This window comes from Lytechinus variegatus, chromosome 6 (assembly GCF_018143015.1).
Source record: "Lytechinus variegatus isolate NC3 chromosome 6, Lvar_3.0, whole genome shotgun sequence".
Taxonomy (NCBI): Eukaryota; Metazoa; Echinodermata; class Echinoidea; order Temnopleuroida; family Toxopneustidae; genus Lytechinus; species Lytechinus variegatus.
The window spans coordinates 8,768,340-8,912,518 of record NC_054745.1 but is presented as its reverse complement, the minus strand read 5'-3'; the positions used below and the strand labels follow the sequence as shown (position 1 = coordinate 8,912,518).

At 36.9% G+C, this 144,179-nt stretch overlaps 4 protein-coding genes across 5 annotated transcripts in view; 3 read left to right on the top strand and 1 right to left on the bottom strand.

The window, feature by feature from the left end:
• The window catches only part of LOC121416972 (transcription elongation factor SPT5-like), a 31,623-nt gene extending 4,845 nt beyond the window's left edge, over window positions 1-26,778 (top strand). Inside the window, exons 5-24 of the mRNA XM_041610512.1 lie at window positions 347-475; window positions 814-913; window positions 1,748-1,968; window positions 4,236-4,533; window positions 5,066-5,141; window positions 6,913-7,070; window positions 8,960-9,115; window positions 10,381-10,478; window positions 11,385-11,454; window positions 12,836-12,961; window positions 13,950-14,075; window positions 14,928-15,009; window positions 15,835-15,942; window positions 16,610-16,715; window positions 17,189-17,316; window positions 17,767-17,872; window positions 18,665-18,864; window positions 20,129-20,439; window positions 23,830-23,928; window positions 26,376-26,778. Coding sequence (XP_041466446.1) covers window positions 347-475; window positions 814-913; window positions 1,748-1,968; window positions 4,236-4,533; window positions 5,066-5,141; window positions 6,913-7,070; window positions 8,960-9,115; window positions 10,381-10,478; window positions 11,385-11,454; window positions 12,836-12,961; window positions 13,950-14,075; window positions 14,928-15,009; window positions 15,835-15,942; window positions 16,610-16,715; window positions 17,189-17,316; window positions 17,767-17,872; window positions 18,665-18,864; window positions 20,129-20,439; window positions 23,830-23,928; window positions 26,376-26,519 — 2,842 coding nt within the window. The 3' untranslated portion in view covers window positions 26,520-26,778. The remainder of the gene's footprint in view (window positions 1-346; window positions 476-813; window positions 914-1,747; window positions 1,969-4,235; window positions 4,534-5,065; window positions 5,142-6,912; window positions 7,071-8,959; window positions 9,116-10,380; window positions 10,479-11,384; window positions 11,455-12,835; window positions 12,962-13,949; window positions 14,076-14,927; window positions 15,010-15,834; window positions 15,943-16,609; window positions 16,716-17,188; window positions 17,317-17,766; window positions 17,873-18,664; window positions 18,865-20,128; window positions 20,440-23,829; window positions 23,929-26,375) is intronic.
• Window positions 26,779-31,637: 4,859 nt separating this feature from the next.
• LOC121416971 (thrombospondin type-1 domain-containing protein 7A-like) lies at window positions 31,638-91,833 on the top strand. 2 transcript variants are annotated; one of them, XM_041610509.1, is made up of 26 exons: window positions 31,638-32,330; window positions 44,838-44,955; window positions 45,422-45,575; window positions 47,105-47,231; window positions 47,941-48,076; window positions 57,047-57,283; window positions 66,243-66,506; window positions 68,291-68,545; window positions 68,875-69,096; window positions 69,895-70,062; window positions 70,814-70,993; window positions 71,523-71,657; window positions 72,654-72,860; window positions 73,411-73,538; window positions 74,289-74,445; window positions 74,842-75,072; window positions 76,968-77,227; window positions 77,930-78,101; window positions 78,837-78,943; window positions 79,890-80,032; window positions 81,698-81,798; window positions 83,090-83,233; window positions 84,661-84,783; window positions 88,300-88,401; window positions 89,789-89,870; window positions 91,321-91,833. In XM_041610509.1, exons 1-26 carry the CDS (start codon window positions 31,737-31,739, stop codon window positions 91,430-91,432), a joined length of 4,659 nt encoding a protein of 1,552 aa, XP_041466443.1. In that variant the 5' UTR covers window positions 31,638-31,736; the 3' UTR covers window positions 91,433-91,833. The 2 variants fall into 2 exon arrangements, with proteins under 2 accessions (XP_041466443.1, XP_041466444.1); XM_041610510.1 differs by lacking the exons at window positions 79,890-80,032; window positions 81,698-81,798; window positions 83,090-83,233; ... (2 more) ...; window positions 89,789-89,870; window positions 91,321-91,833 and adding an exon at window positions 79,527-79,700.
• Window positions 91,834-97,644: 5,811 nt separating this feature from the next.
• On the bottom strand, window positions 97,645-110,084 carry LOC121416491 (monocarboxylate transporter 6-like). Its single transcript, XM_041609984.1, has 4 exons — window positions 110,058-110,084; window positions 102,769-102,909; window positions 101,091-101,951; window positions 97,645-98,133 (listed from the first exon to the last, which is right to left on the bottom strand). The coding sequence occupies exons 1-4, from the start codon at window positions 110,062-110,064 to the stop codon at window positions 98,000-98,002; spliced, it is 1,143 nt and encodes a 380-aa protein (XP_041465918.1). The 5' UTR covers window positions 110,065-110,084; the 3' UTR covers window positions 97,645-97,999.
• Window positions 110,085-137,586: 27,502 nt separating this feature from the next.
• Window positions 137,587-143,822, top strand: LOC121416970. Its single transcript, XM_041610508.1, has 2 exons — window positions 137,587-138,186; window positions 143,450-143,822. The coding sequence occupies exons 1-2, from the start codon at window positions 137,628-137,630 to the stop codon at window positions 143,740-143,742; spliced, it is 852 nt and encodes a 283-aa protein (XP_041466442.1). The 5' UTR covers window positions 137,587-137,627; the 3' UTR covers window positions 143,743-143,822.
• Window positions 143,823-144,179: the final 357 nt, after the last annotated feature.

Here is a 144,179-nt window from a genome sequence, read left to right as displayed (position 1 = left end):
TGCGCCATTAGGCTCTGAAAAAAATTGTGTAATTGCTGAGAAATAAAACTAAGTTTCAAATTCCATAAAATTTTGGGTAATTTTCCAAGTAATATTATTTACTTTGTCCGGCATATGCCTTTTCGTGTTAGTAAGATGATTATAAGAATTATCGGTTTTCAGCTAAAATCTTATGATTTCACAAAGATGAGTTGCTTTCAATGTACCAGTTTAAGTTCTATAGATGATGATATGGTGGGAATTAGCCTTGATTCTAAAGGCTTTCTCATGAAATGATTGTTTCCGGGAGTAACTTTCTTTTACCTTTTAAAGTGTTAAAATAAAATCGTCTGTGTTTGTATTGCAGTACACAAAAGGAGGATGAGCTTGAGGAGTATTACAAGAGGAAATATGCTGAAGGGACCAGCACGTCGTATAGAGACGAAGATGAGCTCCCAGACTCCATCACACAACAAGGACTTCTCCCTGGCGTCAAGTGAGTTCTATTTACTTAGAAATCAAAAATGTAGCATACATAACACAGCATATAAAAGACAGCTATGCAATATATTATTATACAGCATAACGTGACATGACACTTATTATCTATTAGCATAAAATGCAAACATGTATTTTCAACATAATTGTATAAATGCTTAAATTATAGAAAAAAAATATGCATCAAATAAAATGAAAAGACACAAGGTGGTTCAGGAAGCGAATAGTTTTGACCAGAAGAACAAGAACCCAGTGGTTGGATTCTTAAATACATTATTACTATTGTGAGTTATAATGGAGAGTGGTGTTTTTTTGATCCCATCTCATAACGTACAGAGATCCCAATCTGTGGATGGTCAAATGTACCATTGGCCAGGAGAAAGAGGTCGCAATCCAGCTCATGAGGAAGTTCATCGCGTACCAGAATACAGAAGAGGTAAATTTTCGCCACTTTTTTTTTTAACATCACAGACAAAAGATGCAGGGGGCGTAAGGGCACATCCACCCCCCCCCCCCAAGAAAATAAACCTGTCTTAGTAGTAGCGCAGGAAATAATGAGGGCAATGGTTGCTTCTACCCTCATGACAGGACAAATAGCCCCTAAAATTAAAATAAGTAAAATAGGATTCCCCCAAAATGCATGCTTTTGGGTGACTATTCTTTCTGGAGCTGCCCTAAGATCTGTAGCAAAAATATTCAAGATCATTATAATACAATATTCTAACTACGGTAGAATGATGATATTTGCTTTTATTGCATAATTACTTGTTACTCCTAAAAAGTAGCCCTTAAAATATCCCCCCAAATTCTGCAATTGCTCCAATGTGGAAAAAAAGATTGCCCATAAAAATTAATCGCTACCCTGCTTTGTAGTAGCCCTAGGGTAATGTGAGTATGTAAGTAAAACTTTATCCTGAAAAAAATTAACCAATTTTTGACAATTTGAGTCATATCTTTGTAACATTTTTTTCTTAAAATAACTCCTATGACCTTCTAACATTCTCAGCATTATTTCAAAGGTTTTCATTCATCAAGATATTGCAAGTTCATATGAAGAAAAAAAGAAAAGAACAAGACTTTGGCTATTTGGTTGTGAAAGGTCACATTTTCTGAGTATTTTTGCAACAAACATGAATACAATTTTCAGTGTAACTTGATGTTGCCGAACTTGTCTACATTCAGTTCCTGTATAAAGCAAGTGATCAATGGTGAGAGGATGTTGAAAGATGTCAATGTAAACTTTTTTTTTCACGATCTCTTCTCAATGCAGCCGCTTCAAATTAAATCCATTGTGGCCGTCGAGGGGTTGAAAGGTTACATCTACATCGAGTCTTACAAGCAGACCCATGTCAAGCAAGCCATCAACGGTGTCGGGATGTTGAGGATCGGTCAGTGGACTCAGAAGATGGTCCCCATCAAGGAGATGACCGATGTCCTGAAAGTGGTCAAGGAGACTGCTATGCTCAAAGGAAAAGCTTGGGTCAGACTCAAGTAAGTTGAATTGTATAGTGTGTCCCAGAAAATGGGAAACACATTTTCAGTGATATATATTTTTTTTAATTTGAAACCATAATTAGTAATAAGGGATTGACCAATGTCCTTCAGTGGTCAGGAAGACGGCTATGCTCAAGGGAATAGCCTTGTTTTAGGCTCAAGTAAGTTAGGTTTGTACAGTGTGTCTCCCAAAAAGGAAACACATTTTCAGTGATATACATATGATGTGATTTTTAATTTGTAGCCATAAATTGTATCAAGGAATTACTAATGTTGTCAGGTGGGCAAGGAAATGGCTTTGCTCAAGGGGAAAGCTGAGTCAAGCTCAAATAAGATAGATTTTTACAGTGCGTCCCCCCCCCAAAAAAAAAAATAACCTATTCGCACATTTCAGATAACTAAATCTTTGTCCTTAAGCATATCATTATCAAAATTTGAAACTGATAGGCCCATATTCTGAAGTTGGGTTTAATCTAAACTCAGGTTTAAAGTTGTGGTTTAAGCAGAGATGCCAACCCTCCCGATTTCATCGGGAGGCTCCCGAAAATTCATCCCAACTCCCGCCCTTACGATTACCATCCTTATCCTCCCAAAATTATTATTTTTTTGCATTGATCAAATTGGATTGGAAGAACATGTATTGTCTGCTAACTTTAGCATGTACATGCAGTAACTCCATTACGTTCGCTGCTACTAAATTCTGTGTGAAAAGTAGACAAATAAGGAGCAGCGAAAAGCTGGTGCATGTGATATGCCTAACGGGAATCCACTGTGCACCAGGCCGGTAGGCCCGGCTAGCTTTGCGAGGCGTGTGCGCTCGCGGCCACTGGATTTGTCGAGTCTTGCTGTGGAATATCGGTGTGTGATTTCGGCGTATTGATGGGTTGATATTGACACGAAATGGCGGAAAATCAACAAAAGAAGACCAAGAAATGGTCTCAGAAGTATAAGACTGAATACAGTCTCCAGTACCTGTGTGTTCGGAAAGAGGAATTTACCATGCATTTTGCGCAATTTGCAGCGTGGACATTTCAGTTTAGCAGGGAGGTTGTGATGATAATTCAGAAGCACTTTCGTTCGGGAGCAAACGGCATAGGCCTACGGACATTGTGATGACAAGATCTTCGAGCTCCACTAGTACCCTGTTGTCTTTATTTCACCAAGCAAGGGACCAGCACTGAGCTTTTCTTTACTGGATTTATAGTGGAACATAACCTGCCTATAGCCGATAGTAATAATTCCTCCTTATTATTGTTGAACAGGTACTTCTTTTGTCCCCTCATTTTTTATTTACATGTGAAAATGCATATTTGATATTTTTAATGTTAAAAAAGTGGGATTAATGTTTATTTCAAAACATGTGAAATGCCCCAAAATAAGGGTCAGATTGCACCAGAGAGCATCTAGAAACCCAGAGCTTCCAGGGCCCTAAGGCGGGCCCTGGACCCCGGCCGCAAGGATCGAGCGCTCCGCGCTCGAGATGTGCGCTACGCGCACATAATTTGGTGGCAGTTGCAAATCCTCCCTAATTCTGATTTCCAAAAGTTGGCATCTCTGTTTAAGTATGGATAACCAATTGTTACATAAATCACTAACTATAGAGATATCATAATTCAGCTCATTTGGCTCTTAAATCATCCATGATTGTGTAAGAACTATAAATTTGTGATTGTCTTCACCATCGATAAATCAGGAAAGAACACAGTACATATAAGAAACATACAATTTAATAACAATTTTGACACATTTGGCTTCCCATAATTTTAGCAGAGTTAGACCATGGTCTAAGTTAAACCTGACTTTAGAATACGGGCCATAGAGTATGATATCTCATGTTATTTGCGATCAATTATTCGCTCCTTGCAGACTACAAGAATGAAACATGAATGGAATACTTACTGCCTTCAGTGATTCCCAGATTTCATATCGTGTCCAAAAGAGCCTTGAAGATTACCAGCTCAGAGCTGCCAAGTAGTACTGATTTTCCACATTAAGTACTGAAAATAGAGAAGAATACTGATGGTTTCGTGCAAAATACTGATTTCTTAAGTTTCAGTTTATGCATTGTCTTATGGTATTCCTGTGAAAATACTAATTTCCTCACCAAAATACTGATTTTCAGCCTTGAAAATACTGAAATGTTCTTGTTCAGGTTGGCAGCTCTTCCACCTCCCATTTCTGTGATAGTCGACCAATCTTGAAAACTCATGTTTATTACAAATTCAGATTTACTTCCATATCCACCTAATGATTATGTTTTATAGGAGAGGGGTTTTCAAAGATGACCTGGGCCAAGTGGACTACGTCGATCAGACCCAGAACCAGGTTATCCTGAAACTCCTTCCGCGAATCGATTACACCCGACCCCGCGGCATCCAGCGGACGGCCCAGACCGCGGCCGAGAAGCGGAAGCGTCGGCGCCCAGAGCAGAAGCTGTTCGACTTGGAAGCGATTCGTAGGATAGGTGGAGAGGTCACATCTGATGGTGATTTCTTGGTCTTTGAAGGGAATCGCTACAGTAGGAAAGGGTTCCTCTTCAAGACGTTTGCTATGAGCGCTATCGTAAGTAAAATATGTGTTGCTTTGGAATGTGGTTTTGAGCATTCTCTCTTTATTCAGATAACTTGTGGTTGATAGAAAAGAATGTAATGTTCTTCCTTATTGTCAATTGAAAGATTCAAACATGATATTGTGTTGTATGATTTTATCCAATACCATCATTATTGTCATTATTGTTGACCACTGCCCCCTCCCACCACCAACATTATGATCATCATCATCATCATCATCACCACCACCATCATCATCACCATCATCACCATCATCATCACCATTTTCATAATCATCACCATCACTATCACCATTTTCATAATAATCATCACCATCATCATCATCATCTTCACCACCATCATCATCATTACCACCACCATCAACATCATCAACAAGACCATCAATATCATCATTACCAACATTGTTACCACCAGCACCATCCCATGATTGTCATTGTCGTCATCAATGTTTTTGACGTCCTCGTTGTCGTTGCCGTCATCGTCAGTATCTTTCACCATGCTCATCTTTATTATACCAATCACAGATTGCCGAAGGTATCAAGCCCACCCTGTCTGAGTTGGAGAGATTTGAAGACAAGCCAGAGGACATCGACGTAGAATGTATCCTTTAACTATTTTCATGGAGAATGTGACCACTTTTTATTTTTTTCGATTGGGATTGCATGTGTGCTGTCGAATGCCTAAAAAACATAAACCATATTGCAATGTCTGTTACCGACATTGTGGACACAGCTTAGTTTGGTGAAGTATTTTCTATTTCTTCAACGAAAGGCTCTTTGATCTGTTATCTGACACATGCAGTGATTGGATATCGGAAAAACTATATCCTGGAATGTTCAGCCTATCCCATTCTTTGGAATAATAAGGCATATATGTAGCATACATATCCATCTTGTTAGGTGCTCAAGGTTCTCCTATATCACCTTGGCTTAGCTAGTCTTCCGATCGCGTTCATCAGTGCTTTTGTGGAATAGGTTTTATATCTAGGAAAAAAAAGAAGGAAACCCTCGAAATAATTTTTTAAGGAAAAGTCTAAAAATTCATTATGTAAAAAGTGCATTCATTTTCATTTCATATCCTCTGCATCATAAATGAAACTTTTTCAGGGAATACATATTCATGTAATCATCTACTGAAATGTAATTAGTCATAGCCTCACTTTGAGGGGCTTACAAATTGAAAGCTGAAGACAGACTTTCATATAATTTAGTAATGAACCGGAATAGTGATGGATGCTTATTACAAGTTTTACCATAACTGTTTTAGGGCATGCACAATCGTTTAAGATTTCCTCAACCAGTTTTACCATAAGAGTGATAGCGGAGAACAAATTTATCCTATAAAACATTTCTAAAACTCCACATTATACCTGTTTTAGGGTTTATGCATTCGTATGATCTAGTAATGGAATGGAGTAGTGATATGAGCATTTAGATCAAATTCCTGAGAATCTTTACTTAGCCACTAGCCAGGCTTACTTTGTTAGCTAAGAACTAATTTATCGTATAAGCACATTTCTATTTATTCCATATGTTCCACATCATAATGAAACTTTTTCAGGGCATTTACACTTGTATAATCTAGTAATAAACTGGAATAGTGATATGCACATTTAGGTCGATATCCCAAGAATCTTTCCTTAGGAGTGGTAGCTACAAATTACAAATAATATGATTTTTTCATATCATACCCTCCTCATCATAAGTGGAACTTTTCATTCTTGGGAGGTATTATAGCTCAGTTGGTAAAGCGGGGGGTTCGGATTCCTTTGAGCCAGGTTCGATTACCACCTCGGGAGCGTTTCATCAATATTTTCATCCGACAAGTTGTCAGATCTGACATTTTCCCATGATTTTGATCGGCTGAGAGGCACTGTTCCTATGGTAACTGTCGGATAAAATGGGACTTGTCCGATAAAACGTCCGACAAATCCTTTCATGAAACGCCCCCCTTGTGTGCCAGTGCCCTTTGGTAAGGCATTAATCCTCATTACCAGGCCCCTCGAGAGGACCTTAAGCCGTCGGTCCTCTGAATGCTTGTGTACAAGCATTCATGCTTTCTTAGCAATCGGGTAAATAAATCACCATCACTACCGATGCATCAATAATCTAATAATGAACTGGAACAGTGATAAATGCATTTGGGGGGATTTACATGTAACAGGGATTCGAGAGTTCAGATTTTTATCTGATTTCAGATTTTTTTTGTTTTGATTTTCAGCTTTTTTGGCTTTCCTCTGTACAAAAAGAATGGGAGCTCGTTCTATTTCAGACTTTTTCACCACTCCTCAGCTTTTTTCGGATCTTTTTATTTGTGACCACTCACACCCCTGCTTTATTAAAGCTTTCCTTAACCAGTTATACCATTGCAGTGGTTGCGAAGAGCAAATCGACCAAAGAAAAGAGTCATAGCTTTGCTCCAGGAGACAACGTGGAAGTGGTAGAAGGAGAATTGATTCATCTCCAAGGTAAAATCAAGAGCGTCGATGGAAACACCATCCTGGTTCTACCGAAACACGAAGATCTAAAGGTAAGGCAGTCCTCTGGTACAGTACACCTTATCTAGGCCAAGTTATTTTCAGACATCATATGGCGGGGGAAGGCTGTCGATTGCGTGATCGCGCCGAAAATTGGCACGCAGGTTGTCTGGGACATAATCTACAAAATTCTATATTGATTTATTTCATGCCAATTGCTATTAATGATATGCTGTCACGCGCTTTGAGCCATTTATGCGTAATTAGTATTATTATTATTAATTGATTATGCTAATTTATGCGTAATTAGTATGCAAAATCATGCTTTTTCCTCTGACTCTTTAAATAAAGCTCCAAATGTTCTAATTTTTGGTGTAGGAACTCTTTTTGGTATTACAGTATGTGAAAATAATTGCGATATCAGATCAATTTCTTATGCATTATATTGTTTTTTGCAATATCTTATGTATTTCTTTTTTTTGGACCTTGTGTTTTTCACTATTTTTAAAAAACTTGGTCAGGGACTCTTTTGAGATCATAAACAGCATAAAGTAAATCCATGTAGCAAATTTTGGTTTGACAAAATGTTGCGTAGTTTCAAAACTGCGTACCCCTTCATCACAAATTTGGTCTCAAAATATGCAAGACTTGAATGTATAAAGTGAGCAAGCAGCGTGGTCAAAAAATTTTGCTCTGCAAAAATATTGCGCGATTGGTTGAGGGGGTTGGGGCCTCGCGTAGATAGGGTTGAATGGAAATTCAAATTTCAGAAATTTTATTTTTCAATAGACCCAAATATTAGGCCTAGGACGAATACACTTTCTGCCATTTTATTGTTCACCAGAGTAAACAAATAATAGTTCAAACAGTCGAGAGTCCCGGATTATCAGAATTGACAAAAAGTTGATCTATTCATATGTCCTACCAGTGGCCACAAATAATGACTGATTTGACTCAGTCGAGTATCCCAGTACCGTGTCTGTGACATGCACATGAGCATAGCTGAGTGATGCACATTCGCTGGGACAACCGTCAATTTTGAGTCTTGAAACAGCCACAGTATTTGGAATTCATCCAATTCAATAGATTCACAATATGTTGCACCATCTATCGGTTGCTGCAAAAACCCAAATTTCTAACTTCGAGGTCGACATCTCGCACGCACAGGGAGCGCACAGTGCATGCTAGTGTGCTGTATTGTGATCATACTGCTTCATAAATCAAAGCCATAAGAGCAAAAGCGAAGGAAGAATTCAACGAAAACTGTCTAAATTTTGCAAAGAAATATTCTGACAAATTTCTCTCCCACCACCGGGTACCTAGTAAAAATATATGCAAGCCGGTCGAGCACTGTATAATCGTGTGCATGCATATGCAACAGATATCAATATTTTCCCATGATGCATTGTGAAATATCGTCCTGTCCGCTGCAACCAATAGAAGGCGCACTGTATTGTGAATGTTTGCTTTTATGAATGAAAAAAATAATATTGATCCAAGATGTCTTGAGTCTAAAGAGATGAATGAAACATTGTTCCTTTAAATGTCAGATAGTTATTCAAACCTATTTTGCCGTTCTTCATATATGGTCTAGATTGTCTTACTTTACTTTTAATTACATACGATTAAGATTACTATAAATTTATCCTAAGGGACTTGCAATTACAAGCTTCGCTTTTTAATAAGTCCCTCATTTTCATTTTCACATGCTAACTGTAATCTATAATTTGTCTAATCATCAAAATGTATCTGGAACAAAAAGAATTGTATATATTCCATCTATTTCCTATGAATTTGTTAAATATTGAAGTATTCTTATGACACTTATTCTGTTTTGTACATTCGTACATATGTATATATATGTTATGTTTATTATTAGAAAATGGAAGTGAAATAAACTAAACTGAAACTGAAATGATTCTGTTTTGTTTGTCTCGTAAAGGATACCCTAGAGTTTCCTGCTCATGAATTGAGGAAGCATTTCAAGATTGGAGATCACGTGAAGGTCATCGCAGGTCGCTACGAGGGAGATACGGGATTGGTCGTCAGGGTGGAAGAGAACCTGGCCATCGTCTTTTCAGATCTAACCATGCATGAGGTAAGGAATATTATCACCCGTATCAGACATCTGAGCTGGTCATTTACAAAACCGTATTGCCCTACATTTTCTGAATATCGGGAAGGGTAGGTATATTGTTTGTATTTTCCTCGGTCTCAATGTGCGCATTTACTTTGCATGCAGAGACGACGCAAAATATACCTTTGTATTTTCCCTGGTCTCACATCCGGGCATTTGTGGATGTGTATTTAGAGATACGCTTCATAAGGATCCGCGCACCAACAATATACGTCATACTAAAGACAACGCTGGATCCGAGCGCTTGCAAGTACGTCATAATGGTAAAGTACAGAGCCTAGACCCTGATATTAACATGACAAAATAGAACTCTATTTTTAAAAGAAATATCCCCATTATCATGATTTTTGCTCTAGATATCTGATTTGGATGATAATAAAAATATTGACTGGCTCTTCTTTCGGGGAACATCAAATATATAATTATTATTTTCTTTAGATATCAGGGCCCTGTGTCACAAAGAGTTACAATCGATCCAATTAACCACAACTATGGAAAGCCAGCAACATCAACATCTAAAATGCATGTTTGTTTGAAATATTTTCTAGATTTGATGTACATACATACATTCATTGTTTTCTTAAAGATTCAGTGTGATTGTCTTTGTTTACAAAGGAGATTTTGCAAATTTCCTGTAGAAATTTTTATGGTATGGATGGATTTCCATACAGTGGATATTGATTGGATCTACTGTAACTCTGTAAAACGTGCCCCTGATCGAAATATTTGATTTTAAGGTCACAAGTAAGCTTATGGAAAGGTTGAATTTCGAAGAGACTGTTAGGGAAGTGGTAAATAGAAGTGATTTGAGATGGGTGGGACAAGTGTTGAGGAGGGAAGTTGATGAACCTGTAAAAAGAGCTTGGGGTCTGGATATGAATGGCATAAGAGGGAAAGGAAGACCAAAGATTCCATTGGAAGAATATGGAGAAGAGGGAATGCTGTAAGGTTGGTCTAAATGAAGAATTTCCAATTCATCCAATGCCAATTCGTCCAATTGCCAACTTGTCTACTATCAGTTCGTCCACTATCCACATGGTCTAATTGTTAATTTGTCCATTCATCATTTCGTCTAATAAACAATCTCTCTTGTTCCATCTCCTTCCCGTCTCTCTCATTCTCTCCTCCCGCTTTCTTCCCACCCGCCTCCCCCCTCTCTCATTCTCTCCTCCCCACCCCCCCCCCACCTCCCTCTCTCTCTTTCTCTCTCTTTCTCACTCTTCTAGATGAAAGTATTGCCAAGGGATCTCCAGCTTTGCCAAGAGATGAGCACAGGAGTAGATTCTCTAGGACAGTTTCAGTTGGGTGACTTGGTTCAGCTTGAGTAAGCATGCCTTTAATACATGAATGTTAACTTAACCTAGCAATCATTAATGGCCCACAATTTCTGTACACCTGTACACCCGTACACCCCCCTCATGTAAAGAACAAGGAAGCAGAAAGGTCATCTAAGTGCATGTGTTATCCTATGGTTGAGTTGTACTATTGATTGCATATATGCAATGAATCATAAACATCAGCTCATTGATCAGTTTTTATGCTTTGTGTTTAATGACCCAAGTCATTGGACTTGGGACCTGTTTCACAAAAGTTGGTCCCAATTATGAGTTGTCACTAGATGGAGACTAATTTTCAATCCATGATTGTTTAATAGGGGGAGCAAAATCATTGCCACAATAGGAAAATGTAATTTGCTGACATCTTGACATTTTGGTAATCATGCACAAGACTCAATCTTTGTAATAATTTAAAAACAAATGTCCTTGCATTTGAAATTTGGGCTCCATCATCACTATGTACATTAGGTAGATATTTTCATTCACATTCTAGTTGAGAAATGACCAAAGCAAGGACTCTCTAATACAATATCTGAATAATGCCATTGAATATATCCCAACCATGGCGTAATTTCCTTCAGCAAGAAATTGATCCACAATGTGCTGCACTCAACCCAGGAGAGGTAAATGGATACCTGGCAGGAATTTATTCCTTGAAACGCAGCACGCGTAACAGCTGCACTGCTAAAGCCAGAGTAATTATGCTGCATATACTGTAGAGCACTTAGAGACTTCTGACAAATTAAGTATTAAGCGCTATATAAGCAAGTATAATTATTATAGAAAAATATTCCTTTGGTTGAATTTCACAATCAAATGAGGTGAAAAACTTAATATATATCACTGCACTTATGCAAGTATGCGCCTCCATCATGATATTTTTTTTTTTTCAGTCCACAGACGGTTGGTTCGATTGTAAGGTTGGAGAAAGAGACCTTTCAAGTACTGAACATGCATAACAAGGTAAACACGTAGATGATGTTTCTTTGTTTAGATTTAATCCATGTCTTGTGTTCCTTTTAAGTGCTTAAAGATAAGTGAAAGTAGTTGCATTAAACACCATAGGGTTAGGGTTAGGATTATATGAGAGGTCTATAGAATTAAGGTATATTGCCACTGACAATATAGATTTATATCTGGTATAGTTATTAAACTAAACATGGTGAAATCATAAAATCTAAGCTGACAAGCGTTTACACGGAAGATCACCAACATAGATAAGCACATGTAGGACAGTGTATTATTATTGCTTGGCAAAATGCCTGATATTTAAAGGTAAAAGACAGTAGATGAAGCAAACAATTATTTCATTAAAAAGTCTTAAATCAAGTTTTGATTGTCAAAATATTATCATACATCTAGATCTGGTACATTAATGTAAACTTATCTTTGTAAAATCATGAAATCTTAGCGCAAAATCGATAATTCTGATGATCACTAATACAGAAAAGGATATGTGGGACAGTGTATTAATATTGCTTCGAAAATTCTGTTGGAATTCCTTGCTTATTTTGCTCATTTCTCATCAATTACGCATTTTCTTCCAGAGCCATTCGGCACATTTTTTTTTATTTATACACAATACTTTGGTGGTAATTTTATTGGATTCAGTTTGAACTCATTGTGAGAGCATTACCAAAGCTGGTATTTGTCTTTACCTTGAATCCCATACTTATTTTGCTAATTTCTCAGCCATAATACAATTTCTGCCTGAATCTGTGGCACATACTTTTAATTGATACATAAAACACTTACGTGGCCATTTGATTAGATTCTGTGCATTGTTATTTTGAAATTGTTATCAAACCCCATCTGGCATGTATCTTTGTCACATACTTTTAATTGATAGGCACTTTGGTAGTCATTTGATTAGATCATGTGCATCCTTACATTGAAATAGTTAAAGAGAAATTGCAGTAGTTGCAGTAAACACTGATTTCATGAGAAAGTCTCTAAAACAAGGCTTAATTGTCAGTATATCATCGAGGATCTAGATCTGGTACAGTTACATTAACTGAACTTTGTGAAATCTTGAAATCTACGCTGAAAAATGTTCACACCGAAGATCCCCAACACAGATAAGTGCACGTGGGACAATGTATAATTATTGCTTAAGAGCGTCTGGCCCGACGCTCTACCCAAATCCTGTGCTTATTTGCTGATTTCTCAGCAATTACACAATTTCTCCCAGAATCCTTTGGCACATGCGTTTTATTTATACAAACAGACACTTTGGTGGTCATTTCATTGGATTCTGTACGAACTCATTTTGATATCGTTACCAAAACTAGCATTTACCTTTAAGCCCTTCTGGCATTTATCTTTAATTTCTATCTTGATGTAGCTTGTTCAAGTAAAGCCCCAGGCTGTTACTCGTAAGAAAGACTCCAGACATGCAGTAGCGTTGGACGCCGAACAGAACAACCTACAGGTCAAAGACATTGTCAAGGTCATTGATGGTCCGCATTCGGTAAGTCAAGCGGGCTCCATCTTACAATCTACCACAACTATGGACAGCCAGCAACGTCAACATCTAAAATGCAAATTTGGTCCAAATATTTTCTAGATGTATATTCATACGTTCATCATTCTCTTGAAGACTCAGTGTGATTCTCTATTTTTAGTAAGAAGATTGTGCAAATTTTTTGTAGAATAGACTATGGTATGGATGGATTTCCATGCAGTTCAGGTTGAGATATATACAGGGATTCCACTCTTCACAACTCGGGACTGGTGACCCTTTCTCATGCTAAATGCCTCATCCTTACGGAGCTGATTTAGTACGAATATCATGTTCCTGTCATGAGTGGAATCATGCTTATTTTTTTCGAACAGCTTTAGGAAACATCCACCTTTGATCAGGGTAGTCGCAAAAACTCTACATAATTGTTTTATACTATTATTATCGTTATTGTAAGAATACCAAATTCACTATTCACAGTGGGACAAATTATAAAGTAGTAGAAAGTATGGTCAGCTATTTCAATAGTATTTACAACATAATGATGATAAACAATTACTAGTAACTCTGCCATCTGTACTGCCCATCTTTGGCAAAAGGAAGCAAGTGACACATCAGTCAAAACTGAGTTATTGTTATTTCTGAAACACCCTTTGTTTGTTGCACGTTCAGGCAAAATTTGGGGAAGAAAATAATTGTTCTATCGAAAGATATTGAAGAAAATGTGCTGTTAAATTGCATTGACGCCTATGTAAATGACGAACACACATTGCTCATTTACAGCAAATGATACTTTTGTAACTTGCTTCCTTTTGCCAAAGTAAGTAAGTTGAATATTCAGCTAAGTTCTAACATTTTCTAAGTTCTGAACATGCAAAGCCCACATTGGTTATGTTTTCTATGTCAAATTTCACCTAAATCAAAGAGATTTCTGTAATCCCATGAAATATATGATGAGGTAAATTTACCCCCTATATCTTAATTTGTTTCTTTACAGGGCAGAGAAGGAGAAGTCAGACATATCTACAGGAATTACGCATTCCTGCATTCCCGTCTGATGACCGAGAATGGAGGAGTGTTTGTTGTCAGGAATAGGCACATTGTTTTGGCTGGAGGCTCAAGGGTAAGTTATACAAATAATGCATGCAGCCAAGTGCTTTAGTGGAAATGCAGAGCACGTAGATAAGTGCCGCACTGTGCATGAGCCACTGGCGGCGAGTGCCCAGTGTGCACCATCTGAAGAAACCGATTTTTCTCTGCATTTACTTTTACGCACGAAAGAGCAAGAGCATTATTTGTTTTATAAAATAGCAACACAGAAACAAATTCTTAAAAATTTACAGTTCATTTTTCTGCCGCACTGGTCTGCTTGAGTGTGCAATGTCAATTTTTGTTGCGCACCTTTTGTACTGCCGTGCAATGCACAAAAAATGTTGGATGTCATGTGATGCATATTGGCAAATCGCGATGCTTGAAAACCTATTTTATAATACATAATAGTCCATGATAGAGGAAAGTTTGTTGAACCCTGTACTATCTTGTACTGTGTACTATTTTACCTATAAGTGATCTTACTGTCTCGCACACATATTTGATATTGTGTGTTCATAGTTAGGAATAGGCACATTGTACTGGCTGGAGATAAAAGTCTGTTATACTCTGCGCTATCTTTCGCTGTGTAGTAACTTACCGATGTTGCCTCGTCTTATTTGTATATCAAAATCTTTTTCACACATTTGTTATATTTCTCTTATTCTGTGACTCTCTTCTATCCTTGGTTAAAGTGGACTACACTGCGTTCTGTCTAAGATTAAGTTTGTTGCACTGTGTCATATCTTACAACAATGGTGCACTTTAAGTGGTCTCAAAAATACAAATCAGATATAAGTGTCCATTACCCAAGTGCGCAGTTAACACGGAGAATCAAGATTGACAAATTTCAAGATGATACTTCTGTTCAATTCTTCTTTTCTAGAAATCTGATGGTGGATTTTCGACTGGATTTGCACCCATGAGCCCACGTATTACAAGCCCCATGCATCCAAGTGCAGGTCCTGGTATGTACATACTGTCTCTTTTTTATAGGGGGGGGTCCTTAAAGAAACAAAATATGGATTTAAAAAAATCTCCTTCAGACTTTCTTAATGAATATACAGGGCTCTCTCGAAAAGTAGTTTTCATGTATTGAAGAGACCACCCTGTCTAAAGAGTGAATGAATGACTGACTGACTGAATGGCTGGCTGACTGACTGAATGACTGTATGAATGAATGAATGAATGAATGAATGACTGAATGACTGAATGAATGAATGACTGACTGAATGACTGACTGAATGAATGAATGAATATGAATGACTGACTGACTGACTGAATGAATGAATGACTGGCTGGCTGGCTAGCTGGCTGGCTGGCTGGCTGACTGACTGAATGACTGACTGACTGAATGAATGAATGGCTGGCTGGCTGGCTGGCTGACTGACTGACTGACTGACTGACTGGCTGAATGACTGACTGACTGACTGACTGAATGAATGAATGGAAATAAATTGAAATGAATAGGATGAATCAGGCCAAAAGTGAATACATTTTTTTTTTTAGGGGCAACTTTTCACAACCGATTGTCTAAATATGTAACATGGGATATGCTTTAACATTACAATGAATGGGAATTCTGGGAACTTTTTCAATTTCCATGGCTCTTTTGAGCACTTCAGGGACACAATTACCCCCATGCAATTTTTACCTGATGTGAATAGAATATTAGAGCCGTCAGAAAATTGATTTAATTCATTTCTCGTTGGGGATGGACTCCCAGGCCTAGTAAAGGTCATGATGCAACATGCAAATTATTGATGTTGTATTTGTTGTTGTTGTTTTGACAGGTCAACAACCTGCAGGTGGGCCTGGTGGCGGGCGTGGTCGTGGGCGTGTCGGCAGAGATAGAGGCCTGATTGGACAGACAGTGCGCATCACAAAGGGACCATTTAAAGGTAGGTCAAAGCTAAATTTTGGTTCACTCCAGTATTTGTTTCACGGAAGACTGTCATTTGAATGGAGGTGCTTTTGTAGTTGCTGATCAGAAAATGAATTCAAGGAGAAGTCGGCCCCAACAAAAAATTATTTGAATAAAAGATAATAAAAATAAAGAAATTAAACACTGAATGTTTCATCTTTAAAGGATTTTTTAGAAGATAGTTATAATAATGATAATACATAACATTTATAAGGTGCTTACTACTGTTGTTTATAAGCACACTGTGTTCTGTTTATGACTGTACTTGGGTTGAAATGAAAAAGTGGCAGGGGAATATGACACAGCTAATACAACAAAACTAATAATGAAATATCAAAACTTGTGTGCACCTCCAATTGACCAACCCACAACTGTGAATCATCTATTAAACAGGTAGGTTTTGAGTAGGGTTTTGAACTGATTCACAGACTTGGCATTATGAATGTAAGATGGTAGCTTATTTCAAAGGGAAGGGGCAATTGAAGAAAAAAATGAAGTTTCACTCAATCCCTCAAAAAATTTACATGTATATGAACATCTTATTCTGATGATGTCACCTACTCACAAAAACAAAATTTGATGTTAATCGAAAATGAATTAATTTGATTGAATTGGAAATTATTTTTCTCCCAATTTTCCTGAAGGTCATATCGGTATCGTGAAAGACGCCACCGAATCAACGGCTCGTATTGAGCTACATACGAACTGTAAAACTATCAACGTCGACAGGAGCCGAATGAACATTGTAAGGTATGTCAAACATAAACCTTAATTGCAGTAACAATCACAAAATAAGTTTGAAGCCATGATGGCACTAAAATTTGTTTTGCATTTAAGCATTTTGACACCTTATTGGCCCTAATTCACAAAGGCGGTTTTTAAAACCATCGGTTTAACCACTGGCATATGCAGATTGCCTGTATAAATAACACCTAATTACCGTGTGTATCAAAAAATGTCCAATGGTGGTGTGTGCTTTTGTCACAGTGCGCCAAATTGACTCCTGTTGCCATGGTTCGAATTATGTAGGAAACACTCTCAAAGTGGGAAAAAAAGATAAAAATGTATGATATTTTATTCATGAGTCCACTTTTTGAAGAGTGGACTAATTAACTCAAAACAGTGGACTCATGAATAAAATAGCGTATGTTATCAATTTTTCTTTCACTTTTAGAGTGTTTCCTCCATAATTCGATCTCATGACCATTATCTTTGAATTACAGCGATCAGATCCGAAGTGGAATGACGACAGCTTACAGCAGAAACACGCCCATGTACGGCTCTCAAACCCCCATGTATGGGAGCGGTTCCAGGACTCCGATGTATGGCTCTCAAACTCCACTACACGATGGTAAGTTTATGGGACTGTAGAAATGAATTTTTTTAAAGAATCAGCATGACAGTGATCTTCGGTTTGTGGGACTGTTGAACAAATACCAATACCATTATTGCAATGTAAATTTTAAGATAAAGGATAAGTGGTATAAATGAAGGGAAAATAGGTCCAAGTGTCGTTAGAATTTTTATAATGGAGCATTTTGATTTGGGGTACTATTGAATCAGAGTCACACAATTCATAACCAAGGCCATTTGGGCGATTCCATGCTAGAAAAATCACCCATTTTCACAACATTTTTTCAACCTGCTGTCCAAACGAACAAAGAACTTCAATTTGCTTTGTGGAAATATCAAAGTACTACTGGGTAGACATGGAAAAAGCGCAATATAAATATCAGTATTATTATCTGTTATCATTGTTCTTCTCAACTAATCCTTGTCTTTTCATTTTGCGTGCTAACAGGAAGTAGAACTCCTCACTATGGCTCGATGACCCCGTCACATGATGGTAGCATGACCCCTTCAAGATCAGGAGCATGGGATCCCACTGCACCAAGCACTCCTATGGGGTAAGGACTTTGGCCCGTTTCCTCAACTCTTTTTAAATTAAACAATCCCTTGATATAGGAATGTACCTATTTGCAGGGACCTACAGTCATGGAAAATCCTTGAAAATTTGAGGTCATGGAAAGTCAGGGAAAAGTCAGGAAATCTAGAAACTTGTGACAAGTCATGGAATTGTATTTACCTCTTGGCTATGGCAGCTTTTCAGTTTGTCATGTCTCGCAACTCTCATACTCTGTGATCAAACTCTGCTATTGTCATTGGTGTTCATGATTTCCATTTTTCCCAAATTCTACATAACTCCCGGGACATCACAGGAAGTCATGGAATAGCAGCAATTTAGTCATGGAATTGTCGTGGAATTCTGTTTTCAAATTTCTGTGGGAACCCTGTATTTTTGGGGGATAGGAAATAACCGTTGTAACTTGTTTATCTTTTTTTAGGAAATTTAAGAAAGTTCCAATTTCTGTGAATTTGTTCCTATATCTTGGCTTTCAGGGTAATGAAATATGACTCAAGTTTCAATTGATATTTGTTGTTTTTAGGGTGAAGGAGGGGGGGAGGTTGGCCTTCATGATTTCTTATGAGAAAAATGAATTTTTGGGGAAGAACAAGACAACGGCTGCCATAAAATCTTTCATTTGACATATCGCTTGAAACATTTATGTGAATACAGAGTGATTACATTCGGAAGCCAGCATTAGATTTCCCTGCGGTGTGTTTGTTGATACTAAATTACATTTGTCATTTAATTTTGATGTGACAGTTAAATTTCCCATGGACAAATTTTATTCCAGCTTTGACGAGTCGTCTCCCTCGCCCCAACCCTATGGATCCACCACCCCTGGTACCCCAGGGTATGCTGGGGAGCCCCAGTCGCCGGGGCAGGGACCGTACACCCCCGCTACGCCAAACAGCTCATCCGGGATGTACGGGAGTGAGTCGACCTACTCCCCGTACGGACAGACGCAGACGCCATCCCCGGGAAGTTACCAGCGTGAGTATTATAGGATAGAATAATGATTAGGTATTCAAAAAGTTATGTTTGTAGTAGCCCAACTAACCATATAAAGAAATAAAAATGTGCAGAACGACACTTAAATTACTGTCAATAACTGGGATATACTCATTTGATTTGCTAGTTCATTACGATTAACTTGCACGCGGAATAAAAGTACACAACTTTTCCTGCGCACGCGCAGCATCTCCCTACGCATGCAATCACGCAAATAGGCGTCCATTTCCTCTTTTACCCTCGCCTGCTGCCGTTATCAGACGTTAGCTAAGTACACTCCCACTTTGTTTTTTAAGGGTGTCCGTTATTTGACATATTTATCCTTATATTTTCTGCCTATTTCAATCCTTTGCCTTTCGGCTTTAGATTGATTTCATTTATATCTCTCTGCGCGGGGCCTTTGTGTTATTTTTTCACGTTTTCCTACAAATAAACTTTGATAGGATAATGATTAGGCGTTCAAAAAAACTTCTCTGTTTGCAGTAACCCGACTAACCATGTAAAGAAATAAACTGCTACCAAATGAAAATGTGCAGAAAGACACTTATATTCATACACTCTTCTACATTCGATATCACTCAAGACAAAGTTGATTAAAATTGGGGGAAAAAAGTGTGGGAGAGCATCGTCCATATATCAAGGATGAGAAAAATTTCCAAATGAAAATAGATCTAGGAGCCCTTTCACATTATGCCTTCAATTTAAAGAAGAAAAAAATGAAAAAATACAAACAGACCCTAATTTTCCCATCCAATATGGAAAAAAATAGGCCTTATGAAGATATTGATTAGCGTTAACGATTGTTATGGTGGTGATGATGACGGCGACAACGACGATGCTGATGATGAATGATGGTGAGTTCTGATGATGATGGTAATGATGATGAGATGATGATGATGGTGATGATGATGGTGATGATGATGATGATGATGATAATGATGATGATGATGATGGTGATGATGATGATGATGATGATGGTGATGATGATGAGATGATGATGATGGTGATGAAGATGGTGATGATGATGATGATGGTAATGATGATGAGATGATGATGATAATGATGGTGATGATGATGATGATAATGATGATGGTGATGATGATGATGATGATGATGCTGATGATGATGACGTTGATTAGAATGATGATGAAGTGACGAGGATGCCATGCTATGTTTTTTTATTTATGTTAGTGGTCTGGTGTTGATGAATCAATATTAACACCATAATTATCTTCTTTCCTTACAGCCACACCCAGTCCATCAAGCAGCTTCCAGCCTGCCCCGAGCCCCGGTTCTTACCAAGCCACCCCGTCCCCATCGGGCACCTACCACACCCCATCACCCGGGAGCTACCAGGGCAATCCCAGCCCTCTAGGGTACTCTGCCAACACCCCCATGGCCCCGTCGCCTCTGGGGTACAACCCCCAGACACCAGGGGGCGACATCATGCACCCCTCCCAGATCGATTGGCACACCCCTGAGATCATGGTGAGGATCAAGGATTCCCATGACGACCCATCGCTCATCTTCAAGGAGGGTGTCATCAGAAGCGTCCAGGTGAGAAATGTACTAGTATACAAATGATACGCAGATGTGAGTGCATCGGTAGGTTATGGGAGCATGAGGTAACTATAGAACTGTAATAAACCCACAAGGTGCAGCTGAGTGTGTTTAGACTAGTTTCCATAGTTACCGCATGCTCACTAGTCCCACTGATGCACGAACAAACCTGTGTATCATTTGTTTTATAGAATGGTAGAATTTTTTTGCCAAAACATCTTTTGTTTTCAATCGTGCATTAGTAATTATTGTACAACGCCTACTTAGCTTGTTGTACGCAATCAAATGGATGGCTGAATGTGGCACATTCGTACCGTTGCACACAAGACGTAGCATCCAAAATGTACCATTGCACGGCTTTAGGAGGTGACGTCACAATGCGATTTCATTGAATAAGGTAACAATGCGCGTACAGCCCGCTGGCTAAATGCGCAATGCTGTCCAAGATCATGTGCGCTTGTGGGCCCGGCTTGTGGGATTTTGCTTTTCCCTTTCAATATTTTTGCTCCCTTTTCATAGATTACTGGAGGGAAAAACTTTTGTTTTTTTTCATATTTTCGCTAGATTCCGAGGCGTTGTACAACACAAATAGCGAATATTCTAATTCGTGCAATGGTGCGAGATTTCGCATTCGGTGAAACAAAGAAATGCTCTATTCAACTCGGCTAACGCTTCGTTGAATAGAGCATCGTTCTTTCACCTCATGCGAAATCTCGCACCATCGCACTCATGCCTATTCGCTATTTGTATACTGGACGCTTGGCAAATTTACCGGTTGCATGGCTGGTCATGCGTCGGTAATTACTTATGCAAGGTTGCCTTTCTGTAATATTTCTTTTCAAATTTGATGTGAAAATGTGCGTATCGTATAGTAATCTTTAAAAGTCCTATGAAATACAGCAAAGATGCTGATTTATTTGTTAGCTTAGTGGTTACTAATTACAATTTCATCAAACTTTTACCCGAAAAACATCCCACATCAGGTTCAAAGGCAGTTTTATTGTCTCACCTGCGAAGCAAAGTGAGACTATAGGCGCCGCTTTTCCGACGGCGGCGGCGTCAACATCAAATCTTAACCTGAGGTTAAGTTTTTGAAATGACGTCATAACTTAGAAAGTATATGGACCTAGTTAATAAAACTTGGCCATAAGGTTAATCAAGTATTACTGAACATCCGATTAGAGTTTCATGTCACATGACCAAGGTCAAAGGTCATTTAGGGTCAATAAACTTAGACCATGTTGGAGGAATCAACATCGAAATCTTAACCTGAGGTTAAGTTTTTGAAATGTCATCATAACTTAGAAAATATATGGACCTAGTTCATGAAACTTGGACATAAGGTTAATCAAGTATCACTGAACATCCTGCATGAGTTTCACGTCACATGACCAAGGTCAAAGGTCAGTTAGGGTCAATGAACTTTGGCCGAATTGGGGATATCTGTTGAATTCCCATCATAACTTTGATAGTTTATGGATCTGATTCATGAAACTTGGACATAATAGTAATCAAGCATCACTGAAAATTTTGTGCGAGTTTCAGGTCTCATGATTAAGGTCAAAGGTCATTTAGGGTCAATGAACTTTGGCCGAATCGGTGGTATCTGTTGAATTACCATCATAACTTTGAATGTTTATTGGTCTAGTTCATTAAACTTGGACATTAGAGTAATCAAGTATCACTGAACATCCTGTGCGCGTTTCAGGTCACATGACCAAGGTCAAAGGTCAATGAACTTTGGCCGAATTGGGTGTGTCTTTTGAATTACCATCATAATTTTGAAAGTTTATGGATCTGATTTGGTGAAACTTGTACATAAGAGTAATCAAGTATCACTGAACATCCTGTTCGAGTTTCAGGTCACATGATCAAGGTCAAAGGTCGTGTAAGGTCAATGAACTTTGGCCATGTTGGGGTTTTTTGTTGAATAACCATCATCTCTGTAAGTTTATTGGTCTAGTTCATAAAAAGTGGACATAAGAGATACCATGTATCACTGAACATCTTGTGCGAGGTAGAGTAGTATTCAAAGTCAGCACTGCTGCTATATTGAACCACGTGATGCAGGTGAGACGGCCAGAGGCATTCCACTTGTATTGAAAATTGAGCCAAATTCGCCCGCCCACAAACGTTCAGCCCGATTTGGTTTCGTATATCACATGACAATTATGACGTCAGGGAAGGAAGCTGCTGAGTGTTGTTGACGTTTGGAGCGTGAAGTGCCTATTGTGGTTGCATGTGTGGATTCAAAGTAAATAAATTGAATTGCTTGAATAATATTCAGAACCTGAATCTTCAAAGTCTGAAGAATCAGACGCAGGTGATGACGATGCTGCAGCCATGATCAAAACCTCATAAAAATCTAAAAAAATATGTTAAGGATGAGCTCGGTCGAAACAGCAACTACACGAGGAACATGTACAATAACTAGGGTCCGGCTGCACAGCTGGGAAAACCTTCCTTCGATGACGTCACAATGATTGACAGGTCAAACGGTCGGGAATCATCCAATAATTTTAGTGGGCGTTCCCGTTGAAGTTTATTTCCATGGAATAAGTCAACATCTGTTCGTCGTACACAGGAACCGATGGCAAATTTGTATTTTCCAAGTAAAACTACCTTATAATAGATCTGTATCTAGAGTAAGATGGAATTGGTGTCATAGGACCTTTAAATAATATTGTGATAACATCTGTATCATTTAACTTATAAACAGCTTATAAAATACATGAGGGCAATGGATGATTTTGCCCTTGTAACAGCCGTACTCGCCCCTAAAATTCCCTCAAAGTGTATGCTTTAGGGCAACCATTTTGAGAACTGCCACCAAGATCTGTCACATAGTTTTTAGGAAATCAATATTTTAACTATGGCAGAATGGACATTTGCATTCACTGCATAGTTTCCTGTTGCCCCTCAGTCAAATGTAGCCATTAAAAGGAAAGAAATAGCCCCCAAATTTCTGCAATCAATATTGTGGATAAAAAAATTAAAATTATTTTCCCACCCTGCTTGTGAAGAAAACACTATTTTAATAGATAAACATGTTTTTTTTTTGTGTGTATAGTGTACATATTTTGTAACAAATGGTTCACACTTTATGACACACATGTCATGTGTGTGAATTGAAAGTGCATTTCACTGTGTACTACATTCTTTTGAAAGTTGCCTAACAATATCTTTAGAGAGTCAAAATGGGCCTAAGCTTTCAATCCTAGCGGAATCTTCGTCGGGGGCAAAATGACAAACATGAAGCTAAGATTGAAAGCTTAGGCCCCTTTTGACTCTCTGATTTACTCCATTGGCTCTTTTTTTATTAGATAAGCAGTTTTCAGCAGCTTCTTTCTGCTAATAATATCTTTGAATGATTTTTGTCCATTTCAGGGTCCGTTGTGTTCGGTGTACCTTCCAGATGGCGAAGACAGAGTAGTTACAGTGAAAGCAGTTCATCTTGAGCCTGTCATGCCAAGCAAAACCGACAGAGTAAGTCATCTTGAACCTACATTTCCGGGGGCCTGTATTTCAAAGTCAGGTTTAACTCAGACCATGGTCCAACTCTGTGCTAAAATTATGGGAAGCCAAAAGTGTAAAAATTGTTACTAAGTTGTGTGTTTCTTATATTTACTCTGTGCTCTTTCCTGATTCTTCAATTGTGAAGACATTCATATATTTATACTTCGCGGCTGGTGTTTCATAAAGCTGTTCGTAAGTTAAGAGCGACTTTAAGAACAACTGGGGATCCTTTCTTGTGGTAAATGGTACACACCATTTGCGATGTAACAAAATGGCTCTCCATACTTAAACCACAACAAACAACAAGAAATGATCACCAGTTGTTCTTAAAGTCGCTCTTAACTTATAAACAGCTTTATGAAACGGCCCCCTGGACAATTATGAATGATTTTAGAGCCAAATGAGCTGAAATATGATATCTATACTGTTGGTGATGCATGTAACAATTGGCTATCCATACTTAAACCACAACTTTAAACCTGAGTTTAAGTTAAACCCGACTTCAGAATACGGGCCATTGACTTTATATAGATTAAAATCAAACTCAAGTTGCGATTGGTCTAACGGCCGCCGCGCACCTTATGATCGGTGTGCTACCCTATTTTGGAATTAAACGTGGTAGAATTTGATTGCTTATATTAAGACATGGAGAACCTTTCTGTGAAATGTTCTCATTCATTGTGCGAATACCCATGCCTAAATCTGCGTGTATGCTGTCATCCTTATTAGAATAAAAGCTAATTCAATATCCTATCATTATGACGTCATAGCAATCGTAAGATTGGGTATGATTCGAAACTAATTTGGCCTTTACTCCAAATGCAGTGTTCCAATCATCCAAAATTGTTGTGTTCATATTCTTTCAGTTAATTTGAACCTCAAATAAAAAGATACTTTTCATTCGCATTTTTAGAAAATGAGCTAAGTGCGGTTTGTTTCTAAATTGGATCATGGGCCAGTCCTAAGGGGTGCGGTGGCCGTACGATTCAAGATTATCTTATTAGTCCATGAATGCAAGCATACAAAGAAATTTAGTATCCAATGGCTAGAAAATGCATACATACACAAACGATGGAAAATACTACAATATATCATGACAATGCAACACTACGCGTAAATGAAATAACTTAATAACTTTCTGCAAAATTTCAATACACCTGGAAATTCTGAATTCATAATTCATGAGTGTGGTGATTAAATGACTGCATGCTGGAACCGTCCCATTCTGTGATGCAGTATATAATCATGAAATATGCGTTTTGAAATCAATAATCGTACAAAATAATTCCTGTGCCTGAGGCAGCCTAAAAACACACAATTTAGAATAATCGCAAATTGAGTCTGATATGTAACTGTCATAATCTCCTTGTGAAATGTGGTCCAGTTGTGTTGACAACCATGAAATAAATTTGAAGACTCAAGGGATGTAGTTAAGAGCGGCCTCAAATCCCCATTTTTCCGGCTTTGGCCAGAGTTGGGCTCAATTACATTATTTGCATATTTTTAGTAATTGTAATTATTACTGAAGTTTTGAAAGGGAAAGTAATTGTAATTGACCTTAATTACTGCCAGTTACTTTTAATAACATTCAATTACTTAATTCATGATTTAATTTCATGACCTTTTTCATTTCAACTGCTTCAGCATCAAAGAGTTTAATAGGCAGAATCCGTGCTATTTAACATTAACCTTCATCATGTCAGTTTCTCTGTTACTTAGAATTATGTTGAAATTGGTAGTACTATACAATGTACAGAATAAACATTTGTTTCTTGTATGAATTTTCTAGAAAGTAATTAGAATTATAATTGAAAAAAAGTAATTTAATTGACAAGTAATTGTGCGTTAATATTTCTTCAAATGCGTAATTGTAATTGAAAAAAAATCAATAGAGCCCAAACCTGGCCCCAGTCTTGTCCCTGAGTCACGTGTACAAAGTCTTTAAGAGATGGTTTTCTCCAGCTGCCTTATGACATGGAACTACCGGTCATGACTACATCCCTGCATCATTCTTTGTATGGATAAATAATTTTTTGTTTTGCTTCTATCTCTCTCTCTCTCTCTTTCTGCATCTTTCTCTGTCACCGTGTCTGTATGTCATCCTCACCCTTTCTCTATCACTCTGTCTGCCTTTCTCCATCGTTCTTCCTATCTTGACATTAATATTAATTTTCAAGTTTACTGGGTGAATCATAATATCCGTGAATATTATGATTCAACCAGTAAACTTGAAAATTGATTCGTTATAAATCTTTACTGGAATTTTGTGAAAATTGTAAAATTGAGACAGTTCTTTGTAGTCACGACATTTCCCCAACCACTGTTGGCTTCATCAGGCCAATGATATATATACATGTATCTCATTTTATATATTTATATGTCATTTTATCTCTCTATATCTCTGTCTCCCTCTCTAGGTGAAGGTGATAATGGGTGATGACCGTGACAGCACCGGAACCCTCATCAACATTGACGCTGAAGACGGGATCGTCAAGATGGATCTGGGCGCGGCCGATATCAAAATCCTGCAGCTCAAAATGCTTGCTAAACTCTATAAATAAACTCTCTTTATTATTGTTTATTCATTGTACCTGGGGAGCTTTTCATGACAGGACTTGTCTGACATTTTTTCTGACGGTTACCATAGTAACAGTGCTTCTCAGAAAATCAAAATCAAGGAAAGTCTTGCAGGTCTTACAACATGTCTGACAAAAACGTTGATGAAACGTTCGTCTGAGCGTTTTACGAAAGAACTTGTCAAATGTTGCATCCGACAAGTCCTCTTTTATCCAACAGTTACCATGGTAACAGTGCTCCTCAGCCAATCAAAATCAAGGAAAGGTGTCAGAACTGACTACTTGTCAGACAACAATATATTGATGAAATGCTCCCTTAGGCCCTTTCTAAAAAGTATTATGATCTTTTAATCAATCTATTTGATATATGGGGCCTAATCATAAAGAATAACTTTGCCATTATGGCAACTACCATGGTAACAGGGCTCAGCAGCCAATCACAACCAAGTTTTCTATGGTAGTTACAATAATGGTAACTTGGTTTTATTTTCATTTGGTTGAATGCCAATTCATCCAATTGCCAACTTGTCTACTCTCATGCAAGAGCCGTGATGTAGTGGTTCTGACTCTCGCCTTGTAAACAGAGGGTCGTGTGTTCGAATCCCACCGCCGCCTGGCGTCCTTTGGCAAGGCGTTAATCCACACTTTGCCACTCTCGACCCAGGTGGTAAATGGGTACCCGGTAGGATGTGAAAGTCATTGTAGCTTGTCCAGTACTGTTTGCGCCTCACAGGCAACTGACTGGAATACTCCCTATGGAGTGGAGGATGTGCACACATTGTGTTTGGGAATGACTGATTAAATCCGATGATCGGGGTAATAATATATCTGTAAAGCGCGTAGACACGTTCCGATATATTAAGTGCTATATAAGAGCAGATTATCATTATTATTATTATTATTTGGTCTTCAATCAGTTCGTCCAATATCCACATTGTCTAATTGCCAGTTGGTCCAATAGCTGTTTAGTCTACATACCATTAGATCTGATAAGACTAAGTGTTCATTGGGCAAAATAAATAAAAATAAAACAAATATTAGACCAACTGGTCACGAGACAAAATAGTCACAGACAAAGTTTTCATTAGACGAAGTGATGATTTGACCAAATGGTTGTTAGATGAAATGTTGATGGACAGAATGGCATTAGAATAAATGAAAGTAGAGCATGTGGTGAGTGGACGAGTTGGCAATTTAGGGGTAAATTGACACTAGTTGTAAATCCAAATGAAATCGACCCTTGGACTTGTTAGGGTTGACAAGGTAAAAATTTATCCCTATTGCTCAAATTTGCAACAAGCAGTAATTTTCAATTTGATATGCTCTTACTAAGAAACGTTGTGATGGACTGAATTGAATGACTTCAAATGAAGAATTTGTTTTTTTTTATACATTCATACTTAGAAAAAAAGGAAATATAAGAATTTAACTTGAGTCAAAGTGAATAATTCCAATATTTAACAGTTCATTTATAAGGGTCTATGTATTAACCAATGTTTAATTTACTCTGTGAAAAGAAGCCTGGTTAACTATTGGCAATCCAATGTGATATGAATACATGTACATCATGTGAGGTTTTGAGATTTTGTGTTCTCAAGTTACTAAAGCATGGTTAGGGATATGGTAACCATTTATGTGATGAGAATAACAGATTGAGAATCTTTGAAGACATTGAAAACCGTTCATCTTCTGAAACACCTGTTCTTGATTTCCTTGAAAATTTCTTGGAAGAAACCTTGAGCACTCTACAGAGTGGATCTGGTGCGATATTTTTGTGGTCGATCTTTCTTTTCATTTGAAGCCACGGTATATTACTATGTCGCTTCTTTCGAATTATGTTGTGAATTGATTTTGAGTTGTATATAATACGAATTGTATGTTCTGATTATTTGTTGTTTCTTTGCCCAGGCCTTAAAATGTAGATTGCTTGTAACAGTAACCTGACCAATCATAATACCACATGCCTTGTGTTATATTTATATTCAAATTTAAAGGTCAAGTCCACCTCAGAAAAATGTTGATTTGAATCAATAGAGAAAAATCAGACCAGCACAATGCTGAAAATTTCATCAAGATCGGATGTAAAATAAGAAAGTTATGACATTTCAAAGTTTCGCTTATTTTCAACAAAATAGTTATATGAACGAGCCAGTTACATCCAAATGAGAGAGTCGATGATGTCACTCACTATTTCTTTTGTTTTTTATTGTTTGAATTATACAAAATTTCAATTTTTACAGATTTGACGATTAGGACCTCCTTGCCTTAAGCACAAAATGTTAAAATAATGGAATTCCATGTGTTCAGGGAGGAATGGAACGTCATTTCACATGACAATGACGAGAAAATAAAAATATTCATTTTATATAATAAAATACAAAAGAAATAGTGAGTGAGTGATGTCATCAAATCTCTCATTTGGATGTAACTGGCTCGTTCATATAACTATTTTGTTGAAAATAAGCGAAACTTTAAAATTCCATAACTTTCTTAGTTTACATCCAATTTTGATGAAATTGCCAGTGTTACGCTTGTTGAATTTTTCTCTTTTTATTCAAATCAAGTTTTTGTGGGGTGGACTTGTCCTTTAACCATCACCCGCCAAATTAAGAATCTGATTTCCTGGGTCCCTGTCTTGCAAAGAGTTGCGATTGATCCAATCAACCTCAAAGGAAATTTACACTGTGTCCTCTGTAAACACAGAGGACATTTGAAAACCGTTCATCATCATATGGAGCGTCGTGGTCCAGTGGATTAGTCTTCGGACTTTGAAACAGAGGGTCGTGGGTTCGAATCCCAGCCATGGCGTAATTTCCACTGTTTCCTCTGGAAACTGATCCACAGTGTGCTGCACTCAACCCAGGTGAGGTAAATGGGTACCGGTAGGAAGTAATTCCTTGAAAAGCTGTGTGCGCTATGAACGCCTAGCTTAGCCGGGTAATATAGGAGCGCCTTGAGCACCTTACAAGGTGGATATGTGCGCAATATAAATAACCTATATTATTATCGAAATATTTTGAACATAAATGTGTTTTAGATATTGATGTTGTTGGCTTTCCATAGTTGTGGTTGATTGGATCGATGGTAACTCTTTGTAAGACGGGGGTCTGCTTTGATTTTCAGCAATTTTTTGACATTTTAATTTTGTTTACAAATGAAATTCATAAAGAATATCAAATGGTGTTGAAGAATGACCTCCATATTGTAAGCAGGAGACCTTTACGGCTGAATTCCCCTCAGTATTCAAATTAAAATAGATCTGGGGCCCGTTGCAGAAAGAGTTGCAATCAATCGCAACTCTAAAAATCATGCGCAACTTGATTTTCAACCAATCAACAGCGCGCATTTGGGACTTGCGTTTGATTTTTTGACTTGCCTTTAAACGCAACTCTTTCTGCAACGGGCCCCAGGGAGCTATGTATAAAAAGAAAGTATGATTTTGAAAAATATTGATCTACTGAGCAGGATTATTTTCCTGCATTTTTGCCAACAAATCATTTTTTTCTGGTCCCAGGTTTCAGTTTCACTTCAGTTTTCAGTTTGTTTCTTCTCAACCTCTCCATAATTTGTCTTGGACATTATTTCTCAAGATGATTTTTTAATGGCCTGAAGGCAAGGCTATGATGGGTGCATATTTATTAAGATACAAATATTGTGACACTGAGGTTAAAACGGATTGATCATATAGTTAAAACCGATCAATCGTAATGTTGATTTATAGGCTTGATCGCACATAATAGTTGATTCAAGCAATCATGGAAACCAGCCCCTACAATTGATCACTAAATTTTGTGTCAAATGGCCCAGAAGGTTCTAGTCTCTTTTGATAATTCAAACTTTATCTCAAAATGAAACATTGATCACATGCAAGATCAAGTAGTTCTGAAGTTGATATATGCATGTTGCTCAAAACCGTAATCTGTAACGAGTTAAGCCACTGAGTAAAGAAATATACATCTATGTTCTTTGTCATTTAACCAATGCCCACTTTTTGCAAACTTTTATTTTGCCTATGTGTCTTTGAAGCCTCTCTACAATGTACATGTATACGTTTGTGTGCACATGAGAACGTTTTTGTTCTAGCTTGTGCATTAATGTGTTCTAATTATAATTGAATTCAAACAACCTTCGAACACGTTATCAATTTTTTTCCTTGTGTTTACTGTAGAAGCTAAAGTTTTGGTAGTGAGATACCCCTCCCCAGCCCCACCCCCTCCCCTTAGCGTTTGAATATTATTAGGTGATAAATGGACATATTAAATTGTATTACAGCAATTTGCAATGTAAAGTAGTGATGATGGTGATGGTGGTGATGATGATGAGTGAAGATGATGATGGTGATGATGGTGTTGATGATGATGATAGTGGTGGTGATGATGATGTCAATGATGGTGATGATGATGGTGATGATGGTGATGATGATGGTGATGATGATTACAGTGATGATGATGATGGTGATGGTGATGATGATTATGGTGATGATGATGGTGATGGTGGTGGTGGCCGGTGGTTTTTATGATGGTGGTGGGGATGATGATATTGGGAATAATAAAGACATCAATAGTGATAATAAAAGAATTGATTATAGCTACCAATAATATTGAAGTAATGCAGAACACTGTTGAATACAGAATTACACCAATTTGATTAGTATATTGTGTTTTTTTTTAATACTAGATTTTTAATATTAAGTGGTATTGGCATGATTTTATGAATAAAGAAAATTCATTAAAATTCAATTCAACATTCATTTCCAAAGACAAAAGCATTAATACAATTTCAAAGATTTACAATGGAGGTAACAACTCTGTAATCAGCTAGAGCTTTAATTGTAACAAGTGCAGACAATAAAGACATGATTAAAATAAATAAAATCCAGAAAGTAATGACTAATTCTGATACTATGTGCTAAGAAAAAAAAGTAGAAAAGAAGAGAGAGAGAGAGGGGGGGGGGTAAATGTTCAGAGCGTGTGTAATAAATGTGTGGATGTGGGGCCGGGGGGGGGTATAGTGCACGCAGTGCAGTGCAGACGTGTACTATGTACCGGTATCGCGTACTGATGCGCCAGCCCGCTGCACCTGTTCCCTTGTACTTTAGTATAGTAGAGGGGCAGAAGTTCGTCCAAGCAATCACACCAATGGACATGACCACAACTTTCATTTGACTCTGAGCTCTTTCATGAAGTCAATCAAGGAACAACGATGGAGAGATTTCCGTCAATCACATTTCAAGCGGTGTTTAATTCATTTATTTATTCATTGATTTTCTTGGCTGGCCCGGGAAATATCGATTTTACCCTCGCACAACAAACTCACCACTCTCGTTCTTCCGTCGGGAATTCGACTGTCGCCATCCCCAGTACTTCCCCGATCAACGCAGCTACCACCCTGTTCGAATGGGCGGCTGGCCCGTGGGGCGATTGCGGGGGCAAAGAGAACACTAATTTCTGTGGACAATCTAGAGATGTATTTTGTGTTTATATCGGTGAAATAAGAACTCAGGTGCCGTTTTATTTCTGTGATGGTATTCCTCGACCGTTGAAATACCGACAATGTCTTCCTTGCCCCGAAAACTGTGTTGTTGGTCCATGGGGTGTGTGGTCAGATTGGAGTGGAACGTGCAAGCCGGCGAATCGCTACCGGACCAGGACGGTGCTTCGTGCCCCGAGATTCGGGGGAAAGGAGTGTGGTGAATTGTCTCAAACTCAGCGGGATGAGGAGCTGCCGGATTGTCGAGTTGAGTTGACGATGCCGGTTTTTAAATGGAGGATTGGGGAGTGGACGAGCTGCCGACAGGTGATTATTGATTTTTTTTCTCGAAATTATCAATTATCATCATCATCATCATGATTCACATCATCACCACCACCATCATCGTCATCAACATCATCATCATCATCACCACCATCATCAACATCATCACCACCACCATCATCATCACCATTATGACATCATCATCATCATCCCCACCACCACCACCACCAAAAATAAATTTATATTGACATTTTATCATAATGATACTCATCAGTCCTCAATCATCATCATCCTCATAAACATATATATCAACATCTTGGTCATCTTTATATTCATCATCTTTAATGACCATCAACATCTTCATCATTCTCCATTTTCTCTTTCCTCTTGAGCATCATTATAGACATTAATCACCACTACCAACACCACCAAAACCACAAACCACAGCACACAGTCTCGAACACCTGCACCGCCACCACCACATCCATCACCACCACTACCACCAAAGCATCATTCATAATCATCTTTATCAATATCATCATCATCATACCACTATCATCACCACCATCATCATAATCATCTTAATCATTGATCATCAGTATCATCATCATTATCATCAATTCATCATCATCACCATCAACTCATCAGTATCATTACCATCATCATCATCATCACCATCATCATCACCATCATCATCATCATCATCATCACCATCAACATCATCATCACCATCATCATCATTACCATCATCATCAATTCATCATCATCATTACCATTATCATCACCATCATCATCATCATCATCACCATCATCATCATCATCACCATCATCATCATTACCATCATCATCATCATCACCATCATCATCATCAGATTCATCACCATCATCAACATCATCATCACCATCATCAACATCATCATCACCATCATCATCATCACCATCATCATCATCATCACCATCATCATCACCATCATCATCATCATCACCATCATCATCATTACCATCATCATCATCATCACCATCATCATCACCATCAACATCATCATCACCATCATCATCATTACCATCATCATCAATTCATCATCATCATTACCATTATCATCACCATCATCATCATCACTATCATCATCACTATCATCATCATTATCCTCACCACCACCATCATCACATCTTCATAATTAGAGTACTGCTATCAACAGTGTAGATTACTCATTTGATTATTAGCCCTATGATATAATTCATATCACCGTCTTCTTGGCTTATTTTGTACTTTATTATTCAATAGCTTGATACCACATTTAAATACTAGACTAATACCGAATAATTGCCAAACAGATCTGGATGCTTAAATTGCTTTTGTCCATGCACGTTATACACATGTACTGTGTTCTGAAAAGTTGGGTTTCTTAATTTGTGTTGGGAGAAAATAAAAATTTACTTAGATTGATTTACTTTGAATGTACAGTATTTTGAACTCTGTTATAATCTCTTGCTTAGAATATATGATTTGTCTTAAAACCAATGTTTATGTGTAATTTCGGTCTAAGAAATAAGAATTTGCTGAATAATAAAAAAAAGTGATATGCTCATAATTTGATGGGTAAATATCCCATCTTTCTTCAAGGACATTATATTAACTGAAATAATTTGAATACCCCCCCCCCCCCGGCCCCCACTAGTATAAAGAGGAAGCTATCTGATGCTCCATTTATAAATGAAAAACTGACTATCCCCTAGATGTCATTCATCACTTGCCTTTTAAAGAATCCAAAACTGGATCAAACTATCAAGATTATTCTTCCACTATTACATGACAAAAAATTATGAAAATACTTAGAAATAGCAACTTCATTTTAGGACCTTAATTATCTAGCCCTAAATCAACTTCTACTTTGTAAGGTATATTTTTAAAAATCCATTCATTGGATGGCGATGTCCCTTTCATTTAGATTTAAATAAGGTCTTCATTAAATCTCAAATCCAATACAAGTGGAAACCAATTTGGTATTAACATATTTACCTTACGATTGCAAGTACATATTTTCCATAAAGTTTGTGATTTTTCTTGATTCAAAGATTTCTTTTTATGATACAAATTAGGACAAATAGCAGTTTACCAAAGACCTGATCTTTTATAGAATTGGTGCAGGGAAAGGTACATGTAATAGCTAAATTAGCTATTATTTTGACAGATCAGCAACAAAATAGAGCTCTTTCTTCTTTCGAACAGTCGCCCTGAACATTTATTTTCCTGAAATAGACATTATATATACCCCAAAAGTAAACAGAGTTTTAGAGTGTGAAGTGTTGTTTTTGGCATGAGAGTCTAGCGGTTAAAAAAAAATCTTTCTTACAAATGGCCATTGATTACTCAAAGGGAAGGACCTGTCAGATGTTTAAAATTAAACTTCAGAGAATTAAAGGATTAATATCATCTTAAGCTGTGCCAAGTTTGAGCTTGGTCAATGTTTGAAAGGACGGTTGCTTACAAAATCTCTGTTTTAGCTGACAGAGGACATTAAACCCAAGTCTAACTAGTGACCAATTGCTGAGACTCAAAGTGACTTTGGTTTATCAGAAAATATCAATCAAAGTCTGAATTGCACAAAAAAACGTTTTAAATACAAAATATGTAGCAATGAATACAAAGATAATAACAGTTGAAAAAAAATCAAATATGAAGTTGAATTTATAGAAAATGTTTGTTTCTATAATTTCCTTACCCCATGGCATTTTCAATGTTTTAATTTTGTAAGTCATACCATATTTGCATATTCACAGATTGTTTTAAAAATCTCCTTCAAAAAGTTAGACAATCCTTTACATACATGTGGAGTAGAGTGTATAGCATAGTCGTTCAGTACATGAAAACATATACATGCACATACAGTAGTTCTAAAATGTAATATGTACATGATGTATTCATTGTTTGACAAGCTGTCTGTTCATCATTACTAGATCGATCCATCTGCATTCCAGTCAGATAAAGCCTGGGGATACTATTATCTTATTTAGTCTGTACCAGCCCTCTGTATCCCCCCATCCAATCTCCCCTCCCTTCCCCTCCCTCTCCTATCTCTCCATATCTCCCCTTGCCCCCCCCCCCCTGTCCATCTCCCATCTTTCCTTTTCTCTCCTTTTCCCTCCAAGTTATGATTAACATACTAACAAATTTCTCTCTCTAACCCCTCCCCCACCCCTCCCCTCCTCTTCCCTCCCTCCTCCCCCCCCCCCCCTCACACTTACATCTCCCTCCCTATCTCTCCTTTCATTCCCCTACCCCCCTTCCTGATCTGCAGCTCCCCTCTCTCCTGTTCTCTCTCCTACCCCTCCTCTCCTCACCCCTCCGTCTCCCCTCCCTCATCTCCCATCCCCCACTTGAAGTTCTCCCTACCATAATTATCTTTACATGCTCAATATCTTTCTCCATCCTTCCCTTACCCCTACCCCTTTGCTCACCTTTCCTTCTCTTTCCCTTTTTCTCCCATTCTTCCTGTAGAGGCAGTAAAGCTACAAAAGATAGTTGTAAATTAATATTTTGCCTCTTTGTATTATCCTCAGGCCCTAATGCCCCTACATAAAACACAGACATCCAATTGTCAAATTACTTATTACTATTTTTTTTACCAAAGTGTACATGCAATCCAAGAGAGTTACACACAATGATATCAAATAAATAAGAATCATATCTTGTTCATGTTATGCTACCCTCCCAGGGACCCATTGCATGAGACTGTTAATATTATGGTAACTTTGCCATCCAATATGGCATCTTTAATGGAGTCCTTGATTCTGATTGGCTGTTCAAGATCATTGTTGCCATGGTAGTTGGTCAATTCCATTGTGACTTATGGGACATTTGATACTTTTTTCCACATAACTGAAGTACATATCTGAAATAGTAGCTGCACAAACATGGATTTACTTTGTTAATCTGTAAGAAGAATACTGAAACTTACTACATACAAAAATGTATGCTTGCAGCTTGGTTGCATAGGGTGCTATATCTTCAGAAATGTCATTGTGACTTATGGGACATCGATGGACCACACAAATTGAGCTCTTTTGTTCAAAGTGCCATATCTATCTCAGTTTTATGACAATGTTTTTAAATTTGGACTTGGAGATTAACCAGTGATAGTGCTCACTAACAGTACTTGAATTGGACTTGATTCATTTCATTTGTTTCAGTAGTTGTGTGCAGTCATGTGTGACTTATGGGACAAGTGAATGTGACTGATGGGACCCTATCTCATTTCATGGAATTTACATTTTCCTCTCAATAACTTTTAAGTCAAACAATAGCTCTATGGTCAAACCTAATTTCAACATGAAGAAATATTCCCTAATAACATGACACCTTTAATAATTCATGCCATTGTGTCAGAAATAAATTCAACAAAGGGCAGAAACATCTTTTCATGCACTTCATGAATATAAAGGGAACATTAACAAAAAAAAAACTTCCTAACCTGTCAGCAAGCTTTAAGAACTGTAATCAAATAAGTACAAAATAATCAATAAACAATTACAATCATAAATATTTAGCAAACAGATGAAAAATGAACAATTAGAATAAGAATGTACACATTTTCCATTGTGACTGATGGGACAAAATGATAGGACATATTTGTTACAGATGGACAAATAAATGTTGCTTTTCTCTATCTGTCTCATACAGAATGGTAAGAAAATGACCTTTTCAGTGTATTGTATGTATGCAAATTAAGACATTAATGCTGCCATGAAGTATATCAATATTCTTGTTAATATACATGTATTCTCTGTTATGTCGAAAGCTGATATTTTTCATTAGTTGTTGATGTTTATGATAAAACAAATAGATATCAGTGCACATGCAAATTTTTGACAAAAAACATGAAAATTTTGGCATAAATTCTTTTTTTTTTAAATTATTCTACTATCTAAACTACAGCGCATGTATACTTGTATAGTAAAAAGTGTATTCATTTACATGGAAGATTTTACCATTGTCTCTTTTTTTGCCAGCTGCTTGGGTTATGTCATCTCTTTCATAGAAATTCAGAATGCCTGTATAAAAGGACATCACCATTTATAGAGTACCGAAGCGATGATGTCAGTTGCCATGGTGTCATGGCGGCCTGGTTCTAAACAGAATAACCAGGGGGCCGTTTCGTAAAGCTGTTTGTAAGTTAGGAACAACTTTAAGAACGACTGGTGATCCTTTCTTACATGCTAAAACATTGCCAATTTATGATGACATTTAACACAAGGATCACCGGTCGTTCTTAAAAGTCACTCTTAAGTTACGATTAGCTTTATGAACCAGTGCCCTTTTACAACTTTCAGAATTATGGTAACAACCAGGGACAACACACATCACCATTTTTGCAAATACAAATAGGTATTGACAATCATGCAGCTGCGACTCAGTTTAGAATCGGCCGATTCGATGTCATGACATCGTGACGTCACACTTCGGTACTCTGCAAATTGCGCATGTTACTTTCTATTGGCAGGCGACAAGAATGATTCTAAGATAACTTGATTGCAAGCTTCTGAACAACTTTTTGGCATTTACAGGGGCTGGTAGGGAGCGCTGTATGTGCCCTTTTAATATCTCTGCTCATATGTCAAACAGTAGATGCATACCCCAAGGAGACAAGAAAACCAAGAGAGTGATCTGGACCTTAAAAAATGAATAAAAGCTGGGGTGAAACAAACCAATTCACCTGTACTCAAGCTTTGCATTTTAGCGATCAAATTCAGTTTTCTCCTTTTTGGGGGGATGGGCACACAATCCAAACTTTTTTTTTGTTCCATGCACTGCCTATGATATTCTGACTGTTTTTTCTGACAGTCAGCATACTGTTCTCCAGCTTTTAAGCATTCTCATCTCACTCTTTGATGTCATGGACAGCTTTAAGGTGGCATGGTTTACGAACTGTATGTGTGACTTATGGGACATGTGACTTATGGGACTTAAATGTATGTCCCCCCAGTATAGCTATTTCAAGTCCAATACAGATGCAGCTTGATTTGCTGAAGCAAGCATGTACTGTGGTAGATAAAAAAGTTCAATACTTGTCTGCAGGAGTCTATGGCAGCATATGAGGGAAACTTAATGCTTAAAACCGTGACTTATGGGACATCAAACATACATTCATTGAAATGTATTTTGTGACTCACAGTTTCACTGCAGCATGTAAAACAATACAGCTAATGGTAAATTACTGCTTGAAGGTCACATGGACAGTGGAATTTTTCATCAGCACCCTTTGCATGCCAGGAGCCAGGGATGGGTCAAAGTTGTACAATTTCTATGAAATCTTAGTACCAAAGTGCAACAGAGTGCACATTGTGTATTTTATGAATGAATGAGGGTATAGTAAATATAATTGTGTTTTTGTAAACCTAAAACTATATACTTTTAAACAGAATAAACAAAATTGCTCAGAAAAGAATTTTTTGAAAATGGAAAAATGCAACATTTGGCTGGAATTGACCAGTTACCAAAAATGTTAAATGCAACAGGCCCATGTGTAATAATTCAAGGTGAGAGCCTAATCCACTCCCAGGATCACTAATGATCCTTCTGATCCTTCATCTAATCCTATTGATCATTTAATTGGATGAGGGGGAAGAGAGCTTCTTTCTATGAGGGAAGGTGGTCCCAATTATGAAATGTAATCCGCGCTAATGAATGATACCCTCCAGTGAGTGAATGACTCATTTCCTTGTTAAACTTTTATTATGACCTACTTGTACATGTAGTTTCTCACCTTGCTTTATTACGTGCACTCCGGGTCATTTCACACTCAAAGGAATGTATTAAACTGCACCAGGCAAAGAATTATTTATAACTATGAATACTATTTTTTACCATCTACTCCAAAAATCTGCTACCGATAAACTTTAATATTACACTGAATTAGTATTTTCTGGGGCTTTTTTTCCATTTTCCAGGACTCTTTTAATAATTTCAGGGGCGAAATTTCTCTATGTATGAAATTTCCCTTTCCCTAAACTGCACATTATACCCCCCCCCCCAAAAAAAGTTTAATTTGCAGTTTTGTTGACAGAGTTGATTTTTGGCCTTGATGTTGATGGCTTTTGTTTTATGTCAAGTCATATTATACAATAGATTTCATATAACAATCACCATTTTTGGGAAGGGGACTATTCATACATCCATACACTGTAAACACGCTGCTTAAATTGTTAAGCATGTTGTTAAGCCGGTCACTCTAACAAATATTGTTTAAACTTTTTTAACAACTGTATAAACTTTTTAAACAAGTCGTTTAAAATTTGTGTTTGTTTTATTAAATAAAAATAGCACATTGTTTAAGCCAGTCATTCTAACAACAAGTTGTTTAAAGTTTGAACAATTATAGAACTAAGTTTAAACAACTTGTTAGAGTAACAGGCTTATAAGAAATGTTCTATTTTTATTATTTTTTTTACTGTATAGGGTCACACACCCAGACGTATTCTAACCAGCGCTGGTTGAAATGATAAAAATTACGCTATTTAGAGTTTTTGTTGTGGTTGGTAAACGTTAATGCAATGTTGTATATTTATGCATCTGTATGCATGTAGCTACAGCTATAATATTTGTGGTTACACTTCTTAATTCCGTAGGTTCTTTATTCCGAAGGTTCGTAATTCCGAAACACGTAAATTGCCTATACCTCGATGTTCGTTATTAATCCGAAAACGTAAAAAGGATTCGTTAATCCAAACATTTGTGGCGTTATTCCGAAGGTTCGTTATTCACATGGTTCGATAATCTGAAAACGAAATAAGATTCGATGTTCCGAAGGTTCGTTAATCCAAAAACGAAATAAGGTTCGTTATTCCGAAGGTTCATTAATCCGAAAACGAAATAAGGTTCATTGTTCCGAAGGTTTGTTAGTCCGAAAACGTAATAAGGTTCGTTAATCATTTCGTTTTCGGACTAACGAGCCTTCGGAATTACGAACCTCACTTCGTATTCGGACTAACGAACCTTCGGAATTTCGAATCTTCGGAAATACGAACCTTCGGAATAACGAACCTTCGGAATATCCCAACCTCTGGAATAAGGAACCTTTGGAATTACGAATGTATGCGAATATTTGTTGTGTGAATGGGTACGAGGATACAGCGTTATCTTGATATGTTGTCTGGTAGCCTCAAGATACAGACAGCGTTTGACACATTAAACATCTCTCTTGATGACTTAATTGACCAAGTGTCTAAATGGGGGATGAAAAGGAAAGGAGGGTGGCAATAATTAGCCCAAAATCCAATTAAGAAAAGCAAGATTTTTAATGAAGAACCGTTGCTGTTTATAAAGTCTATTTTTGCATTGGTTTTACTTGTAGATAGACTGATGTGCTTTGTAACACTTTTTCAGAGAATGACAAATAATATTCATGGTGATAAATTGTTTAATCTTTGTTGATTTTGATTTTTTTAATTTGATTTTAACAATGTCTTTTGATTCAGGACAGGTATATAGTTACCTGTCAAACACAGGATTTTTAACCTTAACTTGATTTTTTTTCAATTTATAGAGTTTTGAATTGCTTTTTCTTTTGGACTTAAAAGTTTTAAATCCTTATGATTGAATATAACTCCAGTGTTTGGCTCCGGGGAAAATTCAGAGCCAATCTGGATTTGTACTGTTTCAACCTCTGGCCTTGCTGTTTTTTTTAGAGATGCTGTCGTTTGTTGGAAAGTTTTAAAAATATGTTTAAAAAATTAATATGAATTTTTTTTTTTTATTTCTTTCTTATCATGGGCTAAAAGGGATTGGGTGACCCAAAAGAGACACGTAGAAACTATTTTTCATACTTCTTCTTTACTATTCTCCATGGGTCCATGCTATTGATATCCTCTTTAAGATTGCAAAAAAGAGAAAATTTATCAAAATATAATGCTATTTTGGGGGCAAAATGTAAATGATTGAGTAGGTTGGTCATTCCATGCTGGGTGAAACAGCAAGCAATGCATCGCTTTCCTCTTGGAAGACACTGATAATTATCTGATATCACTCTTTTCAACCAAGTGTTCCTTTAGGGGAAAGAAGGCCAATTTAATCTGTGTGTTTCTGTTGAAAAAAAAATATGTAGGACCTATAATATTCAAGAATACTGTTCCTATTTCTGGAAAAATTTATAAGTAGTTAGTTCCTATTACTTGGCTGTCAGTCACCTTCAGAGTTGGTAGACCTGTTTAAAAATTGAATTTCAATCAGGTATAGTGTGTACTGTGAAAATGCTGTTTGAATTTTAAGCACAATGTCTAAAGCTGTTATTTTAAACAACAAGTTGTTTGAAATTTCAAACAATTGTTTCATTTTTAAACAACTTGTTTTAAACTTTACACAACATAGAGTGGCTGTTTTTAGACAGCACGCTTTATATGTATAAAGATTAAAAAAAATTTTTTTTTACAGTAATGTATTTGGTATCTATTTAGAAAAAGGTTGTCAAGTCTTCTTGTCTGAAAGATCTTCTTAGGAGGAACATTCTTTTGTTACTGGTATTAGTAGAACTTGTAGGTGTACCAGTAATGAGAACAAGTGATTTTGGAAGTAAGTGTCCCTCCCCCTCACCCTTTATAGGGCCATCTCTGAACCATCCCCAGTTTTCAAACTAGCGCGCTATTTCTGATCACGAGATTATTTGCAATGGAGAGGCAATTATCGCGCTAGTTCGTAGGATTAATCTCGAGATTGCAACCCCAAATCAAATTGGGATTATTTGCAACATAGCGTGCCATTTTACGAATTATTGCGCTAATTCGTAGGTGCAGACGTACTCGGGATTATTTATTCACGGCGTAGGACCATAATGCATCGATGCCTCGCTCAAGCAGGAATCGCTCTTTCTTGCGATGGTGGAGACGGGGTTTCTTGAATCTCGAGATTAATCGCGAAAAGGGCTGATCGGGCTAAAATCTGGAGATTGAGCAAACTCGGGATGGTGCAGCACCGCCTTTTCTGGTTTAACTGACCATGACTGTGCTCAGGATATTAACTGTGTACAAAATTCAATTCAGTTTATGTTTTATTGTGAGAAATGATCACATGACAAAAGTATGACGACTCATATCATCATATTACAAAGTAAAAACACGTACATGTAGGTTTAAAAACAATACAATGTATAAAAATGGCAGTGCTAGACTATAAATCTAAATACATTACAAAGCCATAGTAAATGCAAATCATTATTCTTGCAAGTTGTAAAGATTGGAGTTAATTGAAGAAGGATTAAAATCATTTTCTAAAATCGAATGAACAAAACAAAAATATTATTTGAATATCAAAAGCAGACATTTCGAAAAAGCTTTTCATTGCAAAACACTAAATCAGCAAAGGTGCATTAAATGTACATTATGATGTAGAGTACTCTAGCTTCCACATAAGTTCATAATGAGCCATAGAGTAATATCATCTAATGATAGCAAACAAACCCCTTACTCCAGGTGGTAACTGTTATGTTCCTTGCGGGTGATCACCCGAGGAAATGTTTTAATTACTCATGTACCAAAATAAATATCGTCATGCACTTTTGATCTGGGATTTGTTTTATAAAGTAGATCTTAACACCTGGCTCAATTACAAAAGGTAGAAAAAAGGTAGAGTAATGAAAAGGAAAAATGTCTATTGTGTACTGTATGAAACAGAGAATATTGTTGTAATAAACTTCCCTGTAAAAATTTTAGAAGTATGATTGTTCCCTGCCCATTAATTACACTACACTATGCGATATATATGTGCATAGAAAATTAGAAATATACTCTGAATAAAATAGTTGCTGACTGTATATGCTGTAATGAAAACACCTCACTTTCAGTTAAAAATAAATGGTACTGAAAAGTGTTCGAAAACTCCCCTCAAGTTGGCATAATTACTGTTGGTGAATAGTTGACCATTTTCCCCCCAAATGATTCAATTTAACTTGAAAATTCCATGATTTTTTTCTTCCGGCGTTGATGAAAGTTTCAGTGTTTTGCCTCTCTTGAACATGTAGGACTACTCTATTATTTCTATTTGTTATGTAATGTACATGTATATTGATTGATTCAGTAATTGATTAATTCGTTATTTAATTGATTCATTGATTGTAAATGATTATTTATTTATCTATTTATTCATTTTATTTGTTTCTTTGTTTGTTTATTTGTTTATTTATTTATTCTATTCTATTCTATTTATCTATCTATCCATCCATCCATTCTTTCTTCAGTCATCTATCTTCTATCTTTCCTTCCATTCTATCGTTTCTTCTATTCTATTTTTCATTCCATTCTATTTTTTTTTGGGGGGGGGTGTCATCCTCGTCTTTCTCCAATTAGAGAGTCTCAATAGGTGGTTTCAGACCGCCTCGAAGTTCGCCAGTTCCAGGTATTCTCTGATCGGGAAATTTACCCCGATCAGAAAATACCAGGTATTTTGGTAATGTGAAAGCAAACTACGCGTAATTTCCCCGAAAGAAAATACCCGCTAAATAGTAGGTACTTGGCAAAATTACGAGAACTTTCGTGGGGATTTTTCCAAGGTCGCAGGTATTTTGGCGATGTGAAAGCAAATTACGGGAACTTTTATCCCAGCGTGTCGTTGGGCGCGGCGGCGTGGGTGGCTGCTGGGCAAGTGATTTTGAATCTCCCGCCTTGCCTGCTTATCAGACCACACTGCGCATGCTCGTAACTTCGGGAACTTATCCCGAAGGATGTGTTTCGGGGCGGTGTGAATGCAGGAATAATTAACGGGTATTTTTTAGCCTTAAAAAGTTCTCGTAATTTAACGGGGATTCTTGTGATCGAGGCGGTTTGAAACCGCCTACTGTCCTTTACCTCATACACTGTATAACTCATTACACAGACCAGCTGAGTGAGATGTGATGGTGATCTATTATGTGGTTTAAACCAACACAATCTGAAATGACCTTTGTTGTGGCAAACTACATGTATTTTTGAAGGAGGTTTGGTCTGCTTAATGGACATGACAGTTTGATTTTAGAATCATGCTAGTACTAGTAGTGAACCTGTGAACAACTGGGGACTCTTATCAAAAGTAAATCCTTGTTTTAATTACAAAAACTAATACATTTGATTACTTTGTCCACCTGTTTTGATGTTTGAATTTTTATGCTTCCGTACACCTTTAGATCTTTGCCGGAGGCAATTTATGTATAATGTTTTGGGGTCGTAATCAACTTCAAACTTGGTCCAATTACACATATGGGCAATTCTGTAAAATAATCAACCTTTTTGTACGTCCGACCCCCATTTTTCTCAAGTCTTACTTCACTTCATAAACTGACCAAGTCATGGTTATTTGAGAACATTACAGACTGTCAAAAGAACAAGAAATGAGAGACAGAAAATTTCATGAAGGTCCCACATATAGGGGTCGGACGTACATATTTTATGGAATTGCTCATATAGGCCTCGAAGTCGCATTGCACTATCTGCATGTAATTAGCCTGAGTGTGTAGTGTTATGGTCAAAAAGCTCTGATGTTTGATCTGATTTCTAACCAATTGATAACCTTTTTGGTTTAATTTCCAGCCTTCGAGCGCTGGTCCAAGTTCCTGTGCAGTGGGACAGAGATACAGACAGGTTGATTGCGTGGATGACATCGGGGAGACTGTAGAAGGAGAGAGATGCTTACAGAATGGTGAATCAGGTGAGTGTTCCATCTCCAATATCATCTTCCTTTATTTCCCCTTAAAGTTCATCTGCATAAAAGGATTCACTCAATTATTGGTTAAAGGGGGAGTTCATGTTGACAAAAAGTTTTTTTTTAAATATCAGAAAAAATATTGGTGAAGGCTTGAAGAAAATCCATCAAAGATTTACATGTAGGAAGATGTTATAATTTTAAGTTTTTAAATGTGATGTCATATTATAAGAGCAGCTGCCCCATATGTTATGATATACATGTATAACATGCATGTATTTCAATTTTCCAATGGTTCATGAACTGGAGACTAACATTTTTTTTCTTTCAAGAAGCTGGTGTGAAATGATCAGTCTGTTGATGAACTGAAGGTACAATTACAGAACCTATTTCCTATTTGTAGATATGTCATTTCATTGTTCTTGATATTACAGTACTGGAATCTATCCATTTTTTTTTTCTTGTATTTCAGAAGTTGAAAACAGTCTTCAAACGGTGAACTTTGAGCCGCCCAGACAGGAGATCTGCACAGTCCCCTGCGATTGCCTTGTATCACTGTGGTCAGCATGGCAAGAATGCTCTGTGACCTGTCATGACCCCATCTCTCAAGAGGTCGGAGGTCACAGGTAAGATTTAGGATCCAAGGCCTATATGGCATGCATACTATTTAGATGTGTACATGTACATACTGTGAATTGAAGGTCTCCGAGTATTTAGCTCGGGTTACAATACCTGTTGCTCAACCAAGAGGCTGTTCTCACTACGTTCCTAAAACTAGTTTATTGGAAACTAATTTAACGCATAGTGAGAATGGTCAAAGCGGTCTTAGAAGCAATCTTCCAATCCAGTCTGGAAAACCACCTGGCGATGTAGTTTTCAAGATCGCTTTGCCTCGTTAAACTGGTTTTAGCGTAAGTGAGGACACAACCGTTCTACGGGAAGCGATCTTCGCATATTTTGAGTGCGCTGCTCCATACGAGAGGTGTAGAATGCCTATGCTGCAGTTTCAAATTTCGCGCAAAACATGTCACCCCCACTGAAAGCGTTTCCATAGCAACAAGAGCGCTTTACATGAAGGGGTTTAGAAAAGCACTTTCGTGTGATCAAGTGGGAACGCTAGCAAAGCGATCTTCCAAACTGGTTTCCTGAATCTGTTTCCAGTAAACTAGTTTTAGAAAGCGTAATGAGAATGGCCTTCAAGTGAAATATTTAGAGCTAAATCTTGACTTCCAATATACCAGTAGTTTATGCAACAGAAAAGCTATTACCAATGAAGTGCATACATGTGCACATTGTTTTGTCATTATTTGTAGAAGCTAATGTGAAAAAATAGCAGCAGTTTTGCTGACAATACATTACTGTAATAGATCTTTCCGTATTGGTATCATTTTCACATGATGTCCATATTATATTATTTAATATTTGAACAGATACTGGTTTCATTTATGCTAATTGTATTCTTTTCAAGCATTCCATCCACATGTTTGACATGCCAGGGAGGGTTCTCTGTAAAAAGACAAAATATCGATTTGGTCTTCCAAGAGTAAAAATAGGAAATTATGGTGGTGGTGATTTTTTTGCCTGATTGCTAAGGAAACGTGAATGCTTGTAAGCAAGTAACCAGATGACCGATGGCTTAAGGTCCTCTCCGAAGGATCTTGTTATGAGGATTAATGCCTTTTCCAAAGGGCAGTAGCACAACAAAACAGGAATCAAACCCGCCTAACCAGAATTCAAAACTGACGCTCTACCATATCGGCTATCACGCCTCCAATATTAGCTGATCTGAAATAATTTTTCTTATTCACACTGTAAAAATTTGAAATTGGTTTTGTGATGGCAGGTCAGGGCCCCCGTCTTACAAAGAGTAACGATTGATCCAATCATTCGTAACTCTATGGAAATCCATCAGTGTCATAATTTTTTTCTGCAGGAACTTTGCAAAATGTCCTTTTTTTAACAAAGGAGAATGCACCAAATTGTCAAGAAATCAATGAATTTATAGATATACATTCATATCTAGCAATTTTTTGAACAAACATGCATTTTGAATGTTGACTTTGCTGGCCATCCATAGTTGTGTTTGATCGGATCAATCGCAACTCTTTGTAAGACGGGTCCCGGATATATAAAGTTTTTATCCCCCCATGAATAGGATGAGGACGCGTAGGGTTCTGAGGGCTGCTTCAAATGGGGGGCTCCCATGCCCCCCTCTGGCGGATCATCAGCCTTGCTTGATTCAAAACATGACAACATGCCCCCAGTACGAATGGTATCTCCAGGTAAGTCATAACATTAGTATTGAGGGTTGCTTTGGTGATGATGGACATGATGATGATGTTGATGAGAAGGAGGAGAAGGGTGATCATGGTCAGGGTATTGACGGAGGATGACAGCGACGACGATGATGGTGATAAGGAGATGGAGGGGGGGTGGGAGGAGATGGAGGGGGATAGTAGTGGTGGTGGGGTTGATAGCAATGATGATGAAGACAGTTATTGTGGTGATGAATGATAGTGATGATGATGAGGAGTGATAATTGGACCAAATGGTTATAGACAAAATGTTGATGGATCGACGGAATGGCATTAGACTAAATAAAGGTAGACCAGGTGATGAGAGGACGAGTTGGCAGAGGAAGAATTGGCATTTAACATTGCTAACTAGTGTGTGTGTATATGAGTTTTTTCAGACGTGTATCAATCAGATATGATTAGTTAAGTCTGGGACAGACCTTTAATGTCACCATCCAAAAGACGTGACCAGGGCTCAAACTTCGAACCTCTGCATCAACTTATAACTTATTTTTCTTCAATTAACTTAGCGAACTTAAATTTACTTCTAAAATTTTTGCGTATCCTGTTAATAATTGTTTTTCTTGCTTATCTGTTATGTATTGTAATGTGCAGTTGAGTATATTTCAAATAGAAATTGTGCAATATAAATTTACAATTATTATTCAAAACTTTATTTTATTCTTTTCTATTTCAGGACTGGCAGCAGTGCAGAGTAACCCATAATTCTAGTGCCACATGTGGGGCTGGTATCGAGACTAGGCAAGTCTTCTGCATTGATAGCGGGAGCGATGTACTGACACCAGTAGCTGATGAATTCTGCTTCAATTCTGGTAAGGAGCGCAAACGTATAATTGCCAGAAAGTAAAATGATGGGCCGTATGCATGTATAATAGCGCAGTCTCCAGTTACACTACAAAGGTGTTGAAGCATCCAAGAAATAAATTCTATTGGTTACCCATTCATCTCACCTGGGTAGAGTGCGGGACGACATGAATAAATTTCTAACTGGAGGAAGATTTGAACCCACAACCTGAAGAGGAGAGTCTGAACCACTTGACCACTTTATCCATAACATCTTACACAAATGATGCATGCACATGAGTTCGTTAGGCGATCTATCCTCATGCGAGTTGAGGCTCTGTTCAATCCATTGCATGAAGCCGTTAGGCTGATTGCAATGGAGTGAACACGGCCTCAACGAGATTGGATAGGTCGCATAATGGACGAATGAAGGCATGCATCATTTGGTTTATACAACAAATTTTCTAGATTTTGTAATTTGACAGTAGATAAGAGAAAAAAATCAACAAAAGCAGATGGAATTAAGACATATTTTGCCTTTGTCTGACAATTCATTTTTTCTGAAAATATTTTTGTTTTCCCAATTTATGAAAGCATTTAATTGTTTATGTTCTTTTGTGATGCACTTTAATTCTTCATGAATCTGATCGCGCGCAGTCAGCCTTGTTGATGCGCGCAAACACACACACATACAAAATGTACGTATACACACATGCTTAGTGGTACACACTGAAGGAGAAACCTCAACCGTGCGATGGAAAAATAAAAAATGCACGGTCGCCGTGCAATGGAAAATAAAATTTGCCTGCAGCACAAAATGGATCAAGTATTGAATGGCATTCAACCAATCAAATTACAAGAATCTTTGTATGAGTTGTATAAAAGATACTTGTATATTTTCAGCTCTTTAATGGGAAATTCGGAATGGGTAACATTTACTCATTTTGGCCCCTAAACAAGTTGTTGCAAACAAGGAGGAAAAAGCTTTGGAAAAAAACATACCCTAAATACTTTTGACCCCGTGATTAACCACAGACCAGTCTTTCAAAACGACCTTTTTTGTGAAAATCTGTGTTTGAGGTACCCGTAACGAGTGCACGCGCGGCCCGCGTCTAAAACTGTAAAAACACCCCTTTCAACGCATTTTTTTTTGTCAGGCATGTGTACAGCAATATATTTGACTGCCCCCCCCCCCCCCGGATAAATGTCTTGCTGAAGGAAAACACGCCATGGCTACGATCCGAACCCACGACCCTCTAAAAGAAAAGAGTCAGAACCACTAGACCACAACGCGCCCACAAGAGTAGGGGAAACACCTGTGAAGGGGTCTACCTGTACCCTCTCCCCCCCCTCCCCATCAGTTATATAAAGAGGAATGACCTGCAGCTCATATATGCTTTTCACATTGCATTTCCTTAACCCCAGACTATCCTTAACCCCATACTATCTGCTTAGCCGGGGTTAACGCCTTAACCCCGGACTATCCCACAGCTCATGAATATTGATGATTTTACCATACAGAGCGTCATTAACGTGCAATTTCGACTTCTGTGATTGGCTATTGCTTAGCCCCGCTTTTTCTTAGCCCAGTTTTGTTTCACACTGCATCTCTTAGCACCGCAATTGTGGTGCTAGCACCACAGTAATCCGGCTAACCCTGCTTTTTTGCAGGTCCAGATAGTACCGTACTACGGTATTTACCTTGCAAGTCCATTTTGCTAAAACGTAGTGTGAAAACAAAGTGGGCTAAGCTTAGCCCTGGGAAATTGGTTGGGCTAAGGCCCCCCCCCCTTAGCCCCACTAATTTCTCGGGGTTAAGGGAAAAAAGTGCAGTGTGAAAAGCATAATAGTGGTTCAGTTGCTTTTCGCCTCCCAGGTACAGGTGGGCCAGGGAAGATTAGGATTAAGGTTAGGATTAGATTTGTGTGGGCTAACTTTATGTTTGCCTTGATGGGTGAATTTCCGCTACAAGCAACTGTAACAGGAGCTAGTGTCAAGGAACCCAGTCTCCTTGCTTTACTGGATTGAAGACATTTTTCTTGTTTCTCAGACCATCCCTTTTAAACTAGAAACATTTTATTTCTTGTAATTACTGGGCAATTTAATAAGATATGCACGGCCGACCTTCATGAAATTTTCTGTCTCGGATTTCTGGTTCTTTTGACAGTCTGTAATGTTCTCAAAGGACCATGAGTTGGTGAGTTTATAAAACGAAGTAAACCTTGAGAAAAATGGGGGTTCGGATACTGTGCATAAACGTCGATCATTTTGTAGAATTGCCCTGATTTTGCTCATTTTAGAACTCTTTCAAACACAATCAATTCTTTAAAATGCAATCTAGTTCTTACTTACTTTTCATTTTAGGTTCTGAGATTTGTTTGCTTCTCTTGGATATAATCATGTCTATGTCCCTCCATATAATCAAAACTTTACAATGTGGTGATCAAACGATTGATTGGTTTAGCAAACATTACCGTTGGTTATTAATAGCACTTATGCTGTCATATTGAATCAGAATGGTACATGTTGTGATTGATTATGCAAGGACTGTAATGAATACTGCTAATGAGGTGTATTAATGTTCATTTATTTCCACTTGACAGATAAAGTTGCTAGACTGGAAGCTAGACAAATTGAATTCAGTTCTGTCTACCTATAATTATATCTTTAGATATCCCTCCTTGCAATTTCCCTCATTTCTCCATTCCCAATTTTTTACAATCAAATCGCTATGTTGAGGTAAAAGCAACCATCCGTGGGGGTGTTTCACAAAGATTTAAGTACGACTTAGAGTCGCACTTAAATACTGAGTGCGATTGTGTCATGAGGACGTGCGCTAATGTGTATCTATCAATGAGATTGCACGTTGAATATCATGTACGCCTCGGCATTTAAGTGCAACTTAAGTCGTACTTAAATGTTTGTGAACCCCCCCCCCGGTTACTTGTTCCAAGACATTTCCTGTGACGACTATTTCTCCAGCGAGTATTCCTCCACTGTAAATTCCACACGCTGATTGGATGACCCACTTCATCCCTGGATCTAACACTGTACCCTATCCTAAACCTAACATAGACTCTTTTGTAACCCTATAACCCTAACCCTACATCTTAGAAGAAATAAAGCATGGAGCAGTTGTCGTCTCACCGAATTACCAATTGTCAAATTCACGTTTAAATTAGATTGCGTTAAATGCAGTTGATTTCGACATCAATTGATACCTTTCTTAAGTTGTACTTAATATCATATATTCCTCCATGAATTTCTGAAATATTTCTGGTGATTCTTCATTCCCAATTGAGTATCAAAACATCTCTGCTTTTTATTGATTAAAAATGGGAAAATTGTTGCTTGAACATTAGCCTCTCTTGTGTTTAAACTATGTCCTGAAATTCCACCTACTCGTAATGGTGCCCAAAATGATGTAAAAGATGACTAGAATCCTTTATATTGGACTATAAAAAAGATCTTTTAAGTTTCTTGATTTACTTGAGGTATCAACAATGGACTTAGCTTATCCTTATATATTCGTATGCGCACTCCTTGCAATCAAATTGCCTTCTTGAACAAGTGTGAACGCACCCTGCTAGTCAAACCTGTGATTTATCAAAATGAGATGAGGCATGGTTCATTTCCATTTTTTTTGCAATCTAATTGCTATCTTGAACTAGTGCGAACACTCCCTGCTGGTCAAACCTCTAATTTGTCAAAATGAGATAAGCTCTCATTTTTTTGCAATCTAATTGCTATCTTGAGCTAGTGTGAATGCACCCTGCTGGTCAAACCTCTAATTTGTCAAAATGAGATAAGGCAGGCTTTAATGGGTAGAGGAAATGATGAGGATGTATCAATTTGTATTACTGCTTCTATCCACACTCATCTGTGATATCCTCCTATTAATCAAATAATCTTAAAGTAGGTGTCAGTAATGGGACTATTATGACCATCTAGACACCCATATTTGCCTTAAGGCTTAAATATCTTTAGAGGGATTAGACTGTGTTTGCATTAGAAAGGATAAAGAGAAGATTGTTGTTGTTGTTATTGTTATTGATTATCATCATTATTGGTTTATTAGTATTATTTGTAGTAACATTATTATTATTGTTGTTATTATCATTATTATTGTTATTCTTCTTTGTATGTACTGTATGTATGTTATTACTTCTTTTTTGTAATCCTCCCATTTCTTTTTTCTCCTTCTCCTTCATCTTCTTCTTCATCATCATCTTTTCTTCTTTTTATTCTTGGTCCATTCTTTTCATTTACAGACTACTCCATTTTCTTCTTACTTTTCATTACTTTCCTCTTTCTTTTCAGTTTGTTGAAGCTTAAAAAAATGACTTTTTCTATGCACCTTGATTTTATTTTATTTCATTTTAGTTTGTTTTATTATTTATTTCATTATTCCTATTCCTATTTCTATTTATTTTATTTTTTTATTGATTATTATTGTTTAATTTCATTATTTTTTGGGGGTGGGACATTTTTCAAGAACCTTAACAATTGGATTAATATTGTTCGCTCAAAAACAGTGTAATTGCCGGTTGCCATGCCAACACATCAAAAGGAAATAATATAAGGTTATAGTATATACTATGGTGTTATAGCTTATTTCCTGGAGGAAGGTTTGTACTGTTTTCAGGAAAAATATACTTAAGTAGTGTCTATCTTTTGTTTATTTTTAACTACTACTTAGGTATTTAATCAAGGATGTGGTGGACAGTCTTTTTAGGCTAGAATTCAGGAAAAATACTTTAACTTGTCTATGTTTTGTTTATTTTAAACAACTTTCTGTTCTCCATTCTGTGTAGTGGTGGTTGATTTGTGATTCATTTTTTCTTTTTAGGTGGTCTGTCTATGACAGATCACCTATTGATTTCGTCAGAATTTTCTTTCTTTATTATTTATTTTTAGCACCTATGTTTGTCGCCAACTTTTCTCGGAATTGGCTGAATCAATTTTGCTGATTTTTTCGTCATACATAGAATCTATCATAGAGACGGCATACTAAGCTTTTGAAGGTCATATGGTTATGATGACGTCATCTACGCGCCATTTTGTAAAATTCTTCATTTGATCATATCTTCATTATCAATTATCAAAAATTAACAATATTTACATGACATTAACTTCATGTCAAGGGTCAACTGTCAATGTCATCAAAGGTCATGTAAAGGTCATGACGCGCGCGCGCGTCAAAGGTAAAAAAATCGTCTAAATGACCTATAAATTTTTTTGGGTACGTTTCAGGTCATTTTGAGCATTTCAAAAATTTGTGCGCGCGCATATGCTTCCGCGCATAACGCCCTAACGCAACACAGAAACAACGTTTTTTTTACATCATTGCATTGATAATAAATTTCTGAACAATTTGATACCTTGATCAACCTTCTACAACCATTAATAACGAAATTAACACCCGTTAAACTTTGCAGCACGTGTGCGCGCGAGCTCTCACTATAGGCCATATATGGGCAAAAACATGCCTATTGAAAATTCACTGTAGCTCTTTAAATAGTCCGTTGACCCCCAATTTTTTTTTCATATATCGATAGGGTATTAGTTGTAAATTTGATTTCATGTCATCAATGTCCCTCAATTTGATCATGACGTCATCAAAATGGCGCCTAAACTAAAAATTTCCTTTTTTCAAAAATGACGTCATTAAATTTATGCAAATTTGGTTGTAACTTCTCAAATATAGATCGTTTTTCGCCCAGATTTCGATATGTTGTAGTTTAGAATGTACTTTATCTCCTTAATTATCATAAAATTTCAATTTTAGAAACGCATCATTGCGTAAAACAGCGATGAAAAGAGGCATGTCATTTTTCCTCATTTTGCGTGTAATCTCTATGGGACATGACTTTTTCTCAAAACTAGATTCGACATTCCTCTATTTCGTGAGCCATATCTCTATTTTCTCTTTTCAGTATTCCCTGAGCTTGTAATATGTTGTAGCTGAGATTCTAAGCTTTCGGAAGTGTGCCCTCCATTTTTTGATCAGATGCCGAGATCATGCCCGTTTTTCACTTGCAAAATTGGAATTGTAATTCTCAAAATTGCTTACGTGTAATCTCTATGGGGAATATCGTGGCTCAATGGATAACGCACTTGACTTGTGTTCTCGGGGCACAGGTTCGAGTCCTGGGGGTGAACAAGATGATTTTTTTTCTTTTTGCCACCTCTTACATGATCCTTTATGATAATTAAAAGGTATAAAAGTTAAAACTTAGCAAGATAAAAATTTTAATTACTTTTTTTTCATATCACATGTATTGTCATACATCAAAGAGACCCTGTTCACAGTGCTTTATCATCTCCTGTCTTTCACAAGTATTCCATCCATAATGAACATTCAGTTGTCATCATGAAGATCACATTGATCTGCATGAACGTGGTAATAGTGATCATGATGGCAATAATAAAGACAGACCACCTAATTCGTCCGCATGACGAATTAAATTCTAGTTTTTTTAAATTCTAGTCTAAGATAAATGTTCCAACTCCTCCTTTGCACCTTCATGTCTTAGAAATATTAATAATAATATTTGATTTGATTTATCGATTTCCGTTTCACAATTGTACATACAGTGTAATATGATAAACATAACGTAACAAGGTCGAAAATACTACAAGACATGATATAATATATATATATAAACATAATCGTAGATTTTAGGAACACAATTTGATAAATTACCTCAGATGACAATTGTATTTAAAAGTAAAACGGAGAGTCTTGCCGAAAAACAAAGGTACATGTAAGCTTTTGCAAAAGGTAAGCCCCTAACTTAGTTCCATTACAAAATTACAGCAATTAATGAAAGATAATGATAATAATATAAACAAACACACAGACACAAGTGTAGTTTTTCTGAATTCTAGCCTTCAAAGATTGCTAAACATACTTGAATATAAAGCCACCCACCCATCCTTTAAAGAAATCCCCCACAGAAATTTTCAAGCTTGCGGCAAGCGTGCGACTAGCTTGCGCAAGCTTGCGGCATGCTAGTAACTAGCATGCGGCTAGCTTAATAAGCGTGTAATATGCGTACAGAGTAATAGTTAAGCGATCTTTTAACGAGCAGGGACTGTTCGCTAGCATGCACTCGCTTATTAAGCGAGCGCCCTGCTAGTCGCATGCTAGTTACTAGCAAGCGGCACGCTTAAATTTCTGTAGGGGCCGTTAAAGAAAGATCAGTGCCTATCAATACAAAGTTGGCTTGACTTCAATGTTGGGTGCTGGTTGACCAAGCTTTTTTTGTCAAAATTGGTTCTCAGTCAAGATAATATTGTGTGCTCAAAAGGGGGAGGGGTACTTATTGACAAAATGTCTCGCAAAATTTCCTGGCATGACACTAAGTTTAATGATGAAAGGGTATCGGGTCCTTGGGCCCGTTTCATGAAACATCTTATATTAACATATGTGCAATAAAATAAAATGTGGAGCGTTGTAGCCCAGTGGATCTTCTGACTTTGAAACAGAGGGTCGTGGGTTCGAATCCCAGCCATGGCGTAATTTCCTTCAGCAAGAAATTCATCCACATTGTGCTGCACTCGACCCATGTGAGGTGAATGGGTACCCGGCAGGATTAATTCCTTGAATGCATGAGCGCTGAAAGGCAGCTCGAGCTAAAGCCAGGGTAATAATAATAATAACAACGTGCCTCGGAATAGAATATTTCTAGATAGATGGCGCTATATAAATGCCTATTATTATTATTATTATTATAATTGTTATTATTATTATTATTATTATTATTATTATTATTGTTATTGTTATTGTTATTATTATTATTATTGTTGTTGTTGTTGTTGTTGTTGTTGTTGTTATTGTTATTGTTATTATTATTGTTATTATTATTATTATTATTATTATTATTATTATTATTATTATTATTGTTATTGTTATTATTATTATTATTATTATTATTATTATTATTATTATCATTATTATTATTATTATTATTATTATTATTGTTATTGTTATTATTATTATTATTATTATTATTATTATTATTATTGTTATTGTTATTGTTATTATTATTATTTTTGTTATTGTTATTGTTGTTGTTGTTGTTGTTGTTGTTATTATTGTTATTAAAAGTTGAATGTCACGAAAAATCCCTCAATCTGATATGCTGATAGTAAATTTAATATAGAAATTGTGTATTATTACATGGAACTAGACCATGGTCTATGATATGCTATTTGGTTAACAGTCTGAATGGCTGTTCATTGTTTTTCAAAGAGGAAACGTGGAAGGTTTATTTTCAATGTGATGTCACTTCCACCTTAATGTATTGTTGAATACAATCAATAAAGTTTTCTCTTGGTATACAAAGGTAAAGGTGAGCGGGGGGGGGAAAAGAAAATATTGAAAGAAGACGAAGAAGAGTCCAAAGGGAAGAGGAAGGAGTAGAAAAAGTTAAAAGTAGTAGGAGAAGAAGAAGAGAAAAGAGAAGACAAAGAAGATAACGGAGATGAAGAAGTTTGAGAAGAAGGGAGAAATTGAAGAAGAAAAAAAAAGAAGAAGAATAAGAAGAAGAGGAGGAGTCCGAGGAGGAGGAGAAGAGGGGAGAGGGGGGGAACCATGAAGGAGTAGACAAAGGATGTGAAGAAGGGAACAAGAAAAGAAGAAAGATCAGAAGAAGAGGAAAAGAGAGAAGGGTGAGGAAGAAAATTAAATACGAAAAAAGTAGAAGAAGAAGAAGATGACAAGAAGAGGAGTGATAGGACTTTCATTATTCTTTCTCACACGAGGACAAAAGTAGAGCAAATTCCATCAATATGCATTAGTTCTGAAAAAAGACTTGTAACAATAATTTCTTGTGAAATCGGTAAATCTGAAAAAAACTCTTGTCAATCAAGATTGTTTCTTGATTCACAAGGTTAGAATTTTCATAGAGTGGTCTCACCCTTTCATCACTAACAGCTTCCAATGAAATGTGTTAAATATAAAAACCTATATTATTTCCCCTTCTGCTAATCAGATTCCACAAGCATCTTCAAACCTGTCGCCAATCGGGCCTGCTACCTTGACTGCCCGGTGGACTGTGAAGTCGGCCACTGGTCACACTGGTCATCCTGTACAAAGAGTTGCGGTGAGGGCGCCGTTCAGATGCGCTACCGAGAAGTGCTGGTGGAGACGCTGTTTGACGGCCAGGAGTGCCCATCGCTTGTTGAGCTGAGGGCATGCGAAGCCATTGAATGTGCATGGTGGCATATCGGTAAGTTGGGTAACATACAGTCCGACCTCTCTTATCCGGACACGTTGGGACCAGCACCAATCCGGATAAGGGAATTATCCAGATCTGGGAGACCCAATATTAAATACACGCAGCTGCGCTGCCGACTGCCTCCCCAGGCCACCGGCAGTAGCTACACTAAGTGGGCGTACGGTAAAGACAATATTTACTGCAGAGTCTGCAAATTATAGGCATTGTTTTTATGGAAATTAAATCGATCGATGGCCAAAACTCTTGGATAATTTACCTGCTAAAATGACTGAGGTATACATCGAGCATACCTCAAAAGAAAGTGAATGACTCGATGAAACCAAGTTTTAAAATTAGATCATCGTGACGGGTATCGCAGCTTTGCAATGTCAGCCATTGTTCCACTGACTGTAGGCTCAAACATGATAGATGGCGCTGTCCGTATTGAGGCCTAAAGTTAGCTAGCAAGACATGTGTTGTTTTTCACGCGAAGCAAAAAGAGAAACGTGATGAAATGTTTGTGCTGCACCCTGATTTACTGGAAATTATCATTCCTGAAGTTCTTTTGGTGATTTGGGTGAGATATTTTCATGAAAAATATGTTTGGTGTAGGGTGAATGTTGGGAAATATATTTAATCTAAGAGAGTTTACGTATAGGATTGAGTTTATATTGAAATCTCATTTCCTCACGTACCGTAATAGGATTAAAAAATAAAATCTCGGCAAGTGTGCGTCCGGATAATAGAGAGATCCGGATAAGGGGAGGCCGGATAAGAGAGGTCGGACTGTACCTGTATGCTGTTAATGGATTGTTTATTAATGGTCAAGAGCCTTTTCAATGGGTTATGCAATGACCCTTGGGAGCATTTCATCAATATTTTCATCCGACAAGTTGTCAGATCTGACATCTTTCCATGATTTTGATTGGGCTGAGAGGCACTGTTCCTATGGTAACTGTCGGATTAAATGGGACTTGTCGGATAAAACGTCCGACAAGTCCTTTCATGAAACGCCTCCCAGGTCTGTTGCTATGTCTGTGTACCATCCTTACTTCACATTACAACTACATAATTTTCTGAGTTCTAAGTTTCAATCAGCACATGGTCAAATTATCAAAATCGCAGCTCTTTGTAAAAGAGGGCTCAGACCTGCTTTTGCAACCGGTACTTCTGGACTTGGTGCATGTCTGTAGCATACCCCCCCCCTCTTATCTAATTGACCCCCAACCAAACCCCTATCCTCTTCAGTGCCTAGTTCTTTCCTCCACATTACTTTCCTCCCAAATGACTACATGATCTAATTATCACATTAAGGACACTGTGACATGGATTTGCAAGAAAAGTTCATTATCGCGGGCGATCATCCCAAGAGGGAAACAATTATGGCAGGATGTTTTTTGACAATATCCTCATGTTGTACTCCCCAATGACTCAGTGCTTTATTTTACACCCCTCCATCATTGGTATATCCTGATACTAATAACCCCCCCCCCCTCCTTCCCCTATCCTTGCATTATGTGCATGTTTAATTCAATTGAATCAAATGATTCGGATCATAGTCACTTGGTGTGTAGGCAGTGTTCTACTTTTTCAGAAAATCTAATACAAAATGGTCTAAACTCGTTGGCCCGTATTTTGGGATGTACGTAAGCTCTGGTCTAAAGTTGTGTTCTAACTATGGAAAGCCAACCGTGACGCCATATTTTAAATAGGTTCATCTGTTACTCAGATCATTCATAACTCTTTGGGAATAATAATTAGTTTTCCTCTTCATTTTAGCATAATGAAAGGCCGCAACGAACATAACAAACGTACTAAGTGAACAAACTTTTGACAATTTTGGCTTCCTGTAATTTTAGCACAGTGTTAGACCGTGGCCTTTGTTTAATCGAATACGGGCCATGTGGTCTACTATCAATTTAGTCTAATTGATTACCATTTGGTCTCAGCTACACTTTGCATGATAGGCCTACTGCTTTTCAATAATAAAATTATAATAATACATAGAATTAGTATAACATGCTTTCCATCTTAATAGTTAGATGCTCAAGGCACTGAAGAGCATATTACAGGAAGGGAGAAAAATAACTATACAAGAATATCTAGCATTCAATACTTGGTTGTCTGTCAAAGAGCACCATAATACAAGTACATCATTAGGTTGCTGATCATGTCTGATCATTGCTGATCATGGTTTCCAAAGAGAATTCCACAGGCCTGTTTCCCATGATGTCTTTGAAACTTAAACTCGCAATATGTAGATCTACTTTATCACTGTGTCTACAGTGGACTCATTAGGTGGTCTGTCATGAATATGACAGATCACCTATTATATTCGTCAGAATTTTCTTTATTTTTATTGCCAAAGCTAGTAACCACTTTATCTCAATATCGGGCATGTCAATTTCCTTGATTTTCATGTCATGTATGGCAATCATTATGGACATGCCAAACGAAACTTTTCAAGGTTATCAAATCATGATGACGTCATCTAGGCGCCATTTTGTGAAATTAAATGATTGATCATATCATCGCAACTAATCATCAAAAATCATCCATATTTGCATCATATCAAGTTCAGGTGACAAGTCATCAGGACATGTCAACAGAGGTCATGCTAAGGTCACGACGCGCACGTACGCGCGCGTCAAAATTTGAAAATTCTCCAAATCAACCGTGGTCAAGTTTGGGTACGTTTCAGGCCATTTTGAGCATGTCAAGAATTTGCGCGCGCACAGGTATGCGTGCGTGTTCTTGCTCCTATCATCGCTATGCCTCTTCGAGTCGTCATTTATTTTATGTCTGTCCATTGTCCATGATCTTCTGATTAATTTGATACCTCATTCAGCCTCTTACGACCAATAATACCGGAATGCGCGTCCATTCAAATTTGCATTGCACGCGCGTGCAAACTCGCAAAATAAGTCATAAGTGGGCAAAAATATGCCTATATAAAATTCACTGTAGCTCTTCAGGGAGTCCGTTGACCCCCAATTTTTTTTTCCTATTCGAATAGAGTATGAATAGGAGATATGATTTCATGACACATTTGACCCTTAAAAACATCGTGACGTCATCAAGATGGCGTCTGAACTAAAAATTAACGTTTTCTGTTTCATGATATCACCACACTCATGTAAATTCATTCTAATTCCGTAAATATTGGTCTTTTCTCGCCAAATTTTCAATATGTTTTAGCTTAAAATGTATCCTTTAGGTAATATGTCCATTGGTTTATTTTAAAGCTTGTACTACTCTCAAAACTAGAATTTTTAGAGGTTTGTCATCATGCCAATTTTCTACTTGGAAAAATTTACATTGACAATAAGTTTCCCGTTTTGCACAAGCAGTTCGTCGAAAAGAATTGTGGTCGACTGGATAACGCACCTGACTGGTAATGCAGGGGCTGGTGGTTCAAACCTCGCTCGACTCTTTTTTTTTTTTTTTTTTTTTTTTTAACCCTTTTTAGGTGGTCTGTCATGAATATGACAGATCACCTATTATATTCGTCAGAATTTTCTTTATTTTTATTGCCAAAGCTAGTAACCACTTTATCTCAATATCGGGCATGTCAATTTCCTTGATTTTCATGTCATGTATGGCAATCATTATGGACATGCCAAACGAAACTTTTCAAGGTTATCAAATCATGATGACGTCATCTAGGCGCCATTTTGTGAAATTAAATGATTGATCATATCATCGCAACTAATCATCAAAAATCATCCATATTTGCATCATATCAAGTTCAGGTGACAAGTCATCAGGACATGTCAACAGAGGTCATGCTAAGGTCACGACGCGCACGTACGCGCGCGTCAAAATTTTAAAAATTCTCCAAATCAACCGTGGTCAAGTTTGGGTACGTTTCAGGCCATTTTGAGCATGTCAAGAATTTGCGCGCGCACAGGTATGCGTGCGCGTTCTTGCTCCTATCATCGCTATGCCTCTTCGAGTCGTCATTTATTTTATGTCTGTCCATTGTCCATGATCTTCTGATTAATTTGATACCTCATTCAGCCTCTTACGACCAATAATACCGGAATGCGCGTCCATTCAAATTTGCATTGCACGCGCGTGCAAACTCGCAAAATAAGTCATAAGTGGGCAAAAATATGCCTATATAAAATTCACTGTAGCTCTTCAGGGAGTCCGTTGACCCCCAATTTTTCCTCACTCGTCAATATACTCAATATCTCATTTGGAAATTGCATAAATACCACAAAATTGCTTAAAAAATAAAAATTACACATTTTCGCAACATACGTCAACGTATTTATGCATATTTGACCGTATCTTCATTATTAGTGGTCAGTTTTCTCTCAAATTTTGATATGATGTAGTCGAAAAAATTCTCTACAAATAACGTGTGAATAATTTTCACTTTTGACCACAGCATCAATGTGTTGTGACCTGTTTAAGTTTTTCCAAATTTTTTCTGGGCCTATTTTTTGAGAATTTTCTTAAGAAAATATTTTATTAATCAATTTTACGGTCTTCCTATAAATTTCAAGCCAACTGGTTTTGCGTTTTTTCACGTAGGACATTTTTGTAATTTTTCCGGAACTTTTTAAGAGGTAATTTTAACATTGTAGAACATCATTTATGTATTTTCTTTGTAAACGCTACAATATTGAAATGCTGTTGTGTTGAAAAATTTCATTCCGGACATTTTGTGGAAATTTCCGGATTTTTGTTTTATTCGCTTTTCACTAAATATAACATATAACAAATTTTCATATGCCTTCTGTAAAATAAAAAATTATGCAATTTACTTAAATACATATTTTCCCGAAATTTTGCGGGAAAATTGCCTGTATTTGAATCTTTCACCTGAATTTTTTCTAGTAAAATCATTAAGAAAGAATTTTCAATTAAAAGTTAAAGTCATACACAATTAATAAATGGATATTGAAAATTCTTGACGGAAAATATAATGTGAAATGTAACATTCCCCCCCCCCAAAAAAAAATATTCCTTTCATCTAATACATCACTGATGAGTTTTGAAGTGAATGCTGTGAAATTGTAGCACTGTGAAATTTCTCATTAAAAATAATTCAAATTTAGCAAAAGTTTTGAATAAAAATATTTAAGATATTTTAGTTTTCAAAAAGTATCATGAATTTTCACGCATTCTGTGAATTTGATACCCACTGACATTGTGAAAATTCTTGCTTGTAATCTTAAAAGAAAAGTTGCTTACTGAGTAAAGAATTTTTAAAAAGATTTTGCAAAAAAAACATAAACTGTCGATTAAAAATGAGCTGCTCTGAAAATGAAGGCTCCTTTCATAGCGCAATTTCGGAAAGCCAATTTCTGAGTTGTTTTTAATGCATTTTACGTGCACCAAACTTCATTTTGTATTGCATTATCACCAACATATTTATAAACATCACGTTTGTCATCACACATTACAGAGTGAGTATTAAGCACCGGGAATTAGCAATGGTCAAAATTTACTCCCATGATGTCTATGATCAAGATTGTCTAATGATTTAGTTCATACATTAGCCGACACGACACCTAATGAAATTTCATGACAGACCACCTAATTCGTCCTAATGACGAATTAAAATCTAGTATTTTAATTGTAATTGTTAGCAGTTCATTGATTTATTTTTCGCACCTATGTTTGTCGCCAACTTTTCTCCGAATCGGCTGAATCAATTTTGCTGAATTTTTCGTCATACATAGGATCTGTCATGGACACGTCAGAGTAAGCTTTTCAAGGTCATCAGATGATGATGACGTCATCTAGGCGCCATTTTGTAAAATCACATTACCAATCATATCTCCATTATCAATTATCAAAAATCAATCAAATTAACATCATATTGACTTCAGGTCAAGGGTCATCAGGTCATGTCATCAAAGGTCACCTGAAGGTCACGACGCGCGCGTACGCGCGCGTCAAAATTTAAAAATGCTCAAAATCACTTTTTGACCAAACAAGAGTACGTTTTAGGTCATTCTAAGCATTTTAAAAATTTGCGCGCGCACACGTGTGCGTGCGCGTTTCCGCGCGTAATGCCTTAACGCAGTGCAAAAACACCGTTTTTTTTACATCATTGCATCGATAATATAATTTTGAACAATTTGATACCCAATTTAGCTCTCTATGACCAATGATAACGAAATTAACACCCATTAAAGTTTGCAGCACGTGTGCGCGCGAGCTCTCACTATAGGCCGTATATGGGCAAAAACAAGCCTATTGAAAATTCACTATAGCTCTTTATATAGTCCATTGACCCCCAATTTTTTTTTCATATATCGATAGAGTATGAGTTGTAGATTTGATTTCATGTCACCATTGTCCCTCAATTTGATCATGACGTCATCAAAATGGCGTCGGAAGTCAAAATATTGATTTTCCTTGTTATGACGTCATAATAATTATGCAAATTAGGCTTTAACTCCGTGAATATTGGTCAATTATCGCCCAATTTTCGATATGTTGTAGCTAAATTCTTACTCTTTATGACATATTGCCTTTATTTTTTATTTTAATAAACGGATCATCCTGAAAAATTGCAAATAATAAAGGCATGTCATTTTTCCTCATTTTGCGTGTAATCTCTATGGGACATGACTTTTTCTCAAAACTAGATTCGACATTCCTCTATTTCGTGAGCCATATCTCCATTTTTTCTTGTCGGTTTTCCCTGAGCTTTTAGTATGTTGTAGCTGAGATTCTAAGCTTTCGTATGTGTGCCCTCCATTTTTTGATCAGATGCCGGGATCATGCCTGTATTTCGCTTGCAAAATTGGACTTGTAATTCTCAAATTTGCTTACGTGTAAAGTCTATGGGAAATATGCTAGCTCAATCGGTTAGGCGTCAGACTTGCATCTCATTCAATCATGCGGGCAGGGGTTCGAGTCCGCGGGTGAACATGATTTTTTTTTTTTTTTTTACTCTCTTGCGCATGATCAATTATAACAATTCTAATAATTAATAGCTAAAATATTGCAAAATAAAACAGATTATAATTAATTTTTTTCGTATTATATCTATCTAATCATATCCGTCCATCCGCTTTCTGTTATAAATCTGTCTATCTATCCATATATATGTCTATCTCTCTATCTACCTACTTTGTGTATGTATCTATCTATCTCTCTCTCTGTCTAATATAACATATCTATCTGTTTAGATATGTATATCTATCTATCGTTCTATATATCCATCAATCTATCTGCCTGTCTCTATCTTTCTATATGTATGTCTGTCTGGCTATCTATCTATATCAATCTATTTGTCTCTATCTATCTATTTATCTATCTATATGTCTGTCTGTCTATCTATGTTTTATTAATATAACCACCTATCATTTATCTCTCAATCGATCACTTGATCCATCCATCGCTCCATCCATCTATATATATATAATCATCTATCTTGTATGTATCTGTTTGAAGATGTATGTCTGACGATTGTCATCACCACATCAATAATCACATTTAGCAATGGTCAAAACTTATTGTTAGGATGTCTACGATCAAGATTATCAATGTATCTAAATGATTTATTTCATACATTAGCCGACACTGAATGACAAATCATGACAGACCACCTAATTCGTCCGCATGACGAATTAAATTCTAGTTTACTTTAAGTTTGGTTCATAATCAAACAATTCATCCAATCATGAGACTGGTGTTGGACTAGGGCCCTGTCTTACAAAGAGCTACGATTGATCCAATCAATCTATAAACTATATGGAAATCCATCAATGTCATAATTTTTTTCTTCGGAAAATTTGCACAATGTACCTTGTGAGCAAAGAGAAGCACAGTCACATAATTGTCAAGAAAAAGATGGATGTCTGAATATACATCATATCTAAAAAAAAATATTTTGAACAAACATGTGTTTTAGATATTGACATTGCTTGCTTTCCATAGTTGTAGTTGATCGTATCAATCGCAAATCTGTCCTTGGAAGTGTCAGATGGAATCTCCATAACCTAACTGTAATTTATCTCATCTCTCTATTGTCTCTAACTATTTTTCCTTTGTCCTAAAAGCACCTTTTCTTCCACCCAGGAGCAGTTTGTTGTGCTTACTTTTTACTTTATATTTTTTAACGCATTTGGATACAGATGCCATATTTGAACAGTTGTGCTCAAAGGTTAGTGAGCCCTACCACAAAATGCACTCCTTCATGCCGAGTGTTGAATGTAGACCACAACACTGCAATGTTCAGTGAGCCCAGAGAAACAAACTTTAATCAGTGTAATATGTTATCATCAGACTTCACAATTAAATCTAGAACATGGCAGAACTTGAAGGCTCTAAATATGTTCATTTCCTGGTGGGGGTCACTATCTATTGGGCACCACTGTATGTTGCATAAACTTTTCACCGATATTGTAGGGGTTTCTTTTTTTTCTCTAAAATCTGGAATATGTCCTTAAAATCATGTGATCATTATCAAGTTAGAAACGACAGTAGAATGTGCTGTTTCAGAGTTCTGTAATTGCTAATCATAAAGGCCCGAATTCACAAAGGTGGCTTTAAGAACCCACGGTTGAATCCATGGTTTATGCAGATTTCCTGCAGTATGAATTACGCTTAAATCAACGCATATCGGGTGTGTGTATAAAAAATTCCGAGGCTGATGCGCGCTTTTGTCACAGTGCGCCAAATTGATGCCTGTTACCATGGTTATCCATGCTATTTTATTCATGAGTTCTCTGTTTGAAGAGTCGACTCATTATTCAAAACAGTGGACTCATGAATAAAATAGCGTGGATAACCATAGCAACAGGCGTCAATTTGGCGCACTGTGACAAAAGCGCGCATCAGCATTTGACATTGTTTATACACGCTCCCAATATACGCTCGCTTAAGCGTAATTTATACAGGAAATCTGCATAAACCATGGATTCAACCGTGGGTTTTCGAAACCACCTTTGTGAATTCGGGCCAAAATTTCTTATGCATCCTTTTTGCCTTTGCTACACAGGTCGATGGACGAAGTGCTTTCTGAACCGTGGCTATGATGACTGCGGACCGGGAACCCGCCACCGAGCGGTATACTGCATAAACGCCCTCAACAGACGCGTCGATGCGTCGTTCTGCGCTGGCAAGACGAAGCCGGATAGACAGGGAACCTGTCGCGTACCTTGCGCTGAAGACTGTGTGGTTAACGAGTGGTCAGATTGGGGTGATTGTTCGGTGTCCTGCGGGCCGAACGGTGGTGTAAGGAAAAGAAATAGGAGAATCGTAGGTAAGGATTGTCTTGTAACTTGGAATCCTAATGTAAGTAATATCAAATACATAAGTTTTTTTCTTTTTTGGGGTAAGAATTGAGAAGGAGAAAATTTCAAGAAAAACATTCCCATAGTCTCGTGTGTGAAAATGGCACGTTTAAAAAATTCATGAATAATCACGATGAAATTAGAGGGTGAAATGTATACTACCAGTGGATAGGATATATATCTGACAATCTGCATCTACTCGACCATCCCTCGACCTCATTTTAAAAATAAATTGGCATTTATGAAGACATCTCCTGACGGGGTCAATTTCATCATCTTATACTACAGTAAAGAAGCCCTAATTCTTCCGCCAGTCAAAAGTAGTTCCAAAGTCATTGTTATTTCTTCTCAATTTAGGCAAAGGAAGGTGAGTAGTCACCCTCCCTATAATCAGTGTCAGATGGTCAATCATATTCATACACTTTTGTCAATCAGCAATATAAAAAAAAACTGGAATGGGTAAGGTCGAATTGATATCTTTTGCCTCCCTGTTGTAATTAAGCTAGTGACGCCTGTACATCTCCCCTTTTCTCAACCTACATATGCAAATGATAATAATATAGGGTATTTATATCCACCTTGTTAGGTGCTCAAGGCGCTCCTATATTACCCAGCTCAGCTAGGCGTTCATAGCGCACACAGCTTTTTAAGGAATTACTTCCTACCGGTACCCATTTACCTCACCTGGGTTGAGTGCAGCACATTGTGGATCAGTTTCTTGCTGAAGGAAATTACACCATGGCTGGGATTCGAACCCACGACCCTCTGTTTCAAAGTCCGAAGACTAATCCACTGGGCCACAACGCTCCACATGCTAACATTACATCAGACAAGAATGTTTTGATATCCCCGACTCGTTTTGCATCTCTCTTCTCTCTCTCTATCAGCCTTCCCATACAACAAAGATTTGAAGCCCTGCTATAATTTTGCTAATTTGCTCGTTCCCTAAATCTGCAAAATAATAATAATAATAATAATAGCGGTAGCGCTGCTATTATTACCCCGGCTTTAGCTCGAGCTGCCATCACCGGCGCTCAGTGCATGCAAGGAATTAATCCTGCCGGGTACCCATTCACCTCACCTGGGTCGAGTGCAGCACATTGCGAATAAATTTCTTGCTGAAGGAAAACATGCCATGGTTAGGATTCGAACCCACGACCCTCTGTTTGAAAGGCGAGAGTCAGAACCACTAGACCATGACGCGCCCGCAAATGATTGCAAGATCTATATGGAGTGTGTGTGTGTATTTGAGTTTTGTCAGACGTGTATCAATCAGGGGCCCGTTGCATTAAACCTTTAAGCTCAGAAAACTCTGGTTGTTTTTACCGGCGTTTTTGCCCTGTGTTAAAGTCACTAGGAGAAATCAGACTAACCTCAGTTTTCAGTTTTTACCAGAGTTTTCTCAGGTAAAGAGTTTTATGCAACAGGCCCCTGATGTGATAATTTACATCTGGGACCGACCTTTAACGTCACCATCCGAAAGACGTGACGAGGACTCGAACCTCTGCATCAATTTGTAACTTCCCAATATAGCTTGGATTACAGGCGCACGCCACGACGCCCAGTTGAAGGGACAGTTGGAGGGACAGGGCAGTATTACCATGAGAGGGCGCTTTATCACTTTTGGACACTGTCTGAATAATATACATCTCCAATGACTTCAACCTAATAGGTATAGGCTGACATTGCATCAGAATAGAATGTCTCGATATCTGTGACTCACTTTCTATTTCCATCTCTCTTTTACTGCCAGCCTACCCATTCAACAAAGATTTGAACCCCTGCCTGCCGGAGGACGAATTAACCCAAACCAAGCCATGCAACCTCCACGTATCGTGCCATACGTACTCCTGGCAGGCCACTGCGTGGGGAGAATGTCAAGTGAATGCAACAGCCATGTGTGGAGAAGGAGGTCCTGAAGAGGGAGGATGCCTGATGAACGGAACGGCCAGCTGCGGAGAAGGGATCGGATACCAGTCACGGAGCGTGGTCTGTGAGGAGGAAACAGGTGCATGCATGTTTTGTGAATACAGGAACATTCCCCAGGGAGTGGAGGATAATATATCTATATCTTATTGTAGTTGCAGAGAGGTCACTGACTTTTTGATTTTTTTTTTAATTTATCTTGCTTGTCATCAATTGTTTATATGGATACTTCTGAATATGGCAGTGACCTGCAACCTCTTTATTTTTTTTAAGCTTAGTTGTCAGAAATATCCCCCCCCCCCTTATAACAAGGATTTCCAGCTGCTTATAACATTTGTCGATGCAAATCACTTACAAAACTCTTCATGAAATGATCCCGTATATTTTTTTATTTGTTTTTTTCTCACATAGGGTTTGTTGCGGATCCCAGCCAATGTGATGTGTGGTCTGAGCCAGCAAGGTCCAGGCCTTGTGATAAAGCCTGTCCTCAGGACTGTGAACTAAGCCCATGGAGTACCTGGTCCTCCTGCAGTGCTTCATGTGGTCTACATGCCATGAGGACCAGGACTAAGCATGTCCTGACTCTACCGGTCAACGGAGGGCTACCATGCCCCCAGGAGACAGATGAAAATGGTATGGAAGACGAGAGCGTTTTTGTTAAGGTCAAAATTCTGCTTTGTGACATCGTGAATTTAATAAATGGGGAAAAGTAAAAGTACTACAACTACATGTACTGCAGCTGCTTTTCTACAAATACTTCTGCTGCTACTATGTCTACTTCTATTACTACTACTGGTCCTACTGCTACTACTTCAAATTTAAACGAACTACTTGCGATGCTGCTTCTGTTACTACAACTACTACATGTATACATGTAATTATACTTTTCCTCCAACTATTACTCCTACTACTACTACTACTACTGCTGCTGCTGCTGTTACTGCTACATCTACTACTACTACTACCACTACTACTACTACTACTACTACTACTACTACTACTACTACTACTACTACTACTACTACTACTACTACTACTACTACTACTACTACTACTACTTCTACTGCTACTACCGCTACTACCGCTACTACCACTACTACCACTACTACCACTACTACTACAACTACTATTTCTACTACTGCTACTACCACTACTACCACTACTACTCTACAACTACTATTTCTACTTCTCAAACTACTACGACTACTCAGACTACTATCAGTATCACTTCTACTTCTACTTGTCTACTGCTACTACTACTTATCCTACTCCTACTGCTGCTGCTATTTGTAATGACACTTAAAATATGAATACTGTTTTGAAGAAAAAAATAATGAATAGAATATATCTCCAGATATTTGTGTTCCAGTGAGTATTGCATCATTTGTTTTTATTATGTTTTTGTAATGGAAATATTTATATTTCTTCCAGGTATCATTACCCAGTTCACACCATGTATTGACATCGAACCTTGCTATACTTTCCAATGGGTCACTGGTGGCTGGTCAGTGTGTCAGGTCATCGGGTCAAGCTGCGGGAGGGGTCTACAGACCAGGGAGGTCCACTGCGGCCGTAGCGACGGTCTGGTGGCTGAAGATGGTAAATCTTTGATGATATAACGTGTCTACAGGGTCCCGTCTTACAAAGAGTTACCATTGATCCGATCAATCGTCACTATGGAAAGCCAGCAACGTCAGCATCTTATAAATGCATGTTTGTTCAAAATATTTTCTAGATATAATGTATATTCTTAAATTCATTGATTTCTTGACAATCTTTAGTTTTCCCCTTTGTTTACAAAGGACGTTTTGCAAATTTTCTGTAGAAAAATTATGACACTATTCCATAGAGTTGGAATTGATTGGATCAATCGTAACTCTTTACAAGACGGGGGCCCCTGGATTTTTCTTTTCACTATACATTAAAAACACTCAGACATTGGCATCTGCCTTTTCTTTTTGGAAATTCCTTTTTTTTCTGCCAATATGATTCCCATTTTTATTTGGGAATTCTGGGAGATTTTGTTAATCGATTGTTTGAATTAACTTCTTCACTTCATGTTGTGACCACTTTTGGTGTATTTGAGTATATTTTTGGTGTTTTTTTATTTTCTACTATTTTTCCACAACTTGACTTGTGATGGGGATTGTCTTGGATGTCTGAAAGACTTCCTATGTGAAAAGTTGTATTTTTCATTGTTTTTCTTTTTCTTCTTTCTTTTCCGCAACTAACTTGTGATGGGGATTGTCTTGGATATCTGAAAGACTTAGAATTAAGAAAAAAATAATCAGTTATTTCTTTTTGCATAGATTAAGCTCTTAGAACCCAATCTGTTTCTCTTATCACTCAGGCATGTGCCTTCAGGATTTCAGGCAGCCCCCACCCACCCCTACCCAGCGATGCTACGTACCCTGCGGTGGGGATTGCCTGCTCTCGGAATGGTCCGAGTTTGGTCCGTGCCAGAGCAATTGTGGCACAGAATCCCTCAGAAACTACTGTAGAATGAGGACGAGGGACATCGTTGGCGTCTGTAAGTAATGATGACTTCATCCTGATGGATGAATCATTTTGATTACCTGTAATGATGCTAACAAATATGAATTATAGTAGTACGAGATTTATTGTATAAAGTTTAAAGTTAATACAGTTTAAAATATTATTAAATTTTCATTTTTAAACAATCTTTTAAGAAGTTGTAGTAGTAGATAGGTAGGTTGGTTGGTAGGTCGCCATCATAGTAGTAGTAGTAATGGTAGTAGAAGTAGTAGTAGTAGTAGTAGTAGTAGTAGTAGTAGTAGAAGTAGTAGTAGTAGTTGTAGTAATAGTATTAGAAGTAGAAGTAATAGTAGTACATGTAGTAGTAGTAGTTTTAGTAAAAAAAAAGAAGTAGTGCATGTAGTTGTACTAGTAGTAATAGTAGTAGTAGTAGTAGTAAATGATGGTAAATTCGTATTTTTCAAGTAAAACTACCTAATAATAGATATGTATCTAGAATAAGATGGAATTGGTGTCATTGAAATTGTCATATTTTACCAAGAAAGTTCCTTTTTATTTTCCAGCGATGACTGATAGCTTGAGTGAGCTATGCCCTCACATAGCAGACAGCGATCTTCATGAATTCCTGTCGTGCGGCTTGCAATCATCCATCTACTCCTGGACCTTTGGACCTTGGACAACCTGCCTGCTACCTGAAGGTCTGTCAAACCTTAACCCGGAAAGGATGAACATTCCTTTATTGATAATCAAAAATAATACAGGATTTGTATGACGCACATAAACACTTGAGAGGTACTCAAGGTGCTCCTATTACCTCGGCTAAGCTAGTCTACCAATAGGATGCTCTCAGCTTTTTTAGGAATTACTTTCTGCCGTTAACCATTTACCTTACCCGTGATTAGTGCCGCACAGTTCGGGTAAATTTTTTGCTCAAGGAAAATCCACCATGGCTGCGAATCGAACCCACATCCCTCAGATTGAAAGACGGGAGTCTTTAACAAGTGGACCACCCCCAATAAATATGTAATATGAAAGGTTCATGCTGTCCTGTTTCTTGACTTTTTCCCAAGTCTGGTAGAACTTTTAACGCCAAAGTTGTGACACCCAGGTACACGGTTAAAAAATTACGCAAACTTAATTACGTAAGTGCATGTTAGACTCAATTTATGGTCCCTGCACTTTGTTTATGGGAATAGCTTAAGACAGTACTCAATGACCTGTATGCCACATTCTGCTAACATGAATAGGTATTCAAAAACTTTCATTTTTTAAGTAAAAAAAAATCAGTCAAACCTGACGATTACGGCCACCAAAAAAAAAGGTAAAAACAGCAACAACTGGCCATTATAGACATCTGGGGGGCGTTTCATGAAAGGACTTGTCGGATGTTTTATCCGACAAGTCCCAGTTTATCCGACAGTTACCATAGGAACAGTGCCTCTAAGCCAATCAAAATCATGGAAAGATGTCAGATCTGACAACCTGTCGGATGAAAATATTGATGAAACGCTGCCCAGGCCTTCATAGGCAGGTAATATAACGCACATTTCTTCCACATGGTAGGCAGTTTCTGTGGCCACCAAAGACAAATTTTCCACTTTAGACAAGTGGACGCTCAGGCAGGTGTGACTGTGAACATGATTATTTGCAAGCTATTTGTTAGAGTTCACGGAATTTATCATTAATATGTACAGGAATGCAATGTGGAGCTGGAAAGCAGAGTCGAGCAGCAATCTGCATCAGGAACGATTACGTCCAGGTGGCTGACCTCTTCTGTCCGTCTCTCGACCCATCCCAGACTGGACCCTTGCAAGAGCATCCCTGTACCGTCCAGTGTTCCATCGATTGTGAGGTCACTCAATGGTCAAATTGGTCATCATGCTCACAGGCATGTGGTCAAGGTATGTCCTGTCCACTTATGAACCTCTAATACCATAATTCCAAATTAGACTTGTTAGCACATTCCATTTTGACCAATCCACAATTGCCTTTGCAATGTCCAGTTTTCAATTATTTGCGAGCTTACTCACTGGTCAAAGTGTAAAGAAAAATTCATGATTGTTGCCAATATTAGGAGCAAAATAAGATTGATTTTGACCTTGTGGAAACTGCATACCCTTATTGGTTCAACATTACATTGACATCTCACACATTATACGCTATAGCTTGAGAAGATCACTTGTGCGACATCCAGAGATGCATATAAGACACTCACCGATCAAACTTCTTTCTCTTGACCAAATTGAGTTCAAGCATGGGACTGCTAATTTATTTATGAGCCAATATTGTGTTTTATTTATACCAGAATTTTACAAAAAATTTCCCAGAATGAATGTAGCGCTGACCAAAATGTGCATTAGACATACAAAGGTCATTGTTATCATTGGCTTGGGGCATACTTGTATTCATATGAGAGATTCTTTCAATTTGAAATATGGCTTGTTTTGGTAGGAGAGAGGACGCGAATGAGAGAAATCACAATGAATCCAGTCCAGGGAGGTAGGGCCTGCCCTCTATTGACGGACACACAGATGTGCTTCGAGAGATCATGTGACCTTATAGAATGGGAGATTTCAGAGGTAAGATGCCTTACTGAAACCGCTTTGCTTATGTACCTTGTGAAAAGTCTTTGTGGCGTCTTTTAGCAGGAGTCCCGCAGTAAAGTCTCTGGCCCGTATTCTTAAGTCAGGTTTAACTTACACCACGGTCTAACTCTGCACTGAAATTATAAGGTGCCAAAAATTCAAAAATTATGTTTATATTATATATTTCTTATGTTTACTATTTTGTTTCCTTTTGCTTTCATAATAAAGAAAGATACTTGATTTATCATTCCATTGAGACATTTATGAACAATGTGGGTGTCATGTGAGTTAATAAATTGAATGTGTCCTGTAAGGGATTTCTGTTCCGATTGGCTCTCCATAGATAAACCACAACTTTAAACCAGGGTTGAATTTCAACTCATGTTCAGAATACGGGCTACTTTGTCAGGGTTCCCAGCCCATCAGAGAAAACAGAAAATTCTATTTTTTTCCAGTCAGGGAAAAATCAGGGAATTTGTAAATTCTTTTAATGTGAAATCCTTTGCCCAAGAATATTCTTATGCTGTGTTTGACTGCTTTTTTATGTCAAATGATAAAGCTATCATGCAGACTCACCTTGATAAATCACTTTCGATTTCTTTACTATGCAAGAGCTTGTAACCCCGACTGGGGAGGTCCGACTTTGGTGGGGACTTAGCCACTCTTGGCTACTTTTCAGATTGTTTTTTTTAGACGGGAATATCATGCCTGATTGTAATTTCCTCTCTTTGCGTTCTGATCTAGTGGGCGCCCTGTCTACCAACAGATCTGAAGACTAATTGTGGAGCAGGAACTCAGTCCAGAAGCATTGGCTGTCCAGCAGGCGCTGGGAATGAAAGCTTGTGTCAGGGGAGAACACCAAGGCCGCCTCTGACGCAGGCTTGTCATTTACCTTGCCAAGGTAATGACGAAAATGATGATGATGATGATGGTGATGATGGTGATGATGATGATGGTGGTGGTGATGATGATGATGATGGTGGCGATGATGATGATTATGATGGTGATGATGATGATGATGGTGATGATGATGATTATGATGATGATAATAATGATGATGATTATGATGATTGTGGTGATGATGATGATGATGAGCATGATAGTGCTGATGATCATCATCATCATGATGACGATGATGGCAATGATAATGACGATGATGACTATATGAATGTTATGATAAAGAATAGATGATATGAGTATAAAAGTGGAGAAAAGTCTCCACTTTTGTGTAGTGGAGTGGTCACACACAGTTTGTCAATATAAACACAATCCTCCTTTCTTTCATTCCCAATATTAGGTGAATGTGTTTTCAGTGAGTGGTCCGCATTTACAAGCTGCAGTCAGCCGTGCACGAACGCCAAAAAATCTCGGAGCAGGATCGTGATTCGTCCCGATGCTGAGCTGCAGCCTTGCATTCCAATCAGGCAGACTGAAGCCTGTTCTCAGGCGGATTGCTTAGCATCGGTCTTCACGCTGGCTACGGGAGAATGGAGCACATGCAGGCCTATCCAGGGAGAATGTGGGAGAGGTATGAGGCCTTTAGTTGTCTGTAGTGTTGTGCATGGCTTAACCCTAAATCTCCCGGGGTATTTTGATTCTTGTCATTCCCGGGGAGGGGCCATTATGGCCCCCCTTAAGATCTCGGCCGCCGATCGCGCGAGCGACGCAAAAATTTGCATGCTGGTAGTGTGCAATGTAATCTACAAGGCTGTATGGTAAAATTTTCCAAAATAATGAGATTTTTCTCTTATCTGAATTAATTATGCTAATTTATGCATAAATCATACTTTTTGCTTTAATTCACTAAATAAAGCTCCTAGAATGCTAATTGTTGGTAAAAATTTTCTTTGTAGCATTCTTAACAATGGTAATTCAAAAAAACTTTTGGTTTGGAAATAAATTTCTTATGTATTTTATTGTTTTATGAATTTCTTATGTATTTCTTTGTTTTTTTACTTTTTGTTTTTTATTGCTTTTTCATCGGAAATTGTTCCAGACATAATTCTGATCATAAACAAGGCAAAATTAATTAAGTTTAATCAGTAAAAGTAGAAATAATGATACATTTATGAATTTTGGCTAAATACTCAATTTGCATTGGATTTGTACATGAAATCACGTTTATGAGCAATTTTGGTGGGTCTGACATGCACTTGCATAATGTTGCGTAATGTCGTAACCGCGTACCCGGGCTTCACAACTTTGGTCTCAAAATTTGCGCGAGACTTGAATGTAAAAAGTCAGTGAGCTGCGAGGTGAAAAAATTTCGCGCAGCAGATATATCGCGAAAATTGTTGAGGGGGGGCCATTATGGCCCCCCCCCCGGGAGAATTAGGGTTAATCCTAAATAGACTGGGCTATTTCGACACCTTAGAAGACGGGGGGGGGGGGCTGATTCAGCAAACTTATGATTTTATGCATAAATTAGATATTATAGTTTTGATTCAGCAAACTTCTGATTTTACGCATATATTAGATATTATAGTTTTGTAGATAATGCCATGGGTTATGCGCGTGCAAATTTTCATTGCGATCGCAGGATCGACGGCCGAGATCTTAAGTCTTCTTAAATGTCAAAATAGCCAAGTCTATTGAGGGTTAAGGACCAAAATAACATAAATTCACAAAGGTGGTTGTGAAAAGTATTGGTTGAATCTATAGTTGATGAAGATTTCCTGTATGAATTATGCTTAAATTTACTGCATATGTAAAAAATTTAATTGCTGATGCATGCTTTTGTCACAGTGCGCCAAACCGATGCTTGTAGCTGTGGTTGAGCACCCAATTTCATGAACAAGTCCACTGTTTTGAACTAATAAATCATAAATGGACTCATGAATAAAATAGCATGCTCAACTATGGCAACAATAAAGCGAACAATAAAGCTGTGCAATAGCTAAATATAAACAAGAAATGAAAAAAAAAATTGTTTGATATTGACAAGAATATGATTGGAGGTCACATGGTTCATCTTTTACAATTATTTGTGATCTAGCAAAGATGGAGGCATACATCTTGACATAAGAATAATCATAATCTCAGTCATCATCACTAATATGCGGGTGTGTCTAGTGATTCTGACTCTCGCCTTTCAAACAGAGGGTCATGGGTTCGAATCCTAGCCTTGACGTGTTTTACTCCAGCAAGAAATTCATCAACACTGTGCTGCACTCGACCCAGGTGAGGTGAATGGGTAGCCGGGAGGATTAATTAATTCCTTGCATGCACTGAGCGCCGGTGATGGTAGCTTGAGCTGAACCCGGGGTTATAATAGCAAGTGCTTTGTATCCTCAGGCAAAAAGCGCTATATAAATCCAGCTGTTATTATTATTATTATTAATAACTTCATCATGTTGATCATCTCACCATTAAAAAAGAAAAATATTGTCAACATCGTCAAAGCCCTTTCCCTTTGACTCCTAGGAACCAGATTCCGGACGCTGAACTGCGTCAACGCTGCCAACATCCCTGTGACCATGGACCGCTGCCAACACGCAAACATCACGACCCATGAAACATGCATGGTTGAATGTCCCATAGATTGTCAACTCGGGGCGTTTACCCCATGGTCATCTTGCAGCGCGACCTGTGGGACAGATGGCATCACGTTCAGGACTAGGAAGATCGTCACCAGGTCCTCCGGGCACGGGCGAAGGTGCCAGGATGCACATAGCCTCAATGAGGTAAGATGGTTAGGAGGATGAATGTTCAGATCTGATGATGATGATCAAGATGATGATGATTAAGATGATGATGATGGTGATGATGATGATGGTGATGATGGTGATGATGATGACGATGATGACGATGATGATGGTTATGATGATGATGAAGATGATGATGAAGAAGATAATGATGATATTGAAACATTTTGCGGTGCTACAGTATATGAACGGACCTCTTATAATTAAATGGTTGTATTTAATATTTGAAGAGTTTAGTTGCAAAAAGGGTTAGGTCCACTTTGGACCATTCGGAGAAAAAGCATATTTTTTATTCTGTCATATTGCAATATTAAATGCGAAACTGAATTTTCATGACACCCTACCATGAGAACATAAAATTGGGTATACAAGAAATCAACTTGTCTTCATATTTTTAAAGATATTCTTTTCCAAAAAAAATTTGTTTGGTCCTAACGCCTTTTGCAACTAAACTGATATGGACCTAACTCCTTTTGAAAATAAGTGATTTTTCTTTGCCTTTTAGTTCACTTTTTAATAGGAATTTCAACTTTTCTTTGGAATCATCTTATAGAGCTACTAAAGATCTATAGATTAAGATATGAAAATCAAATTTGATGAAAAATGGACTTTTGCAAGTGAAAAATGGCCTTTTGCAAGTGAGCTCTTCATTTCATTTTTAAATCATTCATCTCTTACCAGACGAGACCTTGTAACATCAAACCTTGCTTCACCTATAAGTGGCACAAAGGAAACTGGAGCGGTTGCCAATTTGATACCAAGGCTGGTTGCGGAGTCGGACACGAGACGAGACTCGTTGAATGCCAGCGCAGTGATGGCCTTACTGTAGACTGGGAATATTGCTATATGAATGGTAAGAGGATTTGTGTGTATTTCAGTTAAGAGATTGTTATCTTAAATAATGATCTGCCACTACGATACGTTATATCATTTTGCGATGTTAGACACTTCACCCATTGTTTATTAAATGTCAAGTCTACTCCCAAAAAACGTTGATTTGAATGAATAGAAAAAAAATCAAACTAGCATAATGCTAGCATAATAATGTAAAATAAGAAAGTTATGACATTTTGGAGTTTCACTATTTTTTACGAAACAGTGATATACACAATTCAGTGACATGCAAATGACACAGTCAATGATGTCCTTCACTCACTATTTCTTTTGCTTTTCATTGCTTGAAGTATACAATATTTTTTACATATTTAACAAGAAGGACCAACTCGGCTGAACCATATAGTATTAAACAATGCTAATTGCACATGTTGAGGAGGAATTAATTGTTTCACTTTACAATGTGGAGAAAATTAGAATATTTCATATAATGAAGTACAAAAGAAATAGTGAGTGGGTGACATCAGACTTCCCCTTTGCATACCGATCAGGATGTGTATATAACTGTTTTTTAAATTAAGCAAAACTTCAAAATGCCATAACTTTCTTATTTTACATCTAATTTTGGTCAAATTTTCAGTGTTATGCTTGTTATATTTTTCTCTTTTTATTCAAATAAACTTTTTGTTGGGGTGGACTTGTCTTGTAAAAATTTACAAATTTCTTATCATTCTTGTGTTTTTATTATGCATAGCTATGAACTATGATGTGGTCAACCCTCTTGGATCTGCTTTCAACCGGTCTTCTCTGGATCTAGCCACTTCTCGCAAGTGTACCACATGGTGTCCAGGGGATTGTTTGGTGAGATACATTTTTAAATTTTCCTGCATTCTTAAAGTTTACTCTGAGCCTTTTCCCCTATAAACTTTAATAAAATAAAAATTATCTTCAATTGTGCCATCAGATGATAAAAGATGCCCCATTTTCATGTTATTATAATTTCCAATAATCCCCTCCTTTTCTAGTGGTTCATGTTGATTGAAAGCTGAACATTAGTAAGCCAAGCATATGCATTTGTTACCAGTCTCTCATATATTTCTTGTTTTACAGAATGGTAACCATTCACATCTTGACCTGCCAAATGCTTCAACTCCAGTATCGATGGTCAAAAGACAAGGTTGGAAATAGTTTACCAGTCTCTTATTTATTTCTTATTTCACTAGGTTTCGGGAATGGTCTCCGTACACATCTGCTGCATCAATGGTCAGAAGACAAAGTTGAAAATATTTTACCAGTCTCTCATGTATTTCTTATTTCACTAGTTTTCGGGAATGGTCTGCGTACACATCTTTTACTGCTAACTGCTTCAACTCCATTATAAGTAGTCAGAAAGCCCGGATAAGAGTTGTTACCAGTCTCTCATATATTTCAATTATTTCACTAGGTTTCAGAGTGGTCTCCATACACATCTTGTACTGCTAACTGCTTCAATTCAAGTGTAAGTGGTCAGAAAGCCCGGATAAGAGTTGTTACCAGTCTCTCATATATTTCAATTATTTCACTAGGTTTCAGAGTGGTCTCCATACACATCTTGTACTGCTAACTGCTTCAATTCAAGTGTAAGTGGTCAGAAAGCCCGGATAAGAGTTGTTACCAGTCTCTCATATATTTCAATTATTTCACTAGGTTTCAGAGTGGTCTCCATACACATCTTGTACTGCTAACTGCTTCAATTCAAGTGTAAGTGGTCAGAAAGCCTGGATAAGAGTTGTTACCAGTCTCTCATATATTTCAATTATTTCACTAGGTTTCAGAGTGGTCTCCGTACACATCTTGTACTGCTAACTGCTTCAACTCAAGTATCAGTGGTCAGAAGACGAGGATGAGAGTTGTTACCAGTCCACCAGTGATGGGAGGCAAGCCATGTACCACCAATCTCATCAGTTCAAGGTTTGTTTGTTTGTTTATTTCTGCATTCACACTGCATTTATCAAAATATTTACATTGTAATACAGTATACAAAATAATCCATGATGTATACAATATAAACATAACATATAATTAGAAAAAAAATGGTGTGGGCATATACTTCTAATTTTAATAATAAAAAAAGGAACATCAACAAAATGTAATGAACGCAGGAGACCGCCATTGTGAGTGGTTAAGCTTGTAATTGATGGTGGCCTCATAAAAATGGGTTAGTCACTATGATTGGTCCATGTAATTACTTAACAAGTGGGTGCAATGCAGATGCAGGTGCGGGTGCTTAAGATATATGTAGCTGTAGAATTTATATTTTTTATTTGATTTATAGTGGTTAATTAGGATTGATTTTAAGTATGGGATAAATAAGATGGAATGATATTTCTTTTCAGAATTGATTTTAAGCAGTGTAAAGTGAAACAAGATTTAATATTTTGTGCAAGATTATTCCAAATGTCTGGACCATGATGTCAAATTGATTTAGAGGTACATGTAATGATTGATTTAGAGGTACAGATAATATACAATAAGAAGATGAACAAAGTTGTTGGTAGAAACTTACTTTGTTAGAGGGGGGGTGGGCTCCTCAACTACATGTAGATGCTTTGCACTAGAACTCCAAAAATCACTCCCCCAAATTAATGTTGTAGTTCCAGCTCCTGCCTTTCTGTTCTTTCCATTCAGGCACAACCTTTAGACTAATTTTACCCCAATTCATAAAAGTGCCTGTCAGACCTCAAATTCCTACAAAAAAATTATTTTGTGAATCCAATGCAAATTGAGTTTATAGTTAAAATCTACAATACCGTCTTTATTTTTTTTATTATTTCAAGTAATTGAAACCAATTACTTTTGTGTTGGAATAAAGTATCTGTCTATATCACTCCCATGTCTTTTATGGTCACAATTTGTGTTGTACCTTGGTTGGTCATTGTCATGGTTCCCAGCCCATCAGGAAAAATTATTTTACTTTTTCCAGTCAGGGAAAAATCAGGGAATACCTCATATCAGGAGGAAATGCCTCAAATGAGGGAAAAATCAGGGAATTTTGATTGGCCCAATAGTCAAAGCACGGTAGTCAGTAAGACTCTGTTATATTTTGTTGCATTTCAAAACAACATCCACTGAATAACTGGTTTTGGTGGTACTAATTAGTTTTACATATTTTTTTATACTGAAAATCCATGTAATTCACTGCAACTACCAAGGGGGTGTTGCAAGAAAATATTTGCAATCAGTTGCAAATATACTGTTGCAATTTTACAATTGATTGATCACTTTTAACTAAAGCAAATCAGATTACACTTTTTGTTGCAAGAAGCAGTTCAGTCAGTAATCAGTCACAAATATGCAATTAATTACAAGCATATGATTGATTTAGGGACCAAGAATAGACTTGCAATTGATTAAATTTCTTGCAACGCCCCATAAGAAAACATGTGAAACTGGGAATGGGTTTAAATAATTATCAGAGGATTTTCAAACTTCATCAGGGAAAAACCAAGGAATTTTGTTTTCTTGAAAAGCTGGGAACCCTGAGTGATGATGCGAGAAAAAACTTCTAATGCTTTATAGAGTGGGGAAAAATATTAGTAGACTTGAAGTGCAGTATTTCCATCATTTCTTTTGTAGACCTTGCCCAGCTGTAAGCGCTAATTGCCCTGTGTTTAGATGGACAGTAGGAAAGTGGGATAAAGCAACACGATCTAGAGACATCTGGTGCGAGACTTTAGGTGAGTATTGAAATGAAGAAAAGTATATCACAAGGAGTTCTTGGACTGCTGTGAACTTAAGTTAAATACAAGAGTTTCTTTGACACTATCTTTTGCGGACTGCTTTCAATTCAATTCAATCTTTATTTCGCAAAATAGGATAAAAATAAAAAGAAACATCAAATAATGTGATTAGATAATAAAATGAATTGCGTGGCTTTCCATGAAGGTTATAAGAAACCTGTAAGGCTGGATCGCCAAAACATAGCAAAAAGACAACAATATTAAATATAAAAAAAAAACAGAATGTCATGTCATTATAGTAAATACAATGTAGGAAAAATGAGAAAAAACAACAACAAGGAATACAAATAGACACGAATCGAAGGGGGGGGGGGGGTAGATGCGATACAAGTAATGCATTGCTATTAATAATCATTTACTAGAACATTTTTGTACTGTTTTCTAAAGGAAGATATAAATTGTGAATTAGTTATTATTTGGGGGATCTGATTCCATTGTTTGGAACCTACATAACTCAATGAATTATCTTCGTGACTAGACTTGATAGACCATAAATGAAATTTATTGGAAGAACGGTTATTATGATTATGATCTTGATTATTGTATTGAAAAAGATCTGAAAAAGGAGTGGGTAACAACCTCTTCTTGTACTATACATAAATATTGCAAGTTCTTGCTTTGAAGTTTTACTGATATCATGCTTGAGGGAACCTCTCTGTTTTGTTTTTGAAGCGCTACTCTCACTTAGTTTCCTCTGCATTCAAGTAATTACTTGTGTGGGTTATTTTAAATCAACTTGGACAATTTATTTATAATCAGAAAGCAGATGACTACTGGTCACAAAGAAAAGCAGAGACAGCTGATCCAAGGCTAGTAAAAAATCCCAGTTCAGCTTGATTGCCTAGAAAATGCAATAAATCACTTACACACGTTGGACCTTTGAATATATATTTCATCATCCAAATTGAAACATCACAAGTTCATGCAATAAACAGAGCTGCCAAGTAGTACGGATTTTCAATATTTAGTACTGAAAAATAAGAAGAATACTGATGGTTTCATGCCAAATACTGATTTCTAATGTTTCAGTTTTATATCTTGTCCAATGGTGTTTCATTGAAAATACTGATTTCCTCACCAAAATACTGATTTTCTGCTTTAGAAATACTGAAATGTTCTTGTTCAGGTTGGCAGCTCTGAATAAACCATGCACATTCACCTCGGTATTTGCGTAGAAGATGTGATAAATTGTCTACAAGTTCCCCCTTTGAATATTCTTTCTTTCTAGATGCAAGCGGGAACATCCTGATTGTAGAAGGGGGTTGTGACGAGACCGTGAAACCACCATCATCTTTAGACTGTGTCCCTGACTGCACCTCTCTAGGAAGCTACTGTGATAATGGTGTCTGCAAGTGTTCTTCAGGATTTCTTGGTAAAAAACAAGAATGGTTTTATGTATTCACTTGGTCTGATGGCAGATCGTGTGGTCAAGTGGTTAGAGCATTGGACTCAGAATCGCAAGGTTGTGAGTTCATATCCCAACTCTGCCATTGTCTCCACTTTGATAAAAGGCCCGAGAGTAATATCTGTCGTCTAGCTATGAGATCAGTCACTATGACTGATTAACCTAGACGTAAGATGTTTCCTAGGTAATTGGTTATAATACCAGCTTGGCATTTACTAGCAAAAAGCTGTCCTGCTGAGTTCCTACGGGAGTTACCAGCTTACCACTAAAAAAAACAGATTGTCTAATTCCCAAATCCTCAAATGCCATCATGGCTGATTTAACCTTAGCCAGTATGGTCAGGACCACTTCGTTACATGTAAGGTGATTGAATTAATTTATTGAGAAAATTCCAACACAGCCAAGGGCTGAATTGTGGAATCTTTTACAAAGCAAAAGACAAAATATATGTAACGGTTTATTTCCAATTCATCTAATGCTAATTCATCAAATTCCCAACTTGTCTACTATCATTTGATCTACCATAAGTTTGTCCACTATACACATGGTCTAATTGCCAATTAGTCCACTCCCCATTTCGTCTAATAATCATTTGTTCCAATAGCCATTTAGTCCATTTACCATGTACTCTAATTTGACTAAGTGGTATTTGTGCAAAATGAATGAAAATGAAATAGATATTAGACCAACTGGTTATGAGACGAAGTGGTCATACATGAAATGGTGATTAGACGAAGTGATGATTGGACCGAAAGGTAATTGGACCAAATGGTTGTTAGACAAAATGTTGATGGACAGAATGGCATTAGACTAAATGAAATAGACCATGTGATGAGTAGACGAGTTTGTAGTAGGCGAATTGGCAGTTTACCTACATGTATATTATGACATTGATGATCATAGCGAAAATGACTTGTGGAAATAATAAAATCATTGTGGTAATGCTACATGAACTTATTATATAAGGTGAAATTAAAATAGGTATAGGTGACGTGGGATAACAATAGTATTAGATATTTGCAACCATGATATAACTCTTTGTGGATCAAGTAAGTTTATAATTGCTTGAGTTATTACAGGAAAAAAGTGCAAACATTTTGGTAAAAAATCATTGTGGTAAATGCTACATGAAATTATTATGTAGGTGAAATTAAAATAGTAACGTGGGATAACAGTAGTATTGGATATTTGCAACCATGATATAACTTTTTGTGGATCAAGTAAGTTTATAATTGCTTGAGTTAATACTTGAGTTAAAAATAATGGTATTTGTTTAACAAATTGAAAATAATATATATCTACTTTATCATGGTCAGGAGAAACACACAAAGAAGTAGAAAGATGATTTCAGTATAGGTTAGTTGAATTAAATGATGATTGTCTGTTTGTTACAGGAAATGGGAGAACCTGCTATCCTTCTGTCGGGTGTATAGTAGATGACCATTGCCCCTTCCCACACACAATGTGCAGTAAAGAAAGAGAATGCGTTTGTCAACCAGGATATTACTCAGTAGATGGTAAGTTTATATTGCCTTCCTGGTGAATAATGGGCAATATCATTAATTATTACCTCTACGGTCAATGGCGAGTTTATAGTAATGTGCAGTAAAGAAAGAGAATGCATTTGTCAACCAGGATATTACTCAGTCGATGGTAAGTTTATATTGCCTTCCTGGTGAATAATGAGCAATGTCATTGATTATAACCTGTATGTTCATTAGTTAATAGTAATTTTGTAATAAAACATAAACATGATAAAAGAAGTTATGATTTCTTAATATATTGGGCGATATCATTAAGTTCAAGATTAAAAATTCAATTGATGATTGATTAATCATTTTTCTAGTATTTAATCCCACTTTTTCTTAATCTTTTTCCACCATTTTGTTCGACCCTCCCTTTTCCCCCTCCTTATATTTTCTCGGTCAATATTTTGTGAAGAGAATTTTATTTATCATTGTTCTCGAGGAAAAGTATCCTGGATGAGAACCCTGCCGGGGCAACTCCCTCAGAGGACAGCTTCCCAGAATTTTTATTTTTTTATTTATTTTTTTTTTTATTTATTCATTTTCCAACACATGGGCTGGATAGCCCTCTTCAGCCTAGCGGCTGTTCTTCTGAGGGGTCCAGATATTAAAAACATACAAAGTAGATAGATTACAAATGAAAAATACTTTACATACGTGAAAAATACAAATAGCAAACAATAAAATACAAAAACACATAACAAAAATCATCAAATTATTACCATTTAAAAAATGGGGAAAGGGGGAGGGGGGGGCATGCAAACAGGGAAGTTAATCCTTGAGGTCATTCAGTACGTTTGATAGGCCTAGAGTGTTTATTTTCCGTCTAAATGTATTTAATGGGGTTTCGAATGGAATGTGTTTTGCAAGGGAATTCCACACCTTTGCACCTCGGAAAAGGAAACGTCTTTTTCCGAATTCGGTTTTGGGCAAATTTAATGTTAACTGCATATTACCGGATCTGGAATTATAATTGGATTTACGGTAAACAAATATCTCTTTTAAATAATTGGGACCTAAATCATGTAACAATTTATACATTACTATTGCCAGCTGTTTAGTTCGGCGAATCTCTAAGCCGTCAATGTTTAAAGTTGAAAAAATAGATTTAGTTGGAAATAAATAGTGAACTTGTAGAACGGTTCTTAGAGCCCTATTTTGTAAGGTTTGTAATCTTTTACAATTAGTCTTTGAGGTATTTCCCCATACAGAGGCACAATAGTCAAAATATGATTGAATGACCGATTTATAAAATACCATTGCAATTGTTTTACTGATGTAAGGTCTTATCCTCTTAAGAAGATATAAACTTTTTACAGCTTTTGCCTTAACATGCTCTATTTGCTTATTCCAACTAAGATTCTCATCGATGAATACACCGAGGTATTTGCAAACACTTACTTTCTTAATAACCTTTCCATCAATTTTAATGGTAGGATTTTCGATTTCTTGATTCCACTTGCAAAGTCTCTGCTTACTGCCAATTACAATAGTTTCAGATTTATTAATATTAAGTGCTAGTTTGTTGCGTTTTAACCACAACGAGATGATATTCAAATCTTTATTGATTTTTTCATAAACTTGATAAGGGTTAGTACCTGTGTGAAATAAGCAGGTATCATCGGCGTAAAGAGCCAACTGAGTATTTTTCAGTAAGTTAGGTAAATCATTTGTGTACAAACAGAAGAGAATCGGGCCTAATAATGTACCCTGGGGTATACCGCAGGTTACATTTCTAAGGCTGGAAGAAACACCATTGACTTGAGTATATTGTTGTCTTTCGACATGTAAATAATTTTCAAACCATTTCAGGGCTATTCTATCAAAGCCATACATTTCCAATTTTTTAAACAAAATAGAGTGATCTACACTGTCGAATGCCTTTTTTAGGTCAATCATCACAACTCCTACGATTTCTCCCTTATCAATAGCAGACATCCATTTATCAGTAACATTCAAAAGGGCACTCTGTGTAGAATACCTCGGTCTAAAGCCAGACTGGCATTGTGAAAGGATATCATTTTCTTCAAGATATTTGTACACCTGATTATAAACTATTTTCTCCATGACCTTAGCCAATACCGATATGACTGAGATTGGTCTATAATTGCTTAAAGAATTTTTATCTCCATCTTTAAATATTGGAGTTACTCGAGCAAGCTTCCACTGTTTTGGAACATAACTAACATTCAGTGACAGATTAATAACATATGTCAATGGAGCTGCAATAATATGGGCAATATAAGGAATAAATCTAGCTGGTATTGTATCGGGTCCAGTTGCCTTGTCACCCGATATTGATTTCAAAATTTTCATTACATTGGGTACAGTAACACTTTCGAAGGCAAACTTAGATCCAACTATATTGAACTCAGAGAGCGCACAAGAGTCTAGGTTTGGAATTTCACTCTGAATATTAGCACCAATATCGCTGAAGAAGTCATTAAAAGTATCTGCAAGGTCTTTTCCTTCAATGTATTCTTTGTTAACACAAATACGTGAAATTGGCGATTTTCTATTTTTGTTAGAGGTCAGATATTTCAAGGAGTTCCAGATTTCCTTGGAATTATTTCTATTTGATTCTATATTTTTGGTCAAAAGATCGCGTTTAGCTTTCCGAATAAGTGCGGTAATATTATTTCGCACTTTTCTATAAGTATTCCAATCTGTTTCAGTGTTTGTTTTTTTCGCTTTGACTTTTAAGCGATTTCGTATACGTATCCGATTAATAATTTCTTTAGTCATCCAAGGAGATATACTTTGTTTGATCCTCTTCTTTCTAATTGGTGCATGTTTATCAATGACATCCAATAATATTGAAGTGAAGTTATCGTAAGCTTCTTGTGGGTTTTTAGTTTGATAAACAGACTCCCAAGTTACTCTGTCCATATCAAGTTCAAATGCTTCCTTCGAAAAGTTCTTACAATTTCGGTGTATTTTGTATCTGTGTGATTCTTGGGGAACGTGGGATTGTTTCCCAAGAACGCAAAATATCATGTAATGGTCAGATAAAGAAATCTCGATAACTCCACTTAAAGGGTACGGCTTCCCAGAATTGCAGACATGCAAACTGTTCTCTTTTCAGAGTTTTTGCTCCTCTTTTTTGCTATAAATTCACCAATACATTTTTGGTATGATTTGCTATTTTTTTAAAATTTCTGATCATGGAGTACAGTATGTATTATACACAGCGCGTGACACTGGCACCGGTGTGACAGTCCCAGACCGGTTAAAATCACTGTCGGGTCAGTAACTTGTTGCATGAAAGTCCATTTCACGTTTTTTCACAGATCTCACTACAACAGGCTGGTGGTTGTTACGTCGAGACAAATTTTTTTAAAATACTCTTCTTTTTTTTGTCAAAAAATATTTTTTTCCCTTATAAGAATACTTTTTTTAGTTGTAGAAGGTTGGCTGGTCTGAAATTTCCCTTTAGCACCCATGATAAGGCATTCAAGAATTACTATCCTCTTTTCATCTCTCTCTTTCTCTCTTCCTATTATCTAGGTATGTTAAAGTGTGTGCCGGAAGACGTCATAGTCACAACATCAGGAGGGATAGAAACCAACGACGCTGATTCAAACACAAGCCTTTATCATGCGAAAAGAGGTGAGTTATATCAGCATTGGAGCATTCATTTTGGAGCCTTCTGTGTGGAGGAGCTGTGGTGTAGTGGTTCTGACTCTCGCTTGTAAACAGAGGGTCGTGTGTTCGAATCCCACCACGGTCTGGCGTCCTTTGGCAAGGCGTTAATCCACAGTTTGCCACTCTCGACCCAGGTGCTAAATGGGTACCCGGTAGGATGTGAAAGTCATTGTAGCTTGTCCAGTACTGTGTGCGCCTCACAGGCGACTGACTGGAATGCTCCCTAGGGAATGGAGGATGTGCACACATTTTGTGCGGGAATGACTGATTGAATCCAATGACCGGGGTAATAAGATATATGTAAAGTGCTTAGACACGTCTTTCTGATGTATTAAGCGCTATATAAAAGGGGTTTATTATTATTCATTTAAAACAGCATTAACTGTTACAACATTAACTGAAAAACGATTTTAAAGGACACGTCGAAGAAAAGAAAGAAAATAATATTAGGCCTAACGAGTTGGCGGTAATAGTCAAATATGACCGGTCGCCATTAATATCCAACAAACAACAACAACATGAGTGTTGGACAGACTTAATGTAGATGGGACTGGTATGTAGACAGTGATTCCAAGACAATGGATAAGGGGGATTTGCAAGAAAATATTTGCAATCAATTGCAAATATTCTGATGCAATAGATAGATTAATTTTAATTGTAGCAAATCAGATTACACTCCTTGTTTCAAGAAGCAGATTAACAATCAGTCTCAAATTTGTAACTAATGTATCAACTAATGATTGATTTAGGGACCAAAAATAGACTTGCGATTGATCGCAGGCTTCTTGCAATGCCCCATTAGACATATAGAGGGACTGAAACAGACAATTGTGTTTAGAATGAAAGTCAATTGCCCTTTTCCTCATCATTATTTCTTGTTCTTGTTGTTGTTCTTCTCATTCTTGTATTTCCTCTTTCTCCTTCTAAAGTGGTAAAGATGATTAGATCATTATATCTTCAAACAATAAAATCTTTAAAAAGTGGCTTGTCTGAATCAGTAACTCTACCTCTGTAAAAAAATGAAATAAGATGAGAAAGCAGGGTTTTTTGGGGACCAAATCTTGATTATTTTCTTAAAGATATTGTAGAGAATGCAATATTTTTTTAAATTATACATTATTTTAAACATCGGAACCTGATCTTTCAGCTATATTCAAATCTCAAATAATATTGTCGGTTGATTATTTTCTTAAAGATATTGTAGAGAATGCAATATTTTTTTAAATTATACATTATTTTGAACATCGGAACCTGATCTTTCAGCTATATTCAAATCTCAAAAATATTGTTGGTTGATTTTGTGAATGGTCAAATGCCATATTTTTTTGTTCTGTTTGTTCTTACCATACAGGTACATGGAAGTGGGTAGTTGGTGCTGTGTGTATGGGTGTTATCATATTAGCAGCTATTCTGTGTGGAGTATTAGTCTACAGGTAAGTAATTTGGTATATGATTGATGGTTAATCCATCTTGCATTGTTGTTGGCGACTTTTAAATGATTACAAAGAAGAAAATTAAGATGAAGAAGCTTGTAATGCTGGTGGTAATAATGGCCATGGCGATCTATGGGGGGGTGGGGGAATTGCCCCACCTGCTCCATTTGGCCATGGGTAGAACCATGCAAACTGGTATCATAGTGGGTGTATCATAGAAGAATCATAGTAAACTACAATTTCCTTGGTACTACCATAGATACCCTAGTAAAATACAATGGTATCTATGGTAATGCCATGGCCAACAATGCCAACAATTAAGGCCATGCTTACCATGGTAATATTATGATAACCATAGTATTACCATGGTAGTACCATGGTAGTACCAAGACTACCATGGTAATACCATGGTAAAACCATGAGTACCATGATAATACCATGGTTTATTTTTGTAAGGGGAAGATTTTGGCCGTGCAACAGTTAAGTAGAGGAATAAACTCAAATAATTCAAACTGATTAATGGTTTGTATGATTATGGTAATCTTGCATTGTTGTTGGCGATTTTTAAAAATATTAATAATACATGAGACTTGTATAGTGCACTTCCTATCTTGATTAGATGCTCAAGGCGCTTCAGAACAGAACAACAAAAACTATATACATATAATACATGTCTGAACAATAAGTCAATGTCTATCAAAAAGCACTCTTATACAGGTATGTTTCAGAAAAATCTTTTTCTGATGATGTCACAATGAAATGGTTCAGAATAAAGGCTCCTTGAAGAAAATGAGTATGCACATTCTCAACCTATGATAGTAATATAATTTTATTTATTTATTTATGTATTTACTTATTCTTGTTCACAATGTACAATATAAAAGAATACACATATAATATATAAATATATATAAGACACGGGTAAATAATGAACAACATAAGCTAAAAACTTGATTGGTTGAAGCACCTTTAAACTGGTTTTGCATCCAAAAAAACAAAATAAAATTTGAAGAAAAACAAAGAGAGGAAAGAAAGAGAAGAATATAAAAGTGATAGAGTGCCAAGATATAACAATTGAGTTTCAAGTTGTTATGAATATATGGTAATAGTAATTCAACAAAGTTAACTTCTTAATCCTCAGTTACGAAGAAAGAAATGATTACAAAGAATGAAAATGAAGGTGTAGAAGCTTGTAATGCTGGTGGTAGTAATGGCCATGGCGAAGATTTGGGCCGTGCAACAATGAAGTAGAAGAATAAATTCAAATAATTCAAACTGTTGAGGACCTTTTTTTTGTTTCTTTTCTGGTACAAAATCCTTTATTTGTGGTTGAAGACCTTTGGCTTGTCAAATTTTGGGGCGGACGATTTTGCCCCCCATGTAGAAAATCCTAGGTACGCTACTGGTTAGCATGAATGTATTTTGTATTTGTTTTGTGTTGTTTTTGCAGGTTTTACCACACAGGGGAGGTCCACTTTGAGCCGATACCAAACTCAACAAACTACAGGAGATCATTCCGGAGCAGCATGAAGACAAGGATGCTGGAAGAAACCGCATGCTGACAGAGATTCAGAAATCCACAGGGTTAGATTTGAATGTCTGTTCAACACCAACGCTTAAAGGACCAGTCCACCCCAACAAAAAGTTAAATGACTAACAAGAGAAAAGTCCAACTAGCATAACACAGAATATTTCATCAAAATCGGATGTAAAATACAAAAGTTATGGCATTTTAAAATTTCGCTTAATTTCACAAAACAGTTATAAGCACATCCTGCTTGGTATGCAAATGAGGAGACTGATGACATCATTCAGTGAAGAACGAATCCAAGGTTTGCAGTTGATATCTTACTGACTTTGAAGTGCTAGTAAGGGACAGTAAAGGACATGTTGCTATCAAATATAATATCAAGGCTCCGTACACTTGACGCAGACAGAACGACTTTTATCACCTACGTCGAGAACAGTTACACTTCGTAATTTTGAAGGTTCTTTATTCTGAAGGTTCGTAATTACGAAGCATGTAAATTGCCTATACCTCGATGTTCGTTAATCCAAAAATGTAAAAGGGTTCGTTAATTTGAACATTTGTGGTGTTATTCCGAAGGTTCGATAATCCGAAAACGAAATAAGGTTCGATGTTCCAAAGGTTTGTTAATCCGAAAAGGAAATAAGGTTCGTTGATCCGAAGGTTCGTTAATCCGAAAAATGAAATAAGGTTCGTTGTTCTGAAGGTTTGTTAGTCCGAAAACGAAATAAGGTTAGTTAATCATCAAGTTTTCGGACTAACGAACCTTCGGAATATCCGAAGGTTCGGAATAACGAAGCTTCGGAATTATAAATGTATGCGGTCCAGAACCAATTTATTATGATTGGCCTTCATCAAGGAATTCTTGTTGCCCAAAATTATGAATTCAGTTTTACTTTCATTAAGCTACAGACTGCCATTTCAGTGCCATACAGTTTCAGTGCCATTTGATATATTCATATTATCTTGATAGAGTCTATAACTTTGGGGGCTCTCCCTACATAATTGTATATGTTACAATATTTATAGAAATATAAGCAAATCTATATATTTTCTTTAATTGAATGCTTTCCTACTTACTTTGCTTCCAGGGTACCAATCTCGTTCTATACGCACAAAGGTGGGATTTTATGATATATCTTCCAAAAGAAATGTCCTAGATATTAATTTACTTATGCAATGGGGGTATATATATATCATTATATCCCTCTTATGAATATTCATGAGTATTCTATTCAATTCAATTACACTGGCAATGAAGCTATTTCGCCCCTCAGGAAAATAGTAACCACCAGTCAAACCTCGGGTGAGTAATTCCCAATGTACTATCTCAAAGCCTGATATATATTTATATTATATCTACACCCTGTATTCTGAAGTAAAGTTGTGGTTTGACTGTGTATAGCCAGTAGTGACACATATCATGAAAAGTAGAGATTTGAATATTTTATCACATTTGGTGCGCAATTGAACCAGAAACATCAGAAAATAATAACTAAATATTACAGTAAACATGAGACACATACAGTTTAAACAAAATTTTGATATTTTTGGGCTTCCCATAAAGTTTAGCACAGAATTAGACCATTCAGCTCTGGCCTATAAAGTTGAATTGGAATTCATACCACAGGCCTGCATTGGTTAATTCAGAAACAAGACAAGTGTGCTGCCAAGTGAAAATTTACAGTTTAGGATTTGTGATTGTAATGTTGCACGATAATTTTGCTCAAAGGAGCTACATGTTATAGTTATGTTTCAGAACTTGTTATTCGTGACGTATTATCCTTTGACATAAGCAAAATAGATTTGTCACAATTTCTCTTCTTTTTTTACTCTTTGCCAGGGTAAACTTATGCCTCTCGGAACCAAATGTTCCCTTTCCCAATTAGGGGAAGGAGAGAATTTAGTTATAATGGGTTGATTTCTTACAATTTGAAGAATCTTTTCACAGTTTGTGACTAGTCCGTTTTTCTATATGATGGTGCTACAGTTAATTTATTACAATGTATATCTTATGATGCAGAGAATGAAAAATATTTTTAAAACATTATTTATTCCAGCCTTGGTTAATAGTAGGCAATGTGGTGCTATTTACATTATACATATTTTTTTTTACTTTATTTATTTCAGATTATTGTGTCTGAAAATATTTATTTTTATCGTAATGTTATATTGTATTATCAGAGAGCTGTAAATGTAGAGTGCATAGAGCAATTTCGATTGATTATGCGCTATATAATCACCAGTTTATTATTATTATTATTATTATTGTTTTATCATGTTTTATGTGGAGCATTGTGGCCCAGTGGATTAGTCTGCTGACTTTGAAACAGAGGGTCGTGGGTTCAAATCCCAGCCATGGCGTTATTTCCTTTAGCAAGAAATTTATCCACATTGTGCTGCACTTTACCCAGGTGAGGTGAATGGGTACCTGGCAGGATTAATTCCTTTAATGTATGAACGCTGAAAGGCAGCTAGAGCTAAAGCTGGGGTAATAATGATAATAACAATGTGTCTCGGAATAGAATATTTCTATATAGATGGTGCTATATAATTGCCTGTTTTTATTATTATCATTATTATATATATTTTCTATTTGTACTTTCATTTATATGATAGAATAGTGCAATTTGTGTGGATTAATTGTTTTTTTAATTCACAGCTTCTCCCCAAGCCTTCCAAACATCATGTCGTTGCTGCCTGGGCAGTTAAAACTTTGTCTCGAAATTCAAACATTTTTTAGGCCAGATCAAGGAAAAGCTCAATTTCAGAAATAAGGCAATAGTGGCAAATCCATATTTTGTTATTCATTCTTAATAATTCCTAAATAATGCTCTTTATAGAATATGCCACTTATGCCATAAATAATAAAATGGCTCTTTCAGAGCCGTCTTGTGTGTTTTTTGTTTTTTTTTAACATTTGTCACTGTGTTTTACCTCTCTGAGCAGTGGGTGATTTCAAGTTCATTGTTTACCTTTTGGTGTTGGTGTTAGGTCAATTTTTACATGAGTATAACGCCAAACATGAAATGAAGATGGTCCCAGAAAGTCACTCACTAGTTGGTGAGATGTCAATAATGTGAAGTGAATCAGTTTTACAAACTATGAATATGTTTTGGAGCGAGGGAGAGCAATCCAAATTTCAACACTAACACCAGCACCAAGGCCAACACTGGACTTGAAATCACCCAATGTGATATTTTATAGTGGCTCTGAAGTACTTTGGATTACACTCGACCCCGTTGTAACTTTGCATTTTCAGTCTTTAAAGATCTTGAGATTTTCAATGCAAACTTTGCAATTCCAGTAGTGAAGTTCGCGATTTTTGTGCAAACTTTGTAGTTTTAGCTGTGAAGTTAGCGACTTGCATTACAAACTAAAATTGCAAAATTGAGAACTTCACGACTGAAGTCATTGTAATTTGTGTGATCATCTGTACCTCAAGGGCACCATAATATTTGTAGTAAATATTTGTATGTATAGTAGTAAATAGTGTGTATAAGTCAGTAGTCAGCTGCAGGCAGTTGGATTTTTGTACATTGCTAATGAGTTAGCAATATTTATAGAGTTCTTTTCTGAGAATTGTTATTTTTTAACCCCCCCCCCCCCTCCCTGGTTGCACTTTAAAAGGTACAATCATGAAAGTCCTGAGATATAAGTTTTTTCTTTCTTTTTTTTCTGTTGTTTGATACCATATGTATGTGTATAATTATAGCTTTTGTTTTGTAAATATACAGTGTATGTAAATATATCAACGTTATGGATAATAAAGTATATGCATCGAACATGAACACAATTTTATTGTTTGGTTTTGATAATTATTTCTGTAGGAAAAAAACTTTCATGTGGTCATATACGTATACCTTAAAGGGGTATTGAACTGTTTGTGGTCTCTCATTGACTGTGTGTTATAAATACATAGTCTTAAAATATATGTTTCAGATATCTACTAATACTAAAGATAATAAATATACCTATAATTGTATTTGCATAGAGAAACTAAAATGTTCTGTGAGAAAAAGTAATTGTTTTGCTACTTGGTAAGATAATTATTGCAATATAAATGTATTGAGTAGTTAATTAGCATGTTATTCAAGTGGGTCTATATTGAATTGAATGTATTTTCATACTTCACAAGATAGCATAATACAAGAAATACATTTGGTACTTACAAAATACAACATGTATAATGGCAGTAAATAAATTGAAAATATGAAGGAACCTGCATAAAATGCAGAGCTTGTAATGTGTGCAGGTTCCGTAGAGTAATTATGAAATTAGTAATCAAGGTAATCGGACACTAAAAAACTACTAGACTACACCAGCAATACGGGACAGGAGACTGGCCAGGTATGAGTAGTTGAGGACTCGAGATGGCGCTATTGGTTCATATCTACTTTAAAATTCATCATGAACTATTGTGGCCTCATATTGATAATATTGCACATTGAACATTATGAACCCTTCTTTGTTACACAGTTTTCAAATGGAAAACTTTAAGCCCATTTTAACACGCATCACATTAGAATTGTACAGCTGCTCTGAAGTAATTGATCTATTTGCTCAAAATGTGAAGACATTTCAGTGTGTGCACCCCACGTGTGGAAAGTATTCAACATTGGGTGATTTCAAGTCCGGTGTTGGCCTTGGTGTTGGTGTTGAAATTTTGATTGTTTCCTCTTGCTCCAAAACTTACTCAGAGTTTGTAAAACTGATCCAGATCACATTATTGACATCTCAACAACCAGTGAGTGACTTTTTGGGACCATCTTCATTTTATATTTGGTGTTATAATCATGTAAAAATTGACCTAACACCAACACCAAAAGGTCAACACTGAACTTGAAATCACCAATTGTGAACCTGCCACACTGATAAACACACTATAGAATTGCATGTAATTCATATATATACATGTACTGAATCACATTGACCTGATTGTGGCAATTAACATACTCCTATGGGCCTACTCCTCCACCTATGTATATTTCCGAGTACACATATATGCTTTTCACATTGCATTTCCTTAACTCCCTACTATCCTTAACCCCATACTATCCTTTTTTTATTCACACTGTCTTTCTTAACCCCATACTATCTGCTTAGCCGGGGTTAACGCCTTAAACCCGAACTATCCCACAGCTCATGAATATTGATAATTTTACCATACAGACCGTGATACGTGAAATTTCGACCTCTGTGATTGGCCATTGCTTAGCCCCAGTTTTCCTTTGCCCAGTTTTGTTTCACACTGCATCTCTTAGCACCGCAATTGTGGCCGGCTGACCCTGCTTTTTTTGCAGGGCCAGATAGTACCTTACTATTTACCGTGCTAGCCCACTTTGCTAAAACGTAGTGTGAAAACAAAGTGGGCTAAGCTTAGCCCCGGGAAGCTGGTTGGGCTAAGGCTCCCCCTTCCCTTTTTTAGCCCCACCAATTTCCAGGGGTTAGGGGTTAGGGGAAAAAGTACAGCGTGAAAAGCATAATAGTAAATGATATTACCTCAAAATATGAAGATACTGCGGCCACTAAGTGATATTTTTTACAGTCTTTACATAATGTTTTATCCTCTAGTGAGCTCATTTAGGCTTTTTACACAGGATTTTCTTAACCCCGGACTATCGCTAACCCCGTACTATTTATTTTCCTTTTCACACATGCCAAATTGTTTTTGCTAACCCCGGATAAGGAATGCTTGCTTTTTACACACGAAACTCGCTAACCCCGGACTATTGGTAGGCATGAATATTCACGAGCGCACTGAGGGGTCATTCGGGTCATATCCAACTTCTGGCGCGCGCTTTTTTTTCATCGCCGTGATCGCTGTTCATGAATATTCATTATACTTACCTCTGATTGGACAACAGGGCCGGCTCTGTTGCGGGGCATGAATGGGAGCGCTTAGCCCACTTTCGTTTTACACATGCGATCTTAACCCCGTACTATTGCTCTTAGCACCACAATTGGTGGGATAACCCTGCTTTTTTGCAGGGCCAAATAATCCCGTACTATAGGTGGGGTTAGCCCACTTTGCAAAAACGCTGTGTAAAACGAAAGTGGGCTAAGCTTAACCCCGTACTATAGGTGGGGCTAAATTGCCATTTAGCCCCACCAATAGTACGGGGTTAAGGAAATTTTAGCCTGTCTAAAAAGGGTAATTGTGTACAAATCATAAAAGAATAAAAAATGCCATAAAATATTTTATTTCAGATAGTAAAAAATAATTGAATATTAATAAATAAAAAAAGATCTCGTGTATTTTTCCTCAGAATGGAAAGAGGGCAATGACCCGGCACATTCTGTTCACAGGTACGCTCTTCTGTCTTTGCAGTTCTTATTTATCTTCTCCTTCCTACTCTAAGTTGTACCTTTTATTGTCTTTCTTCTTGTTCTTTTAGTCCTTTTTCTCTTTCTTGTTCGATCATCTTAATTGTTTGTAATGTATTTCTTCCTGTTTTGCCTTTTGTTCTGTCTATATTTACATGCCTTTTCCTTTCCCTACTTCTTGAAAGATCATCGGATGCCCCACCCCCTTCCATCATGAATCCACGGCAAGCTTAATTGCATGTTACGAAAAAAATATCATATTCGCGAGGAAGTCTCACGTGCGAGAAGAAGCATGTTTTCTTTTCTGTAGGATGGCGAAGATGGTAATTAGTATGATGGTGGCGGTTTCCAGGAAGGCTAGGACCTTGAATGCCACAGCGAATGAACCAGTTATTTCAAAGATGAGACCTGTAATAAAATAAGCAGTAAAATATATAGGTATTTCAGTATTTTATTATAATTATTATTTTATTTGGAATTTCAAAAAAAAAAATACAAACAGATCAGAGACAAGATCAATCAAACTTGTACATGATAGCGAAAATGAGACCTGGATGAAAGTTGGAGAGGCTACCTGGGTATGGAAAAGGCTAACTTAATAGGCATAACCCACAGGTCCTCCCCAAACCTCCCAACCCCGTCCAGGTCAGAAAACTAATGGTAACATTTTAAGTCCGGCGGACACTACAATTCGTTGCGATCCGAACTTTAAAGAAATGGTAGTAACATTTGATAAGAACATTCCATTCAATGAAAATTTTAGTGATCACAGTTCAGAATAGTGGTTGGTCTACTGAAATCAAAATCACGTCGAACTTCATTTTTCTTTTTGGAAAGTGCGAAGAACGTGTTGTATTCGATCGCATATTGTGCGCTGGGCTTTGCGCCACAGTAATACCATGCAACCCCAGTCTCCAGACTGAATGACGTATTATTGGTTGTTTCAGATAGGAATTGGTGTGACTAGCTTTAGGATATACTAGCATTTATCATGATATTCTTGGCTGGAAAGAACGGTTTTAGAAAGTGTGTTTGCACCACATATACAGTGTGTCCGCACCCATTGTGCTCACTTTATGTGTTCAGAGTGTGTTCGCACTGTGTTCAGTGTGTTCACACTATGTCTACAGTGTGTTGGCAGTGCGTTGAGGTTGCTCAAACTGTCTTCACAGTGTTGTCATAGTGTAGGATCAGTATGTCTGCAGTGCAATCACAGTGTACAGTTTGTTCACAGTGTATTCACAATGCGTTCACTGTATTCATAGTGCATTTTCAATTAGCTGAGTGTGTTCACGGTTTGTTTGCCATGCGCTCGATGTGTTCTCAATGTGTCCCCCATCGTGTTCATAGTGTGTTCAGGGTTTTTCACACTATCCACAGCAGTACGCTCATTTATTTTCACAGTGTCTGTGTGCACAGTGCATTAACAGTATTCTCAGGTTATTCATATTACGTATCCAGTGCATTGACTAAGTTTTTACAGTGCATTCACTGTGTGTTCAAAGCGAATACTTGATAAGTACAACTCGGTGTGTTCGCAGCACATTTACATTGTGTTCACAGCATTCACACTCACACACTGTGCTCACATTGTGTTCCCATAGTGTTCACACTGTGTTTGCAGTGGGTTCACACTGTGCTTCCTATGTGTTCCCACAATTGAATGTGTTATCACGTTATTCACACTATTGATTATAATGTTTCAGTGTCCCATGGACACACCATGGGCCGATTGCACGAAAGGGTCTTTCCAAGGACCGTCTTTCGTGTCGCCAATCTTTTATGATACGCTATAGGAGGGTTGTTTCTGAAATTTATGATAAAGAATAAGATTCGTTAGTTTCCTTTTAAATCAAATTTAATACAATTTCATGATATATCACATCATTTTATAAACAAATATGTTGTTTAATTTCACGGACGAATGAAATTATGTTTGCAGATGATTTATTTAAAATGCGTTTCACATGGCGCATCATAAAAGATGGGCGACACGAAAGACGGTCCTTGCAAATACCCTTTCGTGCAATCGGCCCCATGGTTCCCATCGGGATACCTATGTTCGTCTAGCAGGCGTTATTCACTCTTTATGTTTGTGTAAGAAGTATATTCTTTGGGGGTTTAACATGTTTGACTGATTGGTCCGTATTCTGAAGTCGGGTTTAACTTAAACTCAGGTTTAAAGTTGTGGTTTATGTATGGATAGCCAGTTGTTACATAAATCACTATCAGTAGAGATATCTTATTTCAGCTCATTTGGCCCCAAATCATTCATAATTGTCTAGGAAGTATAAATAGATGATTATCTTCACCATTGAAGAATCAGGAAAGAGCACAGTTAACATAAAAAAAACATACAACTTAATAAAAATGTGACACTTTTGGCTTCCCATAATTTTAGCACAGAGTTAGACCATGGTCTAAGTTAAACCTGACTTCAGAATACGGCCGTTGTGTTCTAAGCTCTTATATTTCATTTATTTTATTATTTATTTGAACATATTTTGGATCGGAGGCACTCATATAATATGGTACGTTCATCCAATTAAACAGAACAAAAAGCAATGAAAAGAAGCAATTAAAACAACAAACAAATTATTAATCCCTTTACCCCACATGTAAAACACTATTCAGACAAGGCTGAAACAGCTAGAGTAGGGGGCAGCATCCGTTAATTCCCCCGCACATCAACAATGTGGGACCCCCCCCTTCATATTACACTTCCCCCCGATCATAGTTTACTTTACACTTCCTTATATATTTGCTGGTACTCGCTTTCCTCACTTCTACCTCTTTCTACCCCCCCCCTCTAAATTTCACTAGTTGCGGATTCTAAATGGGAGCACCCCCACCTTTTTCATATTTTTACAAATGTTCCCCCCCCCCCTAGAAGTAATTGGCGGGGTGGGATGTAGTTGCCGTGGATAGGTCATATACAAATATTTTCTTTGACTAATTATGTCATAGAATCTTAACTGTCCACCAGATAATTTGTTTCCCTACTGCATTTTCTTTACGGCGTCAGAATAGGGTTTATCTAATAGTCAAGTCTATACACTTTCTAAATATTCATACAGACGATTGGCAAAGACTGGTCAGCATTGCGCAATGGGATAATCCCCACGCTTACCTTGTCAAGGTTTTGGGTTCGAATCCTATTATAGGTAAGAAGTTAATATCAGGGCGGGGATCATTTCGTTCATGAAAATTGATGCGAGACTTTCAACTTTAGGTCGAATTCAAAGACTCCAAAAACTACTTTTCAATGGCAAGGAAAGATAAACATGGCAAAAAGTCGTAGGAAAAAAAAACGAATTTACATCCCGTCAATGACGTCATTAAACTTCGATAACAATAAGACCTACCTGTTACATAACTTCCAGTCGCCACACCAATCCCCCTAACGAAGGACATGACTGATAGTATCCCAGAAAAATTCTCTTTGGCAACAGAATTGTTCAGGACTGCAGAGAATGAAGAAAACGTTGCGTACAGACCAAAACCAGCGAAGAAGGTTGAAACAAACTGAAATGATCTGCTCTGCAAGAAGGCAAAACTGAATAAGCTCAACGAGGAAATGCTGAGTGCTGTTACTACAGACCGCTTCCCCCACTTCGGGCGGAGGTAGAGGATGGCACCATAGACGATACGCCCGACGAGACCTCCACATGATCCCGTGAGTGGGAAGTAAGCTGCTCGAGTCGGTGCGATTCCGTATGACGTCACACAAGGGACCATAAACATTGCCCAACCGACGAAGGTGATTTGATGTAGAAAGAGGGACGGGAGAATCAACAAGCAGTATGTTTTCTCAGCCTGCAGTGTCCTTAAATCGGTTACCTCCCCAAGCCAGCGAACAAATCGTTTAATCTTACACCCAAGATAAGCTGCTGCTCCTTGTATCGGGATGTTTTTATCAGGAGAGCCTAAACTCAAAGACACCGTGCATTCTCCATGCTTGCTGGTTTCTTCCTCAACCATCGGTACACCTACATTCGGCCTTAGTAATGCAGCAACTACAACAAAGTGCAAACAGATGGCACCCAGGCATAATAAAGCGCCATCTACGTCGTATGCAATAAGTAGGTACGACGTCACAAGAGGGAGAACGATTCCTCCGGCTAGCGCACCGGTTGACGATAGTGCATTAGCGGCGGCGTACTTTTCGTTGAAGTACTGGTGCAGAAGAACTAGCGTCGTTTGGTAAACTGGAGATGAAAGGGCACCTGTGAAATAAGAACAATATTAATTAAAGCTTAATTAGATTAAATTTACAGAAATCCTTTTCTAAACGAAATTTTATTCCTGTTGTATTCGATATTATTTCGAGCACAGACTTACCAGATGACTGTGACTTAAATCATCACATTATTTTGGGGGAGATTAATAAAACACTTTTTATAGTGTACTGGATGAAAAGTGTTTCGATTTTTTTTTATTAAATAATGATTTCGGGGAAAAAATGTTTGCGAACAGACCTACGACGGCATGTCATTTATTGATATATTCTATTGATCTAGCTGGAGTCGGATACCAGCGCCGTTGTATCATAAATACAAACTACGATGAGTGCATGACAATTTTATTGTCTACGGTAGTGCTTGAAAGGTCACGTACTAAGCTCCGCCCACCCCCTGCCCCCAAATGTTTTTTTTTGAGGTCAAGCGTTCACACGCAAAATTCATCCCGTAATTTGAGTGAAACTTCTAAATGGAATTCACCTCCGGAGTAGAATTGGAATTGGTATATAACCAATTACCTATGAACAATTTTACGTCTAGGTTAATCAGTCATAGTGACTGACGTTATAGACGATAGACGGCAGATATCAATCTCGGGCCTTTTAATCACAGTGGAGACAATGGCAGAGTTGGGATTCGAACTCACAACCTTGCGATAATGAGTCCAATGCTCTAACCACTGGACCACATGACCCGATTCTAATCATGTTCTAGTTCCAAAATTCGCCATTTACTTTATTTCCTAGAATTATCATTCAAATTACGATTTTTTAAGGCCTTGTGAAAGGGTGGTAAGTCTTACCTGCTGCAATAAATAATAACCAAACGATCCAGACTGAATACACGGCCGCGGACATCATGATGCACACTGATGACAGAATAGCTCCGATAATGGCTAAGGCTCTGGGTTCGAATCTCCTCGACAGTAGATGTACAAATGGACCTGATATAAAATATAAATAATTCTGCATGGTAACCATGGTAACCCAAAATATAAAAATACGCCTTTTGGAGTAACCGATTTACCAAAAGACAGGCTTTGTAACAAGTCATGTCTACATCAGACTTTGTTTGTAAACATCCCGGAGGGGCCACTTCCATTGACGAGTGGATACCATGCGTGACCACGGGGTCTTGAAAATCACCCTAAACACGTATTTTCCATATTCTGAAAATGCACCCTTAAAGGGGAAGTTCACCCTGACAAAAAGTTTATTGTAAAAATAGCAGAAAAATTAATGAAAAATACTGCCGAAGGTTTGAGAAAAAAATCATCAAATAATTAAAAAGTTATTAGAATTTCAATTATTTGATTTGTGACGTCATATGCGAGCAGCATTCCTACATAGCGAATGGTAAAAAATCAATGAAATGTCATTTTCTTAGAAAATTGAAAATGGTTTTCACTGTAACTTTTGTATATCAATAGACAAATCGTTTCACATCCGATTATGAAAAGAAAACAAAATTAAGTCATCAGGAACCATACAAAATTTGAAATTTATGCATTTTATATTACATAACACATGGGACAGCTGCTCGTTTATGACGTCACAAATCCAAAACTTTGAACTCTAATAACTTTCTTACTCTTCAACGGATTTTCCTCAAACCTTCACCAATATTTTTTACTATTTTTTCTGCTATTTTCACAAGAAAGTTTTCTTCAGGGTGAACTTCCCCTTTAACTCTAACCTTAACAAGTATTGGAAACAAATGCTATTGGCAAGTATTCCCAGAATTGAGCCCCTAAACAAGTACAGCCATGTATTTTCCATATTCTGAAAATGCACCCCTTAACAAGTATTGGAAACAAAACTATACTCTTGGCAAGTATTTCCTGAAATGAACCCCTAAACAAGTACAGCGATATTTTATTGTTATGTCGCGGGTCCGTCGGTCATCGGTTTTAACTTTACACACCATTATTTTGGTTTAGTACGGCCCCATTTCCACACCTCGCGCAAATCGGACTCTAAACACGTAGTGTTGGGGCGAATAGGACATCCTTTATAAAACATTTTGATTTTGTTTTATCACCCCTGGATACTTGACCCTACACACAAATATTTTTCAGAGCGAAATAGATTTTTTCAATATTTTTGTGTTTTTGACACCCTTTTCACGTTACGTACGAAACTTGCCCTATCATGAAAAAGACATCCTTTTTACGTTTTTTTTTTTGGTCGCGCATGGTATCCACTCGTCAATATAAGTCCCCTCCCCCCCCCCCCCCCGGGTAAACATTGACCTAAAGTACCATGCCATGCCAGTGACCCAAATAGTTTGCTTCGGTCATGTATCTTTTTTTAAAAAAGTTATGCTGCGTAGCAGGCTATTTCTATTCATGTACTTCATTCATGGAGCGTTATGGCCCTTTGGATTAGTCTTCGGATTTTGAAACAGAGGGTCATGGGTTCGAATCCCAGCCATGGCGTAATTTACTTCAGCAAGAAACTGATCCCCAATGTGCGGCACTCAACCCAGGTGAGGTAAATGAGTACCGGTAGGAAGTAATTCCTTAAAAAGCTGTGTGCGCTATGAACGATTAGCTTAGCCGGGTAATATAGGAGCGCCTTGAGCACTTAACAAGGTGGATATGTCCGCAATATAAATACCCTATATTATTATCATTATTATTATTCCTTTGCACACTAGTAACCTAATCTTAGGCTATCTGATTCATTCTGATCCATATACTATAGCTGACTCAAATAGTTTTCTTGCAAGGGTTTATATTATATTTGCAGGTGAATGCCATATTTGAGTAGATTGGGTTTTAAATTGCATGTCTATATTTCAATCTAAAACCTAGCTAGAATTAATATTGGTCACTTGAAGCTACAGGACTGAAGACCTCTGAATTTTCTCTGAGAGCAGCCTAGAAACAGGGCGTGGTAGTTACTTGTTTCTGGCTCTTATGCATCATACTACTGGTTTGTACTGCATGGACATGGGCTGCTCCGGGCTTCCAAGTTTTATTGTCACTAGTTAAACTGTAAGTAAATTCGAATGGTTAATTCTTTTTGATAGTTTGATTTGGCAAATTACCTGACATTTATATAGAAAGAAACTGAGCTGCCTCTGCTATATTGCTGTCATTTCAAATCATTGACTGAGATGTGATGATGATGATGATGATCCACAGAATACATATTGCGCCATATTTTGTCAAGACATTCATAGGCGCAGGCACTTAACCTGATTATCGCACATCTGGGGCCTGTTCGATAAAACTTTGTGCCGGAGAAAACTGGTAAAAACTAAAAACTAAGGTTAGTCTGATTTCTGCCATTTACTTTAACACAGGGCAAAAACTACAGTAAAAAATTTTTTCAGGTAAAAAGTTTTATGCAACGGGCCCCTGCTGATATAAGTTTTGAGAGACGATTTGAAGAGTTCGATGTTGTCAATTTCTCGGAGTGAAAGGAGGGCCGGTGTTCCAGAGGCGTGGAACAATAGAAGGTCCATTAATTGGAATAAGCAGATGATAGATAGTTAAAAAGGGTCTTAATTTGAAGTTGATATAGATTATTGGAAACATTTTAAAGATATGTTCTTACGATTTCGATATTATTTGACGCAGAAATTGATTGCTGATGATTGCAAATTGAATTTATCTTACTGTAATTGTTTGCTTACTATAATCGGATTAGAAATCATAAGTTATTTTTTTGAAAATATAATGAAGTTGAATATTAATTTACATTCTTGATTGCCCTTCTATTTATGAGATGATTATTTAGTGCAAAAAATAAACCTTATGTTAGGGATACTTAGTTTTTATGCCTTGGTATTTTATTATTTGTCGATGGTGTTGAGTCTGACGCTGAGTCTGGCGTCGAGTCTGGCGTTGATGTCGATGGTATTATGATGACGGTAATGATGTCCGCTGAGTGAAGCGTATAGGTTTAAAAATATGATGTAAAATCTTCACCCACTACGTTTCACTTTCTTTCTCCCTCTTTTTCTCCATTTCTCCCCTTTTTTGCCAGCCGATAGGGGGTGGAGGGCACGTGCCCCCGTAGTTACGCCACTGTTCTATCCCCACATCGTGTCGCGCTGATTGAGTATTCCAAAGTCATTGTTGACGAGGTGTTTTGTTCGAAAATAAATGGGACTCCTCGGAGACGTAAATAGTATTTGGTAAATACATATACGCCGTTGGCGATCAGTATAGCTCACTAAAAACAGTTAGCTTTCCAGTTGAAACCAATTGAAACCGGTTGGGCAACTGGAAATCCTAAATGGAACCCGTTAGGCAACTGGAAACCTAACTGGAACCAATTTGGTAACTGGAAATGACTTCCAACTAGAAATAATTTCTAACTGGAACCAGTTGGGTAACTGGAAATCCTAACTGGAACCAATTGGGTATTAACTGGAGATGACTTCTAGCTGAAAAGTTGACTAACTGACAAATAATTCTAATTGGAACCTGTTGGGTATCTGTAAATGAAACTGGAGCCAGTTGGGTAACTGGAAATCCTAATTCGATCCAGTTTGGTAACTGCCAATGACTTCCAATTGGGTTCCAATTGGAAATTTTTCAGTTACCCAACTGGTTCCAACAGTTAATTTGCATATTAGCTACCAGTGTGCACACATTAATGTTTTATGTGATTCATCATCATTTACAATGTATCTATTTAATTCTTTTCCATTTCAAGTACCACACTTGTTTCAGATAAGTGTTTAAAATGATTATAATCAAAACAGATTATAAGATAATTAGTACACCACTAACTGTTACCAAAGTACATCAAATACAAATATACATATTTGAAGATCTTTCATATAAATATATACATATCTATTATATCAATGCCCTTTAAATTGGTATTAATAGACATATAACACTGCTTCTTTGTTGCATGAGCAATATTTAGTGCAAATTCTAATTAATTTGTAACTAATTAAGTTAATTCCAACTGGAAGTTCCAATTGGATCCATTTGGAAACCAATTGATTTCAACTGGAACCAATTGAAACCAGTTGCCTTCCAATTGGATTCAACCGGTTTTAAAAGGGAAATTGGAACAACTGGAACCAATTGAAACCAGTTGCCTAATTGGTGGTTACAACTGGAACCAATTGAAACCAATTGCCAACTGGTTCCAGTTGGCTAATTGGTTTTTAACTGGAACCAATTGGCAACTGGTTTCAATTGGAATCAGTTGTTCCAATTTCCCTATTGAAACCAGTTGGTCAACTGGTTTCAAATTGGTTTTGCTCTTATTGGTTTCAACTGGATTTTGGTCCTGGGCCCCTATCACGCAAGTTTATTTTTTTTATTGCATGGTTTATGATTAAATTTATAACCACATTTAAAAATCCTTGGTATGATACAAGTTATGAATAGATATAACCATATATACACAACAAAAAAAGTAAGTCCCCCCTTAAACAAACATTAATAATTTCCAAACCAATTCGAGTTTTTAATATATTTTTACATGAGCGTATAGGTAATTTTATAAGCTACCCTCTGAGTAAATGTTATGGACGTATTTTACGTCATGCTTCAGTGAGCACCGTCAGAAGGCAAAAATGTCACTTTTCAAAAGTCACAAGCCAAATATCGTGACTTTGATTCCATTTTATTGGAACTAATTCCACATTCTCATCATGAAAAATAGTCAGAAGGCTTATAAAAGGTACTTTCTAAAAGACGATACAACTTTTTGGCTAAATTTCACGGTTGAATAAACACAAGTCCGAATTTGCTATAATTGGATATTTTACAGGTTTATATCAATAAAAATGATAGAATATGATGACAGTTATTTTTGGGAAGAGTTTCTTCAACAGTATTCATCGTTTCACGGTTCAATGAACATTTATTGAAAACAAAAAATACGATTTTCAAATATCATAGGCAAGTATTGTTTCATTTTGGTAACTGAAAATGATCTTTTCTCAACTTTTTCGTTGTGTTCATGACCAATTAACATGCTTCAATGATTCAAAGGCGTTTAATTAAACATTCACGCTTGAATGAACATGTGGAATGTGATTAGCTGTTTTTTACGTTATTGGAAAAAACGCAAATTGTAACAATGGATATTTGTCACAAACCTCCTTGCATAGTTCATTTGATTTAATTTTTGTGAAAATCCCGATGTTTAATGCATCAGTGAGCACACAATACTCGAAAATTATGCAAATGAGAAGAAAGTTCAAGGCCTTGGCCCCACTCTGTGCCGCATCGAATGGTTATTTTGGTGTGCGCACCTTTTGGATAGTGTTACTCTGAAGCCATGTGCGAAGTTTCATGAAATAACTGTTGGCAGAAGTAACAAAAACCGTCCATGAAACAAACCCTCATTTCAAAATTTTGACTTCCTCTCTCATAGACTTGTGTACATTATGGGTGCATATGTTTACGAATAAGTAATCCCTTATTCAATATGGTGGAACTTTTTTTCAAGGCTGTCTTTAGCAATGTCGTTTGGCAGTAATGTTTATCAACCTATGGGCAAAATTCTGTGCAAAAATGAAATCGATTCGTTTATTCATGGATGAGTGAGCACGCATCAAAGTGGGAAAATTGGTATTTTCAATGTCACAGACGCATTTTAAAGGATAATAAAGTGATTATTGGGGGCAAATTCGGTTTCAAATGTGACTTTAATTGCTGTTGTTTTTATCATCCATCATTTCTATCACCACATACTTTCCGAATTTTAAACATTTTCATGGTTGAGCGAGCACAATCGAAAACTTAGGAATTAATACTCTTTATACTGCATAAATGTATTCTTTTCCTAACAATTTCTCAGGATCAGTTGAATGTATGGACAAATCAGTGGTAGATCCAGAAATTTACAATAGGGGAAGGGGCGTATAATCGGGGAAGCCACCAACATTTTCAAATTTTAACATGATCTAACAAGTTGTAGAGGATACTACCATAAACCCCTATGATAATACGTCACAATTCAGGGGCCGCTGAACGGTTTTCAAAGTGGGGGGGGGGAGGACTGGGCCAAAAGTGAGGGAGGGGGCTGATCATGCAAAAAATCAAAATCGTGTGGTTATTTTTACATTTTTGTACATGCTTTTGGAAAAAGTTGGGGCTGAAGCCCACCCCCCCCCCCGCTTCCGCAGCCCCTGCAATACATTGTGTTCACTCAACCCGCACATACGATATCAAAATCTGGTCTGAAGTGGTTGAATGATGGATAGTAAAACAGTATAACACCATAAAATTCACCTGAAAACAACTTTTGCCCAACTTTGTATTTCAACAAACTGAAAAACGACTCTTGTGACTTTTAAAAATGGTCATTTTTAATTCAATCTTTAATTACTCATGCATGACTCCACCGATCAACCTCATTTTTCCCCAGGAGTTGCTTATTGAGTGCAGAAAAACACCGATGAAATATCATATCTCAAACTAATTCGGTTCAAAAGTTACAGCAATTTGATTTAGGGGGGACTTACTTTTTTTGTTGTGTATACTTTCATGATGGCAGCGGATATAACCTTTAACGCTAAACATGCTAAACGTACGGATTTGTCATGGCAAATTTTTTGTGAGATTATAGATGGAGCGCGGGAGAGGGGCGACCGCGCGAGAAAGCTAGTTTGCATTTTCAGAATGCAACATTTTACAAATGTTAGCATTTTGACCATGTTGACTATGTTATTTTAATTTTGAATGATGCATATTTTTTTCATCACAAAAAAGACCACAAATATTAGGGGGACATTTAATTTTGTGTCCCCCCTCCCTTTCCAAAAAGTGAGGCGGACGTATCCGCCTCCCCCCCCCCCGGGATGATTTTCGTCCATGCACCCCACACACACACATATACACACCCTCTCTCTCCAGTCTTTAACACACACACACAAACACCCTCACACATTAGACATTTCATTAGACATAAAACGTGTAAAGGTGGTGACTCTCCTCTACACGGGGCCTCCATTTAACGTCCTATCCGAGGGACGATGTGTTTTCCATTGTAACATAGCCTGCGTCTATGCATAGAGCTATTAACAGCTCTGAAACATGGGAGATACGTTTACACACAACGCACTGGCTTCACGGTCATGATCATCCGCCCACTCACTTGTACTCACTTGTCATCAAGAAAACGGCGTACTCCATGGAGAGAATCAATCCGATCGTTTCATAGGAAGAGTCTAGCCTGATGACGAGATACGGCATGATGAGCCCGAGCGATTTCAACATTCCTTGCTGCAACGCTGATAAGACAAACCTTGACAGAAGAATCGCGAACCGCCAGGAGTTCGCGGCGGTGCCTTCAAGATTTCTTTCGCGGTCGCTCATCTTAGCGGATGCAATCGACCTGCATGGAAAAGAAACAAGATAGCAACTTGAATATATAATTTTTGAAGGAAAATATGCATATCAAATTCACAAATATGTCGACCTTTAATAGCCTTTTCAGTTTCTGATTAATCATATTCCTCCTCATTACCTATAATGATCTGTTATCTATTATGCTGACCTCTTTACACATCCCATCTGCATCAAATAAACCAGTTTGTAGTTCCATTCTGTGCATGAAAGTAATTTGGACTCGAATGACAAGGGGGTTTAACAATGAGAAAAGCAGCAACTGAATTTCGATTTCTTGAATATCTATATATTTCTTTGAAGTGTGCATTTTGTTAGATCCTAGCTGAAGAACAACACTGAGTGCACCCATTACGACTGGTATTTAGTTGGTTAATTAAGTGCATTGAAATAGCAACATATGCGTTCCAAGTAGACATGCAACAAATACTTCCGTAAAGCGTTCATCGAATTGCATTTCTTGTCACCTGGTCTATGCATTTCTGCAGGAATGGCCGGCTAACAGTATACCACGCTCTGAAAAAAGCCTATCCTAATGAAAGAAAAGAATAGCCACTGGAACAAACTTGTCTATGAAACCACGAACTGGGGTCCGTTGCAGAAAGAGTTGCGTTTAAACGCAAGTCAACAAATCATTCGAAAGTCCAAAATGCGCGCTGTTGATTGGTTGAAAATCAAGTTTCGCATGATATTTAGAGTGGCGTTTGATTGCAACACTTTCTGCATCGGGCCCCTGGTCTAATGACACGGTCAGATTTTATCAAGAGGGTCATCAGAGCATGTTTAGTAGCTTGTTCTTCAGCTACTTATTAGAAATTCAACCGCAATTTAACGGAATCCTACCAGCACTTTTCTCCGAGGGAAGCTGAAGTGTAGCCACATCGATGATATGATGAGCGAGTCGGCCGGCGAACTTTGCCGGGATCGATTAACAACTAATCACTGATTAGGTACTTCTGGTTAAAGGACAAGTCCAAGTTCGAGGTAATCTTCTTGATGATAACCCTAATTTACCTGACAGCAAAGCTGATGTAGGGCCTATCCAGAAAAAATGTTGCATTTAATGATAGAGCTAAGGGTTTTATTTATGAACTTTCTGCTTCGATAAATCCCGCTTCTCTCGGGAAGCAGCCGACAGTTGTACATGAGAAAATATGATTTGCATGCATTAATGGCATACAGCAATCAAATGATTTATTTTCATTCGTCAACAATTATATTTGTTTTTCTCTCCGGGCTTTTTCCATCATGTCAGCATGCATGATATTCTATTGTGTGGATTGTTGTTAATTATTGCAGGATGATCAGTCTTCCGTGATTTGTTGACAGATTATGAGACAATGTGGGGTGCGGTTGTTAAAGGTAAATGAAACCTTTGGAACAAGTAGGCTCGTGTCTAAACAGGAAAATCAAAGAATATGAACAAAGAAAGTATTTTCCATATTCTGAAAATGCACCTCTTAACAAGTATTGGCGTGTGAAACCCTGCCCTGTTTATTTTCAGCAGGCATTGTTTCTTGTCATTTCTTGTCAAGGAATGTGAGATGCAATTCATTAGCTGTCTCATCGCTCTCTGCCTATACTGAAGATAAGTACAAATGTCGCCTCTCTTCATCTTTTTCTCATTCAGTCTCATCGATACCCGGTGTTGGGTTTCTCTTCCCCTCTCTCCGTGGAGAAATAAATGCGCAAATGAAGCAAAGTTATTGAATTTTAAAGTTTAGCAATATTTTGTGAAAACAGCAGTCGTCATGAATATTCATTAGGTGGGCTGATGATGTCACATCTCCACTTTCCGTTTTCATATGGTATTACATAAAATCATATTTCTTTTCATTATTTCATACTTGTGTGAATAATATGTCTCCCTTATAATGAAATAAGTTGCAGCAATAAATATCTAATGCACTAAATCAGTTGTCAATCCAATTTTTCTAGTTCTTGGAAGAACAAATTTGAATAAACCTAATTTCATACAATAAAATACAAAAGATCGATAGAACAAGTGGAGATGTGACATCATCAGCCCACCTAATGAATATTCATGACGACTGTTTTTACAAATCATTACTAAACTTTAAAATTCAATAACTTTGCTATTTGTTTTCCGATTTTGACGAAATTTTCGGCATTTTGCTCAGTGAATTATACTGTCAGCCTGGACCACCCCTTTAATTGTGTATGTGCTAGCCTTTGCGTGGAGGCATGCACACTTGTTGATCAAAATTCCAATCAGTGTCTGTGCCTGCATGCAGACTAGTTTTCGACTCGCCGTACGGCCGCCGTTATGAATATGTGACTGGAGCAGATAGTAAACGTCGTTCCGATAATTAATCGCTACATAAAAGCGGATTATTATAGGTTTTCCCGTCCAATTTCGTCAAAATTTCAACCGATTTAATGATGTAATAGTTCAGTTTGCAACTAATTCGAATGACCTGTGAGATCAGCATCTAAATACCCAAATACTTTATTTAATTTAATCATATTGGCACGCGATTTCATGGTTATTTCATTTAAACAAGTATAAAGATCGATCAAATTCAAATAGCCGAAGAGGTGTTTTCAAATTCGCTTCCTTGCGAAGGTTTATGAATTCAAAATCATTAATATGCGATCACTTATAGGATATGCACAGTGTTTTTCGTTTTTATTTTTTATTTTTTTTTTACTTCATTTGAATGATTATGGAAATGGGTTTTACTTCTTAATTGGATGTTTACCATTATACTGAAATGTATCATCCATCTGAAAAACCATCATCGGAACAACAACTCGTTTTTCCACTTTCATAACTATAGATCGTGGTCAATACCATCCCTTCCCCACAACGATATAATTTACAATAATATGAAATAAAAAAAAGAACAAGATGATAAAAAAACCTACCATTGGCATAGGTCATCCACCCACTCACTGACGGATCCAGGGGGGCACACCCGGCTCGTGTCCGTGCCCCCCCCCCCTTGAGAGCCACAATTAAAAAAAATCGTGGACCGTCCCTTATTCTTTGGTTAAAAACCTTCTGTTTTGCTCGTCAAATTCCTAGGGAAAATGCCCCCCTTTTTTAGAAATCCTTGATCCGCCCCTGCACCCACTCATTAATCACTAAAAGAATAACCGTTCACAACCATATCCTATAAGTGTTGCATGAATTGCGTCTTTATCAAACATAATGGAATAAAATTATTCTAACTGAAAGATCAGAAAAAAAAATTGTAAAACGTTATAAAAGAAAAATGAACACAGAAACATATCTGAATTTGGACGTTTAAAGTGCAAATATGTGTGCCGATTAATGAAATTGAAAATGGTATTTTGGGTGAAATTAAACGATCAGTTCGTCGTTGCGAAATTAAATGACAACTTTTGGCCATTAATTTGAACGAATTTCTCCCTGAATTGAATTTCTACCGAATTCAAAGGAATGATATAGAACGGAATTAAATGATGAATAAATGAAAATGAACCATGTGTGCAGAGGGTTGACAAAATATTTCGAATTTGAAAGTCCTTTCATTAATCTAAATGCAACCCTGATGAAATTGGACGGGAAATCAACTTCATTTGAGAGAGAAGGGTCCTTTTTTTTGCTAGTCAAATTTGTCGTTTCATTTAATCAAATTAGATTCATCGCTTTATTTTTTATACTGAAAAAAAAATGAAGGTGTAATGTTGCTTAGAAAACAAGATATAGGACCTTTTCACACGAGAATCCGATCATCTTTAGAATCATTGCACCATTCACACGTTCACTCGAAAACTGATTTTATGAATTGGAATTACTGAGCGTATTGTGTCATTGGTGACTTGTCAATCAAACATTATCAAAGCACTACATCGAATATAAGAATCTACAGGGCCGTCTGCACCATCCCGAGTTTTCAAATCAGCGTGCTATTTCTGATCCGGCAAATTATCCCGATCTGAAAAATCTCGAGATTGTTTGAAATGCAGACGCAATTATCGCGCTAGTTCGTAGGATTAATCTCGAGATTAGAAAATATTTTGAACAAACATGCCTTTATGTTGGCGTTGTTGTAAGACGGGGCCCTGATATGAATATTTACCTCTCTGTGCACCTATTATTACGTCACAATCCGAAAGGCAACATCGTGATCCTCAGGCAAACTTAAAGTTGATCCTCTTTCCCAGCTGTAGAGAATCCTAACTGTCCCGGGGTTTTCGCAACCTCAAGGTGGCGCGGACGGTCAATTTGAGGTTCGTGTGCAAATATCAAGGTGCTACCATAGTAACAGCGTTAGCGCCAATAGCAGGCCTCGGCCATATTTTATTCCCGTCCTTCTTATGAAAGCAACAAGAGTCTCTCCGGGGAAGAGAGAGCCAATGAACACGCCATACACGAATGTGTTTAACGAGTACAGCACTCATGGTTGTTGTTTTTTCAGTCTTCTCGGGTTATTCTTCGGACGTGACTTATTGAACCTAGTGGCTCCTTTGAAGTAGAAGTTATGTGCACTCCGTATAAAACACCCCCATCGATAGACATGAGCAATGCTTGATTGTATCAAATCAACTGTACTTATGATAAAAGCTTCTTTACGAGCTCAGCCGAATGGCATTCTCAAAACTTTTTTTTCTGTTGACAATAGGGAGTTTTAGCTTCGAAGGTGCGCGACGTATCCAGGACAGCTCTGAAACTTCCTAGAGGGTTTTCACACGCTCGCATTTCGCGTGATTTGAATGCTTATTTGCAATGCCGAATTGTAATGACGTTCACATGGCTCAGGAGGATTCGGAAATTCTGGGGCTTCACGTTGCACCGAGAAGAGGTGTGGCTTCTGTTTGGAACCCCTTCAATCACTCGTGCAATGCTAGAATTAGCCAACAGAGCAGAAAATAGCTGGGGTTTTTTTCTGCAGAAGTGGTTGAAATGTCACCGTAAGCTCTCCTCCTCCAGAATGACGTTTTGGAGGTCAAAGCATTCACACGGCTGTGTCGCTCCGTCATTTAATTTAGAATATCGTCACTGGAAAACACCTCGATACCATCATCTGATGCGCATTTCAAATTACGCTACTTTGCATTCACACGCTAAAACTGGGTCATTCGAATGATTATTCAAGTGACGCAAAATGCAAGCGTGTGAATCCCCTCTTACATCCCAACCGTCCATTTAGATTTATTTAGATTTATTTATTTCCACAATCTGACAAAAGCACAGGTACAATAGCATAAAAAACACTTTTAAAATTCATTCAAAAATGCATTCAAACGTGAATACAAAAAGGGTACATTATAAATAGAGTAAATAACAGAAAAGGGTGGGATTAACAATGGGCCTCAAGACCTTTCAAAGGTCAATCCCTATACAATAACACAAAATATCTACCAAAACGAAACCAAGGGGGTGGGGAACGGATAGCCTAAGGCAAATAGATATGTGTTCAGAAGAAAATTTGTGAATGTTCGTTTAAAAGTCGAAAGAATTTGGCAAGATTTCAGGCTACCAGGAAGACTATTCCATATACTCGGTCCTGAATATTTAATAGTTGATCGAGAAAAATTACATTTGTAATTTGGTACATACAAGTTATCGTTCTGTCGTTAATCATACACATATTTTTTTCTCTAAATAGAACAATTACCTAGAAATTTTGGCAAGGAGTTATGGACATATTTATTACATTTGTAATGTGACGGGTATATATTACTGGATCTTGAATACGTCGACCGTGCTGCGTCTTGCAAGCGAAATTAAACTCCCTATTTTCACGTAAAACAAAGCAATCTTCAATAACCAGAACAAATTTTCATGATATTTTTTCTTCATGATTGCCATATTCATTTATTCATGTTTTATTTAACACAATCGAAAAAAAGGAGAGGGAAGTCCGATTTCATTTGAAAAACTACTTAACAACGGATCCCTCCAATAAAACAAGATTAACATGATAAAATAAATAAATAACAGAACATAAACATGGTGGAAGGGAAATAAATAAATGAATAAATAAATAGAGAACATTAACACGATTGAAATAAATAAAAGAATACATAAATAAAAACTGAAAAAGAATTGTGTATATTACGTGCAGTTATATGTGGTAAACAACCCCCCCCCCCCCTCCTCCCAACTGGGCCATGATGTAAAGTTGGAGTATTTAAAGAATGTTTCGCAAATGTGTTAGGAGTGTTAAAGAATTTTGTACAGACAATGATTATTGAAAGCATAATTTTGCAGTGAATGATAATCGCTTTTTGTATTCGGATGCAGGGTTAGGTTCAGTATGGACGATAGGATTCGAGGCGGAATATCTGGTCTTGTAACAATGGATCGTATGACAAATAATAGTTTTGAAGTACTTTGGTGCAGAATCATTCCAGATTTTGTAGACTAGAATGATACAATTTTGGTATATCATCTTCTGTTCAATAGATTGCCAGTCGAGTGTTTGACAGAGAATATTGTGAAGCTTTGCAGCAGGATTTTTCCAAAACTGTGTACAAAAACGTAAATATGACCATTTGATTGTGTTTTTTTCGCATGGTCAGCCCCCCCACACACACTTTGAAAACCGTATCGCGACCCATGTTTTTCGAGGGGGTGGGGCACATTTTCCTGATGAAAATTTGACAAGCAAAAAACACACACAAAAAAAACTAAAAACCTAAAATTGAAACTCATTTCATCCGCGGGAAAATATTGCAAGCAAAAAAAAAAGGGTCCCCACTTTTAAAGGGAGAGGGGCATACACTTGAGTAAAAACGGCATATTTGCATTACACATTTTGAGTGTGGCTCTCAAGGGGGGGGGGGCACAGCCAGACCGTGGATCAAACACTGAAGTTGAATACTAGTATTCTGTATTCAAAACCAACGGATTTTTAATGGTTTTCCAGTTCGCACCAAATTAAAGGTCAAGTCCACTTCAGAAAAATGTTGATTTGAATCAATAGAGAAAAATCAGACAAGCATAATTTTGAAAATTTCATCAAAGTCGGATGTAAAGTAAGAAAGTTATGACATTTTAAAGTTACGCTTAGTTTTCACAATTAGTTATATGCACAATTTAGTCACGAATCGATGATGTCCCTCACTCACTATTTCTTGTTTTTTATTGTTTGAATTATACAATTTTTCAGTTTAAATTACAGATTTGACAATAAAGACCAACTTGACTGAAACATGCTAAACAATGGTAATTCCACATGTTCAGGGCGAAATCAAAATTTATTTCACAGGACAATGACGGGAAAATTATATAGAATATTTCATATAATAAAATACAAATGAAATAGTGAGTGAGTGATGTCATCAGTTCCCTCATTTGCATACTGACCAGAATATGAATATAACTATTTTGTGAAATTAAGCGAAACTTAAAAATGTCATAATTAACTCTTTTATTTTACATCCGATTCTGATGAAATTGTCTGTTGTGCTTGTTGGATGTTTCTCTTTTTATTCAAATCCAATTTTTGTTGGGGTGGACTTGTCCTTTGAGGTCCCCACATCACTAGCGTACCTACGGGGGGGGGGACAGGGGGGAGACTGCCCCCTGAAGAGTCACAACCCATGCAAGGGACCTATCCCTGCCCCCACCCCCTGACGAGAAGTTGAAGACTTTTTTTTTTTGCTGTGAAAATTCATTTATATCCTGTTGAGGACGGTTTTTTTTTGCTTGTCAATTTAAAAAACATCCTTTATTTGTGGTTGAAGACCTTTTTTTGGTCAATTCTTTTGCGGACGATTATCCCCCCCCCCCCTGTGGAAAATCCTAGGTACGGTACTGCCCCACATGTATATAGCTTATGAGCTAAACACCACTTAGAGTCCACCGTTCCGAGGGTAATGGGCACGGACGTTTCCCCGTTCCCTCAAATGTCTAAATGTTTAAGTTCATGATTGGTGTGCGTGCCCCCCCCCCCCTTTCCCCCGACCCCACATTCCGCAACCTTACTGTATAGGCCTACACTTTACCCGAAAACAATCCAGGTCAGATTTGGCCGAAAAATCAGGTCTGATAGTACCTCGTTCGGGATTCAGATAAGTAACTTCCAATTGACCAATTCTCCGTTGGATCTGACTTTTCAACGAGCAATCATTTTTTGTTTTGTTTATTCATTCAAACATTCATTTTTTGTTCATTTATTTGTTTATCAATTTATGTTTTTATTTATTTTTTGTTTATTTATTCATCCCCTCTCTCTATTAACTATGAAAAATTAACTAGGAACGAATTGTGAGACCGACAGACCGGATTCTGACTTTGATGTTCATTCAAACTCGGCATATTTTGTGTGATATGTCCTCATCATTGTCTTGTATTACATTTATGGTTTATTTTCGCTTGGTCTATTGCCAATTTGTCCAATTACCAACACGTCTACTAATTTTGGTCTACCAACAGTTCGTTCACTATACACATGGTCTAATTACCATTTTGTCCACTCACCATTTCGTCTAGACATTTAGTCAATTGGGCGAAATGAACTTTAAAAAATTAAAGGATTTTAGACCAACTGCACTCTTGAAACAAATCAGTCATATTGACTCGACAAGTAGTCAGCTGGGAGCAACTGATATGGCAATCACTGATATTCACATTTTTGACATATATTCTAGTCAGAAATAGCTCTAATCTAGTAAAACATGACTAGAAAATAGTCAAATATGACTAGAACATGTAGAATAACAGTTGCTCCCAGCTGACCCTATTAACCAGTCATTTTTGACTGATTTGTTTTTAGACCAACTGGATATGAGACTAAATTTTGTCACAGGCAACAATGGTGAATAGATGTAGTGACGATTGGACCAAATGGTTGTTAGACGAAATGTTTATGGACGGAATTGCAGTAGACTCAATTAGTCCATGTGGTGATTTGTCCAGTTGTCATTATACAAATTGGCAATTTAAGGTCACGTCCATCCCAGCAAAATGTTGATTTGAATAAATAAAGAAAAATCAAACTAGCAGAACGCTGAAAATTTTATCAAAATCGGATGTAGAATAAGAAAGTTACGGAATTTTAAAGTTTCCCTTATTTTTCACAAAACAGTGATAGGCTTAATTCACATTGTTTGAATTATACAATATTTCATATTTTACAGATTTGACAATAAGGACCAACTTGACTGAACCATGTATTATTAAAAAATGATAATGCCACACAACAAAAACTGTGATGTTAACCGGTGTACATAGAGGACCACACCAGTTATTTTACACCGGTGTTAAATTGGTGGTGTTAGTTTTACCCCTATAGGTGTTATTACAACATCTTTGGTTGTTACATTTACACTCTTTGGTGTTATGTTCAATCTCTAGGGTGTAATTTTAACTCCTCTGGGTGTGGTCCTCTATTAACACCAATTGGTGTCAGTTTTAACAAGACAGTTTTGTTCAGTGAGGAACTAATTATTGTTTCACTTGACAATGAGGAGAAAATTAGAATATTTCAAAAAATAAAATACAAAAGTAATAGTGAGTGGATGACGTCATGAGTCTCCTCATTTGCATACCGACCAGGATGTGCATATAACTGTTTTGTGAAATTAAGCGAAACTTTAAAATGTCATAACTTTCTTATTTTACATCCGATTTTGATGAAATTTTGAGTGTTATGCTTATTGGATTTTTCTGTTTTTATTCAAATCAACTTTTTGTTGGGATGGACTTGTCCTTTAACAAAATTATAGCGGGTCTGTGCGTACGACCGTTCAGATTAAGAACAAAATTTGCAGCACTGACCTAAAGATCAAATACTACCTCAAGTGGGAAGTCAATTGCTCATCGATCGCTTCGTATCATTATCATGATTCATTAGTCCGAGATTGATATAAAAAACAGGTTTATCCTGAATGCAAAAATAGATATACGGAGGACAACCGACTCCTGTAAAACAGAAGTGGATACACACACACACACACACCCTCACACACACATATATGTATATATATATATTTACATTGTAGCCGAACCGACTTTTTCCCTGACGGGCTGGTTCGATTCGGCTGCAATATACGGTACACAATATACAATCAGTTGGTGTACAGTCCGCCTTTTTTTTACTTCTGACTCTTTGCTCCTTCTCAGTAACTTAGATTTATGGATTTCAACATCTCCCTCATTCCGTATCATTATCTCAGTCATTCCAGTATCAATTCCAATATCTATCAGCATTTATCTCACTAATATCAGTCCTTTCATCATCCTCACTCATCTCAGTATCTTCCGTATCTCACTAAAGTCAGTATTTTCACTATAAGTCCAGTCAATACTTCCAACACTTTCGTACTACTGCTTTTTTCGACCATGCATTCCTGCAGCTCCTACTCCGTACAACGAAATAACGACAAGCAGGAAAACAGTGTATTCATTTTTATTCTAACTCTACTGAAGTACACATGCTCATCGTGGCGCATTAAAATTATACAGAGCTTCGTGCAGAATTATTTTTTCTGCTTATTAGCACGTTGCAGTGGTCGTAATATATGATCATGAATCCCGATTATGCTCGACGATCCAGGAGGAAGCTAGTCAGGCCGTAATATATAAGCTTGTCTGCCCCCTGACGAGTCACAACCCATGCAAAGGACGTATCCCTGCCCAGCACCCCCCCCCCCCCCCCGACGAGCTTGAAGACTTTTTTTTTGCTTGTCAATTTTTTTCTGGTACCTCAAGTTTCTCTTGAGGGTAGAATAACCCCGGTCAATCGCATTACACTTTGTCCGGCATTACAAATTTGACGTGTTTTAAAACCTTTCCCGCAACCTATATTTCAAAAAGTTTTTGTTTTAATATGTAAAATGATGACCTTCAGATTATCCAAGTAAAAATTTTTTTTAAAAGTTTCAGTTGAACTGAAGAAAGTCTTACTTTGTCAGGCGCGTACGCAAGGAGGGGGGTTCGGGGGTTCAAACCCCCCCCCCCCTTCGTTTCCTTTTTTTTCTTGTCTCCCCAGAGGTCGGTCTGGTCAAGGAGTTATCGGTCTAACATCAAAGATTTGTGGTTATGTCTGATGAGCAATGAGGAGTAATATCAGCTTTTGGACCGTGAAATTGGGTAGGCCTAAGTAGATCTAGATTTAGGCCTTTAAGTTATAAGTTCTAACAATTTAACGTGTAGACAAAATTTAGATCTAACATTAGGCTAGAGTCTAAAATTTAGAGAACTCAAATGTTTAATCTTGCTAAAGACAACGAAAACTTAATGTTAAGTGATAACGAAACATTACAGTTAGATTTAGTCCTGGACCTGGTTCGACAACAGAAAGGTCAGGATCACCACCCACGGCACAGCCGCAACCTAACTTAGTCTGACATAGATCTAGACTCTAGATCTAGTAATGTTTTATCTCATCCCCAAATTAGTTCAGATTATCTGCACCATCATGGCTCAACATTCATTCTTGGTCTTCTCTGGACCTGGACTGGGGTCTTAGATCAAGGTCTAAACAAAATTTGATTTTGATTAAAAAAGGGTCATTCACTGTACCTAACTTAGACTAAAATTACTCAGATCTATACCTGTTCCATCAGTCACTGTGAACACTGGCGGAAGAGAAGCAATATTAATGTAAAAATGCCATTAAAACTGAAGTGTACCCCCCCCCCCCTTGATGGTGAAGACCCTTTTTTTGGCTTGTAATTTTTTTTTTCGGGAAGGCAATATTAATTTAATTTTGAAATCCGATTGATGCATATCTTGTTTTCGAAACAGGAGGTAAGTCATGTCATGATATTTTTACTTTAAATGTGCATATAAATAGAAAAAACACTACAAAATGAGTAAATAAACCAATCCCCCCTGTTTTGTACATATCTTTAAAACTTTGGTTCAAATCAGTTATTGCTGAAAATAATAATAAAATAACAAAAATTACTGGCCTTTCAGGAATACTAAGTTAATTTTCAAAGTAAGAAATAATCCAAAATCAAGATAAAATCATTTTATTAAATGCCAGCAAGTGCTTGAAGAGGAAAGAGAAGAAAAATAATGAATTTTGCCAAAACACACACCCACGCACGCACCCATACACGCCTCTTTCTTAACACGTCCAAAATCTGGGCAGCGAATCACGAACAGTAATGCACGTAAGATATTCACTGCTTTAAATAAATGACACAAAAGATAATATATATTGGCGAACCGATCTTTTATCGGCCAATCGTTTTATAACAGTATTATGGCTTCTCCATAATCCCATGTTATCTGACATCATACATGCATGTCATATCTATAAATATCTTAATGTTACAAATAAGTCAACCAATCTCCCCCAAAATCATTCTTCAATTTCTTGTGAAGGCCAATGTGGTTATCAACTTATCAAGGGGAAAAATCTACGCGTGTACTTCCGCTCTTTCGTTAAAACTGACACAAAGTGTAAGTTACTGCATAAAATTCTTGCTTGCCATATTGAATTCAAATACACTCTTAAAATGAAATGTTAATCGATGCTTGAAAAGTAGGAAAAGTTATTTTTTATTTCATAGGTGAAATCTAACCTTGAATAAAGCTAAATCCAACATTTAAAGTGTTGAGTGAAACCATAAGAAAGGTAAATGCAACATGTAGAAAAGGTTCTCCAACCTTTTAAATGTTGATTTTACATTTCATTCTTTAGAGTGTATAATCATTCCAACAATCTATCTGTTTCACTGTTTATTTACTTGTGTGCTTGATTTTTTGTCACATTGGTGATTATAGGAAATAGTCACCAATTTACACCTATATGATTTTACTATGATTTATATTAAAATCTTACAGGTATAAACCAGTGTTAAGCCTGCCCTTACAGTCGAGGACCGGAAACTTAACCTAGGGCCAAGGCTAAGGATTTAATTAAAGAGGTACTCCCGTGTAGAAAATAATTATATCTAAATAAATAGAGTAAAAATCACCCAGCAAATGCAGGAAATTTCATCAGAGTCGGGTAAAATAGCGAAGATATTGAATTTTAAAGAATCATGGTAAGACAGTGATATGCATGCCGTCAATTAAGAACATAGGAGAGATGATGTTTATCACCCATCACAGCAAAAACTGTGGTGTTAACCGGTGTACATAGAGGACCACACCAGTTATATTACACCGGTGTTAAATTGCTGGTGTTAGTTTTACACGTATAGGTGTTATTACAGCACATACGGTTGTTACGTTTATACTCTTTGGTGTTATGTTCAATCTCTAGGGTGTTATTTTAACACCTCAGGGTGTGGTCCTCTATTAACACCAATTGGTGTCAGTTTTAACACCGCAGTTTTTACAGTGCACTTTCCCTTTTTTGTGTTATTACAAGGAATCGTGTTTATTTCACTCTTCCATATATGTGTGTATGTCACCCTTATAACAAACTTATTAGTACACTGTAAAAAATGAAGTGCTAATTTAGCCCTTCCAGTGCTTGTATAGTGATTGCACTACCAATGCTGATTTTCTATATAGTTCATATTTAAATAAGAAAATCAGCACTCAAAGTGCAGTCACTATACAATCACTGTAAGTGCTAAATTAGCACTTCATTTTTACAGTGTAGCAATAAACTAGTTGTCAATCCATTTTTTTTTATTCTAGCTGGGGAAACTTTGAAGAAATGTAATTTCATATAATGAAAAAATAAATAAGTTGGCGTCTGACATCATCAGCTAGCTCATTGGCTTTGTTTTTATTTTTTAATCATTGATTGGTCATTAATTTTGTAAGTTGCATTAAATCTCCATGCTTATTAGGTTATCGCGAATTTTTTTTATGCTTCGCAAACATTCAGTTTCATTTCATTCATGAAATCTTCTATTGCTCTGTACTTTTATGTTTCCTTTACTATAGATATCGTATGATAGCGTTTAGTAGATTAACCTTCAGACTGAAAAACTTTATTTATGCTACAGTAATACATCAAAGTTCTTTCCTAATTTTCTTGAGAGGGGCCCAAAGTGCGGGATACTGATTACATTTAAATTGTATACACCCAATAATTACTAGGCAGCAGGGGTGCACCCTCCTGATGAGACAAAGTAGTTCCGACACTGGAAAGCAAACCAATATTTGTACCCCTTCTTCTGCTTTCAACAGCTGATTTTCCCGCATACATTCGTAATTCCGAAGCTTCGTTATTCAGAAAGTTCGGATATTCCGAAGGTTCGTATTCCCGAAAGTTCGGATATTCCGAAGGTTCGTATTTCCGAAGGTTCGTAATTCCGAAGCTTCGTAATTCCGAAGCACGTAAATTGCCTATACCTCGATGTTCGTTAATCCGAAAACGAAAAAGGGTTCGTTAATCCGAACATTTGTGGCATTATTCCGAAGGTTCGATAATCCGAAGGTTAGGATATTCCGAAGGTTCGTATTTCCGAAGGTTCGTTAGTCCGAGAACGAAATGAGGTTCGTAATTCCATAGGTTCGTTAGTCCGAAAACGAAATGAGGTTCGTAATTCCGAATGTTCGTTAGTCCGAAAACTAAATGAATAACTAACCTTATTTCGTTTTCGGACTAGCGAACCTTCGGAACAACAATCCTTATTTCGTTTTCGGATCAACGAATCTTCGGAACATCGAACCTTATTTCGTTTTCGGATTATCGAACCTTCGGAATAACGAACCCTTTTACGTTTTCGGATTAACGAACACCGAGGTATAGGCAATTTACGTGTTTCGGAATTACGAACCTTCGGAATTACGAAGTGTAACCGATTTTAATGATGTTAGTTCCACCTCCCTAAGATGTGCGCCCCTATACCATTTTAGGTCCACCTCCTCACCCATGCTCAGACCAGCCTACACCCTTGTTTTGTGCAATTAAAACTCTTTGTATGGGGGGGGGGTGCTCGGGGAGGGGTAGTCCTCCCACTCCCCTCTCTTCTCCCCCTTCCGAATCTATTTATTTATTCTTTATTTATTCATGTTTTATTTATAACAAATGATAAAATAAGGTGAAGGGTAGTTCGGTTCAGTTATAAAACTGCTTTACAACGAAGCCCTCGCCCTTTACAAACATAAAATAGAACATAAACATGATAATATATATATTTACAAGTGAATATTAACATAAAAAGTTATAATCTATAAAATAAACATAAAAAAAGAAAACAAATAAAGAAAGACGAAAGAATACTAGAAGATACTATATTATAATAAATGTTTGGCCAATTGGTAACCTCGATTAAAAGAATTTATAGAATTGGTGGATTGAACTGCAAATGGCAGTTTATTAAATAGGGAACTTGCTATATAAGAGAAATGCAGATCATTTGTAAGTAATCCTATCAGAATATTACCATTTCAATTCAATTCAAGTTTATTTTGCTCTCTGCATAAAAATGAACAAAAATGTGGTAAAATACATAGGAACAAAGTTTACATTACATCAAAGACATAAAAGCATTGAGAGGGAAGCAGCCAAAAAGGAAAAGAATATCCTTATAAACATGATAAAAAGGCCGACCCAACTTACTTTAAAAAGAATAATAATTATTGACAATATCAAAAGTAAAAAAGACAATTAGGAGACAATACAAAGGCACAGATACACAAATGGTAAGATTTAGATTATATATAAAAAATATTTACAAACAGGTTTAATTATCAAATATAAAGTTTCTGAAGTTACGTTTCAAAATATTAAAAGAACAAGATGTTTTCAAATTAACCGGCAAAGAATTCCAAAGTAGTGGGCCACGAAAAAAAATAGATTTATGAGAAAGGCAAGTTCTTATTTTAGGAAAGTGGAAGTTTGCAGCATTTCTAGTAGGGTATTCATGAATATTATAATTTAATTTGAAACAGTTCAATAAAAAAGAAGGTAAAAGTCCTTTAGAACATAGATACATAAAAAGTCCCATTTCATACTTGTACATATCATAAATATTTAAAAATATTAAGTGATTGAAAAATAGGATAAGAATGGGCGTAAAAAGGGGAGTTGTTTATAATTCTGACTGCACTTTTTGTAGTTTATGTAATCTGTCTAAATAAATATTCGCAGAACTTCCCCAGGCAAGAATGCCATAATTTAAAAATGGTGAAATAATAGCATAATACAGCATTTTTAAAATATTTGGTGGAAAATTATGCAATTTGTACATTATGCCTATGTTCTTAGATATCTTATTGCAGATGGCATCAATATGATTTAACCACGTTAATTTGTTATCGATTATGACACCAAGAAATTTTAAAGATGAAACTTCTTTTATTATTAAACCGCAAAATTTTATATCAATTTTATTAGAGTTTATTTTCTTATTTGTAAATATCATAAAGTTAGTTTTAGAAACATTGAGGGATAATTTGTTCAAGTATAACCAATCGGTAACCTTCTGTAATTCCTCATTAAATTCTGTTTGTAACGTCTGTAAATCTTTGTGGGACATGAATATACTGGTGTCATCTGCGAATAAGATAAATTTAAGTTTACTGGATACATTGCACATGTCATTAATATATAAAAGGAATAAAAGAGGTCCAAGTATCGAACCTTGGGGCACTTCACATCTTATAGATTTCAATTCTGATTTAATTCCATTACATAATACATATTGTTTGCGATTAGATAGATAATCTTTTAATAAGTCTAAAGTAATTCCTCTTATTCCATATGCATATAGTTTTTTTCAACAAAATATTATGATCTAACGTATCAAATGCTTTTCGCAAATCTAGAAATAAACCTATCAATATACTCTTGTTATCAATTTCATTTGTAACTTTCTGAATAAAATCCAGCAGCTGGCCTTCTTTGATAGCTGATAGTAGATCGTTGTCATGAAGAATTTCTTTGATAAGGGCCTTTGTTGAACGTGTGGTGCGAGGATCCATTGTTCAGATTGTAGAAGTCAATTTAGATCTACAATGTAGCCACTAGTGAAATAATGCATGAAGAGTGTAGTAAGAAGAGTAACACCGAAAAACAAGTGTGGGACTGGTCCAATGTAAACTGTCGAGCATTGATGACAGGATCATTTAATTTTCAAATATTCAAAGAGATTATTAAGAAGATCTCCAAGTAGTAGAGTGGTGCACTGTCCTAGTTACATAATCCTGGGAAATGAGTTCACATCAATGTTAGATAACCCTGTACTTAGCGATAAAGATTTAGCTCCAAGGTGAACACATCCAGCAGTCATCCATCACAAAATAATGATGATATAAGTCGTTCCACAACTTGACACAATAATTTTGCACAAATATTTGCTGCATTTTCTCTGTTTTCGTTGAAATATCAGAAGCCTTGCCGTACGTCTGAAATAAACTGTTACATAAAGTTACAGAAGCACAAGAATGGACAAGCTTTCTTGGATCTTTTTGCTGATATCACTTCTTGCTTTCGGTAAGTCTTGTTGACGTCTTGGCCGGGCAGGTGCGGAAATCTCTCCCAAAAGGTAGGGGGGATAAGGGTCTGGAAAATTTGACGAGCAAAAAAAAAAGGTCATCTCGTCCGAAAACGCACGTTTTATTTACATTTTGAGTGATATATTTCTTAGCATCACCAAAGATCTAAAATAGTAGGGGACATTTGATATTGTGTCCCCCCTACTATTTTGAGTAGGGGGACACGTCCCCCCTGGGATTTCCGCCCATGTGGCCGGGGGAGGGGGGATGACGGAAGCACTTAACTTGGTTTCTAGTCTGCAACCAACGTGACCTACGTGCTGCGGCAGTTTTAATTCAAAACATTGGTCTTAAAATGTGATTGTCTAGAATACCCTCGGGATCAAAGATAAATGATGAAACTGAAAAAAATGACCAAACCAAAGATCGAAAACACATAATGGAACAGTTTATTATTATTGCTTGGAAAAAGTCACGACAACTTTGCCATGCTTGGTCGTTGTTTTTTTTTTTTCAAAGCGATGAAAATTTTTCTATCGGTATAATTTGGTATATGTTCTGGCGTCGTGTTCTTTGTACATATAAACACTTTGGTGGTAATATTGAGATTTTCTGTTCTAATTATATTGTTTAACCAAAACTGGCGTTCGTGTTAAGACAAACACTTTTAAACAGTGCTTAACATAATGTTCAACTCCTTGCAACATACCCTTCGTGATTGTAATTTACAAACAGTGCTTAGGATGTCGAGTTGTAAAGCCAGATTTGAATATTAATAATTTTCAGCTTGCTTTTTGCGCTCGCATCATTTGGTTGGTAAGATGGCGTATCATCTTCACGAGTCAAGGTGTCCTTATTTGTTCAGGGTCAGAACCAGCTTTCACCAATAGGGTGCGGGACGAAAAAAAACCCATATTCTCCTCGATCGGCCACTATTAAAAGTTAATTTTTGTTTGTTTCCATAAAGGGTAGTCCTAATAGTAACTTCGTGCTTTATTCTAACAAAACATAAATAGATAATAATATCATATAAGCCTAATCGAATAGTGCGAGCACGAAGCACGGGCTATTTTGGGGCGAAATTTCATGTATTTTTTCCTGAGAATTGAACATTGAACAATGTTTGTGATCGTGAACAAGATGTGTTTGTAACTTAATAATTGCTGCGAGCGCGAATTGCGAGTAGAAATTTGTAATAGGCCTAAAATTCCGTCTGATCAAAAAACAATATGTTAAGGACTCAACCGCGTAGCCAGGATTTCATTTTTGAGGGGGCGGTAAATGCACGTGAAGCGTACCAACACTTACAGAGCGCGCTTCGCGCGCTCCCTAGGGGGTGGGTGCAGGGAGGGGGAGTTTCCCCCTCCCGCGCAAAGCTTTTGGTGTTTCATTGATTAAAATGAAAAGGAGCCATCTCTCTTGTCTCTAGTACCTATATCAGCTCCAATTCAGTTGACGATTTTGAGCTTTGTTTTCAAAAGTGATTGTGAACGCACAAAAAAGGAATACAATGGAGGAAATTAAAATACTAATAACCCCGCGCGAAGCGCGGAAGCTAAAGCGTTTTATCAATTTTTTTCCATGGAAAGGGTCCCGAGAAAATGGTATTCTCAAAAATATATTGAATACTTCTCTTGGAAAGATCAGAATTGATTACAAACAGTTTAGCGACAGTGCATATCTTTAACTCGCAAAACAGAGGAAAAGAAATATATTTGTCGGGAGGAAGATATTCCTTCCCGCGCAGAGCAATGAAACTCTGAAATTTCAAAGGGCGGACGTTTCATCAAATGCAGGTATCTTGTACCCCATCGGCTCTAATTCAATTGATTTTCTAAGATTATTTAACTTCATTACAAGGAAAATAGTGCGCAAAAAGTTGAAACTTCTCTGATTTATTGAAATTATATTAACAAGGATGCCTAATTTCTTTGACTTATCCTGAAGCGTTTCATTTTGAAGCAAAGACACGTAAGTGTCATTCAAAATTTCAAACTGAGGGCGCAAAACAGGACAGGAGATGAATGTGCAGGGAAATGACATTAAATTTAATAGAATTTGATAAAAAAATATTATACTTTTTTTTATTCAAATCGACACAAATTTTATACCTTCCTCTTTTTAAATTAGGAACCTGTTTCCCTCAAAATTATGGTTGTTTATTAATGAGCTGAAAAGCTGCGGGAGAAGTTGACTTTATGGAGGTGGCGGCAGAAACTGATATAAAGATTTTACCCTCCCGGAACCGACCAGAAGTTGCGCGATAAAAAAAGGATAACTTCATATACTATGGCCTAACCTTACTCTAAATCCATGCCCTATACACATTTGAACTTTAATTGGCAAGAAACACATATAGCTGAGGTGGAAAAATAGGGTAAGTGAAAGGGTGGGGGGAAACAATGGAGAACTTTAAAATTGTCATTTAACCACGCGCAGCGCGGAAGCAAAATTCATATAAAAATATAGAGCAAGAATGAAGGAGTTTCTCTTTTGAGAAAAAAAAGAAGAAAAAGGAAAAAACACAAAGCTACCTTTCTTCCCTTTCCTCCCTTCCCTTTTCCTTTTCTCCTCTCTTTTTCCCTTCTTTTTTTTCTTTTTGGGGACGTTTTTTGGGGGGGCGACCGCCCCCCCCCCCTGGCTACGCGCCTGTAAAGGACTGTTTGCAGTTACCCATGAAAACGATACATATTTTACTAATCAAATAATGCGAGCGCAGCACGAAGTGCGAGCTAAAAGTTTTTGACATTCTGACCCAAAATTTGTCATTCCACTTTTGTAATCATATGTTCATGTTTTGTAAATCTTGAAAAGGATGAGTAATTGGGTATCTTCCTACATTAATAGTGTGAGCGCGAAGCGCGAGAAGATTTTTTTTTTTATATATTCTGATATGAAAATGGAAGAACGTTTTGAATAAAGAACAAATCGCGTATCTGATTACACAGTACTGCGCGCGTGTTTTTGAGATTTACACCTAGACCTAGAATCTGGGCATTCTAAAGTACATTTCTTTATCAAAATCAACAATGCACAAGCGCGATCGAGCTGAATCTGAAAAGGCTCAATTTAAACTGGATATCGCACTTAACCAATGACGCGAGCACGAAGCGCGATCCGAATTTTGAAAATTATTACTTAGACCTAGAACCGAAGCATTGTAAGGACATTTTGTCATCATATAAAAATGATAAATATCTTTCTATTCCTCTTCCCAAACGCGAGATTAAACTTGTCGATATTCCATTAAAAAGATCATTTATAGGAATTAATGAAACTGTTATCTTATTCTTTAATTTTATATTTATGAGAGCGCGAAATTTGTTGATATTAAGGCATAAAAACAGGACATTTTTAGGATAAAAAGAATATCTTACGGCCTAATTGAGCGCATATAATCCTCCTAAAAGTATGCTGAGCTACTCGGCCGTTGATGGAGTGCAGGAAACATATTTGCAGGAGAATGTTTTTCATTGATGGGCGTGGTTTGCGTACATGATTGTGAATCAACAAAATGCGGTGCCCCTGCGAATACGCCTGTGTGGATCGGGCCGGCTGTTGCTAGGCCGTAAATCAAAACATGGATTTTACACCTCCTTCGTACTTTTCTTTCTGTTTTCCAGCATTTCTTGATCCTAAGTTAAAAAGGACACTTTTTTGGGTTGCCAAAAGATAGGGGCGGGGCCGGCTCCCCCCCCCCCATATCCGCGCCTGACAGTACTAAGCATGATCAGTGCCGTATTAAGAGTTTAGTCAGCTAGAGCCATATGTAAATGTTGCCGTAGCAGGAATTATTTTTACTCAACCATAAAACAAGTGAAAACCCTCTGGCAGTCTCGCCTGCATTACGAGATTCAATATAGCAGCGGATTGACTTTAAAAACAGCTATTGAATTGTTCATCACAAAAGAAAACACTTAAATAGAATGTCCAGTGGCCTAACATGACATTTGACCATAATCATGTGACCAGAAATTTGTGCAAAACATAATTGAGTACCCTTATGTCTATGTTTCATGAACCACATTTGTACAAGTAAGTTGACTAAATTGCAAAAGAGGGCAGCAAGACTTATTTTAAACTGTAATATATACACCCCCTCTAGTGAAATGTTTACTCGTTTTAAGATGGATGCCTTTTAAGAAAAACTTCAGGTGTATATTTATTTATAAATATCTTCATGACTTATCAGCAGATTGTTTTAAAAATGTTTTTAAAGAAATGTCTCAAGTGCATAATGTAAATACTCGACAAAGCGCTCATCATGATTTAGTTACAGGTAAATGCCGTACAGATTATTATATAACTGCTTTATATTATGATGGCGGCGTTCTATGGAATAGTCTCACCAAAGTGTTAAAAATGTTAAAACCCTCAACAAATTTCAAAATCTCTGTTAAAAGCCATTTCATCAATCTTGCCTAGGCCAATCAACTGGGATGCAATACCATTCCCCCTTTTAGGACTGATGCTATTAACTATCATCTCTTTTTTGATGTATTACTTTATATAATCACTTTATCATTTTAGTCACTTTATCATGCTTTATGCGTCGTGTTTTAATAATATCATATGGACTGATGATTGTATATGTATTATCACCATTACCTGTTTTTTAATTGTATATAGTTGTATTGTTTGTTATCCAGGGCCTCATGGAAGATGAACTTTTGTTGAATGAGCTACCCTGGTGAAATATGAATAAATAAAAAAATAATAATAAAATTAATAAAGTAGATCCATAAATTAGCTTAGTTATGATGACAATCCACGAACACCCCCATCATCGATCTGTTGTTAGTCCCTTGGTGACATTTTTCCGCCCTTTTCTTGTAATCATAAAATCTCAAAAACTACATTATCAATTATCTTCTAAATATCATCAGATATGGGGACTTATGATGTCATCTGTATGAAACCAGTTCAAGGTCAAAAGGTCATCATGACGTCATCTACACTCTAAAAAATGAAGTGCTAATTCAGCTCTTAAAGAGCGTGTATAGTGACTGCACTTCGGAGTGCTGATTTGTCTAGTTCAAATTTGAACGAGAAAAATCAGCACTCCGAAGTGCAGTCACTATATACACGCTCTTTAAGAGCTGAATTAACACTTCACTTTTTAGAGTGTAGACGCCATTTTGTAAAATCACATAATCAATCATATCTTCATTATCAATTATAAAAAATTAACAATATTTACATCACATTAACTTAACGTTAAGGGTCAACTGTCCATGTCATCAAAGGCCTAGTTATGTAAAGGTCACGACGTGCGCGTGCGTCAAAATTTTTAAATGCTCTAAATCACTATTTGACCAAAGTAGAGTATGAATCTGGGGCCCGTTGCAGAAAGAGTTGCAATCAATCGTAACACTAAAAATCAGGCGTAACTTGATTTTCAACCAATCAAAAGCGCGCATTTGGGACTTGCGATTGATTTTTCTTGGTTGCGTTTAAACGCAACTCTTTCTGCAACGGGCCCCAGGTGGGTGTTTCATAAAGCTGTTCGTAAGTTAGGAGCGAATTTAAGAACGACTGGTTATCCTTTCTTGTAGTAAATGGTAAATTTAGTTTAGTAATACTTCATCACCCTTATGTCAAAGTCTCATGAACTAGGTCCATATAGTTTCTAAGTTATGATGACATTTAAAAAAAACTTAACCTTGGTTCCAATGTTGACGACGCCGCCGCCGTCGGAAAAGCGGCAGATATAGTATCGCTCTGCTATGCAATTAGCGAGACAAAAATCTTGCTATCATGCAGCTGCATGGACATCTTAGCAAAGGGGTGTTGACAACAAAAAATAATCATTACTATAATTTATTAATTGGGGCCAGCATACATGACACATGACATAGGTTCGAACTCGCGTCGCCTGATCGCAAAATGCACAGTCAGTCTTTATTTAGTTTATTTCGGATATGAATTTAAAAATGCAATCTCTATCATCCACAGCTCGTGTTGGCGAAGCAGACAAATGTTACAGTTGTGCCTACGTAAGCACAGCGCCGGATATTCCCGGAAATGAACCAAGATGTCAAGATCCGTTTCCAAGGGATTCCAATGTCACTGTCGTTGATTGCTCAAGTGGTTGTCTTGTGAGTATTTCATTTTAGGCCTATAAATGCTTGCTCTTTTTTTCTATTTTCATTTGCAGTTGTTGATGTGATTAGTCCGATTTTGCTGTGTATTTTTTCCCCAATGAAATATTGTTTTTGATTCCAGAAATCTTTCCTAACTCATTCCATTTATGAATCTAATGCTATAGGCCTACTTGGATGAACTATACAGTGTGTCCCACAAAAACACGAACCCGAGATTTATCGATGATTCATCATAACTCAATCACAAATATACATATACAAATGACCAACCAATGTAAAGCTTAGAACTTCCTCTTTTGTCTGAAGTTACTTAGATTATTTCTCATTTACACATGAGCGAGCAAAAACAATTTGAATAAAGGATACCAACATCTCATTTGGAGGGGTTATCTGAATTTCAAAAAGAAAATCACATGCCTGAAAAATGTCAATATCTGCTCTTTTATTTGATACCTTAATAATCAAAGAAAATGGTCAAAAAGCAGGGGCGGATCCAGCTTTCGCCAATAGGGGGGGCCGAAAAATATTTTCATCAACTTTTTTCTCGCTTGGCCGCTGTAATCTGATTTTTTTGGGTGGTTTTTCGGGGGGTAGTCCTAACTAAAGACTGAAGTTTTAAGTATATGTTAGTTTTCATTGTTATAAACAAGATAAGGTATATGCGAGCGTGAAGCGCGAGCTCAAATTCTTTGATATTTTATGTCCTTAGACCTGAAGATTCTGAGGAGATTGTATAATCATGAACGAGCCAGTTGCATCCAAATGAGAGAGTCGATGATGTCACTCACTCACTATTTCTTTTGTTTTTTATTGTTTGAATTATACGATATTTCAATTTTTACGAATTTGACGATTAGGACCTCCTTGCCTGAAGCACAAAATGTTAAAATAATGGAATTCCACGTGTTCAGGGAGGAATGAAACTTCATTTCACATGACAATGACGAGAAAATAACAATATTTCATATTTCATATAATAAAATACATAAGAAATAGTGAGTAATGTCATCAACTCTCTCATTTGGATGTAACTGGCTCGTTCATATAACTATTCTGTTGAAAATAAGCGAAACTTTAACATGCCATAACTTTCTGATTTTACATCCGATTTTGATGAAATTTTCAGTGTTATGCTTGTTGAATTTTTCTCTTTTTTATTCAAATCAAGTTTTTGTTGGGGTGGACTTGTCGTTTAAATAAAGAACAAGCTGTGTGTCTCAAACAATAATGCGAGCGCGAAGCACGAGCTTAATTTTCTTATATACTGACATGATAAAGGAGCATTTTGACAAATTTTTGTAAGAATTTCCAAAGAGAATAGGTAACTCACAAATCAAACAATGCGAGCGCGCAGCGCGAGCTGATTTTTTTTTATATATTTATGTAAATAAAAAAATATGAAAGCTTGATGTGCGAGCTAAAATATTGTGTGCAAATTGATTTCAGAACTGAATATATAAGGGCCATTTAATCCTCTTAAATGGGATTCATTACACAGGCAATGCGAACGAGAAGCACGAGCGAAAATATGTATATAAAGTCTATTTTCAAATTCTTCCCCCTCACCTTTTTTTTTGTTTCCTTTGGGGTCGGGCCGGCCGTTACGAGGCTGTAAATTACACATCATGGGTATGATACCTCTTTCTTACTTTTCTTTCTGTTTTTTCATAGTTTCTATGAAGTTAAAGAGTACACTTTTTTTCTGCTTGTTTTCAAAAAGTAGGGGGGGGCCGGGGCCGGCTCGGCCCCTCCTGGATCCGCGCCTGCTTGTAGCAGCTGCATGAGTTGGTGGCTAATCGAAATATGATCGTGTTGCAATTTGAATTGTTCGACTCATCATCATCGGCGTGGGAGAGCCAATCACGCCTCTCACACAGATAGTGACGTCATCAAATTCGAGTCAATTCAGATTTACCCTGATTTCCAAATCACTTAATCCTCTTTCTCGTGTCTCAAAATACTAATTGAAAGCATATTTTATATCTTATCTGTAGCTCGAGTCCTGAAGAAACTACCGCTGCGACATCATGCGTTGCGACATGTGACATTATGCGTTGACACTTTGCTACGACATTATGCGTTGCGACATGTGACGTTATGCGTAAGAAAAACTACGACATTATGCGTCGGACGCTCTTGGCATAATGTCGCAAACTGCAACATTATGCGTTGCGACATGTGACGTTATGCGTTAGAAAAACTGCGACATTATGGGTCGGTGCGACATTATCGGTTGTAACAGGGCCTGCCATGGTCAGTGAAATGTGATGGAAAAAATGGTCAGTAAATTATTCTTTCTGCTGTTGTTTTAAAATGTGATGTATGAATTTACACATTTTCATTGTGAATTAGTTCACATATTTATCCAGAAAGTTTTTAAACAACAATGAGTGCCATTGCAAGGATATTCCATTCTAAATCCTGATTTTTCTTTTAAAAACAGAAGTATGCAAATGAGGTAAACCAGCATCATCAGAATTACTGGTCTTGACCAGTTCAATTTCAAACAATAAATCACTTTAGACCAGTTGACTCTATCCGAGGGATAAAAATATCCAAGGAAAAAAAATATACTTGATTTAATCTTCACAAACAACACTGGTCTTGTCAGTGATGTCAAGGTTATTGCTGGGGTAAGTGACCATGACATTGTTATAGCTGACTTGAATTTGCAAGCGAGATGGAAGAGGCAACCTAGGAAGAGTTATTTCGTACGGAAGAAAGCAAACGTGGAACAAATCAACTCCAGCATAGATGATTTAGGGAGAACTTACTCTTTATTGCAAGAAGCTTCAGTGCAAGAGAAATGGGATTTGATAGAAGGGGGACTGAAAAGAATCATGAAGGCTCACATACCACAAAAGAAGGCCGCCAAGGTAAACAGCCTCCCATGGTTTAACATACAGCATCACCGATTGAGACGAAGAAAACAAAGACAGTACAACAGAGCTAAACGTTCAGGGAGAGCTTCAGATTGGGATAACTTTGTCTTGACTCAGAAGGCCTTGCGAAAGTCGCTAAACTCAGCAGAGCGTGAGTTTGTGTCTAATAGACTTTCGGATGCACTGAGGGATAATGTCAAGCAGTTTTGGTCTAACATGAAACGACTTGGCAATAGTGAGACAGGTGTAGCAGATCTGATAGTTAACAACAAAATAATTAGTGATGGAAGAGAAAAGGCAGAAGTCCTTAACGCTCAGTTTGCTGGAGTATTTACACAGGAGGACTGTTCTAATATCCCGGAGTTGGGCACAAGCAACATCCCAGCCATTCCAGATTTGAAAATCTATGAAGAGGGTGTGCTCAAACAACTTCGGAACCTCGGTCCCAACAAAGCTCCAGGACCAGATCAGATTCCTCCTTGGTTCCTGCAGATGTTCGCGGATAAGTTGACACCTATTCTCACCGATCTGTTCCAAACATCAGTGGATACTGGCACCCTTCCCCGCCAATGGAAGGAGGCAAATATCTGTGCTGTGTTCAAGAAAGGAAATAAGCAATCACCAGATAACTATAGACCGGTTTCTCTGACATGTGTTCTGAGTAAAGTCCTGGAACACATTGTCCACTCCCACATTATGGACCACTTTGAAGACTACGGGATTCTGGTGGACTCTCAACATGGGTTCAGAGCGAGGCGTTCTACAGAAACACAGTTGATTTTAACAGTTAATGATGTGGCAAAAGCTCTTGATAGAGGAGATTCCATTCACATGGCAATATTGGACTTCACAAAGGCCTTTGATAAGGTTCCGCACGAACGCCTCCTTGGTAAACTTAATTATTATGGAATAAAAGGAAATCTCCTACACTGGACTCGGGGTTTCTTGACTGGAAGGTGACAGAGGGTAATATGTGAAGGGAGCACGTCATCCTCCAAAGATGTTGTATCAGGCGTTCCGTAAGGAACAGTTCTCGGACCATTGATGTTCCTGACATATATCAACGACATGCCTGACAAGTTAAAATGTCAGGCTAGATTGTTCGCGGACGACTGTTTGTTGTATACCCCAGTCGCAAAAGAGGAAGACATGTGCAACTTGCAAGATGATCTTCGGTTGCTGGAAAAATGGCAAAGTACATGGAAAATGAGCTTCAATCCTTCAAAGTGCACCGTCTTGGCAGTATCTAAGAAGAAATCGCCTCCTCTCAGGGACTATATTTTTTGTGGACAGGTGCTAGAAAAGACAACGTCCCATCCTTATCTGGGGGTTCAGCTGGACAATAAACTAACATGGAGGGAACAAGTGGATAAAACAGCTAACAAAGCCCACAAAACCCTTGGCTTTCTACGAAGAAATCTATGGTTCTGTCCAAGGGATGTCAAAGTCATAGCCTATAAATCGTTAGTCAGACCAGTATTAGAGTACGCCACTTGTGCATGGGATCCTTATAAAGCTGATCAAATCAGAACTCTTGAAGGGGTTCAACGAAAGGCAGCCCGTTTTTGCTGTGGTGATTATAGCCGTGAAAGTAGCGTCAGTGGTATGTTTTTTCTCTTATCCTCTTAATCGAGGTATTTATTCACAATAACATGTACATTTATATACAAACAATAAAAAAAAACAATTCAATTCAATAATGCAATAATTTTTTGGATATCACATTTTTTCAAAATTCCGAACTTGTTTTTTTGTTTACATAAATTTTCTAAATAAATAATCATAGTAAGTTTGAATTCAATCCATAAAGAATTCGCATTATATCTTTTTCCTTTGAATATGCTTTTTATGTAATTTCGATAAATAACAAATTGGGCAATAACACAAAATAGATTACACATAATATTGCTGGCATTTTGCAGATCATAACCTATAATTAATGTTTTTTCATCTATAGAAATAGTAATCTTGAAAATATAAAATATCAACCTTTCTATAACTTTCCAAAATAATCGAACATATTTACAATACAGTATGAAATGAAAAGTGGTATCAACTTCTCCACAAATGTTACATGTGTTGCTTTCTAATACATGCCACTTAAATAAATTGTCTCTTGATGGTAAAATCTTGTTTAAAAATTTAAAACTAAACTGTCTAACTCTGTTATCCACAATTAAATGCAACTTGAAATAAAATACATGGCTCCAATTAAAGGAAATTGGTAATGAGAACAGATTAGACCAAAAAGATACAATGCCTGGTTCTTCCGATACATCTGAACATAATAAAGAATATATCTTTCTTGTTGGTAAAGAATCTAGAGTTATTTGTACTCCACTTTTTAATGAAATTAAAATTCGTTCACTTTTCTTTAATTCTAGTACACGATTTTCCTTAAACAACTTATTTAACCAATAAACAGGAAAAGACTTTTTTAATTTAACATATTCTAAATCAAATAAAAGCTGAGACGAATAGACAGATTTATTCAAAATAATTGGTGATAACCACTGACGATTTCTAATAACATCTCTTACCCTAATTATACCTGCATGCTTCCATTTCTCAAATATCAACATACGTTTATTAAAAGTTATATTGCTGTTATTCCAAATAATTTCATTTTCAATGTTTTTTACTCCAAATATACCAATATATCTTAACTTAGACCAGCTACAAAAAAAATCATAGTAAAAACTGGGCATATTTGCTTTTGTACAAAGAAAATGCATATCTTTTGTTGAAATATTGTATTCAAAACATAAAGGAATTTCACCAATCTTTGATAACCAGTAATTAAAAAGAAATTTCCAACTACGTTCGCTTTGCTCTAACAGCTTGCTTATCCACGAAATCTTAAGTGATTCAATTTTCGATTCTAAGTGGACCATACCGAGACCACCTTCGTTTGTTTTATTTATACAAACATTTCTTTTAACCTTTTCTTTTGAAGAATTCCAAATAAAAGTATATAACATTTTATTTAGAGATTTGATTATTTTGGGGGGAACTCTAATTACTTTTGCAGGATACACAATTTGCGAGACCAACAAAGTTTTGATGATAATAATTTTTCCGAAAAATGTTAGATTTCTTAGCTTCCATACGCTAATAATATTTTGTATCTTATCTAGTTTATTTTGCCAATTATAATCTTCAACAACTTTCTCATTTTTCCCAACATATATACCTAAATATTTTATCGGTTCTTCAGTGCATTCTATTTGTCCGGGGACAATATCAATATTAAACTTCAGCAGTTTTGTTTTTTGCAAATTAATCTTTGGCCCAGCATTTGAACCAAAAAGTCTTAGTTCTTCCATCAAAGTATAAAAAGAATTTTCATTTTTCATAAATATAGTTGTATCATCCGCAAATTGGGATATTTTTACATCTACTTGATCAACATACATCTGAGAAATCGGTAAACTGAGACCTTCAATTTTATGATTCTGTTTAATTTTAGTCGCCAAAACTTCTGCCACAATTATAAAAAGTAGTGATGAGAGGGGGCACCCCTGCCTTACACCTTTTTTAATTTGAAAAGGTTCAGAGATCCAGCCATGATTTAATACACGGCCTTTTGCGTTGTTATACATTGTTTGAATCCACTGAATGAATGAATTTCCAAAATTTAATCTTTTTAAAAGGTAAAATAGAAAATTATGACTTATATTGTCATATGCTTTTTCAAAATCCAAAAACATTATAATGCCCGGAGCTTTCATGCCCTGATAATAATCAATTATATCTTGCACCAGACGTATATTTTCGGCTGAAGACCTTTCCTTAATAAAACCATTTTGATCGGATGATACTATGCTTGTTATTACATTTTGTAGTCGTCTGGCAAGAACTTGTGCAAGAATTTTGTAATCCACATTTAGGATTGATATCGGTCTCCAGTTATGAATAAGGTTTTTATTTCCTTTTTTAAACAATAACGCCAACATGGCCATGTTTTGACTTGGAGACAATTGCTGCTTTCTATGTCCTTCATTTAAACTGTTCATTAACATATCTTTTATCTTGCTCCAAAAGCATTTATAAAACTCGACTGTGAGGCCGTCGCTACCTGGTGATTTATTATTCTGCATTCTAGACAGAGCCTCAGCACATTCCTTTTCGGTTATATCACCTTCACAACTCGATGCTTCATTTTCATTTAGGATTTGTATATTTGTATGTAATATATATTTTTCGTAATCCAAATCACTTTTACAATTAAGATTTTTATATAAATCATCATAATATTCACGTAATCTCTGTAATATTTTCACCTTATCATTGATGGTTTTACCCTTGTATTCTAGGCAATCAACTTCTTTCTTTTTTCCGTTTCTTTTTTCAAGGCCAAGAAAGTACTTTGTTGATTTTTCACCTTCCTCCATCCACTTCTCTCTCGATCTTATGTAAGCTCCTTTACATTTATAATTATACAAATCATCGATATCCTTCCTTATTTGATTGATTTCTTCGATATTTCTATCATTAGGACTACTGTCCATTTCTTTGTTTAATAAAAAATATTGTTTTTCCAATTGAACAAGTTTTTCTCTCTTTTTTCGTTGTACATCTATAGCATACTTAATTGTATATTCTTTTATTCCAACTTTACACATTTCCCACTTTGCTTGAGCATCAAGTTTTTCATATTTCAATTTACATTTAAATATTACATTTTCAATATTCAACCTATATCTATCATCTTTAAGTAGATCACTATTAAATTTCCAGTAACCCCTTCCTCGTACGTCCTTAAAAAGTTTTAATTTCAATGAAATAGCATTGTGGTCACAACTGAGACATGGTCTGATATCCGTAGAAAGAACATATTGGCTAAGGTCTCTTGAAATTAGCCAATAATCCAAACGAGAAAATAAATTGAGGGAAATTTGTCTCCATGTAAACTGCTTACATGCTGGATATAACTTTCTCCAGATATCTAACAATAAGTATTGTTTTTTTAACTTTAAGATATAATCATCTGCACCATATGTATATAAAATTCCTTGTGTGTCTAATTTTTTGTTTTGAGCATAATTCCAATCTCCACCAAAAATCATTTTCTCATTTGGATTTACAAAGGTTTTAATCCAACTCATAAAATTTTTATAAAAGGAACCCTTTTCAGATCGTTTGGTGGGTGCATAAATGTTAATACAATTAAAAGATTCACCTTGACATGTGAAAGACAAATTTAGTATTCTACCATCTCCTTTAGCTTTACTACGTATGTTTTCAATATGAAGATTATTTTTAATCAGAACTGCAACCCCTTTTGAATGGTTCGTTCCATGATTAAAATAACATTGACCTTTCCATTCATTTCTAATTTTAGGTTCTAGATCACTTGTCCAGTACGTTTCTTGTAAAAACACGATATCACTTTTCTGTTGATTTAACCAAAGAAAAATCTTACTTCGCTTCAGATGATCCCGAAGCCCTCTCACATTCAAGGATATAAAGTGCACTAAAGCACCGGTCATTTAAAGTAGAGGATAAGATCAACTTTATCCACGAACGTATTCAAAATTTATTTGATTTTATTTGATCCCTTTCGCCTTCTTTTTGCGGGTTTTTTACCTTTCGAAACAGCTTTTGGAACTTCAGATGAAGATGATGTTGAAGGTGAGTCAACTTCGCTTTCGCTGCTGCTTACTTGTGCTTCTAAGTCCTTATTCAACTGCCTTCTCTGTAGTCGCTGCTCTCGGTTGGTGGAGATCGCCCCGTCTGATGCGTACGATGTCTGACGATTTGCAGCATTACGAGGAGGAAGTGAAGATGTACTCGCGCCACTACGATCGCTTTGCTGTGGTTTCGTCAGGAAATCTGCGAGGCTGGTTTGACGTTTCGCTTCTTGATGACTCGAAGAAGATTCTTTGTGTTGAGTTGCCGCTTCGGGGTCGGGAGCACACGCTGTATCCATGGTATCACTAGATGCCGCGATATTACGTAACTCATCTATACTTTCGTTGCCAGGGCAAGCACTTTTCATGTGCCCAAACTTGCTGCACTTTATGCACTTTACTTCACTAATACAGGTGGATGCATGGTGACCAACTTCTAAGCATCTTGAGCATTTCACTTGACCCCTGCTGAATTGCTGTGGTTGGCCATCATGGTAAACTCTACCGGTGAACAAGTTGCCGAAGCTCATCTTTCTTGGGAGTGGGTGGGTTGGTGGGGTGATGAAGATGATCCTATCCCCATTCAAACAATTTGTCAGCTGACCGTTGACCCGCAACCTCTGCCGATGAATATTTCCTTTTATTTCTTGCTTTCGTGCCAAGATCTCTCCTCTGATGACATCATCACTTAAAGAAAGGGGGATATCTTTCACTACAACCCTGGTAAGATGCTCATCCCTCGCCTTTGTAAAAGGATTGACGTCATGGATAGCAACAAAAGATCCACGTAGATCAAGGCCGTTTGAAATCAATGAAACCCTATCCTCGGATGAGATTAGGTAGATTCTCCATAGGTGACGAATTTCTTGAATACCTGAGATATTTTCAGGTTCAACGACCTTTAAGATACTCTTGTAAAGTTCCTCTCCCGAAAGTGGTTTCTTGTCTACGTTGCGGATGTCGGTTGAACGTAGAAATACGGGTTTGGGACCTTGTGGAAGAAATGAAGGGAGTGGCGTAGCTTTCTCCGCAAACATCTCGGAAACGGAACAATAATCCAAATTATACTTACGATGTAAATGTCCTATGATATTCCTTTGTAAAAGTCCTTCAATACGACAGAAAAATGATAATAGCAAAAGTCGATTTCCAAAGATTTAAGTTCGAATTGAACGGAGGAGAGAAAAGAGGCGTCGTAACACCTCAAAGCGCCCTCTCTATCTACAGTCAGTGGAATGTTAAAAGACCTCCAACTCGATACGCTGGAAAGTAGAAGGGAAAAGAACAGACTGGCAATGATGTACAAAATCCAGAATAATAATGTTGATATAAACAAAGAGGAATACATTAACTTGATCTCGACAAGAGAGACAAGGAATAATAGTGGTACTCGCATAGAAGTGCCATTTGCCCGGACAGATACTTACAAAAACTCATTCTTTCCAAGAACAATCAGAGCTTGGAATGACTTGAATCCCGATATAAAAAACAAAACATCAGTAGAAAGTTTTAGAGCAACACTCTAACCCACACGTGAGCAGCACGCTGGCGATTTGCAGACTACTGCCCTGCCGGTGTAAACTTCAGAAGGTTCAGAAGGTTCAGAAGGTTATATATCTTATGATCTTGATCATTTTAAAAAAGAAATAATTATTTTAATGATAATGTTAATACTTGATAATTATGATATTAATAATAATAATTACAATAATAAGAATGATAACAATGATCATAATAATCATAATAATAATGATAATTATAAATAGAATGATGATAACAATGATAAATGATAACGGTAATAACTTTCTCTGAATTGCAAGATTCGTTTTCCCATAATTCGTCATATGATCTGTATTGGACCAGTACAACACCAGTTTGATGAAAAACAATTTAATTGGTATACTTTGTTTGAACTGGTCCAGTTAAAAATCAACTGGTCCAGTAAAAATATACTGGAAACCAA

Excerpts from the sequence above, each read along its gene's own strand:
- LOC121416970 (XM_041610508.1), top strand. The coding sequence starts at position 137,628 with ATGTTCCTGACATATATCAACGACATGCCTGACAAGTTAAAATGTCAG. Across the intron at positions 138,187-143,449 it reads CCGTGAAAGTAGCGTCAGTG|GAATGTTAAAAGACCTCCAA; the intron begins GTATGTTTTTTC and ends CTACAGTCAGTG.
- LOC121416491 (XM_041609984.1), bottom strand. Across the intron at positions 101,952-102,768 it reads GTTATTATTTATTGCAGCAG|GTGCCCTTTCATCTCCAGTT; the intron begins GTAAGACTTACC and ends CTTATTTCACAG. Across the intron at positions 98,134-101,090 it reads GACTGGAAGTTATGTAACAG|GTCTCATCTTTGAAATAACT; the intron begins GTAGGTCTTATT and ends ATTTTATTACAG.
- LOC121416971 (XM_041610509.1), top strand. The coding sequence starts at position 31,737 with ATGGAGAGATTTCCGTCAATCACATTTCAAGCGGTGTTTAATTCATTT. Across the intron at positions 80,033-81,697 it reads ACCAATCTCATCAGTTCAAG|ACCTTGCCCAGCTGTAAGCG; the intron begins GTTTGTTTGTTT and ends TTTCTTTTGTAG. Across the intron at positions 83,234-84,660 it reads GTGTTCTTCAGGATTTCTTG|GAAATGGGAGAACCTGCTAT; the intron begins GTAAAAAACAAG and ends TGTTTGTTACAG.